This window comes from Corvus hawaiiensis, chromosome Z, assembly GCF_020740725.1.
Source record: "Corvus hawaiiensis isolate bCorHaw1 chromosome Z, bCorHaw1.pri.cur, whole genome shotgun sequence".
Taxonomy (NCBI): Eukaryota; Metazoa; Chordata; class Aves; order Passeriformes; family Corvidae; genus Corvus; species Corvus hawaiiensis.
In genome coordinates this window covers 52,955,036-53,099,214 of record NC_063255.1, presented here as the reverse complement: position 1 = coordinate 53,099,214, position 144,179 = coordinate 52,955,036, and the positions used below count along the sequence as shown (strand labels likewise).

The 144,179-nt window shown below is 39.5% G+C and overlaps 2 protein-coding genes across 5 annotated transcripts; both read left to right on the top strand.

The window, feature by feature from the left end:
- The first annotated feature begins 4,815 nt into the window (after positions 1-4,815).
- PTAR1 (protein prenyltransferase alpha subunit repeat containing 1) lies at positions 4,816-34,584 on the top strand. 2 transcript variants are annotated; one of them, XM_048292380.1, is made up of 7 exons: positions 4,816-4,935; positions 10,555-10,724; positions 17,004-17,070; positions 21,934-22,038; positions 25,669-25,882; positions 33,210-33,526; positions 34,073-34,584. In XM_048292380.1, exons 1-7 carry the CDS (start codon positions 4,850-4,852, stop codon positions 34,416-34,418), a joined length of 1,305 nt encoding a protein of 434 aa, XP_048148337.1. In that variant the 5' UTR covers positions 4,816-4,849; the 3' UTR covers positions 34,419-34,584. The 2 variants fall into 2 exon arrangements, with proteins under 2 accessions (XP_048148337.1, XP_048148335.1); XM_048292378.1 differs by having other exon boundaries at positions 34,070-34,584.
- Positions 34,585-53,327: 18,743 nt separating this feature from the next.
- APBA1 (amyloid beta precursor protein binding family A member 1) lies at positions 53,328-143,153 on the top strand. Of its 3 annotated transcripts, XM_048290880.1 has the most exons (14): positions 53,329-53,480; positions 61,340-61,505; positions 98,680-99,884; positions 110,538-110,639; positions 113,917-113,956; positions 117,897-118,042; positions 122,696-122,728; positions 123,856-123,942; positions 124,515-124,700; positions 128,657-128,836; positions 129,642-129,854; positions 137,348-137,467; positions 138,123-138,263; positions 139,602-143,153. In XM_048290880.1, exons 3-14 carry the CDS (start codon positions 98,733-98,735, stop codon positions 139,671-139,673), a joined length of 2,472 nt encoding a protein of 823 aa, XP_048146837.1. In that variant the 5' UTR covers positions 53,329-53,480; positions 61,340-61,505; positions 98,680-98,732; the 3' UTR covers positions 139,674-143,153. The 3 variants fall into 3 exon arrangements, with proteins under 3 accessions (XP_048146838.1, XP_048146837.1, XP_048146836.1); XM_048290879.1 differs by lacking the exon at positions 61,340-61,505; XM_048290881.1 differs by lacking the exons at positions 61,340-61,505; positions 122,696-122,728 and having other exon boundaries at positions 53,328-53,480.
- Positions 143,154-144,179: the final 1,026 nt, after the last annotated feature.

Genomic DNA, 144,179 nt, shown 5'->3' with positions numbered 1-144,179 from the left:
ACTGCAGTAGTGCTGAGACATTGGAATGGGTTGCCCAGGGAGGTGATGGAGTCACCATTCCTGGAGGAGTACAAGAAACGACTGGACATGGCTCTTAGTGCTATGGTTTCTTTGACATGGTGGTGGTCAGTCGGAGGTTGAACACAGTGATCTTGAACATCTTTTCTTACCTTAATGATTCTCCAACTCTGAGTCAGTGTTGTGAGGTTAACCAAATACTTTATTAAACAATGACTAAACAGCAGTCATACAACCTAGTACTTACTGCATGTAAAATAATTCACTTGTCTACAATATAGTTTTAGATCTTTTTATATCATCCCTCATTGTAGACATCAAATGCTGGGTAAGGGAGTCTGTCACTCTTGAGACGTAACTCAGAAGCATCCCTGTCCAAGAGATCTCTGTGCAGGAGAACTCAGTGGGCTCTGGCCACTGTAGACACCTGTAGTGTAAAGTGACAACCTTGTCATCAAACACCTCTTTGGTGTGTGTGCAGGTGTGCAATGCTTCATTCCACCTAGTTCCAGACCAGACAAGGTACTGCGGTTCTGGGCCAGGGCATTAGTCCCCAGTAAGCTGTGACTTCACACAAGTTTGCAAGGGTTTGCATATCAGGGTCGATTTCATTCAGGCCTGTTTGTCAGTGTGGCCTGAACCAAAGTACTGTTAACTCAGTCACCACCGCTGCGCATCTCAAATAGCAACAATCTTTCTATTTGCCAACCTGAAAAGCCAAACACCTGCACAACTACTAAGTATAAAACTATATCCATACCCCCCACACTCTCTGATGTTAAAGAATCATCACTGAAAGATCTGAAGACTCAGGCTTTTCATTATACAAAAAAATGTGCTGTGACCTCCTGCATTTGTATCATAGCTGTTAAATTTTCGAATAATCTTTGTAATAAATAGAAAAGCAAGGACAGTGGCTATGCACTTTCCCTCATGTTGGCCATGCAGTGTGATCTGCTTAGAAAAATATTAGGCCATGGGAAATCACTAAGATTGATGTGCCCATTTTCCCATGCACTTGTTTCCACCCTCACAAAGGGGGGGACAACTAGTACCAGTGGTGACAGGTTTTCACAAAAAATATGATACTGAAATCAACAGCACTAAACTCAGTTGGAGCCGTTCGTAAAGATGTAACAAATTAAAATAGCCGGAGGGCACAGAAAGCAGCCAAGATTATTACTTGTTTTGCAAAGGTGGCCATGAAGAAATTAACAATTACATTTCACTCCTGGTGAATTGGATCTAAATTGTAAGATTTTAACCTTTTAGGCATTTATTAAGGCAAGTTTAATGCAATAGGAGTTTGTTATGTCACTTTTGATAGTTAGAAGGATATATTATTCTGTGCCCATGAGAGAATAAGTCCTCAAGCAAATTGCTTCCAATACTTTTAAGACTGCCCCAGATAGGAATGGATTATTCAGGGAAATTTCTTTTCTGTGTGTAACAGAGAGATAATTCTTGACTATTTAATTATGGTGTATTTTCTACAGTTTATGCCCTATGTGAAATTTAACAAAAGAATATTTTCTGAAGTAAATTACTATCATTTCCCCAAAATTACAGGAAGCAAGCATTCTTGGCTGACAACTCAAGAATCACTCCCAAAAGCTACTATAAAGTATCATGTGCAATATTAATACCAATGCCCACCTCACTAGTTTTGACAATGTATATAATTGCCAATATGTACAATTAAATAACTTTTACTATGGCATTTGAATAAGAATAGCAATTTAATATTCAGTCCTCTTCAAAAGGTATGCATGAAGTCATAGACAGTATATTGTCAGTTGATTGCACTATTCTAAATAATTCCTTTTGCAACTTGTAAGTACATTAGTAGTTTTGTATGAATTTTCAGTACTTTCATAACTTTGCATTGTTATGACTGATTTTCACTTACACCCCATACTAAAACTAAAAAACCACCAAAACCCCAATCCATCTGAAACCCAAAAATTAGACTTTCAATCCACAGAGTATTTTTGTCATGATTAATGACATCTAAAAGGTGTTTTATACTGGTCTAATTCACCAAAACCTCTTTACAGAATTACAACAACAAAAATCCAACCCAAACCAACCTCATAGCTAGAACTATTTCAGTCACTGTATTCCCTGACTGAACTTCAATTTGCTGCTTTTAATAAATGTGACTCAAACCCATACACGAACAAATTGCACAGAACAAAGTGAGAAGGCAGTGAGCCAGAAGAGGTATATTGTTATTTACTTAAAGCTGACTTAATCCTTTCCAGCATGGCAAATAGGCATAAATTAAAATTTCAGGGTTATGCTGAACACAGAAATCCAAGCTATTTTGAAAAACAGTTTGCATTTTTCAGCTAAAAATATCTCCCAATGCTCACCAAGTGTTGCAATACCTTTCCTCATACTTGTATTTTTGCTCATTTGACATCCAGAATGTATCAGTTTACTTCAATAATTTCAGATACCACACATCATAAAAACACAGTCTATACATTCTACAAGGTGAATGAAAACCTGGAACAGCACAGACATGTAACACAGTTACCTGAAACCAGCATTGTTTGGTCTAAATTTTTCCACTTAACATATGGGCTATTAAGAAGGCCCATCAAAAATTCCCATATGCAATTAGTTTTCTAATTTAGAGTTCAACACACTGAACCTTCAAACAAATTTGCAGAGGCTCAAATTTGTCAAAGGCAACAGTCTCTTAACATCACATTTCAAGGGCCATATGACTTTTCAGGCTCTTGTCTTATTATTATTTGTATTAAAAAATTACTGAGTTGAAGCCTAAAACCAAAATTAAAGCATCATTTGTTTTCTCAGCAAATAGAACACACCAATTGTTTACTACTCTGAAAATGGTAATTTAGATCTGCCTCACACTATTACATCCTCTTTTTCCTGGGCATGCACTGGAGTAAAAAGAACTACTGAAAGAAAAGAAATAAAAAGTCTACTTGATTTCAATGTTTATGTAGTTATTGTAATAAATAAGTTTCTCAAATTTCTGAAAATGTTTTGGCAAGTAGGCTGTACTGGAGCTGCTAACACAACACATGCTGCCTGTCTTTGGCTTGCAAAGGCATTCAGGTCAGAATCCTGTTATTAGGGTGGATTGACATCTGTGAGCACCAAGATGCTAGAGAGGTAATTCTTGAATATTTAATTATAGTGTATTTTCTACAGTTTATGCCCCATGTGAAATAGGTCTAATTCACCAAAACCTCTTTACAGAATTACAAGAACAAAAACCCAACCCCGAGATGCTCAGGCTAGCTACTGACATTAGTATTGCAATGAAGTAGCCAGCCCACAGTCTGAAAGGTAGTATTATAATGGTGAAAAGAAGAAAACTATGGGAAATGGGAATGCAGGAAATCCTGGTTTCTAGATCCGGAGTACATGCTCCACATAACCTTCAACCAGAGGAATGTGAGTCTGAACAAAACAAAACAAAAGCATATTGTGAAAACGAGAATAAAGCATGTATGCAGAAAAATACAGCCATTTATAGCTTAAAGAGGCATCCATATGAAGAGCGGACAGAACTCCACTACTAAAATAGTAGTAAAGTAGGTATGTTTACTTCCAGCTGGGACGCACGGGGGGTCGCTCCTCCAAAGCCAAGCGTGCCGACAGCTGCATTCAGCTCGGTATTTATCGGGTTACAAGTTCCATATTCATTAAGTTTCGCAGCACGCCTATACATATTCATCACCTAGCCCCGCCCAGCCCCGTTTCGTATTATAATGAACCCAAAAGTCATTTACATCCGCGTTGCGCTTGAGCAGTGTGGTCTGGTGGCTTTGGTAGGGGTCTTCCGAGGGTCTTTTTGATGAAGTCAGGAGTCTTCATCATCCTGAACTTTTCACCTTTCTTCCCTACGCATGCTCTTTTGTATCCCTGGCCTGGGTTTAAGCTTCGAGACTGGTTTGAGCTAGTTTTGGGATGAGGCAGGATGTCTGTCTGAGACTCCCTCTGCCCTTATCAGTGGTCTCTTATCTTTTCTTCCTGCCCTGGTATGCTGACCAAGCTGGATGCATTGTTCCTAACAAACTAATTCTCCTGCTTCCCATCCCCCTGATTCACATAAACACCTAAAAATATTATTTCACGAATACATGAAAGACAAAGATAGCAATGTTACCTCAGGAATCAATGAAATATGACAAAATTTAACTAACAGAAAGACAAGAGCCACAAGAAATACATTTCAAATTTAAGGTTAGTTTACTTATAAATCCAGCAAAAAGCTGGCAACTTCAGCACGTAAGAACACATTCAGTGTTTCTCTGAGGGACTTTTCTATTTGTTTTTCCATACATCTCATTGACGGAGCACTCTTCTCCAGATTTTTTTTAAATTATTTTTTATTTTATTATATTTTTAAGGAAAATATACGGAAGAGTCTACCAGGCCTCCTGGGGGGAGAAGGTAACGATAAGCAGATGATGATGACGACATTGCAAGCTTTCAAATTAGAGACAATTCAACTACGCACAGTTAATGCTTTGTAAGTACATTAATTTCCAAATGATAAGCAAATACAGAAGTTACGGTTCAGAATCACAATCACCTCTTCGCATTCAGCCTCGAAGATAAGCGCTCCCATGTCTCTTGGGAGTCAAGAGAAGCTGTACACACATGCTTATCTTTTAAAGTACGTGGCCCAGCGCGACTGCTGACATAAAGGCACGCACGGACAAAAATCCCGTGAGAATGATCGGCAGCCGCTCCCGCCGTGCCCCGCCGGCCGCGCCCCGGCACCGCCCCGCGCCCGCCGCGGCCGCGCTGCCCCGGAAGCGCTCCCGCCGCCGCCTGCGGGAACATGGCCGAGTCGCCGGAGGAGGTGGCGGTGCTGGTGCAGCGGGTCGTGAAGGACATTCACAACGCCTTCCAGCGGAACCCACACATGTGAGTGCGGCCGGGGCCGGGCGGCGCGGAGGGAGCGCTGCCCGCCTTGCAGCCCGTGCGCGCTCCGCGGACGCCGGCGGGCGGGGTGCGGGTCCCGGCGGGGCCGGCCGGGGCCGGGGCCGGGCCCGGGCCCAAGGTCACGCCGTGAGCGGCCGCGGGGACCGGCCGGGTGTCCTCCGAGCGGGAGGACCGGCCCCGGGCGGCTGCGGTGGCACCTGTGCCTCGCTGGGGCAGGGCGCCGTGCCCTTGTCCTCGGTGCTCTCCTGCCGCCGCGGCTTCTCCTGGATAACGCCGCGGACTCGCTCCGGGGGCCTGAGCCGCTGACGACCCGTGCGGTGCGGCCAGAGCCACCTCGCCGGTAAAACCTACCGAGTCATGGAAGCCAGCGGGGGGCTCCGCAGTCTGGAAGCGATGAGTATCTTTTCAAAGGAAAGTTGCTAGGTGACCTCTCTCTGAACTCGATGTTTGGCAGTATTAAACGCATCGCACAGTCGGGATGGGGCTGAGCGTTCCTGGCGGGTGGGCCAGCAGGAGGCAGCGGGTTCTCGGTGTGCCTGGAACAGAGCTCTGGCGCTGGTGGGAGCAACGCTCAGGATTGAAGCCTCCTGAATTGCACCCTTGCACAAACAGAGCCGTGTGGTGAATACCACCTTCAAATCTGTATCTGTTGGCAGAGGTGCCAGTGCTTTTCATTGTGTTTTGTTTTGAGGGAGACAGAATGACTATGAAAATGCAAACTACAGTAATTGCTATTTTGTGACAGTCGGATATATCCAGCAATCTCGGGGGCAGATGGTGTGTTTTATTTTCAGTTCCATTGTTGACCAGCCTTGAGACCCTGTTTTAAGTGCCTCTCATATTTCTGTGTCCCAGAACATATTTCCCCAGCCTTTAAGACACAAACTAGGGAAGTATCTTTAAACGTACACACAAGCTCCATGTTAGTTATGGCAAGTAAGGTAGCATATAATGAATAACAACTTCATAACTTAAGTCAGGTGTATTTGTGTCAGTTGGAAACTCTGCAGTCTCTGAGGTGGTGGCCTATTAATCTGTTCCAGAAAGTGATAAGCTAAACAATTGCATGGGAAAATTTCATGGCACCTAATTTATCCCTTTGCTTAAAAGAGAAGATTAGAATAATACCCTCATGTTTCTCTAAATGTAGTAAGTAATCTCGGTGGGCGGCCAGATTTTAAAATGCAGCATATGGATGCTGTTTAAAAAAGCTGCGTTTTGCCTTGAAGCTTCATTTTTAGGATGTGAAGCATAATGTGCTGTAAACAGCCAGTATTTATGAATGAATGTTCTGATTTTTTCATAGTTCCCACTCTTCTGCCAGAATTCTTTATTGGTAGCAAACTTTGAGATGGTGTTTTTGAAGAATATGCTGTTATTGCAGTGTTCTGTCATAGATGCAGTCTCAGAGATGAAAGTAGGCTGCAAGAGTTGTGAGTGTTGAGACTGATGCACTGTGGAATGCTTCAAATGAGAAAGCACAACCTGCTGCTAGTTTATCCCTCAGAGTAGAAAAGGTGACAGTTTTGTTTGCTAGACTTCTGACGTGGTTGAAACTACTTGGAATGGGACTCTGCAGGCCAGTGTGGGCTGTGGGCCCTTTGCTGTGCTGCCTCTGTGCCTCGGGAGCACCAGGCTGCAGCCGTGCTGGCCAGGTGTTTCCATGTATCTGCATCTTGTCTTCCTGCTGCTGGCCAGCTGCAGTTCCTGACACGTGGTATCCTCCTGAATTCAGCATGTTACAGATCCAGGTTTGAATTCTTTTATGTGGGATATGCCTAGATTCACTGAAAATAAGGAATCTGCTACATGCAGGATGTTCTTATTCACTTACTATACTTTTGTCCCCTACTCACTTCCTCTCCAGCATCTGTTGACCCTTGTCTTTGGCTGTTTGTACGCCTACCCACTTAGCATCTGTCAGAATGGGTGTTTTGTTTTGATAGGTTCATAGTTTCATAAGTTTTAAAATGGGATCTGCACTAAAAAGCATGTAAAAATAAAGTTTTAGACTAAATACAACATAGGATTGATATTTCTCCTTTTTTCACTTTAAATGAAATTTGCAACAAGACTGTATTTTTTTCTAAGATGAGCTTCTAACTAAATATGCAACGCAAAATTCTTTTTGCCTTTTCTCTCTGATAGCACCACTTATTTTCAGTTAGATAACTGTGTCAGCATACTGGTTTTCAATTTTGTGAGCCTTCTTTTACATTTAAGTGTTTTTACCCAGTATTCCAAGCACAGATCTTGATAAAGTCACATATGTGAGCTATCCCGGTGGAACGTCCCATCACCAACAGCGAGCAGATCAATATATACTTTCTCTTTGAACTTTGCTGTTTCTTTACGTGTAAAATGAAGCAGAAACAGATGAGCTTCTCAAAAAAGTACATGAATTTGTTGGAAATAACTGGCAAGATGAACTCTTAGATGGTAGCCCAGCATTTGTGTACAAAATATGAAGGTACTGCTTATATTTTGCCAAGAGAGGTTGGATTATATTAAAGGTGATCTTCCAGAAAAGAAGTCAAAGAAGGTCTGTCCGCATGGAGTGCCTGAAGCTGAAGACCCATCATGGTAGTGTCACACAAAATGGTTCCTACCCTAGATGTACCCTGGTATTATGGATTTGTGACAGAGGGAACTTTTTCGTATTATCATGGCTTTAAAAGTTTACAGCAGATTGGCTAGGGTTTGTTGTGGGGAGGGCCATTGAATGGCTGAGTCAACAGGCTGGGACTCTTGAAGCAGGTGCTGCAATGGCTTGTCAATACTGTTCTGTCCTGGCTAAGGTTTGCGTTATGGACCAGGTCTGAATTTTGCAGCTCCAGGGTCTCTCAGATGTCATTTTGCACATCTTCTCAGCTCAGGCTGAAGAAGCTCTGTAATGGCTTAAGACTTCATGACAATGCACTGAAAACCTTCCACTACTTCCTGGCTGTTTCCACAGCATATTTCAGGAATATGAACTTATGTGGTATCCTGTAAATGTAGACATAATTTGTGAAATTTTTGGAACGTGACTGTGGTGCCTGCTTTGAGGAAAATAAATGTAAAAGCACCAAATAACTTCTAAACTTCAAGACACAATATCAGAAATCTGGGGAGAGAAATTGAATCTTACTTTAGACTAACGATACAAATACCAATGAACTGCAGCCCTCAGTTGGTGTCTCCTTCAGTACTGAGAGCATTTTGCTCCTGTCGCTTGACCTAAATGCAGGGACTGACCATTCTGCAGTGAGTTTGGGCAGTCCTGTCATATGAACAGCTTCCATCATATGGCTGGGACGTTTTGCATGGTCAGTCACTTCATTTCACAAGCACTAATTCAGCAGTGTCTGTATCTGAGTCCTGCTGCAGAAGCTTGCTTTGGGTGCATGATGGAGCAGACACTGCAGTCATTCTTGAGCAGTGTCTCCTGGTAGGCTTGCCCTATTACTTAGTCCTTTTGCAGATCTGAGGGACCTACAGAAGGACAGTTAGATGGTGCCCTGAATAAATTGTTTTGTGAGATAGGCACCCCACCTTAGATAAATCTGCGTCACTGGTATTTCACACTGTGAATTCTGTTGATTCTCAGGAACTGCATGCAACATGATGATTTCTGAAGCACATGAATCATCAAAAATTATACCAAAGTGTTGGAGACAAGGTTGTTACCAGATGACAAATCTTGGTTTGCATCTTCACAAAAACTGAGTAGTCACCAGATAAAGCATTTTTTTGTATTGCACTATGTCTTACTGCATTTCACTGTGCAGTGGGTCTAGTCCTCTGGTGATTTTGACTTTCAGAGTGCATTCTGGATTTGAAGTGTTTCAGCCTGACTTGTCAGCTTTGTGCAAACTGTACCTGTGTATCATTTTGGCATGTTCAAAGCAGTATTGTGAAACTTTGCTAACCCAAGTCAGACCTTTTGCATTTGGTAATAAGTAAAGGTGTGGATGTGTGTTTTGTGGATTTTTTTCTCTCCTTGCTGTTTACCTTTGGTGTACTGTTTGTAAGTTACAGCAGGTAAGTTCTTGTGGTAATTCACAGAGCTAATTAGCCAAGCTGTGCCTGACTGCATCTTCATTGGTTTTGAGGACTTTGATGTCTCTGTATGTAAGGCCAGACAAAATTTGGCCAAGGACCAGGTTTAGTGTTCATAAAGGAAAGACCCAGCAATAAGTACAAAATTCAGGCTTTTAGGGTAATGTATTGAAAGAAGCAGACTGGAATGTCATTTTAGCTTTAATCTTACTAGCTTCTTGAAGAGCTTAGCTTGTGTTAAATGGAGCAGCACACATGAGGATCTTGGTTTGATACCCGTTGCTTGCTTTTGGTGGGGTAGGAGAATGCTTTTTTTCTTCTCTCTGTTCTCAGCTGACTAGGGAAGCTAAAGGGACCTGAGTGTGTGTTTGGAGACAGAGCCACATGATTTGCAAATGTTTTACCTTGAGATCACCTTACCTGTGCTTTTTGTTGGCATGTGATATATGTTGTGATATATGGAAGATTGAGTCTGTTTTCTGAATAAGCAAATACACTCTTAAAAAAGCACACTGTGCCACTTCTGGTTACTTCAGTAATAATCCAGTGAAGACACAGAACTAAATCAGCACACTCAGTGTACCCAGTAGTAAAATTTATTTAAGATAATTGAGGCTGAGAGGCTGTCACTCGAACTGTATCTGTAGATCTTGTATTAAGAAAACTTAAGATGGAGAATTCATTTCTGAGCTCACAAGAAATATTTTTTATCCTGTGTGAGAGCTGAGGATTTCCTTCTTTAGCAACAAATTTTTCCATTGAATGGGAGTTCGTGGAGAAATTATGCATAATGGAAAGCATAAAATAATGTTGGTTTCTGTCGATACAAGTGTGAATCCTTGATGAACCGTGTTTATTTTTAAGAAGCTGCTGAAGCTGCTATTCCAACATGCTAGAAAAACCTGATGAAAAAGTAAAATATGGTATGGCCCATTGAAACTAAGCAGCTGAGTCTCTTCTGCTTGGTTTGCTGGTGCGAATGCTTGTGTTTGTCACTGTTGTTTTAAAGGCTTAAGTTTCTCCTACAGAATTGTCATCTCATCAGAGATGCCCTCTGTGTCTCAAATCTTCCCCCTGTTGATCATGCTGCCTTGCATGGGACAATGAAAAATGGTATGTGTGGAAGTGAGCGTATGGCTGTCTATGTGGTTTTCTTCTGTGTCATCTTTAGTCTCAGAGCACCTGGTCAGGCTACTACTGCAGGGCACACCTGGCTAGCTTTTGGTCAGTCAGGTGCCTGTACTAGTTAACATGTTCTGTTTCTCTTGCTGAAGCAGTTGTTGCAGCTCTGTCACATTTATTACAAAAACAGAGGTGCTTGTGTTGATTCAGCTGAGTTAAACTGCTTGGATGACAACCTAAACACAGAAAAAATGGGGCCTTTGTCATTTAGGATCTTTGTGAAAATCAAATAAAACCTTTTAGATTACAGATTTCAGCAAAGATGAGGAAAAAAAAGATGATGAAATGTTTGGCTGGGAAGCATTGCCAGCATGCGCTATTGAGAAAAACAATTGTCACCTACAGGAAATAATCTTATATTTCTTTCTGTTTTTTAAGAGATGAAATTGGATTAATACCCTGCCCTGAAGCCAGATATAACCGGAGCCCTATTGTCCTGGTAGAAAACAAGCTTGGTGTGGAGAGCTGGTGTGTGAAGTTTCTTTTGCCGTATGTCCACAATAAACTTCTCCTCTACAGACAAAGAAAACAGTGGCTGAACAAAGATGGTAAGTTCTGGGTCGGAGAAGAGAATATTACATGATTCTTAGTGCACATTTTTTATTCATCGTGGAATCATTTAGTTTGGGAAAGAGCTTTAAGGTCAGAGTCCAGCCATAAACCTGACACTGCCAAGTCCAACACTAAACCGTGTTCCTAAGTGCTGTGTTTACCTGTCTTTTAAAATGCTTGTAGGGAGGGTGACTCCAGCACTTCCTGGGCAGTCTGTTCCAATTTTGACAACACTTTTCAGTGAGGAAAGTTTTCCCCATATCCAACCTAAACCTCTCCTGATGCAGCCCAAGACCATTTTCTGTCATCCTGTTGTTTGTTACCTGTGGGAAGAGACTGACACTTGGCTACAACCTCCTTTTAGGTAGCTGTAGAGAACAATAAGGTTCCCCCAAAACTCCTTTTCTTCAGGCTAAACACCTCCAGCTCCCTCAGCTCTTCTTTATAAGACTTGTGCTCCAGTTGCCCTTCTCTGGACTCACTCCAGCACACTGATGTCTCCATGAGTACATGGAGACGGTCACTGGTGCGATCCTGCTGGCCACACTGTTGTGATCCAAGCCAGGATGCCCTTGGCCTTCTTGACCACCTGAGGACGCTGCTGGCTCACATTCAGCTGGTTCTGGCCAACAGTTCTGGGTCCTTTTCCACCAAGCATCTTTCCAGCCACTGTCCTCCAAGCCTGTAGTGTTGCATGGAGTTGTTGTGACCCAGGGGCAAGACCTATCAGAACCTCATACAAGTGGCCTTGGCTCATCAATGCAGCCTGTCCAGATTCCCCTGCAGAGCCTTCCTACCCTCCAGCAGATCAGCACTCCCACCCAGCTTGGTGTAATCTGCAAACTGACTGAGGGTGCACTTAATGCCCTTCTCCGGATCATTTACCCTTGTTAATGCCAGCTTAACCTGTTCTGGAAGAAGTGATGGTTACTGAGGAGAGCAGGCTTTGGATTGTGCATCTTAACAGCTTAAACAAGTTGTAGGATCATCTAGTTGAAAATGTAATTTCTTTCTCTCTTGCCCAAACTGGAAAGGTTAGAGGGAGACAGCTTACTTGAATGAGTTATTTAGGGAAGCGATGTTAGTTGATACGGAAAGAATTTCCTCCTGTTTTCCTGAGTCAGAAGGAAAATGTGGTAATGCATATATCTAAAGTAAGAAATGAGTGCAGTGTTTCAGATGAAGAGGTACCACAAAGTACTAGTCCCTACAGCTTGGTAATTGTAAAGTTTTATTTCCTTTCTCATCTCTTTGCTTTGGTTTGGTTTTTAGTTGGTTTTAACTTGCATGAAAAATTCTTTGGTATATGTTCTTTAAAAAAATTCAAAATAAAGAATTATGAACAGATGTGACATAGGAGGTATTTGACTACTTATAAGGTGTCCTGTTCAGAGTAAGAATGAAAAAGAGTAACTAGTTTATGAAACAAGTTTTTTGTTTATTGTTGTGGTGTCTTCTAAATAGCAGTGTAGATCAGGAGGAGATGTCTGGTCAGTAGCATCTCTCTTTTGATACCTGCTTTTCTCTTCTTTAGTATTTTATTGCTGTAGTCTGTTTTGCTTTAAGTGGATGAACCCAGCTGTGCATCGATTCTCATTGAAGTGCAGTGTACAGCACAGTCACATTTATAGACTCAAGTCTGTAAATGTGCACTTGAGCTTCTTTTGCATTCAGGGATGATATGGAAAAGAAGGTTGAGGTCTTTAGTGGATCTTGGAGTAGGAGCATTCTTAAGGCAGTGAATGTTGCCTACTTTTGTCTACTTGGTGGCAGAGTCTAGATCCGCTAAACACACTTAGATTTGTTAAACACACTTTGATTCCTTATTACAAACATACAGATGCATAATGCAAGCCTTTTGGAAAGAGTGGCATAAAATGGCAGTCAAGGCAGATTGTGACAAGGAGGAATGCATTCACCTGGCAACATGCAGTCTTCCAGTGCTAGCTGTACACCTTGGGTGTGTTAGAGTAACAGTGCACTGGCTTGATCCTTAGAATTTATTACCCTTCAAAAGAGTTGCTCAAAGAAGTTGGAGTGTTTTCATGTGTTGCTGGGTATGACTGACCTGTTGATTGTATTTTATTTTTGTCTAACAGATTTTTTTTGTGTGTTTTTGTGTCATTGTGTTTCTCACACTCCTCCCAGAGGGTTGACGTCATGTCATTATGTGATTATCTAGGAAGAGTATTTTATGGACTTTAAAATTTTTACATTGCCCTTTATTTTTTATTTTCACAGAATTTATTTTCTTTAATATTTTTTGTCATTACAGACATCTTTAAAAGACTCTATTCCTAGGGGATGTGTATTGCTAACATAAGTAACTTCATTTCTTCTTGGCCTTTGTGTTCTATGGTTAGAAACCAGGATCTTTTTGATAACTGCCACCAAGCTGCTGCTGATTTATTCAGTTTTGATAGAAACTGGTGATTGTGACATCACTCCAGACACTCATTTATAATGCAGATGACTACAAAATCAATAAAAAGAGATTTAATACAGGGAATAAAACTAATGTTGACTGACACATAGTGAGATACAAACTTCAACATTTGAACAGTTGAACCTGCTAGCACAGGCAATCTTAGCGACACCAGTGGTTCTCATTGCAGTGCTTTTGGAGGTCAGAGGTATGAGTTTGGGATGTGTATTGTTATTATGCTGCAGATCTCCAGCAGGGAGACTTCATTTTGGTGTCAAGTGTTACTGTGAAGTCTCACCGTTGAAGTTTCCACACAGACAGAAACTTCTTGTTTCAAGCCAAACTACAAACATTGAGATCTGTGTCATGTTTTCGGATGTCTGAAGATGACTGATAGCCATTACCTGTGTGCTAGCACCCTGCTGCAGTCACAGCAGTGCAGGTGCTTTGTTGTGGTGACGCGCCGTGATGCCACAGGGATGGTGTCTGTGAGCCTCTGCTTCCCTCATGGGTGAAACCTTGCAGAACCCTTCCTCTCAAAATGCAGCTCAGAAAACTCTGTCAATGAATACGGCAGTAGGATGAATTTTAGTGCCTGCAACTTGTTTGGCTTTCTTTTGAAAATGAAACTCCATTCTGCTTTGTCTCTTCACTTACAAAAGTCGGTTTCAGATGCGTGAGAAGAGGTGATCTACAGCATTTTCATGTCTGCTGAGGTTTTCTGTAACCACTGTAAAACACAATCAGGGCCTTAATCTTAATGACCTGTTTGAAAAGGAGTTTAGTATGTTTTACCATAATTAAGTTTCAAATTTGATAGAAGGTTTTAGCAGAAACTGAACTGCAGTGGTGGAGAGAATGAAGGCAAAAATCTTTCCCAGGTTGGCTTAGAGACTTGTCTCTAATGTGTCATAAGTATGTATACCCTGTCACGAGATGTTACATTTTTTTTTCAGTATTCTGAAGGATTTGGCTCCAGATTGCTTTTGACAAAAGTGTATGCTTGGAATTTGGCAGGGTAGTTGTTTTCTTTTGCATCTAGTAAAGAGGTAGATTTGTCTATTACTGCTTCAGAGCTCAGCTGTATATTCTGTTGAAGCTTGTTATAAATGGTGATTGCAGATGTAGTCTCTAGTTACCTATTCTGTTTTGTTTGAGTCACTGTAAGCCATTTAAAATAGAACAGAGCAGAAAAACAGATTTAAGTGTCTGTTTTTAGATGTGGCATCTGATATTTTTTCTGATGGGATCTTGGAAGAAGAAGGTACTTTATAGTCATTCATTGGTAGGTTAGTGACACAGGTGTTTAATTTAGTTACAGTTTCTTTTGGATACTTGGAATCCAGAATAATGACTGCTTCTCTTGCAACTATTTCAGTTTAGAAATCTGAATTTTACAATATGTTCTTATCCTTTCTCCAATATTTTTAAAATTTATGCATGCGTGCTATTTATATTATGTCAAGATGGTTTTCTGAAATTGTTACAAACTGCTCCCAGAATGTCTAAAAAATTGGATATAGCCATATTTAAAAAGTAAGCTAAAACCTTATTGTTTTATTCGTCATTTTGCAGTTGGGGAGACTTTAATGTGCAAAAGGGCATGTTCAGTGTGAGCACCTATAATGCTGTAGTTTGCCTAAAATGTATCTAGTAGAAAGTAATTTTAAATTATAAGATATGTTGGGTTTTATTACTGACACGGGGAAATAGCTGGCAACTACTAGAATTGTGTCCCAGACCTGTCATAAGACTTTCTATTGAAAAGTGGCTCAGAGGTTACCAAATTGTGTCATTTCACATCTCTGGCTCAGAATCTACACTTCATGACTGTTCAACTGTTACTTACATCAAAGAACATTGACATGAAAGAATTGGATATTACTTGGAGATTTTCCTTTTATCTTTCCTTTGGTAAGGTTCAGGATGCAGTGAACCTCTGTAATGGGAAAATGGACAAAATGTTAAATGTAATGGGAAAATGGACAAAATGTTCTGTGTAAGTTGGACTTGATTGAGTGCTGTTACAGACCTATGAGATTACCAGAATGGTCGTATTAATTGGAAATAATGACTAAACAAACTGTATGGTTCTAAGTGGACTTTGAAAATCTTTCCTAAAAAGTATTCAGAAGACTGAAATAGGTTGTAATAAACTTTTGCTTGATGTGTATGTAACATGTACAGTGGTAGTACCTAATAGTTACTAAAACCATTATTGTAGGTAAAATGGAAAATGTACATGAAACAATCACAGCTCACAATTTTAACTGTACCTCCTTATAAAACTGATGTTTTGTTAAATGTTGCCAAACTAGCTTTTGAATGTAAAATTGAAGCAGTAGCCACAAAACACTTAGCAGATGTTTAATTTTATGTATGTTCAATTTTGTGTATGTGGGTAGTCCTGGTTATTTGAATTGGGATAGTCAGCTGCAAAAAATTAAATGGGTGTTGAAATACTTCTTGTTCAGGAATTGGGTATACCAAGGAAAAATATTGGTACATTCAAGCAGTAAATTAGGAAGAAGCTTTGCACATATGAGAAATATTTATTCCTTGGCAGCAGAGAGGGGTTTGACTAAAACTTGTGAAAATAGAAAGTTAAGTTCATTCCTTGAGACAGTTTTCAAAACATCACAGCTTAGTGCAAAGTCAACAGTACACTAAAGACTTCCACACCACACCCCCCATCACCCCTTGCATTATATGATGGCTTAGCATGTTCCTCATAAGGAAGGACATTATGAAAGCCACAAAATTTCTTTGCTGGACATAAATGATCAATCAGTCACCCAGTAATACATGAAGGTATTTCACTTTTTCACCTACTCAAGTACTAACTTCCATTTCAAAGATGTGTGAAGCTGTGTCCCTTTGCATTTTGAATTAATTTATGTCCCGTTACTGTTGAATTTTTTCAACGACTTCTTAACAGTTCATTTTACAGTCATATTAACCAGAGATCTGTTTCCATGAGCACCATCTTCTTCCTTCAAGTAATAAAGTACCTCTTATTTGCTGGAAATCACCAGAAGTACTATCTAATTAGTATGCTAAAAGCAGGGTGATTAGGAGAGACTGTAGCCAAATTTAATTGACAGTAAAAGCTTGGATAGTCACATTCAGTTTTTATGACATAGTTAAAAATAAGGGTAATACATAAATCTACAGTATACAGTGCTTAAATGCAGGGATGCAAACAAGTGTTGTGAGTTTTGCTTAGGATTTTTACTGAATTAGTCTTAAAGTTTCAATCTGAAGCACTTCACAGTGTATTTAAAGTGTTTTCTGTGCAGTTCAATAGGGAGTACTTTTGTAATTCTTATTCATAGCTGTGGTGTTTCATTTTTTAGCTACAGGTTTTTTATAGTGTGTGTATTTTTTGTAACAGTAGAGTATATGGCAGCCATCTGCAGCTGCCATATACTTAATGCTTAGCTGCCATATACTACATACTAAAATAGTAGGGTATATTTTTACTTCTCTGTAGTATTTAAAAATCTTTGGATCTTCTTTGAAGAGTTCTCTGCTTCTCATACATAGTGTGTGTGCAGTTAAAATCACTGAATACTCAAGGATTTTGTATAACTATCTTTCCTTGCTGAGGGCATACTCAGTTCATTATTTTAAAAAATGGAAAGGGAGTATATGGCAGATCTTGCTCCCTCTTAAATTAAGCTAGCATTTCTTCTGGAATGAGACAGAGCAGTATTTTACAGAGGTGGTCATCCACAGGTACAGCAGCCCGTAGCGGAGAGACTTTGAGGAATGAGTAAGGGACTGCGGAGAGATCAGTGCTGTGTGCAGATCATTACTAATCCTAATGTCTCTTGTTCCATTGTTGTAGAGCTGATAGATATCACATGTACCCTGCTACTGCTGAACCCCGACTTCACCACTGCTTGGAACGTGAGGTATGTTGCACTCAGAAAATGCCATCGGAAAGACCTGAGCCTTACATGAGCAAGCTGAAAGCTTTGTTTCAAGTGGTAGGTAGTGACACAGCAAGAACTTGTCAGCTAAGAAGTACTGAAGGAATGTTAAAAATCTCTTCTTTCCTGTATACTGCAGATAGTTTAAGACTGCCCTTTTTTGGTTTTTATTGGGTTTGGTTGGTTGGTTGGGTTTTTTGTTTGTGGGGTCTACTTGTTTGGTTGGGTTTGGTTTTGGGGGGGGGTGGTTTTGGGGTTTTTTTTTTTTAGTGCAGGCTAAAGATTGCGGTGCATATGAAGGCACATGTTTGCACCACATTTTCACATGTATAAGTCCCACTAAACTACCATTCCTCTTTCCTCCTGCAGTTAATGAGGGTAGTGCTCAACTGATGTCTGCTGTGTGTATTCACTGTTTTCATTTTTACCCCTCTGTGAGTTCTTTCCAGGTTCCAGCTCAGTCTGCTGCCACTACTAGTGCAGGCTATCATAGCTGAGTAGACCTCTGTAGCTACACCGCAAGAGAAGCGGGGAAGGTGTCTGCCCTTTATTTCAAACACATTTCCCTCCTCCCCTCTCCTTTCTTGTACCTGTTGAACTTGTCCAGGAGACATGATGGAGGAGGAGCAGGAATTTACTTTCTTGCTCTTCAGGAGGTGCGGAAACATCAGGTCCTTACAACTTTGTAATCTTAAGACTTTTCTGTAAATCTCGGAGGAATATTCTCTTTCTGCTGCCTAGGTAAGACTGGAGACAGTCTTAAAGCTGTAGTTTCAGGAGGGCTGGAGGGCTGACAAAATTTTGGTAGTCTCTGGGAGTGCATTCATGGAAAACAGCACTTCTGTAGTTAAGGTGCACTGTTGTAGTTGGTGCATTAACAAAATGACCTAGAAAAATGATGGCTGCGTGTAGCTGTCAGCCCTAGTTATGGCAAATCCAGCTTTTTCTTTTTTCTTCTTTGCGAAGTAGTTCTGAAGGATTCTGCTGTGATCTGTATCTTTCTAGCATCTCAGGTCTAAAAATGGGGGATGAATGTGATAGCAAAGGGTTTACTGTCATGAAAATGTATAGCTTGAGTGGCTTGCAAGTGATAAAATGGAATTAGGAGCTTGTATAAGTACAAGATGTTACAGTAATCTAAATTGTATGATACTTATAATTGATTTTTGGTTTATGTTTTGTGGACTTTCTTTTATTGCAGATGCATTCATCCTTATCAGTCTGGCTGTTTTTCTGCCTGACAGCTGAGTTAGCTTTTATGTGCATGAGAAGAGTAGTTCAAAGTTGTAAGTGGAATTAAAAATGTTAAGGAGTATGGATGAGGATTGTTTTCTCTTTTATGATGTTTATGATTTATCAAAATATACAATTACTGCAGAAGGTAGCCTTACTCCCCAAATTCCTGACTAGTGATCTACCAGTCAGTGTGTCTTTGAAGCTCTGTTTAGCATCCAGAGAGAAGTACTTGTTACACAAGCTAGTCAGTTTCTCGGGAGGCCAAGGAGCTGCTTTGCTGAATCTGGCCCTACGTTGTTTTAGGCTCCTGCTGGAAGTTTGCTTTTTTGAAGGGTAGGCACTTTAGTTATGTTGACATATATTTCAGCTTCTCTGTGAAGTTACAGGTCAAGCTAGACAGATGTGTGGCATAATCAGTTACAAAGAACAGACTGTGTTCTGTACAGATGCTGGTGATAAATTGTTATCCTGAGGTAGTCCGAGCTGAGAACTAATTGTATGAGATTTGCACTCTGCTTGCAGAACATGATGGATCTGTTGTGGGATGATTAGTTTCTTGTTGCTCAGAGGATGTTTGTGATGCCAGGTTCATCTTGCATTCTCCATACACAAATTCACTGCTTTATTTTAAGGGAAAAAATCATCATAGATGCTAAGTAGCCTGAAAAATAAAAAGTATTCTAGTTGTTTACTGAATAGCAGCCCTGCACACAGTGTGTTTCTTATAATTTATTGACTCTTTCATTTTAGACTGGGATAATCCCTTTTTTGTATGTTGAATTCTGATGAGAGCTTCAGAGATAGTGGTTGACTCAGTAGCACTGAACTTGAAGATAGAGGAAGAAAAGGAAATCCTGTCCTAGGAAAGGACACAGGACTTGGCAGAGCCAAGTCAGAAGACTAAAATGGTGTTGTGGAAGACAAATGAGCATTTCAGCTCAGCTGGCGATCCCAGAAAGTTGTGTCTGGTTAATGAAGCACAGGAGAACACAGAACTTTAAACATGTGATCTAGGCTACATAGTCTACTTTGACTTTGGAGCTATTCTGAACAATTGTAATGTGCCTACTATATAGATTTGGTTTTTTTTACTTTTTTAAATCAGAAATGACTGGGAAGTTACAGAAGGGCAGCAACTATAACCTAAACCCTGAGACCTGAGCAAGAGGTAACTCTACAGCAGAGGAAGACATACTAAAGAATAGGAGATGTGTCACTTCCTGGAACTGAGAGAGGAACCCCTGTTACACTGAATGGCATAAGGGATATCTCCAGCTGTTGATACTAAATTCAGTTGTCCTGTTGAAGGACAAAGAAGTTGAAAACTCTTGCAAGTTAAAATGACCAAAACTTTTATGTAAGTGATTGTAAAGGAATTGTCATAAATGCCTTTGTTCTTCTTGTTTTACTTCCTGCCATGTACAATTGATGAAAAGACATTAGGTAACAAGACACTCTCAAAAGTCAAACATAACTGCTGTCAGATATGAATGACTTCAAAGGTGTCAGCATGAAGCAGCAAGTCTAAATTATTCCAGATTATCTTTTGTGGGAGCTATAATCCTTAAGGCTGAAACATTATCTGTGATCCACATGGCAAGGAAGTGAGCTAGAAGTTATGTATCCCAGGTTGGATGTTAGCTGAAAGAGCTTAGAGGAGGTTTATGTGGGTGTGTATGGTACTTCAGTCATACTGTGTTTGCAGTCCTTCGTGAATGGGAGAATCTCTCATTTGAAAATAAATACAGCTGAAAACAGCTTTTCTACTACAGCAGTGAAGGTGGATCTTTGTCTGCACTGCTCCTCAACTTTGCAAAAGAGGAAGTTTACTTTAAGAGTGTGTTAAGTGTGAGCCTATTTACTTACAGTGAATGTTTTAATACGGAAAGAGCGATTTCTTCACTGAAAGTTTAGGTTTTGAGAGGTAGATGGCCTGGTAATCTAAATTTTTGTTAAATATGAACATGTATTTGTTTTAAGATTCAGACTGATCTCGGCTGTATTTTCATTCCGTGTGTCATTTTTACCAAAACATCACCTTTTGCATTGCAGTAATGAGGCAATTGTTCCACCCGCTCCAGTGCTGACCCTGAATCTTTCTTTTGTCTGTTTTCCAAAAGTGAGTGCACTGGCACAGAACGGTCTGGTCAGTCTGCCACTTCTGGTTGGTATATCTGAACTGCCTGTTAAAAACCGGCTGAAAGCATCCCATCTGAAGCATGCTGGAACCTTGTTGAGATAAAAATAAATGTCCCAGTAGCTATCAGAAGCAAAACTTCTGACAAGGATTTATATATTTCCCCACTCTGCTTCAATTTTCAGTAATATTTGCTCACTGTTAGTGTTGCAACCATTAGCTTCTGACTGTGGTTGTAAGATTCAATTACAGCAACACAAAGCCAAAGTACCATATGGAGTCAGTTTCCTACTGAAAGCTATCAAGTCAGACAGAAAATATGTACTCACAGAAAGGAAATATGTCAATTTGTTTGTGAGACTCAGGCCATAACTTTAGGACAGCATTATGTGTTCTGTGACAGACTGCAGAGAAGTTTTGCCTTCTTATTTGATAGCAGATCTTTCCAGAATATATTTTCTCCCATCCCACTGGGGTCTTTTGGTCAGAAAGTTGATCATCTGCTCCTCACTTACTGGAGCCATGCCTATCATGATGAATCAGAAATTATTACAAAAACCAAACTAAAACCCAAACCCATACCAAAATTGCTGCTGCTTCTTGCACTCTCAGTTTTCACTTGTGACTTCTGCAGGTTCTGGGAAATGTGTGTTTTCTTTCTGCACATGGTAGCTTTGGAAGTTACTGTATCTTTACTTCAAAGCTGCTACCTACTAGATTGGAGAATAAGATATGAAGAATAGTGCCCTTGAAGTAACCAGAGATGGGGTGATGCCTACAAACATGCTCAGCACAGGCAATAACAGTTATACAAAGCTAGAAAGAAGAGGGTGAGGGGCAAGGAATTCTGTGTAAAGAAGGTAAGAAAGCCAAGTACAGATTTTCATTTTGCTGTGTCTGTTGGAAGTACTTTGGGAAGGGTTGTGTTGGAGGAACATTGTTCTGTCAGGGTAAATTTTTTTTTAAGCAGAGATTGTTTTACATTTAAGTTAACTCAGCAATTTCAGCCTTTTTGTTAAGTTTGTAAAACAGTCTACGCAGAGAGAATATTCCCCTTTTCTTTATAAATTTAGGGAACCTTGACACTCTATCTCGAACAGTATTTAAAAACTAAGAGTAAGTGTGGAGGAGTGCTATGTGTAAGAGTATTTTCAGTTATACACAATTACTTAAGGGCTTAATTTCAAGAAGGGATGTTTATTCATGTATGTAACCCTACTGGTAGTTGACTCAGTGATTTCTGGGTAGGTTTGAGAACTAATGGGTTGTATGTGTTCACATGAAGTTCTTTGTGCACATATGGGTAGTACAGTTGAATGGATTAATGCACTAAAGGGTTTTTTAACTCGTGTAGTTTGACAGTGAAGTTCTGTTCTGATACAAAGGAAATGCCATGCAATTTGTTACTGGGATTTGTGTTCTGTTTTCAGGTTACTACTTTCATTCACACAGATTTATTTTATCTTTTGTAGGAAAGAATTAATACTGTCTGGCACTTTAAATCCACTTAAAGATTTGCATCTTGGAAAACTGGCGTTAACCAAGTTTCCAAAGAGTCCAGAAACATGGATTCATAGGTTGGTTTCCCTTGCCTTCTATTGACTCCTCAAACATTTTTCCTAGGGTTTTTTTTGTTTCCTGTTCTTGGGTTAAGGAGAGTCATAGATGCAGGAGGATGTCTAGAAATCTATCATATTCTTTGAACTAGTCATTGCAGAATACTGTGCTTTGACTTTTGAAGCTACGTGTCTACATTCTACACTTAGAACTGAAATCATATGTACCTTTTCTGCTGCGTACTTTTTAAATAAAATTTGGAGGTAGGATAAATTTCCCTAGAGATTTATCATGTCTTGCAGCACCTAAAATTTTCAGCCTGGAAATTCTGATTCCATCAGTAGTAAGTATTTGAGCACTGTAAGTTTTTCCTTTCCTTACAACTTACCACTATATTGCTTGTCTACAGGCATTTCAGAAAGCAAAGACACTGTTAAAGCCAATATTTATAACCAAAGCTGGGTTCTTTTCCATTTCAATACTGGTCTTTTTGGTTTGGTGAATTTATAATTTGTAACTTAAGCCAAATTGATCAGTCACCATTAGTGGACATTAAAATAACAGATCACATGTTTGGAAAATCTAACTCCAGAATTGTTCAAATGCACCATCTCAGTCATGACTGACCTTAAAATGCCTGTAGCAGAGCCAAGTGTAGTATAGATCCATTGCTCAACTTTAAAAAAAAAAAAACCAAAAAACTCTGTACATGTGTGATCTTTTTTCATGATAGAAATAAAAAGATAGGTCATCCTTTTATAGACAGTTCTAGAGAGATTTAAATATAACACATTTGGAACTAGTTTGCAATGTTTGTGTTTAACATGTCCAGCACTAGGGCAGCTGTAAAGTTGATACTGCATTAGGGGGTTCGTACTCTATAAAGAACATAACAAAACTTACTACATGAGAATTTTTAGACGGGGAAGTTGTTGGTAAACTCTTCTTTGTCAGTGCATGCATGAGCTTAAAATTATCAAAGTAAACCTAGAAAGCAGTATGTGGAATATTCCAAGGAGTTGCATTGATACAGCAACAACAATAATGAATTTCTTCGGCACTGGTTTTTAATTTTCATGTTCAGCTGCTTTTCATCATCCTCATGCTACTAACTTGTGGCTTTGAAGCAAAACTATGTAGTTATAATGGGAAAAAAATCTTGCAGTTTGTCGTAGTTTACTTTTTCTACATGGTAGCTAACACTGGAAAAATAAGATTTTTTGCATTTTAATAGTTCTGAACCTGGTGCCATCCATATCATTATGATGATCAATATCTTTTTATCAAATAAGTCATAACATTAGGTTCTTTATATTTATTTGTATTTTAGAAATAATAAAAAATTCTGTCTATGATTTCCATGCAAACTTCAATTGAGAGTGTTTTAATAGTGTCATAATTTGTTGTTCTTTCTCTTATTTGCCTATATCAGAAAAGTAAATTTGAGGATGATTGTACAAATGTTTGGCTTGGATTTGGATATGCTGACCATAATTGATACATGTTAGAAAATAAGATTCACAAAAATATTTTTCTGCATCAGCATAATGACTAATTTGGGGTTTTCTGTTCCCTCATGGTATTACATCTCAGACAGAAGATGCAAAAACCTGTAATGGGGCTATGAATAAAGTACAGTAAACCATATCCACATTGTTTTTTCTTATACATGGCAGATACACTCACTGAAGATGTCAAAATACCGGTCATTCATTTTGTCAGATGACCTCCTGCTATATATTTTGGGGGGTTCAGGTATATATTGTGCATATACAGTCAGTATATCTATTGATTTTGCTGTTGTCACTTAACAATTCTTTGTTTGTAGTAATTCCAGAAACTGTAAGAGCAATAGGAACAAAGGTGAAAGTGACTCCAAATTAATTGGAGGAAATCTTGCTTAAAACCCAAATAATGCCATGGTATTCAACAGGTTCCAAAAATATATTTTAAGTCTTCTGAGATTGTGATTGCATTGTCTAGAAAGTGGCTCTAATTTAATTTTATATTTTTTGTGATGTTGTAGCCAGAGAGCCCATAAAGTCTGTATTTTTTCCACTCTCTCCTGCATATATAATTTATCAGAATTCCTTGTTTTGTAAAACATGCTCATTTTAAGAAACTGAAATAATTAGAGTTGAAATACTTTGTCTTTATGGTTTTACTCAGAAGCTGATGTTAATGAAATAATACATATCTTTTGTTAAGAGTGACTATGCTCATTGAGATTTTCTGCCTAGACTATTTTTGAATTTTCCATTTCTTGCATACCTCTGGACTGAAGTTAAAAAATACTAAGAGGTGATGTTTGGATTAAAGACATTTTTAAAAATCAAAAATTAAGTCTTCAAAATTACCACATATCCTAAAATACTGTTATACAACAGTCAGAGCATGGTTTGCTTGGCTGTACATCTTTATTTAAAACACATGGTGTATATGAAGAAAGTGTTCATACACTGCTTGTAATTTTCTGCTGAGAGTTTAAAATTGCATTCTTATAAATTATCTTTAATATTGTCTTCCAATACTTTGTCTTTTTTTGATAACTGAGAGGAAAAGATACAATGTGTATGAAACCTACCAGTGAACAAGTATATTATGTTTTCAAATGAGAGAAAAAGCAGATGAAGTAACCATTTTCTTAAAACAGTGGTTGACTTACCTATTTTATATATATATAATTTTATATATGGCTTGTAAAATAGAATTCTCTCTGTAAAGAAAATGAATTTATTAGTTCTATTTTATTTACTGATTTCTTTTAACCAGGAGTGACACCTTTCTGAAAGTATCAATCATTGGTTTTGGAACTGATGTGAGCCAGTACAAAACAGGATAACCTTTGTGTCTCAGACCAGAGGATGTCCATCTCTCTAGAGCATTCCATGTTGGACCTTTGCAATTCCATTAGCATGGGCTGCTCTGCAGAAGTTCACACATCTGTAACCCATTTTTGTAGGACTCTTTTGTGTACAGGCTACAGATGCAGCATTGAGGTTGCCTCTAAAAATACTGCTTAAACTCTGTCCAGAGTAAAATAAAAACCCAAAACATCTAGGAATCTGTGCTTATCTCAGACACATGAAATCAAATATGTGTAATTCATCAGTAAAAACATTTGTTTTGCTTATACCTATAGCCCTTGAAACCATAAACCTTTTGGACTTTGCTACTGCTGGTGATGTACAGAAAGAAATTTGAATTGCAGTGTGCAGTACTGCCAGATGTACAAGATACTAAGCAGAGTTAATTTTTTATTAAATCACTTTCTTTTATCTCACTTTGGATACTTCATTTTAGTGCTATGGTAGACTTTGAAAGAGGAGCTCATTAGAAATCTCACACACATTCTGCTTGCACTCTTTCATAAATTTGCTGTTTCCTTCTGTTTTGTTTTAGTATGCTGTGAGTAGCCATGATCACTTAGGGTGAGCAAACTGGTACAGCTGAGTTGGAGTGTGATCTTTGCGTCACAGCTTTCAGTATGGCAAGTGTTCAGGTGGTTGTTTACTACTCACTCATTACCTAGCTCCAGTGTAGTTCAGAGAATAGAAATACTGGAAAGATTTGATTTATGCAAATGAAAAACTATTTTTTTCCTCTTAAAATTGCTCTCTCACCATTAACACTTTACATCGTTTAACCAGACGATGGGTGCTGCAACAACTAATTCAGGAAAACTCCTTGCCCAATCTTGCGTCTAAAGGAAACTTGGGAGCAGCACCCGTGGAGAGAATTCACCGACTAGTGCAGGAGGAAATGAATGTCTGCTCCGAAGCTGCTGGGAGGTATCCAAGCAACTACAATGCCTGGTCCCATCGCATCTGGGTTTTACAGCATTTGGCAAAGCTCACTGTCAAGGTATAATGCAATAGTGAATAAATTCTTGAATTTTCTTATCCAGAAAACCCAAATACTGGTTTGCTAAGCAGATTGTATAACATGAGTGAAGAGTATCAGGTGAAGTTATCGCAGGTAGCTAAGAATGTTTTAAGAAAGTGGGCAAAATACTGCAGTGAATATGTTTTGCATTTTTCTTGCCAGTGTAAGCAGATTCTGCTCAGCAGAAATAACACATTTTTCTTGCCTGTGTACAAAGTTATGTTTCTCTCTTAGTAATTGGTGCTAATATGTGTGTGGGAAGAGTATAGATGGGACTGTGAGCTGAAGTAAGGAATGGGCAACTCGTAAGTAATTCTTCCAGCACTAGCCTTGAAATTCCTAGTAGAGAAAAAAGGTAATACATAACAGATATGGTTTTGAACATGTAATATTGTTTTTGTACTCTTGTTTGCCTTACCTGTGGTTTCAGAATATTGAAGGACCAAGTAAAGACAGCAGGAATTTTGGAGAAAGCATAATAGTGCTTGTAACTAATTTCTTCAGCTCCAGCAGTATTTTTTGACAGCATTTACACTGGAGGCTGATTAAACTGTTTCAGGGACAGCAGGGACATTTTATGCAATGTTGAATATTGTGCATCTGTAACATTAAGACCTGCAGCAAATTGAATTAGTTAATGTGACGTGATCTAAAATTATGTAGGCAGTTTTGTAATACTGTGTTTTCTAAGTTGTTATGTGAATTCTTTGTGAATATTAGGCTGACACAGTGACGCATCATTCAGTTTTAACAGCAGCTGCTACATTTTGCCACATAGGGTGGTAAGGGAGGAATTTACAGGACACTATTGAGTCAATATAGCCACTATTTTTGTGTCCATTGCAGAGACAGGGCAGAATTTGGACCCATCTGCCTAGCAAGTTTATATGAAAAGGTAGTTTTCAGAAAACTCAGAAGAATTGTAGGATTGAGATAGATTGGAGGTTAGAAGTTAGGTTTAGAAGTCTATATTAACAGGAAACAGGAAGGTAAGAACCCTTAAAAACAGGCAGAGAAATATTCTTGGCACTCTGGGTTCCTACAAAAAGGGAAAGAGAACAGGATCAGACATTGCTTTCAAGATACTTCTCTGCCTGTTTTTAAGGGTTCTTACCCAGGAAGTTTAATATCTTTACTAGCTTACTAAAGGATGAGAGGAGTTAGCACTGTTAAAGAAAATTCAAGTAATTTTATGCCTTAAAACAAACAAAAAGCTAACACATGTTCTAAACATCTCTGTCTCCATTATACTGGTAGCTGTACTCTGAGGGTCTGGATAACACCTTGAGTGCTCTTTGCACATGCTGCTCCTTAATTTAATTAAAGAGAAATAATTACACTGTAATAGAAATAACTTTATGCAGAACTGGAATTACTCTGTTGAGTTTATTCATTGTCAGTTGTGAGTGCTTTTCGTGACAAATCATAAAGATGCCTGTGAAGGAACTATTTTAAATTTGTTTGGTCATTCCAAAGTTGATTTGCTTTGCCTGCCATCCCAGTCCCCCTGTTGAGCTATTCTTTTAGAATAAAGACTGTGGAAGTGGTACTTTTGTCTAAAGTTGTCCATCTGATTTCTGTTACCTCTGGCAAAATTTCACTGGTGCTGTTGTTCCTCCACCAATGTATTTAACCTGTTGGGAAGTCTCCATGTTGGCTCTAGGTTTTTTTCATGACACCACACACTATCTCTTCAGATGGCCTAGCAGAAGATGTTTGGGATACTGGAAAATTAGGAAAAAGTGCGGAACATAAAAGACAGCTAGAAACTTGAGATAAAATTTGTGTCTAGGTAACTTTAAGAGGCAGAATTATACAGTGATTATTTGCAAGATGTGATGCAAGGAAAAACGCAAATAAGTAGGAAAGCAGGGAAAAAGCAGGCATTACAGTTTTTCACAAAAATAATGCAGTTTCATAGAATCACAAAATGGTTTGGCTTGGGAGGGACTTCAGTCTTGTTCCAACCTTCCTGCCATGTGCAAGGATGCCACTCACTAGATGAGGTTGCTCAAGGCCCCATCCAGCCTGGCCTTAAATATTTCAATGGTTGGGGAATCCACAGCCTCTCTTGTTTCAGTGCCTTGCCACCCTCACAGTAAAGAATTTCTTCCTAATATTTAGTCTAAACCTGCCTTCTTTCATTAACCATTATCCCTTGTTCATTCACTATCTACTCACAAAAGAAGTCCCTCTTCCTCCTTTTTGTAAGTGCACTTAAGGTACTGAAAGGCCACAGTGAGGTCACCCCAGGGCCTTTTCTTGTCCAGGCTGAACAACCCCAGCTTTCTCAGCCTGTCCTAAGAGGAGAGATGCTCCAGTCCTCAGAGCATCTTTGTCGCCCTTCTCTGGACCTGCTCCAACAGGTCCACATCCTTATGCTGGTGACCCTAAAGATGGATGCAACATTCCGGGTGGGGTCTCACCACTGTGGAGCAGAGGGGCAGAATCCCCTCTCTCAACCTGCTTGCCATGCTGCTTTCGATGCAGCCCAGGATGCAGTTGGTTTTCTGGGCTGCAAGTGGGCATTGCTGGCTCTTGTCCAGCTTTTCATCCGTGAGAGCACCCAAGTCCTTTTCAGCAGGACTGTTCTCATTCAGTTCAGTCTGTGCTCATGTCTGGGATTACTCCAGCCTGGGTGCAGCACCTTGCACTTGGATTTCTTGAACTCATGAGCCCATTTCTCAAGTTTGTCCGTATCTCCCTGTCTACCATCCCATCCTTTTGTTGTGTCAACTGCACAGCTCAGCTTCGTGTCATCTGCAAATGTGCTGAGAGTGCACTTAATCCCACTGTGTGTGTTTTTGATTAAGATACTCAAGAGCAGCAGTCCCAAGGCAGAGCCCTGAGGGACTTGTCACCAGTATCCACCTGGACATAGAGCCACTGGCCACGCCCCTCTGGCTGCATCCATCCAGCCAGTTCCTTGCCCACTGAGCAGACCTTCCATCCAATTCCATCAAGTCTGTCTCAAATTTGGAGATGAGGCTATCATGTGGAACCCATACTATACGCCTTACACATCTAGATAGTTGACATCTGTTGGTCTTCTCTTGTTGACCACTGCTATTACTCCATCATAGAGGGCCACCAGATTGGTCAGGCACAATTGCTGGCTGCCTTGTGTCACCTCCTTGTCTCATATGTGCCTTAGCGTATCTTGTGGAAGGATCTTCACCATGATCTTGGCAGGCACAGAGGTGAGACTTACCAGTCTCCAGTTCCCTTTTTTCCAGTAACTGGGGACTTCCCCTAACTGCCCCGAATTCAGATATGATGGACAGTGGCTTAGCAACATCAACCAGTTGCCTCAGTACTCTGTAATGTGGGTCTTCAGATCCAATATACTTGTGGCTGTTCGGCTTCCTCAAGTGGTTCTGAATGTGCTCTTTGCCTGTAGTGGGAGGGACTTCACTTCTCCGCACACAAATCTAGAGGATCAGGGACTTGAGAGAAGTGGGAGGCCTGACTGCCAGGCCAATGAAGACTGAGATGAAGACCTCAGTAGAAGTTCTTCATCTTTCTCCAGATCAGTTGCCACCAATTCACCCTTTGTGCTTATCAGTGAACATACACTCTCCTTGGTCTTTTTTTTCTGACCTGTGTACTTACATAGTCCCTTCTTCTTCTTTGCACCTCTTGCCAAGTCCTGTTCCAGCTTTGCCTTGGCTATCCTGACCCCATCCCTACACATTCTGTATGGGTTGTTTACTTGCATGGTGTCTCATGGTGCACCTTCAGCAATTTCTGTGTTTGAATATCTGAAAAGTATGATAAATTTCACTGAGATGCAAGACTGGAACCATACTGAAAAACTGTCAAATAAAACAATCACTGATTCTACGGCCATTTAGTTCTTGCAAGGGTGCCTGAAATTAATGAGTACCGGTATTAGTTAGGGCCATATTTCTGCTGTAATGCAAATTTGACCTGCAGTTTGAAGTGTACAAGGAAGCAGAGGCCCAGAAACATAAATTGTGTGTTGAATTATCATTTAAATAGACTTCTAAAAACAGGTTTATCATTAATGAAGCTGTTCGCCTGCTTTGGAAGATTTCAAGAGGTAGGCTGTTTAATAGGATTTTGATTGGTTTTTTTCTGTTGTTTGATAATCCTAATGCTACTGCAGACTGAATCTCAGCTCAGTCTATGGGAAAAAGATTTAAAATGCTAGAGGAGAAGGTTTTGGCCCAGTAGGAAGATTTTCTCATAAGGATATAGATATTTCTTCTTTCTTATGCTAGACAGTCAAAAGCATTATCTTCTTTCAATACATAAATTTCAATTTGTTCTAGCTGCAGAATTTGAATGGCATTAGCAAGTTTATGTAGGGTTTGAATAGCGTTCATTAATATCAGTCAAGGATTTGTCAAGAATAATCTTTCTGTTACTGGAGTACTTGCCTTGGAAAGGCTGATGTCAGCTTTCTCACATGACTGTAGAGTTAGTAGCGTTAGATCATAGGCTCCAGATACCTACTAAAAGGTGGGTGCATAATTAGTTAAAGAACCCAGGTAAGAGAGTGGTAGGGGTGTAGTCTTAAAATTCATTGCTGGGGTTCCTCCCCCTGCCATGGAGCCCTGGGAGAGGGCCCTGGGGTGGAGGCACGGAGTTTCCCTGCCCCTGCTCAGCCTCGTTCCCATTGGTTGGTTTGTGTTCCCTGCGCGGGCAGAAGGACCCTCGGGTCCCGTGATTGAGCAGTTTTTCGGCGGAGCTCCGGCCATGCGGCTGGAGAAATAAACATCTCTGAAACATCTACCAAGAATCCGTCCATATTTCTTTTCCACGGGCCTTGCTGTCTCACACATGTTGCAGTAATCCCCGCTGCAACACACACTGTGTTGTTTCAGTGAAATCATGCAGGTAGAAAAATAGGATGTAGTTCAGCAAGGATTTACAAACTTTTTTGTTTTCTTCAGTTTGGAATACTCAATTTCATAATTACAGGATGGAGAGCAAGCAAACAAGTGGTGGGGTAATTGTCATGAGGCAACACTTCTCTTGTGTGGTGCCCAGAACACAGCATGTTCACGAGCCACGAAGTAGTTTTTCTTCTAGCCATCCCCAGTGTAGCCTTAGGTTTTTCTTAGATGACTGGGTCTCCAAGGTACTAGTTTCTGCGACTGGACATTGCTGGATTTATCTAGTTATCCTTAAAAGCTTGTTTCCCCAGTTCCTTTTCATTTCCCCAATGTCCCAGACCAGGGAGGAGGTTTTTGTCTGCAGTTTATGGTTGGAAAAGTGCTCTAAAACAACCAAGCAAAGAGTCAGTCAGGGATGGTGTAAGAGGGAGTGCAGACCCAGAGGTCAAGACAAAGATCACTGAACACACATGTCCTGTTCTGGGGGAGGCTGCCAGTTCCATGGTAGCCAGCTCACCACCAGAGGTAGGAAAGAGATTGTCAAGAGTGGGAAGGAAGGAGATTTCATACAGTTTCCTCTTTATTCACAGAACAGTGGCAAAGGGCTTGTACAAGGGCTTGTACCGATAGAGATGGAAATGGAGAAAGCTGGCTTTGTAAGAAAGCGCTAAGCAAAGCATACAGTCCTAAGAAAGAACCTCTTGGAATTCAAACATTAGCTGGCTTTTTCTTTTACTTCCAGTTGTTTGAAGCATCTTCCACTGGTACTCCGAGGTTCCTAGATAGGAGGCTCTGTTTTTTGTAGATCTCAGGAAGTTTTAATGGCAATCTTCTGTGTTGCTTTCTTGAAAGAGGTATTCTGGTTCAGATAAGGAGTGATGCTGGGAATAATTTTGTTCCCTTTGTACAGGGAGTTAAAATGCGTAATTAAGATGGTCCCCTGTAAATTTGTAGCTTATAAATATTTCACATAAATGAATTGGATTCTTCCAAGGTCTCAGTTGAGCATAAATGTGTGTAGTACCTATCACAGCTGAATAAAGGCTGATCTGATTTTTCTAAGCCTTATGTTGTTCTTAACAGACTCGTAAATTTTAAAGTTCAGAAGTTTAAAATACTAAGCTCAATTGAGAAGGGAAAAGCTGGTCTTAATGGTTAAAGTCCAGATCTGGACATGGAATTTTAGCCTCCTTAAGAACACTGTGTGTGGACTGTTACTTAATACTTCACTTGAGATTGCTGATGTGTAAAAGGAAGGTAATGCTGGTATCTTTTGTCAGGATTTAGAAAAACATGTTGACTGTCTTGGGTAGAAGACACTGTTTGCATTGTATTTGCTCCAATTTCTTTTAGATCAGATGCCCCCAAAAAAGCTGTATAGCTGGCCTTGTGTGTTTCCATGGTTTTCTTTGTGGGAGTCTGTGGCTTTTGTGCTGCAGTATCAAAAAGAAAGACTTCTTCCTATGAAACTTGTTTTGCATCAGCTGGTCCTGTTAAGTGATGCAGGTAGCTTAGGAGAAGAGATTAAAAGCAGGAGCATATCAGTAAGATTATATTCAAAGTCTTTAGAAGTGAATGAAAAAGGTAGTTTTGGTCTCTTTGGATAGTTTAAGCTCCAGAGGAGAAGTAGTGTGAGGAAAGAGGTGTTAAGGCCTGTAAAAAGAAACCAAATCACTGGCTCTAACAGAGAAAGCAAAGTAAAAGAAGCTTTGTCTGGTAGCTAAACCTGCATTTCTCTCCGGAAATGAATTTTGAACGTTTAAAAGCACTCAGAATTAAGAGACAATTCATAGGAGCCAGCAGTGTTAAAAACAGAACCGTAGTTGGCATTTAACTATTTACTAGAGTTGTTGTGGAAGCCTTTCTAGGGGTTCTTCAGTAGTAAAATCAAACAACTTGATTATGGACAAGTAGTTTTGTATTTCACAGGCCCTAGGACTTTAAACGTAATGCTATGGTTGACATTCTCTCATGGAAAATGAAGGTGTAAATTAAGTTTGGGTTTTATTCTTTTTAAGCAACTCACCCACCTTCTGACACCCACAATCTGCTGGGTAAAAACTAAAATTCTTAAACCTAATAGCACTGTAGTTTCTGCCTTCTCTAAGTAGTATTTATTGCTAACCATTCTGAGATTCTCAAACCATTGCTTATTTCATATCATAAGCGGTTTGGGTTTTTTCCCAGTCAGCCTGTGGGCAGGTTTCTGAAAAGCCTGCCTTTTCAGAGTTTGGAAGAAGTATTAATTTGTTTTCTGCTGGGATGCCGAGATGCTTTTCAGCACACAGTGGAAAAGGCTCAGTGATATATCATTTTTCTGTATGTTCTTAAACTATTACCACAGTGGCTGAAATCCCCAAAGAAGAGGTTACCTTAATACAGAAGCAGTGGTGGTAAGTTCCTCCTTTTTACTGGATGATAACTCTCGCTGAATTTTGTTTCAGGTTCTCCTCGATGAACTTTCATCCACTAAATATTGGGTATCCATGCATGTCTCGGACCACAGTGGATTTCATTACCGCCAGTTCTTACTCAATTCCTTGATACGCAGAACAGTGACTGACAATAACATACTGGTACAAAATCAAATGGTAAATGAACAAAACCCTAGCCTTCAGAAGGGGGAAGAGAGTGCAGGGACAGAAGCTGCCTGTGCAGAGGAGCAAAGTGTGGATCTCCCCTGCCGTTTAGATGAAGAGATGGAGCTCTGCACTGAACTGATTGATAATTACCCAGGGCATGAAACATTGTGGTGTCATAGGTAAGAGGATTTGGTTAAAAGTGTTTCCTTCTGATTTGTGGATGATTCTTCATGTGATATTTCCAAACAAATTGTTCTGTTTTCAGAAAGTACCACGCAATAAAAGATTTTTTAAGCTATTATGTATTAAGCCTTTGGAAAATGTTCAAGAGCATAATCAGAACTAATGCATGGGAAGTTTGATTTGGCTTAAATATCTTGTGGTGTAAACTCCACTTGTCTCTTTAATTTGTACAAGACACACACAATGCTGTTAATGAGCCTCCTCGCACTTTAAACAACAAAAAATGAGCAAAATGTAGATGGAAGATTGGCTGCAGAAAATTTCTGCTTTAGTAGCTGGGTGCAGGTTCCTGACTAGTTAACAGTAGATTTGCTAAAGTGACATGGAGCCTTTCTAGTAGAGCATGAGCAGAGACAGCAGATTTGTCTTTGAGGGAAGTCTGGTGGGATGGCAAATGAATTGAAGCAGTTCAGCAGAAACAGCAGGTTATTTTCAGTGCATGACTTTTTTTTCTTCTTTTCTTTCCTTTTCCTTTGAAGAAGGTGTGTATTCTACCTTCAACAGCACTTAAGCAACAAACTTCCTCTCCTGAGTGCAGTGGTATCATCTGTGGACAGCGGTGATGAAACTCTGAATAATTCCCACCACGGTCCTGCAACAAGTCACATGGCACAAGCTATGGATGTTGATGGTTTGAATGAATCCAGTAGCAAACAAGGTTATACCCAAGAAACAAAACGCCTGAAGCGTGCTCCTGTGCAGGACTCTCTTGGTCCAGAAATGGAATACCGGTTTGTTGATAAAGTATTATCAACTTGTAGGGATGTGGACCAAGTCAGGTTTGCTACTGCTTATAGAAAATGGTTGGTTACTTTTTTAGGTCAGTGAAGGAAGCGTTTAAAGCTTTCAGGGTTCTTCTCTTAGTGCAATATTCTCTTTTCAAATGCATGTCTTGGTTGCAAGTGTTAGCTAACTCTGTGTTTCTCTCTCTTTTGATGGTGTAGTGGTTTGGTCCAAAATACTCATTACTGTTTATCTGCTGTGAGATAAGAATTAGGAGAAATGCAAAGCAGGCACCAAACTTGAAAGAATATAAAGAAGTTTATTAACAGACCTAAAAGAGGGAAAAAAAAAATTATACGACCTTCAGAACTCTCCTCCTCCCCCCACCTTCCTCCCTTCTCCCACTGACAATGTAAAAAGACAACCCTTAAGATGTTCAGTCTGTTTACCACTTCCATAATAACCTTGTTCAGTCCATTTAGAAAGAGAAGTCTCTTCTTGCTCATGCTATGAACACATTATCACAACGAGACAGCCGCCCACTTCCAAATATTGTTCAGTCCATTTAGGAAGAGGAGTCTCTCTGCCTGCGTGTGAGTCCTTTCCCCCAACTTGCAGCTTTTCCCGCAACTGCTTTCGAGGGTCCACTCTTGAAGTTTTTTGGGGTACAGTTTTAAGGTTGAGCCGTTCAGAAACAAAAGCAGAGGCCCTTCTCCTTCCCTGGGAGCAAAGGGTCTTCCTCATCTTCATCTTTAGGACTATCTCCGGGAGCATCTCTAGGAACTGAGGTTTTCTCCTTTCCCGTTTGGAGCAAAAGTCCTCATCTGGTTCATCTCTAGGGACTGAGGTTTTCTCCTTTCCCGTTTGGAGCAAAAGTCCTCATCTGGTCCACCTCTCCCTGTCCAAACTTCTCATGAAATTACAGCTGTGTCAGCATCTGCCTATCTCAGTGCAGGTGCTTTTGCTCACGAGCTGAACACTCCACCCCCCATATCTTCATGGAATTACAACAGGATACTCTGATATATCATAGCTTCACAACAGAATTTCAGCTTTAAGCATCTCCTCTCTCTCTTCCCTCAGGTTTTCAGCTCTTCACAGCAATAAAAGGGTTAATCTCACCTCGGCCTTGCAGCTTTGCAGCTGGAATGTTGAATTTTTCTTATCGCAGTGGAGAGGGGGGAGAGCCGAGCCGCTCCGGCTGCCCACGGCAAGGCAGTGGGGGGGGTTCCATGGCTGGAACAGGTCCATCGGCTCCAGGATGGCCGTGGCCCGGCCCGGCCTGGCCCAAGCAGGGCTTGGCCGGGCCCGCTGGCCCCCACACGGGGCCCGCAGCCACCTGTGCCAGCGCCGGAAATGAGAGAGAGCTTGGGGGGGAGTTTGCCTATTCTTAAATGTGGATCACAGAGGTGGTCACAACTTTAAGTGGCTTAGAGAATTGTCTGTATTCAAACTGGCCAGCTGATAGGTTCTATCAGTTCCCAGAGGAAACTGTAAGCACCCCTTAGCAAGGACGTCCCTTCCGGGACTATGCTTGCTAACCTATGACAGATGGTCAGTCCTAAAGTTCAATTTCAGAATAGAAGTCTATCACTTGTTAAAGAACTGGCATAGATTTTTATTAATCAAATGCAGTTTGTTCCTTAATCTTCTAAGAAATCTCTCTTGTCAGCTTCCTACCATGGCATTTTCTTATTTTTTAAGTTCTGCATTAAGGTGGACTTTGTATCATTCAACTTAAAAAAAAATGGAGGTAAAAGAAAAAAAAGTTTGAAATGCTTGTGAAACAGAGTGTCTGAAAAAAGAATGGGAGAATCTGTCAGTATCAGCTAAATGTGTTTCCAGGTTGTTTCTATATGGCATCATGCTAATACCTTACTGGATCCAGACTATATTTGGTGAGTGCTATTATTTTTGTGTAGCAGTCTTTGGTGGAACACCGGAATACAATGTTTCATTCTGAAGGCTCCAGTAACAGTATTGAAGCCATCATGCCTTTTACTGTTTTAACTGGGTTTTTGTTTGCTTATCAATTGTCACGTTAGCTTGATAGGAAAGTCTATGAGGTTGAAATCCTGATGAGTAGATACAGGAAAGTGTGGCAGAAAATAGTTCAAACACACAGTCACTTACAGTCAGAGCTGTATTTGGCTGTATTTGGAAATAGTTTTCTTAAAACAGACTACTTTACCTTCATTTCTTACTTGGTGTTTATTTATTTATTTTATTTCAACAATCCAGAATTAATCATACTTGATACACATCTCTGGATGTATTATTTACACTACAGATTCTCACCCTGCTAAATCACACATTGGTAACTTGTATTTAACCAAGACCCTACAAGTCCAGTATTGGATGGAGTAAAAAGTAACTCTTCCAACTGGTCATTGAGACTGTTCAGTTAAAAAAAAAGTGGCAGCAGGGGGGAGCTAACTATTCCCTTTTGTTGTTTTGCAGAGCCACAGTCTTTGGGGTTTTTTTTTCTTTTTTACTTTTCCTTAAGAGCTCTACTCCAACCATACACCTCTGTTTACATAACTGTAAATTTTAAGGGAATTTGAAATCAAGTGTGGATGGTGTATTTTGTAATTTACTTAGAACTTGTCTGTAAAAGGGATTTTTACACTAGTAGAATTGTGCTGGTCCACAGACCCAGGGGAAACATTCTACAATTGTAGAAGTCTGTACAATGGCAACATCGCCTCTTTTAAAAACAAACTTTTCTCTGGGAGCATTAGATTTTTAAGTTGGTGTCCTTGCCAGAATTGCTTTATATATCTCCTGCCCCAAATGCCTCTTGACCATAACTTTCAAGATGCTGTTTCTGTTAGGCAAAGAAACATGAGGGAGAAAAAACACAGGTAGTGTGCTCAAAAGGTATCACTTTGAATCAAAAAGCGCTCAAAATGTGAACTTCCCGCACTTCTAAGTAGTTTGATGGATGGGATTTACTGTTGCATCTCAAAGTGAGAACAGACCACCTGTATTGTTTGAGAGTATGTTCATGATTCGTTTCAGGCACAAAGTTGCTAACATTGACATTTCTAAATGTACACTGTTCTGTTTACCGTACCTAGGTAAGACTGATCTAGGCTTGAGCATCTCTGTGTCAAAGCTTTGTCTCAGAGGCATCCACATCTGCCCCTCCATAGGTATTACATGTATTACATGGTCGTTTGTTTTGGGGTGCTATGGGATGCTGTCTTGGTTTGGTTGATGGTTTTAGTTGCAGAAGAATGTAATTGTTGTCTGAAGGCAGTGTGGAATTGGCTTGAGAGAACGGTTTTGTCATAAGATGTCAGCTCAGTGATCACTGAGAAATGGGTAGGTTCAAGTATAAACAGAAGTCTGAACTTAAGAACTTAACTTGAGCAAGAACTTCTACGCATCTCAGAGGACCTGGTGTTTATTGAATGTGGATGATACATTAAAGTATGTGTAGTAGCCTGGGTCAGCTTGATTAACAGTATCCCATTAATGACTCATATGAACCTGGAAAGTGTGAAGTCAAGGGGGCAATGTTATTAAAGATCAGATTCTTGGTCCTAGATTACTCAGTAATGTATTTGTGCGTTCCATTTACCTTGGCAAAAATTACCTGTTTATGAGAAAAATATTAGTGATAGGAGCAATCTTGGAAGTGGGAGCATGATAAGAAAAATTTCTTGAACTGTGGAAGGGAAGAGATGCTCTCTTCTTGCACTGGAATGATTGAGGCTTTCAGAAGAAAATACTAATATTAGAATCTGACTTGAAACCCATTATATAGTTCTTCTAGAACCTAATCTGGAGTCTTAGCATTCTTAGAGCTGTACTGTGGAAGTTCTGGGGTATTGAACTTGACATCATAAACATTTAAGCAGGTGCCCTCATATACACGTGTAGTTCCTGTTCACGTCAGCACAAGTGATGCATTCTTGTAGGAAGACAAGATTTGGTCCTATGTAACTTAATAGAGTTGTGTTGAATTTTAGTACTTGGAAAATGTTCTGAAAACTGAATAGAGATGGTGCTGATATTCTTATTACTTTTGCATAACACTGATGGCTGTAGTATAACTCATAAGAGTGGGTTTTTAAAGTCTGCACCTGATGGAAATACTCCCCCACGCTTTACTTTTTAACCAGTTAGAACAGTTACATTTAGAAATGTTTATGGACCAGAAAACTAAACAGTGAAATTGAAACAAGTCATATCTTTCTGTTTGACGGAAATGCAAACAGTAAGCTGTTAAATTTGTGCTTTAGTTTTTTAATGGTAACAATATAAATTGTGTGAAAGAGGAAAATAATACCTAAATTGCTTCAGACTTTCAATGTCCTGAAGCCTCATGCGCAAAATTATTGAAGAGATCCTTCTAGCCTACTGCATTAAGCTCAAAACTGATTTGAAGTTCTGGAACTATGATCTTTGCAGCATGCCTGTCTAACCACATGGTATTACTGCAGAGTCCCATTTGGGCTCTGCTTGAAAAAAAAGAAAGTGACTTTAGGCCATTGGTGGTTAACATACTGAGCATGACTACTTTACATAAGGCATTTCAGCTGTCTTGTGTTTTGGAGATCTGAGACTAAAAACGTAGTCAGTGAACATTCCTGAAGAGAAAGTGTCCAGCAGAAGCTGCAGAATACAAGGCTCTCACTGTCTGAAGTTTCTTCAAATATAAAATCAAACTTCGTACATCTGTAAACATCATCCTATAAAGTTCAGCATCTTTACTAATTTTGTCTTCTGCTGTAGTATGTGTCATTTGAATTGGTTCTTTTTGTTCACTGGATTAGTCTTTGTAGAAATTTGTAATAGAAACAAAGGGTTTCGAGGAACAAATGTAATTTTAAACTACAGAATTTGGAATAGAAGGAATCATGTTTTAAGTGGTAAATTCTCAGCTGCTAAATACAGTAACTGTTATTTCACTGGCATTTTGTTTGTCTTGTGTGTTACAGTCACTGGAGAAACATGCAGCATTAAAGATAGCTACAATAACAAATCTATATGAAGTTATTGGAATGCATTGTTATAACTGCTCTGATTAGTATTTGTTAATGTACTCATGTCTGCGTATTTGTGTTTTATTGCCTGCTTACATGTTCTTTACACAACAAAATCCATGTGTAATTTAAATAGGGGATAAAGTAATTTGTCAGTTTATACTATTTGATTAATTACCTTGTATGTAATTTGCTTTTAAGACAAATAAGCAAGGTGATAATATAGTGAGAAAGCTTAGATTTTTGTCTTATAATCAAAATTTCTGGCATTTCCAGTTTTGTTCTGGTGCTGATTAATTAGAATGTGTAGCTAGACTTTATGGATGGGAGTGATTTTTTTCCTAAGCAGATAGTTAATGAATTTTCAAAACAGTACTGTATAATAATGATGAACAGAAACTAAGGGTTCGGGGAAGATTTGTCTGCATAACCAGACTCAAAAAGCATACTTTTTCAAAAACATACACACTGAGAAAATATGAGTACCAGAGAATAATTTAAGTTCTGAGTCTTTAGAGAATTGATGATTAAATTTTTGGACAAGTTGTTGTTTGCTTAGTTTTGTTTTGCCTTGTGTAAGGGAAGAGTGCTCTTTGGGGTTTTTTTTTAAATCTAGTAGGAGGTGAACCATTGCACTTACAGTGTGGGGAGATAAACCCACAACTGCTGAATTGTATCTCCTAGAACAATATTGGGAAAAGCAGTGAACTGACAGTGAAACGTAGATACCACTTCTAAATGCATCTTTGCACTTGTTGGGTGATGACAGGTATTTATAATTAGTTCTTACTGTTTTATCAGTGTCAGATACAAAGAAAAGGGTGTAACTCGCCAATTCTCAAATGCACTTAACACTCAAGGTAGTTTCAAAGGAAGTTCAATGTCCCTGTCTTAAGATAATTTTCCCTGTGTACTCAGAGCTATGTTTTCTTCTCAGCCTCTTCTCTGTTCTTCCAACCAGCAAAGAAGAATGTAGCAAAGCATTGGTGAGGTGGCCTAATTTTGTGTTTGAGTAACTCTGACTACCTCCCAAAAAGTACTTTGACTGATGTCCTTAAGTGGAGTTCATCAGGCTCAGTTATTTCAGAACCTCATGCTAGGCCTATATCCTCTTTCAGATGTGAAAAGCAAGAGCTGTATCTATGAATCCAACAAGTTTTCCAGGGAGAGTTTGAAGGAGAAAGGAAAAAAAAAATTGAAGTTGGAAAAACTAGAGTTAGCATAAATTTTCACTAGTCTTTTCCTCCGAAGAAGCAACTGTATTGCTGAAAAATGGAGGAAATGTGCTTCCAGGGAATTCCATATATTATGCTTTTGAACTGCAGACCTGACACCTCCTAGTGGCTTTTGCTTAGTGTGTAATGTTACTTCTCAGGGCATAGTCTATTGTAGTGAATTAGGGTGCATTTTTACAGTTTATAATTATTGATTAAAAAAAAAAAAAAGCTAAACATGTAATAACTGGCTTTTAATTATTTTTTTTGTCTAGCATAGTATTTTATAATCTACCCACATGTTAACACTGTACCCAGTGATTTACAGTAGACCTTACCATCTCACCTGCTTCATATTGTTATTCTGTATCTTGAATTACTGTTGCAGTCTTGTAGGAAGCTCCTGACAATTGTTGGATTTCTTCTCTGAGTTTCCTAGTAGTATTCAGTAGAGTAGTTAGTATCTCAAAGTATGTTGTAATGATGGGGAAGCTTTTTTACAGCATCTGTGTTGATGCACCATAGATCTTAGATTCAATATTTAAAAACCTTTTGTTAGGATTCTGAATGCTAAGTCTTTTTTGATAGGTGTCAAACTCTTACATGCAACAGAGTTACTCTGAAAAACAGAACTCTTAACTGAAGTCTGGTTTATTAAACATCTTTATCTGCACCATCTGGAACCTGCTGTACATCCTACTGTATAGACAGAGGTGGGGAGAACCCACAGTGAGGTGCATATTTTCTTCACGGGACATTTTCTGAATGGAATATAATTATGTTGAAACAAAGAGCTTTTCTTGGATGAGGTACACCTGTATGTTAATTGTGAATAAAGTTATGAAATTGGTACATCATTAATACGGTAAGATTTCCTGAATGGCTGCATGTAATGAGTAGATAAAAGGATTGTGGTTTTTTTAACCTGTTGTTAAAAAAAAATCACATAAATGATACGAGGTACCAGAATTTGTTTTTAGAAGGCAAAATGTATTTATACTTACTGTGTTCATTCCCTTTTGTATCAGTTTTTCTTTTTTGAAATGGCTACATTTAAAACTGGGTAGTTGTCTTGAAAAGTGTGCTTGGGAACACACTTTCTCTTTATTTTATTTAATCAAAATAATAGATGTCTTAAATATTTTTAAGTAGCATTAAGATCCAAGGTAGTGACAGCACTACAGTGTCCATGTGAGCCATTAAACACTAATTTTGTAACACCATCATGTTCATCAAAGTACTATTCTATGTAGGGAAATGTTTATTTTATCAAGGTATGTGCAAAAATACTTAATTCTCATAGCTTTCTTATTAGGGGGATATACAACTAGTTTTAAACATAATATTTTGCAATATTTTTTCTATGAAAAATTCTCAGATGCACAGTTGTGACCATTGTAAATTTTGTGTAGATTTCCAAGATAAATTAGATAAATCATAAATTTTGTAGCAGAAAGACTAAAATTATGACAGGACAGTAAGACACTGGAAGGTAATTTGCTAAATGACGGTGTTCTACAGGATAGTGAATGTAAAGCATTAATTTTGTTTTTCACTGGTCTTACTTTGTCATAGGATGAATTCCTGTCAGATGGGGATTATTTTCTTTTTTTTTTTCTTTTTTGTAATCAGTAGAGAGCTTGTCTGTGAGTAAATTATCTGTATTTATTCTCCCACAATAAGTATGCATGTGTGCGTGAATGGATGGATGGTGGAACTATATTTATGTCCTGTGAACGCTGCAAAAATCACCCACATTTGGCTATCTGCTAACAGACTGTTCCATGAATGACCTGTCCTGAGTCTGACTCTAGCAGGGTCAGTGCCAGGTTGTTTGCTGAAAGCAGCGAGATCTATTGCTTCCTCTCTTTGTCTTCATCTGCCTGAGTTTCATGATACTTGGGCAAGTGCCTGCACACACCAACCAAATCATTAGTGGTGGTGTTTATTCCCAGTGCTTGTAGAGAGTATTTGAGACTGTGAAAGAGTTTGTAAGGTCTTGCAAGCTGGGAAAATTTGGGGGTGCTCAGTGAATACCCAGAGGATACTTTTCATGTCCTCCAGAAAGGAACTAGACAGGCATGTTTGGGATGAGTGCTTTAGCATCACAGGAGACTGAGAAAAGTATATCAAACATGAACTAGTGACTTAAATTGGTATTTAAATACAAACAACAAGTAGTCTTTTTGGTACTTTATTTTCAGTATTTTTCTCATAATCTTTTTTGTAAAAATAAATCACATAAAAATATTTTCAGAATTCCTCTTAATTTTGAATGTCTCCTGATTTCGAGTTACTGGATTTGAGAGCTTTCCTTAAAGGAATCAGTTTTACTGGAAAATGCTAGCACCTTTCCTGTTTTCTCATAGACAATGTAATTCATTCTAAGTGTTCTAAAATGAGCACCTGAAATCACAGGGCGTTACTGAAAGTATTGCTCATCATCCTAAATGCAAAGCTTAAAAAAGCTTCTCTCATATACTTTTTGCTTTCTTTATTTTCGTTTTTTCTTACTAGCCACTAGGTATAACGAATACGTAAGGAAGCCCGTAGTTGATATGAGCAATCTTCTTTTACTTAATTTTGGGTGTTCATTAAATCAGAAAGGAGCAAGTAATAAACCTGCCAGGCTCCTTGTGTAGAAGTAATTTGCAGGATCTGGTTATTTGTTTGCGATCTGAATGCTTTATTTTTTACATCTGTTGAAATGAGTTTCAAAATTCCTACCAACTTCATTGACATAAAATCAGGCTGTGGAGAGCGTATCAGCCACTACCTGATAGCCATGACATATTTGGTGTGATGAAATGTAAGGGACTTGTTTGTCTTTCACAGATGGTCGTATTTATGGCTTCAATAAAAAATCCCAGTCAGTGTAGTGTATACTCCTTAGCACTGTGGAAAAGGAGCTATTAAGGTTATGGAATGTTACAGGTTTAAAAAGGCAGCTACAGAAAAAGTAAGGGTACTACAGGGTATCAGTAGCTAAGAAAGCTTCCTTTTCCCCTCTGTTTTTTTTCTGCCTCTGTTCTCCCCTCTCCTTCTCTCTTTCTCTTTCCCCCACCTCCTGCCCCAGCTCAGTACCCCCCATACTCTCCCCTGCCTCCACAATTTTTCATCCTCTCTAGTGGCAGAAAGTTTCATACAATATACCTGTGTGCAAACCAGGATAACACTTTAGTTTTGGAAGTATTGCGTATCAATAGCAAACAGATACCAGTGCTCAAGGTTCATGCAAGATATTTAGGGATGACTGGTGAGGTTTTAAGTGCCGTGTGATAACTGATGGAATATTGAACAGGAATGTCTTAACAAACAGTGAGTGCTGCTCAAGTGAGTGTTGCTGTTCTCCAGATTTGCTGTCTACATTTATGGTCAACAATGAACTGCATGTTTGTCAGCCTTCCATCTCACAAATGCTTATCACTAGCTAACAGCTAATCTATTTTGTAAAATGCATCTATGTAATGTTGATTTAAGATGTTCTACATTTTTGTTGTTATCTAGTACTAGATAACTTCCACCACGCTTTAAATCCTTCTTCAGTGGAGCCTGGCCAAGTAGAGATTTTCATGGTTATAAATCTGGTTTTGCTGTGAAGGGAATTGGAAATTCCACCATATAAAAGATGCGTTTTCCTGATGTCTAGTTAGAAACGTAGAAAGGCATCTTAGCACTGTTTTCCAGTTGTGCACACTGAGTTTTACCTTGTTTATCTCAATTATTTTGTATTGCATGGTAATTAAATTTTTGCATATCCTAATAGTACAAAATGACTTACAAAATAAAAAAGAGCACCCTTACAGGTTCTAACTATTCTATGCAGATGTCTTCCAAAATTTACAGGTACAATTTTAGTGGTGGTGGTTGATAAACAGATTTTTCTCACTTATTTATCAGCAGATTTGTTTTTATATGTATTAGTGACAAAATAGACTAAGCACTGCTGTAAGTTATTGTATTTCTGTAGAAAATGGAAAATAGTGTAATACTGTTTTTGTTAAATGTTGGCAGTTTATAAATAAACTTTTCATCTCCTAAAAAACCTTTGTTTTCTGACAACACTGAGCTCCATTTTTGTTTTTTGTGCAATAGACACCGCTCCTAATTCTTGCTAATCTCTTTCCAGAGATACACTTCCTTTGGCAGGAGCTTAATCTTCTCTTGTGAATTAGGTGATGACAGCAGACTTAACTTTTAGTTCTTTTAAACACTGACACTTAACACCTTTTTCAAATGCTTTCTTAGGTCTTTGTTCAAGCTTAGTTTCTGAAAGGATGGAGATGAACAGCAGTTAGTTCTTCTTTATAAGATACTTCTTTCTGGCAATAGACAGCTGGCTATACTGTCTAGAGTTGCACAGAACTTGGACAGCTGATTGCTGCTTATGTTTCTGTAACTTTTTAAAATTACAGCATGATGTTCTGTGATGTGCCTTTTTTAAAATCCGGAATCAACTGGAAGAGCTTGTGCCAGTCTTTCTAAGTTCCGTACAATTTCTGTGCTGTTAAAACTGATGGGAAAAGATATCACAGATATTAAAAGCAGGTAATTCACCTCTTGCGTTTAAAAAAAATCTTCTTTGATTCATATTAAAGATAGATGTAATATAGAAGTACTACTATACATGGTACTTTGATTCCAGTTGACTGCCTTTAGAACATAAATTTTGCTGTATAAATTTTATGAGACTACCTGAAGAAGAATCCTCCCTAATCTGACCGCTGATCTGAACTGGATGACAAGATACTTGAGGTATGTTCATTACTTTTGTAAACTTTTAAATTATGCAAATACATATGCATTAACAGCTGGATCCGTAGTGTCAATCTGCAGTTAAGCTCTTCAAATAGTATTCTACTTCATGTACAGTTCCGTGATTTCATTTATGAAAAAGTTCATTTTTTGTCAAAACTGACTTAGACGTTTAGATCTCTTTCATTGTCTTGAGTGAATGCTGCAGTAAATTTGCTTCCAGTCCTTGTATATCAGGGCAATCAGTAGCTCTATAAAGAGCTTTCATTCCAGGCTGTAATCCAAATAGTTCTGAGGTTCATTTAAATAATGTATTAAATTAATACATATTAATATAAAAGGAGTTTGAACTGTCAGAGTGTGTGGTTGGGGTTGGGTTTTTATTTTATTAAGCAGTGGCACTGGGATATTACAGTGCAATGGCATATGTAAAAACTCTTTAAGGTTAGAGAGTTTTGTGTTACGTATCTATTATATGGTGTGACTGGAATTGTAGGTACAATATTTCTCAAGTTTACTTAAGTAAAAGTTTCTAGGATTGCCTTGTCATCTTGGTATCTTGTTCAGATATACAGGCAAAGAAGTGAAAAATATGTCTGCATGGTCATTCTCTTCTGCTTGCACTTTGTAATAATTATTTTTTCTCTGACACAGGGCTTCAAGTCTTCCACTGTTTTCTAGTTCCAGGAAGTCTAAATCTTCAACAGCTACTAATACTCCTTTAGAACTACCCCTTTAGAACTCCTTTGCTGGATACCAGAAGGTGGTGGTGGCATTGTCTGTTTTTCCAGAAATGCGGAGTATCTGGCTGTTAACTCTGTAGTCTATTAGGGGTTCTACACCTTTGAAATCAAACCATGGATTCACCCCTTCCTTTGTAACCAAACATTTGAAGCACTTAAAAAAACTACTTTTCTGCAGTGTCTGGTAAAGAGGTAAAAAAGGAAAGTAAGTGGAAATGTTATGTCAAGAAGTAGCAGTAGGAGAGGGGGTAAGTTTGTGGGGCACCGCATGGAAAAAAAGCACGACAGAGGCATCTTTTTTGTCTGAGTCTTGGTATTACCTGCATGAGCTATGTCTGACATGCAGAAGTTGACAAACTACAAAAGCAGTTCCTAGGGGAAGATGACAGCTTTTGGAGGGCAAGTGTTTTTCAGATTCTGAAGTGAAGTGGGAAGGGAAGTGGGAAGTTTTCTATATAATGTGAGGGTTTTTTTTTTAATCTCGAATATATTCTCAACTCTGACATACCCTCTAAGTATCATAGTATAATTTTTTTTATGCTGAAGTACCCTTTACTTGTATCTTATAGCTCAAAAGATGAGGATAACAAAGATATTTAGCTGCAGAACCTGTAGAGTTTGAAGGTCTTGCTTTCTTTCCCCATATAAGGTTGCTTGTTTAAACAGAAGTATTAATCTCCCTGACACGTCTGTCTGATTGGGAAAAATGACATAAGTGCAGGTGCACATAGTGGTTTCCATGGCAATTAGTGATTACCAAGTGGAGTCAAAACAGAAGATAGGAGGAGAAAGATCAGTCTGGACATTATCATCATCCACTCTGAAAGCTTACGTCTTTAAACACTTAACAGGCATGAAGCAAAGTAAAACTAAAAGATACCCCAGTTCTGTCATGTCACTTCAGGTTAGCATGGCTGTGTGTGTATCTTTAGCTGTATAGGATGTGACTGCTTTAAGCCAGGGAGATTTATCAGCACTTCAAACAAGTTGAAGCCATGAAAATCTAGTAGCCGCTGATAATTTGTTGATCTTAAGTTCTTTCCTCATTGGGGTATCTTCACTACTGAAGGACAATATGGCTTTTGCTTAGGAAAAGGGGAAGAGGAACCTTTCTCGCTGTGTATAACTGCTGTCTTTACAAGGTGCTGTCTGTCTTTTATTAGTAACTGGCCCCTTCTGTACCCTTTGCTGTCAACCACTGTCCACTACCTCCCCATCCTCACTCCTGCACATCCTTCACGCATCTGCACAGCTACACCAACTCCCTTGGACACCTCAGACCCTCAGGTTTGCACTCCCATCTGTTGGAACTCTTCCAATTTGCCTGTGGTTTTTTAATAACCCATAATTTAGGTTTGTTTCTTGTCTTTGCCTCTGTTAGTTCACCTATTGGGTTTGGTCTCTACTGTTGTTTGTTGCTCCCCCTTTACCTGTTACACCCTTTGGTATGGGAAAGGTCCTTGATCAGATACCCATAAGGGAGCAGAGACTCTCTCCCTTTACATACCCTTGCACAAACAGGTTTGCCTGTTTCCAGGAACGCTGAAAATCTTGCTTCAGTGTAGGTTTTTTTATCTCATGACAGCTTTATTTGTTATTTTCTGAAGCTTTTTCAGTTTGACTGGAAATATAAAAGCTTTCAAAAAGTCCTCAAATGAATAGATTTATTGGTTCCTACAGTCTCATGAAACACAGGCTATTCAGTTAGGTAGTGCTTGAACTGAGTTAGTACAGAAATTAAAATTCACTTCCAGCTGCTCATGAGATTCGAGCAGTAGTTGAGTTTTCTCTGTAAGATAGTGCAACCATAAAAACAGAGGGAAAACTGCAACTACTGCTTGAACTGAGTAATTGGGGTTGAGGGTGGCAGAGCTGAATAGTTGCTAAGTGAGTATAATGAGGATGGAAATGGAACAGCATGAAATATAAAGAGATAAATTCCCTTTCTGTCTAGAAGGACTTTGGGTTGTCTTGGTCAGCAGTAGGTCTTCAGTTGACAAAGAGAGCATTCATTAATGAAGTGGGTGCCACTGGCTAAAAAATAGGGGTTCAGACTTAAATGCTTATTGATACACAGCAGGTCAAAGCTGGCTGCACTGAGACATAATTAGGAACATAAAAATGAACTGGGAAAATGTCAATTCTTTGCTATCCCTGCTAGCAGAACTAACCACTGCAAACTTAGCAGCTTATGAGTTAAACTGTCAGATTGCCTGTGGGACCTAGTGGAAAGTAGCACTGGAACAACCTGTTGATGACTCTGGACACTGAGGGGAGAGAAGGGAAGATGCGTATCCCCATTCCTCTCTGATTAGGGGTTTCCATAAGGGAAGCAGAAATACAAAGCATATCTTTCTTTAAACATGGAGGGAAAAGGAGGAGATGAAAAACCTACTGAACATACACAGAAAGTAATATGGGCGCACTACCCCAAAGGAGAGTAACCACACAGCACAAGACACCTGCTTTACCACGGCAAGGAACAGGCAGGCTGACCTGCTTGTCTGGAAACCTCAAGGCTGATACATCCCTTTTTGTGAAGGATAAAAGCTACTTTATGGCTTCTGGGAATCTGGCTATGTCAGTGAAGTTGAGCCTTCCTACATCTGTATGGTAACTAGTTTGCAAGATAGTATCATACTTTTTTTTAATCTCCATTTTTTATTTTCTGAATCAGTGAATATATTTGTTTGGGGTTTTTGTTTTGTGGTACTTAAGGTTTGATAGGAAGAATAAGGACTATGTCCCCACTTGGGCCAGGAAGACGACTGTGTTTGAATATGATACACTAATTAATAATAACATACTGTTAAATAAGCTGAACAGCATGGCGTGGCACAAAACAGGAGTGATCTGTTGTTTTGTTTTGATGAATCTGTAGGAGTAGGGCAGGATTTAGCAGTGCTATTTTGTTTAGCACCTGACTGCTGTGACTTTTGTTCTGTTGTCATATATTGTGAAAGGGCTCATTAATTCTACTAAAGCAGACAATTTCCCTTTCTGCACTGCACAGTGCACGACAGGTCCTGCTAGGGACCCAAAAGACAAGGAACACTCAGTGTGCATCTATTTAGCAACATGCAAATTGGTTAATGTATTGTCATACATGGGTCCTGATGAGGAGGCATCAAGGACGTGGCTCTCTGGTCTGGCTCTTGGCCTTCATAGGACATTGGTCATGCACTCAAGGGAGAGAAATTCAGTCTCCGTGGAAGTTTTTTATTGCACTTTGAGTGGTCTTTGTACTCATATGTTCTTCAACAGTACAAGTATATATATGCATGTATATATGTGTATTTTGTGACTGCAGTTTCTAAATTCCACAAAACCAGTAGCTGGAAAGTGTTTGCTTAATGAGTAGTAGGTATACTATTTACTAATACTGCAATGTTGTAACTGCAGCAAAGAATCCATGGCATTTTTGTGATATACCACATATGAGCCACCGTATTCAGTCTTACTATTGATAACTTCTGTGTGAACATATTTCATACAGAAAAAAAAATTCACAGGTTAACTGTTTATACTCCTACTTCCCACAATTCATTTAAAAAGCTGCTATTGAAAGTAATTTCTGCACATACTGTTTTCACAGCAGCCATTGCTCAGGAGAGTCTCTTAACATTACATTTTCTGATTTCAAACACCATTTCCTTTTTCACACCACTAGTTACATAGCAAGAATTAAACCACAAACAGTTTACAATTAGTGGCATCTTGATTTGCATTAAGTATATATGAAGCGTGATTTTTAGTACAGATCAATATAAAGAAATAAAACTATAAATAAATCCAGGCTCCATTTTAGTAAAAGTTAATACAAAAAAAAAGCACTTTCTTCACTCTGTTAACATAGTTCAATTTATTCTAATGGTGATATGTAGTAAAACCATGGCCAAAAAAAAAACCTCAAGAGATGTCTTAAAAGATCAGACTACCTTCATCTAAAATTGAACTGAAGAAAAATTAAGAGATTGCCTGTAATCTTAGGAGTTTGCTACATCTTTACAGTACAACTAGCAGACTATTTAAAGGAACTGTGCTGTCAACAATTTAAATTTGCCTGGACTCCCATAGATCTCCTAAAACTGACAAATATGTAGGTCTAGCATTTTCTCTTTCTTCTGTTTTACTTTGAAGACAAAATGGTTATATGTGAACATACTCATATATGTACTTTGAGCAAGGCTGAAATTTCCTCGGCAAGATGATTAAAGATCCCATTTCTCTGGCAAAAGCCATAAGGCTGCCTTTCACCATAACTTGGTTCATGTACTAATGCTGGAACATTTCTCACCTAGCCATCTACTGACACCTTTCAATCATGTGCACTGCCCACTCTCTTCACCTCTCCAACTGACAGTCATTCTTCAACCTGACCCAGCAATCTTACTTTACAAGAGCAAAAGATGTTAGTGCAAGAAATAAATATATCTTCCTTCAAGTTCACTTTGCATCTCATTTGTTGCTGCCATCTATCATATAGTGACTAATGTTAGTTCACCACTAACTAAAGCTTTTTGCCTTTTATGCTTGAAAACCATAGATATGATTCCATGCTACTGACTTAGCTATTTCAGACCAAGAAGCTAGTAAAGAAGATGGTTGACTCTGGAAGATGTTACTCATAAAACTGCCTTTCTTTACTTCATTGGTCAAGTATCAGAATTTGAAAACATTTATTTTTGAAACCCACCTATTTCAGCACCAGCAAGCACCCCTGAAACAGCCTCCTCTCTTCTAGCAACAGGTAATGCACACATCGCTAGAATCAGGGATTAATGCTTTTTGAGATACAAAAACTGTAGTCCCAAGATTTCAGACAGCAGAAAGCACTCATTTCTGTCCCTCCTGGGCCTTGAGCTATCTGACCTTAAAAATGTCAAGGTTGCACTGGTCTTTTCAGTCTGTGAGAGCTGTTTTTGCTTTTGGCCAAGCCTGAAACTAAGTCACACACACCTAAGATCATTGCAATGTCCAGTTCCTGAAAACACATAGAAACTGACTAGATTAGTAGACTAATGTAGGGGGAAAAGTGTCTGAACTGCCAGGGCCAAAGCTTTTATCTAGGCTAATGGGTATATAAATAGCAACACCCCCCACCACCCCCTCAATATACAATGAAAAAATTGGTTCAGTGTAAACAGCATTTTTTACCTAGCAAGAATGTCTAAATATGCCAGAAGCTGGCTGATACGTATTTGTCACTGATTACCACAGCAACTTAGAAAACTGTCACTCTCAGAAGGTTGTAATTTAATATCCAGCAGGCAGTATTGATTCATCCACGGCACTACTTGATTTTATAAATGTTACAGATTAGTCTTGGTGCTTTTCCTACTGGTTTTTAAGTCGGTTTTAATTTTCTATATTGAAATTTGACTAAATAATGATGTTCACGAAAACAAGTAAGAGCCCGAAGGTCAGTGCTAATGCAGCATTAGTAATACTAATACTGTTGCGTTCTAGCAGCGTCTGTCTCTTCAGGTTCACAGACAACTTACGTGCTAGAACACCTGTCGTCATGAGCTGTGAAACACATGCAGTAAGGTGGAGCTGTGGGAGAAAAATGCGTTTAGGACATGAACTTTCCTAGGATATAATTCAGCAGTCATTGAGACTGCTGCAGTTAATCTTTTTAAACGATAAAAATGTAACAGAAAAACGTAGGTCGGGAGGGACCCCTAGAGGTCACGTGGGCAAGCCTCCCTCTTACAGAAGGGCAAATTTAGTTCACATTCAGGACCAACTGCTTCATTATTTTGAGAGGAAGAACAGGGGGAAGGAACTTGATTGCAAGTGAAGTGTTTTATCTAATGTAACTCCAAGAATCAATAGTTTTGGAAATCTGTCATGCACGTTCTATACACCTTATGTTGTTGTAACCGGGGCTGTTCCTGGGCCATATATGCAGGATGTAAAAGAAGGGAACAGACATCTCCTCCCGATATATTTAGTTTTGCTACAAATGTTAGGTTGGAAGGTTCCTCCAGGACCGGACAGAAGAACAGTGATGAATAGAAACTATTAGCATGGGAGGGAAAGAAATGTAGTGTTGCAATGTATTAAAAACAAGAGGAAAGGATTTTGGTAGTAATGTCCAAAGAATTGTGTTTTCTTGCCTTCTTCATTATTCTCAAGATTTTTTTCATACTCTCATTTTCAAAGTCTTCATTTGGAGAATACTGTGGCATTTTGGCATTGGGCATTTAAAAGTGCAGCTGTGCAATACAGAGTGAACTGTATCATAACGGGAGAATAGGTATTACCCTGTTATCAAGAACCAAAAAGTCTCTTTCCACCGGAAGGGGAAAAACAGATTTAAAATCCAAACTGACACCAAGTTATCATAGTAATTAGTTAGAAGCCTTTATATGTAGTTTACTTATGATAGTTTGCAGTGGAGTTTGCCTAAGCACTTCACAGATGTTTATCACATTTCCTGAAGAGATAAATTAACAATACTGTCAAAATGTACCAATTTAGGTTGCCGATACTACAATTTTGCATCAGTTGTTAGGCTTTTTAAAGTCCCCTGGCCTCTTTTAAAATGAAAAACTGATTAAGTATCAGTCTGGCTGGGGGAAAAAAAAAAAAAAGGTGTATTTTTTCTGATAGCTTATTTTATGTACATACCATAAATACATTATCTTCAGGAATTTAGGAATTTTTTGCATGTGTGGAATCACTGAGGCAGTTAAGCACAGGGAGCAGGAGCTATAGATGCAAGCTAAGGTCCAACGCTGTGTTCTGTGTGTGTGAACACGGGAGCAAGTCTTTTGGGAAATAGGTACTGGTAAGCCCTTTCTAGCATGGCAGTAAGCCTCCCTGCAGGCTGCGTGTACAGTTTGGTTAGGTGTACTGCACCTCGGTCTTTGCATCTTCCTCCCAGGTATGGAGGACGCGCAGGGCCGGCTGGCAGCTGCGATGCCTTGGCACACCCACCCTCACACCTCCTCGCCGGTGGGAGCCTCCTCCCTCCAGGGGCAAGCCAAGGCTGCGGGGCTCGTGCCCAGGGAAGGCGAGACGGACAGGTCGGTGCCCTGCAGGGCCTCCGTCGCTCCGAGCTGCCCAGGCACCGGCAGCCGCTCCGGAGCGCCCCGGCTGTGTGACCGGCCAGGGGCCGGGCCGCGCCCCGCCGCGCCGGGAGCCCCCAGGGGCGGCCGAGCCACGACGCCCCCGCCCCCCTCCGGCGCACCGGGGCGACACCGCCCACGCCCGTCGGGCTGCGCTCCCGCCGGGAGGCAGCAGGAGAGAGAGAGGGAGGCAGCGGGCGCGCTGACGCGTGAGGGCGGTGCGGTGGGAGGGGCCGGCCCGGGCGGTGCTGGCGGCGGCAGGAGGAGGAGGAAGATGGTGGCCGCGGGAGGAGCGGCCGGCTGCCGGGCTTTCTGCCCTGCGCTGCACCGCCGCCCCCGCCGGAGCCGCCCTGCCTGCTGAGGAGGCGGCGCGGACCCGCACCAGGTGCGGAGGGGACGCGGCCGGGAGCGGGGTCCGGCTGTGCCCGCGCCGGGGGTCGGGGAGGCGGCGGGCCCGGGGAGAGGGTGCCCGGCGCGGGATGCCGGCCCTGTCCCGCCCGGGGCTCCTGCCGGCAGCGGGGTGCGGGCGCTGCGGCGGCCCCTGTCCGGCTACGTGGTCGTGCGCGCGTCTCCGAGCCGGCGGGGCAGCTCTGCACCTGCCCCGGGCTGCGGGGAGCGGCGCCAGCGCGGCCATGACCGCCTCCATCCCAGCCTCCGACGGAGCATTGCGTGCTTTCCCTCCGTTTATTTATTCCATTATTTTATTTAGTGTGGGTGGGTTGTGTGTAGAATAATGCTGCGTGGAGCCGTGCATACCCCTGTGCACTGGTTTGCTGGTTTTTCTTTTTTAGTTGGTGGTTTTTTTGGTTGGTTGGTTTTTTTTTTGTTTTTTTTTTTTTTGTTTTTTTTTTTTTTTTGCACCCGCACCTTTTCTATGGTGGAAAGGAGAAGGGGGGGGGGATGTGGGGATTTCGCATCCGGCAGTCGAGTGGTCGCCGTCGCAGCAGGACGGTCACAGCAGCCCCTTCCGTCGGGAGATGCTGCCGGGATCTGCGGCCGCGTCCCGGTTTGCAGCAGGGAACCCAGCGGGGCCTGGATTTCCCCATCCTCCCCGAGGAGCGTGCTCTCCACCCCTGGGCTTGGGGGAAGGTGATATCTGCTACCCTCACTTTCTGGTTTCAGGGAAAGGAAGGAGTCTTCGTCTTTTTTTTTTTCCCCGGAAAAGCCGTTTGATAACAATGATTGCCTGAATCACAGTCGTGGTCAGTGCAGCTGTACGCACTACATCTGCTTTCTGTAAGGATCAGAGTCAATAGGAGCAGTCTACCAAGACTTGTTTTACTGCCATCATAAATCTGCTCTTCAAGAGAGATGGGACTGCGGGTCTAGGATGAAAAACTACATCTTTTTGCTTTCCTCTGTTGTAGATTCTTTGAGCTGTGGAACTGCAGTTTGCTTTACAGAGTGCATTGCAGATCTGGCTGTTTTCGTAGCTGCTGAGGAACTAGAAGGCAGAGATGTTTGCCTGACTCTGCATACATTAAGAGTGAGCTAATGTGGGTGTAGGGCAGATCAGCCATGTAGTGTTTTTCTTGCCTTTGACGTGCGTCATGTTACACTAGCTGATAAGAGTACACCGAGGTTGGCTGCAGTTTTGTGTCTGCTCTGCAGCTGTGACCTGTGGGGTCCCAACCAACTTGCCCTGCAAAATATTCCAGTCATAGTACTCTAGGTTCTGCTGCATTGCTGTTAAATCTGGACCAGCTGCACCTGCCTTTGCAGCCCTTGCTGGGAGCAAGCACGTGATGCCTGTTCTTCCCAAGAGGTGATGGTGATACAGAATGTGTTTATTCTGTATGTGCTGCCAAACCAAAAGTGAGGTGCGTGTTTACCTTTGATTCTCATGCTGTGGGGGAAGGGGCAGGATAGGGTGCCCAGAAGTGCTGCTCAGGAGGCAGGAGCAGTTACTGTTGAATTCTGTGCATTTGTGCCTATTTGTACAGAAAAATTAAGTGTCCAGTGAATAATAATGGAAGATCACAAGAAACTGCAAAAGCAGAACATTTAGTGTTGCAATGCAACTTCGATGAATGTTGTGGATGTTTGGTGAGTGAAATGTAAGCCTTAGTGAAAGACGGCTTGCCTTCCTTGGAAAATGTGATCTGAGATTGGGATACCAATGAGCTTTTAGGCCAAACTGATTTCTACAAAGTAGTGGTGGTTCAAGGTTGGCTGTGCACTGTAAATCATGTAGTTCATTGCTCTAAGTTTTCTTGGACATTTCTAGTTGTAGCTTAAAATGATACTTCTATCTTACATTAGTGCATTATCTTCACTTAAGTAGCAAACTTTCTGGCTACTATGCTGTCTTTTAACAGAAGCAAGGCCAGCCTTTTGGAAGGCTATCAAAATAAAAGTGCTTACGGATTAGCTCTTCAGTTACAAAAAGAATGCTGGGGAGGTGATTGGTACATCTAGGTAGATAGAAAATGTAGTTTTGGTGTGTTAAGAGGGAGACATGCCAAAGCTTTTAGTATAGCCCTTTTTGGTTACTTAGTAGAAAATCCTTTTCACAATTTCCTGAGTTAATTTAATTCTCAATCCTTTGTTGATGATAAATTTGCAATTTCTTATTTGTTGAAAGGATATAATTGCATTCTGGTGTTATGTTTTGTTTTTATTTGTTAGAATTGACTTTATGTATTTAAAATATAGGAGCTGCTTTAGAAGAGATTTTGTGATGCTGGACGTGGTGGCATCGTGGATGCCAAAGGTGAAAATCTTGTAGTCTGCCATGCCCTTATTATTTTGGGGCAGGGAGATTGGGTGTGGATTTTTGAAGATACAAACATCTGAATCTGAACGTTTTGTTTGCTCTATGGGAATGTACGTACTCCATAACACTTTGAATAAAGGGACTAATAATTTTGACACTAAAGTTTGTGTCATCTATCTAAGTAGCAGCGCAAATGAGAAACCTGAATTCTTTGCATATGAGATTTGAATGAATTTTAATTGGACCAGGAGCTGGCTTCTGACTTCTTTGATACCATTTTAAGTCATGTGCAATGCTTACGTTCTTAAACTTAAAAAGCCTTCAGTATGAGGACTGTGTGCATCTTTGAAATGTAGTTAACAATTCTTTTATAAGCAGTGCTTATCAGCACTAGAGCCAGCAGAAAAGTAATGAGGGTAAAAAGAAATGGAATCTCCTGTTCAGCTGCTTGTTTTGTATTTTTAACAGGCCAGTGTGGGTAGTCATTTGCAGTGGTTTTGTTGCTTGGCTTTAGGTGGTGTCAGTGTGTGGTAATGCTTATGGCAAGCAAAATCAGGAGAAACTAATAGTAAGTGCAGAAAAGGTGGCTGGGAAAATAAACACCACGTTGCCACACGTAGGTGAGTTTAGGGTTAGTATCCAAACTAATGAACATGCTAAAAAAACAAAAGAGGAATTATAATATAAACTTCAAAGTCTTCAAATAGACAAAATGCAGGAAAAATCAAGCAGAGAGCTAAAACTTTCCACTTGCATCTCATGCCCTAGATACTTCAAATTTAGCATTTTTTCCCTTGGCACATGAATTGTTTGTTATTGATCGTAGCAGCTCTGGATTTACATGAGATTATGAATTAGAAGAATCAGACCTTTTCTCTTAAGCTCAAGAGAAAGCTAATTAAAAAATATTAGAGGTGCTTCAGATAGTTTAATATATGTTGTCCATAGGCAATGCAGCTTGATTAATTAAAGCTTAACTTTGAACAAGATCCTATTACCATAGACTTAAGTGAAGCCTTGATGTGCCAGTAATGCATTTTTAAATGTGTTTTTCTGGTTTCCTAGAAGGTGAAGATTCCTGCTTAATGAGGGATCTAGCAAACAACCCTCTGCTCGTTTATCTCTAATAGATTGCCAGTAATGCTTATTGCATAGGGGTTAAAGGTTTCTGAGAAACAGATTGATTGGTTTTGCTTCACAGTAATGATTGCTTTGATAAGTCAGCTACTAAGAGCGGTGTGACAGTATTTCTCTGTTTCCATTGCATGCATTGATGTTCTTCTAAAAAGCTGCATGTTTGTTGCTTTACTGGAGGGGCCGAGGGAAGCATCTTTATTTGGTGCTTTCACATATGCAGGCACATGATGACAATGTCTGTCCTAATTCTGAAGAAATAAATACAGAAGCAGTACAGTGGGTACATGACAGCTGTGGATGGCAGAGGACTTAGCTGAAGATACTCCAGAACCGTAAGAACGTGTGTTTCCACACTAAACCCTTTCCACTAGAGACCATCCATATTGACATGAGAGGAGGAATGAAAGTGCAATTCTGTTTCTAGGGAGTTCTGTTTCTACGGAGATGCTGCTAGGCAGGTGGCATCTCACCTGATCCATCGTGAGTCCTGCGATGATTTCTGTCTAATTACAAATACTTACTGGGAGAAGTTTCCATCACTCGTGTGCCCATGTAAGTGGATAAGCAGTGGTGTTTTGTACATCATCAAGGAAACTGAAATAAATGTATTAGAAGTATTTAAAACAATATCTAGTCTACATGAGGTAAAAACCACGTGGGGGGCCTCTGTTTTTCCCATTGCTTAGCAGAAGGAGGAGATTTTCTTTGATGTTTAGCCAATTAAAACCAAAAATTCAGAATGTTTAACTATTTTTTTTTTTAGCCATATACCTTCCCCCTATCTTGTCCAGCCTGTTTTCAGGCTGTTTGGTCTGTCGAATCTTGCTCACAAACCAGCAATTAAGCATTACTTGCATCTTTCTTTCTGATGAGTACATCCATAAATGTTCCTTTCCTTAGGAAGATGACAACCTTGTCACCCATCTGAGAAAAATGTGAGTGTAGGGAGGGAGAGACTTAATTTAAAGTCTGAGAGTTAGTCACAACTGAGCAGCATCCCTGGAATTTAGGCTGAATCCTTTTAGTGGTAGTTTTTTTGTCAACTAATAAACTGTTCTGAACCTCTTTTGTGCATCAGGAATGTGCCTGCTGAATTTAATTTTCAAACTTTGAACTTCAGAAGATGAACACAGGTCAGAAAAACACCAGAACAGCAGAGCCATGGAGGCTACAAAATGTGGCCATCTTGGCAAAGATCATTTGAGCAACTACCCTATGTTGACTCACTTTTGCATTATTTTTTCAATTTTGGGGATGCATGTCAGGGTCAGAAATGCCTTTCTCTATGCATGTGGTTAAGGTTCAATATCTAATATTTATAGGTTGGATCCCTTGTATTGATTTGGTTAAACAGTTTTATTTCTCTGCAAGAATTTTCACTTATGCGCATAAGACAATAGCTTTCTGATCATTCTTTGTGTGGTGGTCATTCTGATTTCGTTTATTTTTTTAAGAAATGTGTTTTCTCAAAACTTGGGTGGACAAGAACTTGTGGTCTGGGTAAAAGGAAGGTTTTTTTAAAACAGAGGGAGGAGGAAAAAAGTTAAAACATAATGGAAGATTTTAAACATACATTACTGTGACTTAGTTTTCCTGATATATGCTTAGGTTTTGTTTGTGGATTTCTAAAATTGTATTTATTTCTTCTGATCCGTGAGTTGAAGTTCTTGCCAGCAGTCTTGGTGCTACCATGTGTTTATGTAGGGTCTGTTCTGATGAGACTTTGATCATGTTTGAAATCTTGGTACTTTGGAAGTTTCAAATGTAACTCTTCAGACTAAATAAAATTAAATTAGGAAAAACAATTTTAAAAGAACAACTGAGACTAAAAAAGCTCTCGCCAAAGTCAGGTGAAGAACCACAGGGTAAAAGTTCTTGCTCCAGGTCTTTCCCAGGCTAACATCAGCAGAATGCTTAAACTAACACTCTTCAAACGCAAAGAACAGGCAAAACCAGTAGGGTTTTTTATGTGTTGGTGTCCCAGGTAAATGTAAGGAGGGCAGGTACGGCCTTCAGTGTTGGAAGAGGAAATTGATGTGTTTTTGTATGATGTGTGTGGGGAGCTGAGGGTTTTTTCCTTTTCTTTACAGCTTTCTCACACCAGCTTTTTTATGATCACAGAGTAATTTCAGTTGGAAAGGATCCCTGGATGCCATCTGATCTAAGCTCTGCTCAAATCAGGTGACTGAGACAAGGGCTGCACGTGCTGTGGCTTAACCAAGGCAGGAAGCTCTGAAGGTGGAGTGCTCTGCCTCCCGTGGTGTCAAACACCAGCTCATGCAGCAGGTTTTGCTACAGTCCTGGTGTGATGGGGTGACATATGACTGCTGGAGAGAGACCTTCCTCCAACCTGCCCTCCTCATACTCTGCTGGACAAGCTGCCCTGCAGAAAGCTGCTTGCTTTGCGGCTGGCATTTGGGGTGATGGGAGTGTTGGGGTGAAGGACATGTACCATGTGAGGGAAACAGTGATCTCCTCCTTATGGGTGCTGTTTTTAAGTCCTTCTTACCACTGCCATTTCCCCTAGGAAAGGACTGAAATACAGGTGCATTTGCTGTATTAGCCAATTCAGTGACCTGAAATTTATTTTTTTTAATTGAATTTTTAAGATGGTCAAGATGGAGGAGATTTTTGCCCAGAAGTTTAGAAAACTGTTTTCTTGGTGTTATTTTGCAGCGGTTTCAAAATTAGAACACTGTGTTTAAGAAATGGAAAATTTATTAAGCAGCATTCCTAGTATCTATGTGCAATGCAGTCGCATTTAACTTAATGAGAAAATCTCTCCCAGTAATGCTGTGGTGAGCTGACAGAAATGTGTATTAAGTAAGAGTCAGTGCAAAAGCAGCCTCTAGCTTTGTAATTCCATTGTATTTATAGTGGACATTTTACATAACCTTTCCACAAACTTGGTGTGTATTTCTGATATTCGCAGCTATTATACATTTTGTCTCAGTGTGATAAATAAGGATGAACTCAGGCTTCTGCTCTTGCTTAACAATTATCATTCCTTGCTGATAAATGATTAATGTAATCCACTTATGAGATTGCCACAACTCATTCAGATTTTGGCATCTTAATTTCATTTAGTAACAATGAGAAAATCTCAAAGTCCTCAAAATCTTCTTGCGTAGGATCATGCTAGGGCTGCAAGGCATATGAGAAGGAGATGTTTGAGCTCGATGCCTTCTTGGTGAGGAGATGGGCATCAGCCCAAGGGGACAGTATAATACTGGCTCTGCATTAGCTTCAACATGCAGGCTTTAGACTTTCAACTACAGCCTCATGACACTTAACCTGACTGCTTAGCCCTAGTTTAAAGTCTTGTCCAAGTCAGGCAGTTTTAATGCATTGTATTTTTGGTGTGGCACCCTTTGCCCGCAGTGATTTTGGAATCAGCAGTTTAAGTAGCAGTTAAAGTTGAGTTTGGACTCCACACTTCCTCACATACCTTTCTATTTCTTCACCTGGGTAAACTGTAAAGTCTGAATGTCTTTATTTCAGCTTAGGTCAAGCTGCTTTTAAATGCAAATTTAAAAGCTACACGAAACACATTTCTGTTTTAAGAGCTACACAGACTTACTGCTTCGATCTACAATACATCAAACATATTTTGGATTAAAATCAAGCTACATTATTTAAAAAAAAAACCACTAGTATTTCTCATTAGCTGCTGACTTGGTTATATCTGGGTTTGAAGTCAAGATAACCCAGCCTCTTGAACAAAATTTTTGTCTCAAAGAAAGTCAAATAAGTAACCTGGAAAGAGAAGAATATATTGATTAAGATGTGTATAAGCTGCCTGTATAATTGTTTTTTTAGATAAAAAGTGGTCTCAGTAATGTATCGGGTGACTCTTTGTCACAGGTGACATGGAGCATCAGCTGATGTCTTCCATTGCTCTAGTTATGACAGTGCCTGTGTCACTGGGGTCCTGTTGTGAGCTGTCATTGACCAAGAACAACAGTGCATTTGCTAAAGGAGATCTGATTCTCTGTCAGACCCCCCTCAGGATAAATTGCCCCCTGATGGCCAATAGAAGCAGTTTGAGCTCAATGTCAGCGTGGAAATATAATTGCATGGAAAGTAAATACTAAAGCACAATTGCAGCTTGTATACAGTTAACATTCATACAGTCGACTTTCAGAAAGGTAGAAAGTTCCCTACTTCAAAACTGATTGACCTTTGGTAATTCTCTAGGAATTAAAAGTGGAGTGAACAACCTAAAAGTGGAGTGAACCACCTTTTTGCGCATGGAACAAAGACAATTTTTGTATGTCACAGTTCTGGTGTTGTAAATTTATATTTTATTCAAGATACCTTTTCTTCAGCCTCTTTATCCATGAAGATAATAACCAGAGGATGAAATGTTGTTTTTTTTTTTTTCCTTCCAGTATATAACTGTTGAAACCTGGGCATTTCACAGCGCAATTTTGATCTTCAGTGTTAAGGTCTGTGTTATGCTCTTGTAAGCAGTGGCATCCACAGGCACTGTAGTGCAAGTTCATATATGTACACTGGGTATGCTCTGGATAACAGAATAGCACAAACAACAATAAGGTAAGAATTTCTTTTTTACATTAAGAAAGGGAACTTCTTCATTTGTATTTAAAAGAAAGGTTTTTAGCCGCCTGCCCAAAAGCCTTGTGTTTTCAAACAGCAGTGTGTAAAACAGTCATTTTAGGGCTGTTGGTCATTAGAAACACTATGTGTTATGTATTATACTTTTGTAGGTGTCCTACACCTGAAACCAGAGGGTGAGATTACCAGCAAGGGATTCACAGGGTGGGATTGATTAATTGAGAGTTTCTTGTGATGGAAGGAAGAGGATCATATTTTTTTTAGTCTGTTAAAATAGTTCCAAAATCAGTCTGAAGGTTTAATAATCATATGAACTGTAAAGACTGAAGGACAGTACACAAAAACCCCTGCTCTTCTGTTTTTATAATATTCCGTGTCTCTGTTATTATGCTTAGTGTATCAAAAAATCAGGAGACTGACCTCCTCCAACTAGGTGCAAATCCACAGTCACTTTATTTACTCTGCCTGTTGAAGACTTCCCCTCTCTCCAGTGTATGACAGGAATCCCATGGCTTCATGGCTTTTTGCAATATCTCACGCAATTACTACGATGTAGTAGTGTACGAACCTTGGTGGCCTTCTTTTTCGTGTTGACTTTTCAAATGTAGTGAGGTACTGAACAGTGGGTATAATCCGCATAAAACTCACCCAGTGAAGCCTTTGGGTAGGTTTTGTTGGTCTTCGCCTGCCACCTGTGGGGATTCATGCTCAGATGGGAAGACGTTGTTGCCAGTGCAAAGCCATCACATCTTTGAAATATTTGAGGTGTTGTGCTGTGTCCCCTGTAATTATTTGTATTTAGTTTGTATTCAGTTTGAACAGCATGTAAGACCTGGCTGAAATGCCAGTGGGTTTTAGGACGGAGGACTGTGCTTGCAGAGAAAAGCTGTTCAGTGTGAAGTAGCAGTCTGTTCTGCAGCCTCATGGGAAACCCACCTGTTTTCCACTGGTGCCACCCAATGGGGAAGAGGCCTTGCCCTGTTCTTATGTCTGGTCTGCTCAGACATCAGTCAGCTGGAAGTATGAGTTCATAGTGGGGAAAATATGGGAAACAGAGGAGTCTAGTTGATTTTTTTTCCTCTAAGAAGACAAATTGGGATGTTGAAAGTGCAAAAAATATCAGTCACCTTTTCTCGCAGTGTCCAGGGAGCTTGCATGAGGTTCGTGACAGAAGCAGATTATTTAGGAAAAAAAAAAAATCAGACTTGACTGAGACTTTCAGTTGTGCACAGTTCCATGTTGACCTGGTCAAACTTCCTGAAGCTTTCAGGCTCTGAGGCAATATGGCTTTCAAGATCAAGTCCAAATTTTAGCATTATTTTTGGCTTAAGTAATTGGTGCAGTGATTGCACTTTGGCAGGAAAGTGATTATGAGCATAGGTTTTCCATGTTGGTGCCTGTCGCTGCTCTTTAAAAGTTGCATCCTATTTGGAGGAGAGGAGTGGGGAAGAAATTTGTGTAACTGGAGCATCCATCTGGTACATTTTGATGACACAGCCTGTTAGTGCGTTATTTGTTACTTGCTGTAACCAAGGCAATGCCAAATATGTAACAAAGACTTAGCATACAATGTAAAAAGCACCTGCTGTTGTGCTGGAATCACATATTCAGACTGCTGTAATTTCTGAAGTCTGTTTATTCTTGCACACTTGTTTATTAAATGAATCTTTTGAAGACACTTGGAGATCCAATGACCACAGCTGTTTTAAAACAATGTTCATTAAATAGGCACTTTTTTTACCAAGAGCAAGGAATCTCCCAAAAAGTCTGCCATGCTTTCATTATCTAAAGGGCAAATCTTCTGGCTGCAGTCCTGCCTAAAGAGAAGATGTACGGATCAACGTATTAAGCTTCAGGGGTGTAAATCTGGAAACTATTTTCTGCTGAGAAGAGACCAAAGCTTAGAAGTCTAGGCTTTTGTTCTGTTGCTCATCAGCTGTGATAGGCTTTCCCCACAGGCTGTAGTTTCTGAATTCTCTTGTAGTGGCTCCCAAGTCTGCTCTTGCTGATGGTTACAGACTACCAAGTTAGCACTGACACTGGAAACTGATGAGATTTTTGACACTTTCAGTTTTGAGGAGGCATTTAAGTGTCAAAAGCGAACATGGAGTGAAAATACACCAATTTCAATATGCAGTTTATGAGATGGTGGCAGTATTGTTGCAAGTTTTAACCTGGGGACTCAGGGTGGTAGCAGTGCCTTCCTTTTATTGTTTCCAGGATTATATTTATGATCGCAGATTCTTCAGTCTCAGCCCCAGGTACCTTAGAGGAAACATTTTTGTATGCTAGTTATTACTTTATTTTTCCTGTCCCTGAGCGTAGCATGTGAAAATTGAATTCCTCCTTCTAAGGCATAGCATTGTAACCCTTCAGCTCAATCTGCATGGTGCTTGTGGCAAGGTCCTTGTGGAATGTAATCTCATGTACATATTTTATTTTGCATCTGGTGTGTATTGTTTATGTGTATAGTTTTGCTGTGGGTACTTCGTATTTTACATGCCTTTGAATTGTATGTGATGGAGATTTAGTACTCTTCCTTTTTCTCTTCTCTCCCATCTATATCTGGTTTGTAAGTAATGTCATAATGTTTCCTGTTTTGTTCTTCTTTGTCCTGAGGACACTAATTCTTCTGGCTCCAAATGTAGCCCTATTCATGACTTCACAGTATGTGTGATGTATTTCCCAAGAAAAAACAATGATGTAATGTATGGGTGGATTTTTATATGCAAGGGATCAAGGTTAAAGAAAAGTTTTTGCAAAGGATCTGGTGAACCTGTGATGGAAGTTTGGGTAGAGAATTGCACTTAATCTAAAAACATATTCTTCAGAAAAGAACACCACCTTTAGCTCTTGAAAATTATTGGACAGTCATAGATGGGGTTAGTGGAAGTACCTTAGAGCTTAAAAATTGACAGATGTTCGACCATTCTGAATGTGGAAACAGCTTTACGGTCCACAGTTTGGAGCCACTGCCCCAGAGCATCTAAATAAATCTTTGTCATGTAACACTGAAGACTTGGCAGTGGGTGGTGACCATTATGCATAGCTCTGATATTTCCAACTCAGGGAAAGTATTTCCTTTTTCTGTGGCCTTGTGAATTTATGGTCAAAGAAAGAAACTTACCTCAATTTTACATTTGCCTCTTTTTATTAACGGTAAATAAATTGTTGGGATGCTATCTGTGTGTACGTGAATAAGATGGCACTTGGTTTTCTTCTGCCTTGCTAATAAAGGTGCTCAGTGAATTACAGGAACAGAGGACCTCATTGTGCCTGGCATGGACACAGTTTCTCTTGTTACTGTCTGCAAATCAAGTGCATGACACTTCTGTAGTGTCTGGTTAGCAAAGGAAGCGAGGCTGTTGTTGCTGCTGTGATTGTACACTGCTTTAGGTGAAGGTTTGTATGGTTTCTTCAATTAATTAGGAACAAATGCACTCCTGGATTCTTTCTCCATTTTACCTGGTAAACCTTATGCTGTCAAAGAAAGAACTACAGTAATTTTGGGCAGAAATTGGGTAATTTGTCTACCCTGTGAAAATGGCACTTTGTTTCTAAATTAAGAAAGCTTTTTCTTTGCTTTTTTTTTTTTTGTTCAACTCTTTACATTTAAGGCATGACAGAAGTCCAAGGTTTTTAATGTTTCTTGTGAGGAGAAGGTTTCACTCTGCAAATTTTTTACCTATTGAAGAAAAATAAGTACAGGAGCAAGGAGTACAGGAACTGATTTAAGAGTAATGTTGGAATCTTGATAGCAAGTTTCCAGTGTTGAAGCATGTCTTGCTACTGAAGCTCTTTGCTTTAAATGCACTTACAAACTTTTGATCTCTGCCTAAGCTGTGTGCATTTTCCAGCTTAGGTTGGTTGTCTTATACAAATAGCACAACAATGTTCATAGGGCAGGAATGATGCTTAATAATTGGAGAGGAACAAAATGTTATCTCCCTTTTGTTAATAAAGAGGAATAATCTTACCTTGTAACAAAAAAAAAAAGCCCTGGTAGAAACAGTAGGAAACAAAGCTATGTATGGTAAGGAGGATTTAACTGTGAATGGTATGATGAGACAGAGAAAGAACTAAGCATTGGAAAAAGCATCTCAACACTGATGTCTACCAGACTGTGAAATAGTCTCCCAGGGAGTGAGGGAAGATACATTTTCAGAGAAGTGAATACTCAGTGGTACAAGGGCTTCAGCAATACTGTAGGGAGCAATCCTCAGCTTGAACAATCTCTCTCAGAGGGATTTTCACATAGTTTTGCTTTTCATAATCCAGGATGAATTTATCCTTGAAACTGATTTAAGCAGCTTTTCTTTTCTTGTTTTGTTTGTCACCAGATGTAGTTTTCTGATGTTGTTTTCTTCCATGAGAATAACAATTTGATGATGTAGTAAATTATTTTGAAATTTAGTTTTGTCCTTGAAGCAACATTCTGTGATTCAGTGGTCAACTTCTTTAGGCTGAGTTTGAGCTACTCAAGTTTGAGTAGCATACAGTAAAAGGTGGGAATGTACCTTATCTGTTTGGTCTTGAAAAGGAAGATCAAGTGATTGTAGTGTAATTGCTTATGGTCATGCTTTGTAGCAATTTTTTATATTCCTCTGCAGTTGATTGGAATGCGTTTAGCAGGGTGCCCTGTACCAATAGGTCTGTCTTTGATATAATTTCAAACATTACTACCACAATTTGTGCTACTTGCCTTTCCTTCTTCAAAAATACTGGAAAGGTAAAATCTGTAGAAAAATCAGTTTTCATGTGTAAGGACCAGAGAGATTCACAGTGACTGGCAGAAGCAGTGCGATCAAATGCTGGGTAAAAAGAGATCAGACAAAAATAGTAAAATTGGGCAAATACCCTCAATGAAATAATGGCCATCATGGTAAGAGGGTTAGTTAATTTTTTTGAAAGTGGTAAAACATAGATGGATGCTTCAGAGTTAAAAGTGTTGGAAAAAATAATTGTAAATGTTGTGGGAAACTGTAATAGTAATGATGAATTAGCAGAAACATTGCTAGGGAATAGGTTTGGAAAATTCTTAATGGGATTTGGGAGTTAATATAGTTGAACAAAAAGTCTTTTAGTTCCTGATTATTAGATTTTCTTTCCAAGAAGAATGTCATTTCCAGCTGAAGTATCTTTGACTGCCACAGCTAACTATCAAAAGAAGGTGCTATGTGTTTGGTTTTTATGAAAAGATGAAGTAGATATTTTGGTTGCAAGATGCCTTGAGCTATTTCAGAACATTTCTCCTTGCTTCCCCACAGGAGGTTCAAGCAGTGCCACTGTAGCCCTGAGGATTCTTATTGTCGCTTCTCTCCAGATATTTTTTCCAATGCCCATAAAATCTGACATTGTAGCAAATGTTTGTTAGTAGTAGAAGAATTACTAACATTATTTCTGTAGACTATTGCTGTTTCTGTAATCATCCTGACTTTCCTTTTACGCATTACCCATCTCTGCAATACCCTGAGCATACAAAGCAGGCAGTGTGCTGCTGCCTGTTGCACAACAACAACTTGCAGCAGACCAAAAGGCAATAATCAGGCATCAAGTCTGTCCCCATTGAGTGAGTGCTAAAGTTTTGATTGCACATGGTGTGACTGCACTGGTGGTGTGGCTTCAGTCCTCAGAGTGGAAGAAATCACTGTACGACATGTCACTGAATTAGCTGATTCCTTAGGTGTATTTTGCTTGCAAGTATTGAGCAGTCTAACAGGTTGTACATTTTGTTTCTTCTTACCTTACTCCTCAGCTTTTCCGACAGAGGGTGTTGAGTCAGAGCTGAAAAACTCAGTAAAGCACCTTTATAACATGTATACAGCAGTTCCTGATTCATTTTATCTTTTTAAGATATTTTTCCTGCTTTTGAAAGTTGTATGAAATCCGTTTATTTGACAGACCTTTCCAGATCTTTAAAAGTGGAACAAGAGCGAAGTAGCATGCCAAAAGTCGTGTGGTCGCCATAGCCATATGCCGGTGTGGGTTGCTGGCTCTGGTGGGGTGCCCCAAAAGACCTGCTGCAGCGCTGGTTTCTGATGTGGAAACCTGTTCAGTGAAACAGAGAAGTTACCTGCTGTTCTGGTGACCTGCCTGGCAGCTGTGCTTTAAACTGCTCTACTTTTGCTGTGCTGTGTGAGGAGTTTGAAGGCACATCAGAAAATCTGTAGGAACTGTCAACTTTTTGGTTTTGGTTCTAAATTTGATAGTAGGTTGCTGATGTCATTGCTGCATATGTAACACAGATCAGAAGTCACTGAGAGACTGATGAAATGTTTGGGCAGCTCAAGTGCTGAGTTTGTGACTTCAACCAGCCTACTAATAATGTTAGCTTTATATTTTCAATAAATACACAACATGGAATTAAACAACTTCTGCCTGTTGCCTGGAGCTTATTATTAATTGATTTCACAGTCCTCCATGACTTCCGGTGAAATTCACTAAAGCTTGTGCTGATGCCTTGAAGTGGCTATCTAAAAACAGAGGCTAGACAAGAATAAGAGAATAAAAGTAGGTATGCATTTGAAGTGCCTTCAGAGGTACACCCTGGGCAGTCAAAAGGCTACACCCAAGATGAACCCTGGGTCACAGGTTCTTCACACTTTTATAAGTTTGGTTCATTTGCTTATCAGGGTTAATTCTCCAGTTAAAACTTCAGTTAATGATGTAATTACCCTAAGTTTGCCCCTCCTCTTCAGAGGCTTTTAGTTTACACATTTGGGGGGGCAGGGGCAATAAAGGTGTCCTTGAAAAGCAAACCTAGAGAGGGTTTGTTCTGTCTAACCAGCATGAGAGAGCAGTAGTTAACAGGCCACACAAAACTTCAGAGTTACACACTAGGCGGTACAGGATTTGAAAAATATAAAAGTTGAAACCCAAGGCATCAGTGCAAAGGTCTAACTTGAATGTATATTATTTGAAAAATGGTACAAATACCCGAAAAACACCTTTTCTTTGTTTCCCTTCTGTGGAGAGCAACAAAAAAAAAGCAATGGAGGTGACATTGCTGCTTCAGTGTTGAGGGAGTAAGGATAGAAGTAATGAATTGATAATCCTCTCTGTGTGGGAGATGACCTTTTTAATTTAAAGTAGCACTTTGTTTATTTTTATAGTAGTTATTACATTGCATGCTTCTGCTTACATTTTCACTAACTACTTGCTCTTGAATAGCTTCTAGTAAAGCCCTGTAAAGCCTTTTTCTGAGCAATGAATAGGCTAGCTGAGCACAGCATTGTGGAAGCCCTGGATAACAGCTGAGACTATGCTTTTGAGCCTCAACATACAAAATCTCTGAGGTGGAAATTAGTGATAGTGAAAGGTATTATGAACAGCATATTTTCTGAGCTTAGCTATATCTTACCTAAGTGAGATTTTCTTTCTGGGGATCCCAGGATTGCAAATCCGTAGATATTTTTTAAAGTAGAAAATAGAAATGTCTGAGAGTCTTTGACTTAACAAGTCTGACTAATCTGCTTCTAGCAAAACTAGCCAAGTCCCAAACTATGATTTTTTGCCTGCTCCAGGAATCTACAAAGAGCAATGTTTTTAATGAGCAAAAAACAATCCAGTGGCATCTGATTTAAATCTCTGTAGCTTTGCTCTAATCCTGCCATTAACACAAAACTGTATTCAATTTTGTGGAGTTACTTTTATTTAGAATAAACTGGAGGTCCCTCCTTACTGTGTAATCCATATGTTTGGTAACTATAGTGTCAAAAGCTTACTTGGAAACTGAGCTGAGGTGGCACAGAGGTGTTGTGGACACCTCGGGAGAATACACCTATATTCTGTTTGAAAGCAATTTTGCTATGTAGGTTTCTACATTTCTGCTCTTTGGGGGGTTTTTTTTCTGTGTTTTTTTTTGTTTGTTTTTTGGGGGTTTTTTTTGGGTTTTTTTTGGTTTGTTTTTTTTTTTTTTGTTGCTGTTGTTTTTTTGTGCTGCTCTCAAAAAAGAGATCTGCGTAAGTTAACTTCTTTCTCCCCCTTGTAAGCTGCATGTAGACCATATTCTTTTTATGCTTTCACTGTCCTAACATCAGAATGGCGTGGTTGATTTATTATTTTTTCAAATATTTTTTGAGGTCAGAAATGAAGAAACTTCAAAAATTTTGTACGCTTGTTTGTAGATGGGGAAAAAAATACACCCAAAGGAATCTGTAAAAGAACAGACATGCTGAATAAGCAGACTGTTTTCTAAATAGTACTCTTATAAAAATAATTTTTTTAGGCAAAATGACATTATTGCTCTTTTATCCTTTTTCCTCTTGTTGGTAGCTTTGATTCTGTTCTTGCTGTAGGAATTTGCTTAGTTAGGTTTTTTTATTTGTTTTACTTTTTAACTAAAAAAATTTGGGCAGTATATTAAAACCAACCAACCAAAATCCACCACAAATAGAACCCCCTGCAAACCACAGAAGCTGGTAAATTTGGACTCTGGGCAGCTGTCAAGGCAATTTTTATGTTAATAATGTATTTTTTACTGTGAGCAGTTAGAAGTTGTTCTCCTCTAATGTAGAACATAAGGCTTCCCTCAGGCTTATGAAGCTTGGGGGAATTAAAAAAAAAAAAAATCTTTCTTATCCAGATCATATTTGTGGGAATGTAGATGGAGTGAAAAAATTTTCTAAAACCATAGTCATACAATACTTTCCACATAAAAGACTGAAGTGTTTCAAATTGTCTGTTTTTAACAATATGGATGTATTTCTTTAGATGATGCAGAAACTTTCAAAAGCTTTTAATTACTATTTTGTTTATTTCTAAGTTTCTGCACAATTTAGGCAGTGTTTATGGCATTATTAAGAATCATGACACTACACTACCTTGTGCAGAGTTCATCAGGGGTTTGTCCACAGGGGCAGAATGCAAGGTTAATACAAAAGCCAGCAATGAAATCCTGCATGTGCTTTTGGGATGGAAGAAGCACTATTCAGCCTTATCTTCTGGCTATCTATCCTATTTAGGGAAAATGATCTCTCAGTGAATTGACACTACTGCATTTCTGTACTTCACTTGTGCTCTTGTACAGTTCCTTCTATGTTTTGTCTTTTTCTTTCTGTCATAGCATGCCCTTAGTTTATGGTCTTGTCAGAACTCAGAAAATTTCAATAGGCAGGTTGCAAAATTTAGAAAAAATCAGTCCTGGAGTAAAGCCAAACAGGAACATAATTTATTAAAGAAGTGATTACTAAGTAGGTGGATTCTGTACACAGAGAAAGAGCTGAACTTTTGGGTAGTATGATGTTTGGAAATTTGTATAGGTTATCATAAAATAGACCTGCAGTTGAAAATGTTTCAACAGGCAAACCAAATATCTTCCCATATATGACTTGTAACCACATTACCTACCTCCTCCTTTGCCCCGGCATCAGCACCCACCTTCTGATCCCTGCCACACTGGCGTAGAAGTTTGTCAGCCCCAGGTGTTTCGAAGTGTAAAGCTTTTTCAGTATCTTATGTAATTCAAAGCAGCAGGCTGTCTGGACTACTGACTTTCGCAATACAGTTGGTTTATATTTGGAGATGAGTGCAAGTGAAGTTAGGAAACCTGACGCAAGAATGGCTAGCACAGTATAGACAGGAAAGTGCTGCTATGGGGAAGGACTTCCATGAGAGGATCAGGGAGTTGTGGCTGGTCCAAAGCCAGGACTGGTGAAATGAAGGGAGGCTGGCATTGGGGATCTGTGTGATGCAGTAAAGACAGCCATGGGACTGTGATTCCTCCCATGCTTTAATTTTCGTAAGAAATTAAAGATACAAGGAACCTGATTTTTGTAAGATTCATAAGGATTTCATGAGTCTGCTGTTCTTATACTGGTCTTTTGCTTTCTTGTCCCACTCCCCATATCCTTACTACACATCTCCTTAGAAAGTCGGGAAGTTGGTCATGAAGGAGAAGAGGGTGAGGATAGGGTTAGGCCGAAGACCTGCTGAGCAGTGGGACTGGTCGTGCCATGTGTGGATTGGTCTGCCAGTGGCTGCTGGACTTCTCACCCTTCACCTACTGGGACAATGGACTGGGATTGTTTGTGAAGCTTTAAGAAAGTCCATTATCTTTGAGACTCTTAAAAGATAAATTAAAAATTGGCCAGTGGCTAAAAAGTTAAGTGTGAGAAATAAATGTTTAATCGCTTAAAATTATTGTTTGTGGATTAGCAAAAGAGCGTACCTTCCAGGCTCTTTAATCATAGGGTGTTTTTTTCCCAGCGTAACGTTATTCACAGGTTGTAATGTCAAAAGCTTGAGTGGCTCTTTGTTTTCATTTTGGTAAGCAGTAAGTGAAAATCAGTGACAGAATATTTTAAATCTTTAATGTAGCTTTAATTATATCTGCATTTTTGTTTGCATGATATCAACTTGTATAAAAACATAATGTATACTTCACATATATAATTGGCTCTCCACAAAACTGCTTATGTACAGATAATTATTTTATTGTTTATAAGTTCATTCTTGCTTATGGCTTTGGTGATTTGGTGTTTGGATTCTCCATAGATCTTTAAAGAGTTGATGCTATGTGAAGTATAGAATTTCAATTATGTTTCTAAAAACATCATTTAAATGTTTTGATGTTAAAAAATACTTTTTTTATAGTTCTTCATGAGTGAAATTTCAGACCATGATTACTTCATTTTCGTTTTTTACTTCCCTTTTTGTTTCTCACTGAGATTTGAGTTACGATTAATTGAATAAAATATTACTGAAGGAGATTATTAGAATCCTTAGATGGCTGTTCTTAGTTTCAGCACTTGTCATTTTGCAGTTGTAGTGATCTTTCAGAAAAAGCTCATGCAGCTAATAATAGTATTTTTATTTGCACAAACAATGTTTTTAAAAGTGAATGAGCTCTTCAAGAGAGTAGTTTCAGTTACTTTAGGAGAAATACAGAACTTTGCGATAATCAGACCTTTTCTGTTTTGAACTGTTTTCTTGACATTTTTCAATAAATACTTAAAATAATTTTGTATCCTAGCTATTGTTATCACTGTTGTGCTACTGCTGCTGTATGATGGAAAATAATGGGTTATAGAGAGGAAAGCTCACCTATTTGAAACAGATTTTCAAGACAGTAGGCTGATTTCATTTATAACCTTTTCACTGCCATAAAGTACAATTTAGGCTGTCAGAATTGATCTGTTGGTACATCTTAGTGGAAGGGGTTGGCATTTAGGTTTCTGGTTTGTATTTGGTTTTCTGTCTTGGATATTATTATCTGAGTTGACAGATGATTGACAGACAAAGTATTGTTTGTCACCACTGAATCAAGAGATTTCCATTAAAAGCAGGTTAAAAATGTTAGAATGAATCTAATTGTAGTGAGTTACTCTTTTTTCCTTTTTTAAAGAGTTATAAAGACAGGCTTTTATTTTATCAACATATGATTTTATTATTCTGTTGACTTTTACATTTTTAATTTCACTTCCTGAGAGAGAATTGTTCAAAGACTGTGATTATTTTGATGATTTATTATTTTGACATGTTTTAATTTTTTTTTTTCCCCTGGTAAAAGTGGGCTACAAAGGTATCCTCTTACTGTGAGTTGAGTCAACTTTTTTATTTGGTGATAGGTATTTTAATTCTAAATTTAATACTTTTTTTCACTTTGTAGAAGGTTTCCTGGTAAGTCCCTGCTCTAAATTTATTTATTTATTAGTTTCAGTGGCGGTGGGGAGAGTCTGGGGGGATTCCATGTTGTGCTTCCTTTGAGATTCATTGTAACCTCAACTGTAAGACATAGTATGCAAACCACAGTTTGAAGGAGGGTAATGGAAGTCTCTAGAGGGCAGACTAAGTGAAGAGGGAATCCCTACTGTTAAGTGGGGATTGTTTAGGCCAAAGAAGGGATGGTGTGCACACAGTGCTGAAAATACTTGTAGTGAAGAAAGAGGCAGCAGGCGCTCTGTTCTTGGTTTGGCAGGACTGGATATAATTAACGAGCTTGCGCTGCAGTGGTGAGGAGTCAGATGAGAGCTTGGGAAAACTGCCGGCAGTAAGAATTTTGAAACACTCAAATCTGACCAAGTAACCATGGATAAATACACGTCAGAAATGTCATCAGTGTCACTGATGCTGACTTCGGGGACCAGAGACATTGATATGGTTGTGTCAGATGGTATCTCAAGATAAGACTCAGTGATTGCTGAGTTTTTGGTATGCTGTCATAGAACTGCAGTTTGATTGGTTTTGTGGGCAGGGGGGTAAAATCAATCCGCTCGGAGCCACCTCTTTTTTTTTTTTCCCTTCCCAAACTTGGTATTGTAAAGCTTCTTACTTTCCTTTTTTGTTCTTCAAGCAGTATTCTTGCTGGTTAGTTCCAGACAGTTTGGAAGAAGAGACCTCAAAGATAAATAAAACCATTCATTTTTAATGAAACTGCTGATGAGACAATGGGAAAATGTATTGACTTTCTCCTCTGAAAAGAACACAAACTGAACTTGGCAGTTGCCAAGTTGACCAAGCAGTTGTGTGTGTTGGACCAACATTGCTAATGTAGCTCTGGACCCACTGTAGATTGTGAGGGCCAGCTGCACGCTGGGGGGCATCAGGCACAGCATCACCAGCTGGGCAAGGGAGGAGGTTGTCCTGCTGTGCTCTGCCCTGCTGGAAAAGGCTCCCCTGTGTCACAGCACTGTCATAGGTTAGCAAACATAGTCCTGGAAGGGATGTCCTTGCAAAGGGGTGCTTACAGCTTCCTCTGGGACCTGATAGAACCTATCAGCTGGCCAGTTTGAATATGGACAATTCTTTAAGCCACTTAGAGTTGTGACCGCCTCTGTGATCCACATTTAAGAATAGACAAACTCCCCCCCAAGCTCTCTCTCGTTTCCGGCGCTGGCACAGGTGGCTGCGGGCCCCGAGTGGGGGCCCAGTGGGCCCGGCCCAGGCCCTGCTCTGACCAGGCCAGGCTGGGCCACGGCTCCAGGATGAGCCCCCCAGCAGGGCTGTGGGCAGCCAGAGCGGCTCGGAACCACCCCCCCCACCCCCCTCCACTGCAGCCAAGATTTCAGCAAAGCGGCACCAATGTCCGGCAGAGGCCAGGTGACCAACAGCGATAAGCAACACAGCTGCAAGGCCAAGGTGAGATTAACCCTTTTATTGCTGTGAAGAGCTGAAAACCTGAGGGAAGAGAGAGAGAGGAGATGCTTAAAGCTGAAAAGCATCTGCGCTGAGATAGGCAGATGCTGACGCAGCTGTAATTTCGTGAGAGGTTTGGACCGGGAGAGATGGACCAGATGAGGACTTTTGCTCCAAACAGGAAAGGAGAAAACCTCAGTTCCTAGAGATGCTCCCAGAGATAGTCTTAACGATGAAGATGAGGAAGACCCTTTGCTCCCAGGGAAGGAGAAGGGCCTCTGTGTTTTGTTTCTGAACGGCTCAACCTTAAAATTATACCCCAAAAAACTTCAAGAGTGGACCCCCGAAAGCAGTTGCGGGAAAAGCTGCAAGTCGGGGGGAAGGGACTCCCACATGATGAGAGCAGAGAACCAACCCGGCTGGCTGTCTCATTGTGATAATGTTTTCACAGCACGAGCAAGAAGAGACTTCTCTTCCTAAATGGACTGAACAAGGTTATTATGGCAGTGGTAAACAGACTGAACATCTTAAGGGTTGTCTTTTTACCTTGTCAGTGGGAGAAGGGAGGAAGGTGGGGGGGAGGAGGAGAGTTCTGAAGGTGGTATAATTTTTTTTCCTTCTTTTAGGTCTCTTAATAAACTTCTTTATATTTCTTTCAAGTTTGGTGCCTGCTTTGCGTTTCTCCTAATTCTTATCTCACAGAAGATAAACAGTAATGAGTATTTTGGACCAAACCACTACAAGCACCAAGCCTTTCGGAGTTCAAGAAGCATTTGGACAATGCTCTCAGGTGCATGGTGTGATTCTTGGGGTGTCCTGTGAAGGGCCAGGAGTTGGACCCTATGATTCTAATGGGTGCCTTCTAATTCAGCATATTCTATGATTATATGGTTCTGTTTCTTGTCTGATCAGGATTTCATGAGGTGTTAGAATTAATTTTGGTTTAGTAGTAATAGAAGATGGTTTCGAAGGCAAAGAATAGCCAGACATAGGGATTTGAGTTTCTTTTGAGTTGTCTGAGCAATAGAATTGTTTTAATTTATGAAGTGGTAATCCCAAGTGTTCACAGTAAAAGTGTCTCCATCATAATACTCATATATATACAGTTTTATGACCAACTTTATAGTTCTTTACTCCATCCATTATTTTTCTCTTTTTACTGATTAGATTTCATATGTAGTCTGTAGCAGGTAAAATAGGAACCATGTAGAAAATACCAATGGCTTTGTCATATACCATTACTTGAGAAAATACCAATGGCTTTGTCAGAATTGTAACAGGTGATTTCCAATATGTAATTTAGATGATGAGCTGAAATACTACAACATACCCAGCAGGTGTCTGTAAAGGGGGTCTGTTTGCAGTTCATGGTTTTAAGGGAGAGTTGTAAACACAATGTAATGGCTGCTTGTTTACTGGTGGTTTAAATACATTAATTTGTATTTTATATTGAATGCTAGATGTCTCCCACATTCGTTAATAATTGTAACACATCTGAGCACACTCTACACAGATAATGTAGGTGGAGTTAAAGGAGTCTGGCTTTCTTGCTTTTCAAGTAGATGTGAAATCCCAGAGAGCTCAGATCAGCTGGTCCTCTCTTTATCAGAAGCTGAAGCCTCTACACTTGCCTATGCATGTTAAGTATTTTCACCTGACATACATTCTGTGTGGTTGATAGTCTGAGAAGCTTTGACTTATGATGGAGTATGAATTGGATTAGAAGACGTTTACACTGTGAGCTCAGATTATGAATTCTTTCCTGCCAGTTTCCTTGTTTCCTTTGAATGCAAGTTTTGTGATGCAATTAAAAAGGAGAGTAGATGTTTGCAAATTAATAAAATCAAAGCCACAGCTCAAGCCTTCAGTAATCAGCTCTGCAGGCTGATGTTGCTGTTGCTCAGTTTTCTTGAGTGTTTGTCTCTAAGATGAGCTCTGCTCTCTCTTTCTGCTTACTGAGTAGTTCTGCATTAGGGATAATGTCCAACATAATTCCCAGAGGAAGTGAAGAAATTTGAAGGAGATTGGTTTGGTGCAAAATACTGTCCTACATCTTAGTAATTGAGAATAGCAATATAATTTGATTCATGTCACAAATAGCATGGTGTGCCTGAGAGAGCAAAAATGGAAATTGCTTATGCAGGGAGAGTAAACTGCCACATGTTGGGTACTAATATTTTACACAAACCCATTCTGCTCTGGTTCTTACACTATGCCTCTCTGTAATATTACAGGGGGTCTCAGTATAAACAAATGGCTAATGTAACCAGTCTATCTCAGCATTTTTGTTTGTTGGATTTCCATACAGATTGTACCTTGGCACATCTGGCTGCCTGGTGTGGTATAATGTCTCTAGGGCTTTCAGATGGAAGAGAATAGTTAAATTTATGAAAGGTTGCAAATTGGAATTGTTTCTTTTAGAGTACAAAAGCAAACAATAGTATGTTAAATAGCACAAAGTAAACAAGTGCTAAAAATAAGCAATCAGGAATTTTTCTTGTTCAAGTCTTGGGTTACACAGACTGATAGAGCCTTCAGTACTGAATATATGTAGCTATTTCCCTTTGACTAACATGTAGAGAGTGTATTCTCTGCCCTTGTTGTCCGTGAAGATGTGTTTACAGCATTTAAAACTGATACCTAGTTCTTCAACAGTAAATTCCAAGATGTGCTAGTCTAGACGGCATCAGAGGTACTTAAAAATATACAGAAAACAAGCCAAAATAATGAAATCTATGCAGGTAGGTATTTCATTCCTCTAAGTTGTATCTTTACCGTGATTATCCTGCCCTTATGGGTCCTTATAGGTTTTCATGTTTCATTAATTCTTCTGCAAATTCTGTACTTCTCTTCATGCTTCGTAACCTTTATCTGAAATTTCAGTTTTGATCCTTTGGGGTTTTGCACTCAATGCTGAATTTGTACATAAAATACAGAACAGAATGGTAAAACATTGCATTCAGAAAAACAGTCCTCAGTGCATTTCTGATGTGAGAGCCAAGGAGGAGAAAACAAGGAACTTTGGTAGCATTTTTCACAGTGCTGTATTTAAGCTGCTTCACACTGAAGGTATTTCAGACTAAACCCCTGGTATTAAAGTACCTTTTGAGTCTCTGTGAAAAGTATGTTGTGACAGTGTATTTAAAATTAGCTGAAAAACCCCCAGCTTGTTTTTGCCAGTATGTTTGTATTTGTCTTGTGTAGAGCTAGATGCTGTGCAATGTAAGGTTCATGGCTTATTGGACTCTTGGATCAAAGGAAGGACTACAAGAGCAGATCCCTCTGTGCATACGTGGAGGTCCGCTTGCATGGCTGATGTCACTGGGGAGTTTGTAAATCAAAGTATTTTGTCACTCAGCAGCATTTGAGAAGTGTGAAATGGATGGACTTTTCCATACGACATGCTTGTCTATGCACTGTGGTCATGCTACCTGCCAGTGTGACAGCAGCTTTTGATCCTTAATAGTTAAAATATAAGCTGCCTTTCATATCTCTGTGTGCATTCAGATCTGGGGCTGTCTACTGAAAAAGCAGGTGTGTGCATGACAGGCTGTTGTTTGTACCTTGGATAGTTATGTGCCATCTCTGGGGACAGTACGCAAGTTTGCCTTATGAAATAGCACTCTGTGTTTCAGGAAGCCAAGCGGTATGCTGCCTGTTACAGTTCCACCAAAGGTCAATCCCTTGGGATTGCATGGCTAGCTGAGGAGCTGGGACTGATTTCTGGGATTGCTGTTCAGAGGGAAAGATCTGATCCTTTTTTCCAGGAGCAAACTCTCCTGGAAGCTTGCCTCCCCAACTGTCTATGGAATAAGAAAATAAGTTGCTTACAGCAGATAACTGTAATCCCTGGTAAAATTCAACAAAGTTGAATTTAGCCATTATTTTGAGGCCAGTGTCTGTGAGATGGTAGGGGTTTTTTCAATCCTATGTCTCAAAACTGCATAGTCTTTTTTAATGAGTTGCAAGATGGCACTGTTTATGCAAAACTTATGTTTGGAAGTTTTTCAGCCTTTCTTATTGGTATCCCACTCTGCTGAGATGAGTGGACTTAATAAAATGCCATTATTGAATTCTAAAAGAAGAAGGATTTGCCACTTTCAAGTAAATTTTTCAAGCATTTTTTTGAGGGAAAAAGAACTAGGATATTAAATATTTTGTAGCAGATGACAAAGCCTGTGGCCATTCCTGGAGTTCCTGTTGAATCCACTGCCAATTTTCCTTGCAAGGTCGTTTCAAGATTAGATAAGCAGCATGCATGGATTAAAGGTATCAGTCTGTGTTTTGGTTTGTGATCCTTCTCAAAAGAATTTGGATCTGCCCTGCAGTGAGCGGAGCAGCTGTGCTGTGAAACTGCTGGATTGATCTCTGCCGTTAGATGTGCTTCCTGTAATGTGTAGAAACATTCACGAGGAACATGACCTCTTTCTGATGCCCATTTGCTTCAGCAAGACTGCAGCAAATAGAACTGCCCAAGTAGTCCTAAATGTACAAACTGAGAATTTCTGTACTTTTGCTGAAAAAATTAGCATCAATTTCAAACAAAGACATGCACTGCTCAGTTTGCCACCAGCTGCTTAATACTTGGGGGACATTACGATCTTACGATCTTGCATCAGAAAGAGTAACTCAACTCACTCCGTTTGTGACATCTCTTCAGTCTCTTATAAGCATACCTTATTTCAAGTGCTACCCAGTTTGATTTAAAGACAATAAATTAATTCTAATCCTAGCTTCCTGCATTTCCCTTAGGGTGTGGAGAGAATTTGGTAATACATTTTGTAGTTAAATTCATAATCTGTATTTATAGGTACTTAAATCTCAGTCTGCTGCAGTATGCCTGATTTAACTTGAAATGAAAAATCCACATCACATTTAATTAACATGTTTGAGAGATGTGTTTAATTTAATTACTGCTGTCGTGTGCATTTATGTACTAAGTACACATATCTCATAAATTCTCCCAGATAATTACCTTCAGGAGATTTGGTTCAGGATGACATAGTTTCTGTATTTATAAACTCAGTGTTTTAAGAAGACTGACCTTGTTTTAAGTTTATTTTTGTCCCTGCTACAAAAATAAAATACATGAAGGAAATAGAGGGTAATTGTTCCCTATGCTTATAGAAACTGCATTTCAAAAAAAATTGTCTCTTCCTCTTCCCACTGTATTTCATGCTGCCTGTTCTGTGTTGTTTTAGAATTCCTTGCTGATTCAAATTGTCCTTTCATTTTCAGAGTTCACTATAAATAAGCACTGATTAATTTTCACTGCAGTCTAGTAGCCTGGTAAGTTTTTGAGTCATGTTCTTTTGAGTCAAAAATCTCTCAAAGGAGAGATTTTTCTGTGACTTGCACACTGTCAGGAAGGAAGGAATTAGATAGAAATCAAGAATTTCTGACTGCTGTCTATGTTCTTGAAGCATCTCTTTCTGCCTCAGTACAAAAATAATCAAAACTCTACAAACTTGAAGCAGTGGCACAAACTTTATGATAGAAATCTCTTAAGCATTGCAGCTACCTATTTCTTTGTTAGTCTTACTGGAGAAAATTGGATTCTTACATTGCTCCCTATTTATTAGTATGTTTTTTACTTAATAATTTTTTAACCCATAGTGATATAAGTCAACCAGCTTTTGATTTAACTTGGTAGGAGAACAGTGCACTGTTAGCATATCAGGTTTGTTTGGTTTAATACTACATTTTTAGAGGAAAAGAGATCATGCTGGATCAGGCAGTCTGAGGAAGGTGAGCCTGCTGCTGCTTTTTGACTCTCAGATTTTATCACAGTACCTCACTCATACATACTAGGAGAACATCAGAAAAAATTGCTATGTGAATACTTTTCTGTTACTGCCAAGATTTGATACTCTTGTCTGTAGAAGGGAGACTTGAGACTTAGCTGGAGCAAGCTATTAAGATGTTTATTGATGAAGACTCAAAGACTAAACAGGTAGAGCAGCCAAACAGTCTATGCAAAATAATCTATAACCTATGCAATCAAATAGGATACAGATGCAGATTCTGAGGAATCACATATGTGATTACTACTAAATTACAGTTTTCTAGGTACTGAGGTGTAAATCCATTTCTTGTCTCCACAGGTGCCCTCCTCCTCCCACTGCCCAAAAAAAAAAAGAAAGTTGGAACAATGTTAAGAACAAAAACCTGATTGAGAGTCCAGCATGTCATCCGAAGGGGTTTCTTACACATCCTCCTTGTGGACTTGAATTCACATGTCTGCATGACTACCATCTAGAGGCATGCACGCACTTAGCAATGGAAGACCTGCCCTCCTTTTCCTCCCCTTGATTTGGCATTTTATTCTTTATTTGCTACATTAGTCTCTTGTTTTTTTCTGAGTTTGGGCTGAGCTTTTCATTAACCTTGTACCTCCTTGTCTCTGCCAAAACTTTTCACAAGAAAACAGCCCCCTCATAATTGCCTTTTTGTCATTGGTCCCAGTTTTGCTACATCCATACTCAGATTTCATAATTCATGTTGTTCTATGGGCAACATAAACCTTATGCAGTATTATCAACAGGATTGCTTCAGTGTGGGTGGCTGGGCAGCCCGAAATTCATGCTTTATTGCCATCTTAGAGTGCTTGGATTTAGTTTACATTTTTCAATTCCTGCACAGAATTTTTCTCTTTTAGCTCTCTACCTAGATCCAATTCCTCGTGATGGGGTTCTTACCGTCTGTGCTGGAGTGTGTGCCAGAGCAGCAGGGTACCCTGTTTTTCACACTTTCTCTGTGGCCTGTCATGGATCCTTACTAGGGCCTCAGTGTGAGAGGCTGTGTACTCTACGTTCACTTCTTACTCACTATTTCCTTTACATATCATGCATTTCTTACACAAGTCTTTTTGTTCAATTTGCTAGGAAATAATGTGGTATCTCGGTGAAAGATGTAGAGCTGGAACTCTTGGTTTTCTGGCTGTACGGATGCCTGTCAATTTTTTAATAAGCAAGAAAAGCTAGATTCTGTGAAATCTGCAAATCACCAGCATGCAAGTATAGGGCCAAAAGGTTTTCATAGATGTGGATCTAATTGGGTGATTACTGTGGTGGTTTGGGGTTTTTTTGTCCACCTGCTTGGATTGCAGAGACTTGAGACACATTTCTGTAATGATATATTTGCAGAGAGAATCACATGCCTGGGTCTGTCAGCCTGTTTCAAGCAAGGATTACTGACATGCTACTCTGAGGTGTACTAGAAACTATTTTTCACCAACAGAAGCTTTTGGGAAGTGCTTTGGTTGGTTGATTTTGTTATTTGATTTTCTTTTTTCTGAATTAATTCGTAGTCACAAAATAATTTCCTCTTGTTTAAAGAAATGCAGAATCATTGAACTGTTTAGGAATGGATTTGAAGGAGAAGCTGATTTCCTCTTGCAAACTGGGTAGCATTTATTTCGGAAAATTTAATACAGTGACTTAACCTTAGTGCACCAGATACCACATACTGGAATAAGAACAAGTCTGTGGGTTTTAGTCAAGGAGATTGTTTCTCCAGTTGCATGAATATATCAATGATTTGCAAGTCGCACCAGTGATTCTTTATCCTGTTCATAAAAGGACACCAAGCATAACCTAACAACTTACATGGAAATAATTCTTAATAAACTTATTGGCCTTTTCAAACTCTAAACTGGTTTGTAAAAAAAAGAAGATATTTTTACAACAGAAGTCAGATATAATACATTTTTTAGTTTAACCGAGAAATTGTTGAATAATTCATCAGATATGGACATCAGCTTAGGATTTTTTATAGTGTGATGTTCTTACAAGAAAACCTGAACTAAAGGCGGGATTTTGGTCTTACGTGGAATTCTCTGCCTACCTCCAGAGGATGTCAAGAAACTTTTTACTCAGTAGTCAGTACAATAACATCAATGTAAGTTGTTAGTTTTACCAGTGTTATCCTCTTGGGACAGAAATAATATCTGTAATATTATCAGTGATGCAGCCAGGTATTCTCAGTAATACAGTCTATTTTTGAAAAATCCTATCAGTAAAAAGTAGTGTTACTTTATTATATTCTTTGTACTATATAAATGTATATTAAATAAAATTAATAATATATAAGGATTAATATTGTAATAACAATATAACAATTGCTATAATAAGGTAATTATTATATATTATTGGTAGTAAGTATTGTATTATCTGTAGTGCTGATGATGTTTATTTTTAGCACAGTGTAAAGCCTGCAGTTCAGCAGTTTCCTTATCTAATATGAAACATTGCAAATCTCATAGAAGGAAAGGATAAAGTAAGTGTGGGCTCAAAATTATTTGATTTTGAATTCTGAAAGTTAATTCTGACTTTGGAGTTCTTTGTAATTCTATTAAGGTAGAATTGGACTTCTTTTTATAATTTTTTAAAGGTAACACCTTGTCTTCCAAGGCAGCTGAAGGTAACAAGTACCGTAGAGCAGCTCTAAAAGATTTTGGGAGTAGTAAAGGTCATGGTATTTGTGTTCTGCTGCATCAAAAAAATCCACTGAAACTTTTTTTAAAAAAAAGGCAAAGTATCCTACATAGCTGTGATCACAAAACTTTCAAGAACCACGAGATTTTATGGTGGCTTGTCTGTGCTATCTTTTAATATATTATTTATTGAAGGCACGATGGTTTTGCCTGTTTCATAGCCGTACATTGGGTAGAAAGGTGTCACTCGTAATGGGTGAGTGTCTTGTGACAGAAATTGTCTTTACAGCTGAAAGTCTACAAAAGTATAAGCAAAGGGTTCTCCATTTACATTTTATTTAAGAGAACACTTAGTGAAATAGACAAGTGTGTATATAAGAATTTTGGGGATTTAAATCATGGATGTTGTTGTCGTATAGTAAGCCAGGCAACATGATTTCAGAGGGTTTTTTGATTTATTGCTGCAGAGTGGTCTGTAAAATGGGCTTTCAGTGCTATGACAGTTGGAGGATTGAGAAGAAGACCAGCAACATGTCTGTCTGTCTTGATTTAAGAAAATTTAAAGAGGTGGACACTCTAAAATGAGTTATCTCCCTTAGTTTCAAACAATCCCTGTCTACCAATAAGGAGAAATATGAGTAGATTGATGGGAGTCAAAAGATAACAGTTTATGAACAAGCAAAACTGCAACAGGCAAAAAAATAACAGTAAATAATCACAGGATACAGAATTGCTAAATCTCACAAACTCCCCCAGAGCAAAGAGAAGCCCAAAATGGTGGCAATGCCCCTTCTAGATGGCACCTGCCACAGGGAGACAAAGGGAAAATGGTGCCAGCTCTCTCACCCAGTGTGACGCTGCCCAGGAGGCAAAGGGAGAAAAGATGGCTGCAAACTCTCCCAGGGTAAATCTTTCTATCTACTCATGTGAAGTCAGTTTTTCCCATATTTGCATTAAATTAAAGAGAGTTGAATATATGTCAATATTATTTTCATTATAATTCTTTTCTTTCAGTGAGCTTGTGGTGGATTGACCTTGACTGGCTGCCATCCCTCTACCTCTCTCTCACTTCCTCTCTTCAACAGGATACTGGGGAGAAAATAAGATGGAAAGGCTTTGTTGAAATAAAGAGGGAGATTTCCAGTTGCTGTCATGGTCAAAGTAGATTTGATTTGGGGAAAATTAATTTATTGCCAGTTAAAATAGAGTTGCATGGTGAGAAGCAAGGACAAAACGTAAAATGACTCTCCTTGCTCTCCCCCCTCACCTTTTTCCATGCTCAACTTTACTCCTTCATTTCTGACTCTTCCACCTCCTCTTTACTGGGGGAGGGCACTGCACTCCACCCCAGCCCTGCACCCCAGATAGAGCAGCTGCAGCTCAGGAGGGGAAAGTGAGGTAGTTTCTTCTTAAATTATGACTCATATTTGGCAAGTGTTTGCACTGGGAAGCTTGGAGCCTAGAATCAGTTATGGCAGCATGCAGCTGAAGAGCTCTGGGTAGCCTTGGGTTTGTTTAGGGGATGCGGAGTGGGGGGTTTTGGGGTTTTGCAAAAGAGACCAGTATGACTGCCTGTGACTCTGGGCAGGGTCTTTTTGTGAGGTGACAGGAGAAATGCAGGCTTTGGGACCAAAACGGTAAAAAGTGTCATTTTTTGAGAAAAATTAAACAAGTCCCCCACCTTGGTAGGAAATCCAGGGAAGCTAATGTGCTTGCAGATGGTCCTTTGATACTGTCAACCGAGTGCTTAGGTCTGTGGTTGGCAAAGCCCCAGCACCAGCTGGTGCTGCAAGTCTTGGTCCAGACATGGACTTCTGCTGTTCCCGCTGCCGGCTGAGCTCTCACGGAAGGGACCCATCTTCCCCCATATATGTACATCCATAGGAGGAATTGCCCGGCATATGACCAAAGGAGTTATTTGTGGGGAGGGGGCGGGTGGGAACAGAAACAGTTTGTTTTCATATTTCTTTAAGTCTATTATTTTGAGGAGTTCAGATTCCTTCAGGCAAAAGAGATTGCAAAGAGTTAGAGCCACAGCTGCATTTTCTATTATGCAGAAATGAGTCCGAGGTGAGGAAAACCTGGACCGTGATGGTACAGAGGCCAGCCTCTCTGGGACATGGGAAATGTGTGGGGATGGAACTTGGCTGCACTTGCCATGGCTGGGAGCCAAGGGAGATGTCATTGCTGCTTGGCAGCCTTTGGCTGCTCTGTTTTGTAGTCACTCAGGTGCTGTTGTACTGCTGTTGTGGGGTACCAACAAACTCTCACTTGCTTATTTTCCTTTAATTTTTTTTGGTGGTTTAGTTCTTTGCAGTATGTATGGATTATTGATTTTGAGCTTGTTGACTCTTCTTTGTTGCACCTTGACTTGAACATCTCCATTTGCTGATTTTTCTTCATTTTATTTTCGGTGTTATATTCACGTTTCCTGGATGAGCCCTCTAAATATTTGTTTGCATGCTGTTACTCCTGTAAGCTGTAAAATAAATCTGTATTTGGCTTCTCAACTTGCTTTGTTAGCTGAACTATGATTGTTATTTTGATTCTGGAACCATGTAGAATTAAGTAACGTAGTACAAAGAATTATTCGGGTGGTTTTAAGGCTTCTTCTTGGGGTTTGGGTTTTTTTCTGTTTGTTTGGTTTGGTTTGGGTTGTGTTTTATTTGAACCTTCAGGGAGGACAGGGATATTCTGTGTTTGGGTTTTGTTCAATAATGTATCAGTTTTTCTGTTGCTACAGCGATGTCTTTTTCTGTTAGGGTTTTGCTGTTAGGTTAGGTTTATCTATTTCGCAGCTATTCATGTGCATTTCTTAGCTCAAAACCTCTCTTCTGCCAACTGATGGTTGGTTGGAAGAAATCTATTACGTGATCTCCCAGTCTACTCCACAGCAGGTACTGAAGTGCAGTCTGTGGGGGCCATCAGAAATTGCCTTCAAAAGTGTACTTCAGGTCTAAGCTAAAACATATATGTAAACCCACTCTGAGAAACTGTCTCTGATAATCTATTCACTCTTGCAAACTGCAGATTTTTTTTTTTGCATGCTCCCCACTTTCCTGTTTCCTTTTTTTCAGACTTTTTTTCCCCTAGAATTGATGAGAGAAGTTCAGAGACTTTCAGAAAAGCCAAACCCCCTATGACCCCTTTCAGGTCATAGGCCTGAAAGAACCATAATTGTTTTCCCAGGACTAATTTTTAATTTATCATGGCTTTAATCAAATTTTTGAAACATTCAGCTTATAGTGACTCACTTTCAGTTCCAGAGTTTGGATGATGTGTATTTGAGCTCAGGATCTGCACAAGTAACTGTCAGCAGTTTGAAAACTGGCCTGAACTTTTGAAAGTCATGAGACTTGGTTGTGTAAAATTCCTACTGTTGACCAAGTGCATTTGTACATAAAAGTTGTTCTATTCAGGTGACTAATTTAACGTGTTCAGAAGTGTGTGGCAGAAGAGCATTTTGGACTCTTAGTTTTTAGTAACCCTTATGGCAGAGTTTCAGAAGACTGTAAGGAAGAGTATGTTGTATTAATATTTTAAAAAGTGATGTCTAATACTTGTAGCATGGTAGCTTGATGTAAGTGCCCTGTAGGATAATGGACTGGATTGTGGGCTGACAAGCTTTGAAAATTGCAGGCCTTTCTAAATGGTGTATGCTGCAGTTCAAGCAAGCAAGAACTTAGGGGATTGTAATGGTTTGTGCTTTTAGGAGGCTGAATTTACTGATCATCATGGGGTTTACAACTTCTGTAGAGCTAAAAGTTTACTTGCCCAGAGAAGTTCATGTAACTTAATACTGACAGCAGCTACCTGCCTGCCTGATTTGAAGCACAGTGTTGAATTCTGTAGTAAAGTGGTAATCTTAAAATAATCCTGTAGCAACCTACAAAGGTATGAGAAATATATAGTTCTTTTTTATTTTCATTGCTTTTAAGATCTACTTCCATGTTTAAAGTGATGTCTGTATAACTTAGGTCGAAGATACAAACTACTTATATAGCTTGGGTTATAGGATATCTATGTAACGTAATATCAATATAATCTAAATCGTGACTTTTTATCAATATAACCTGAAGAATATCAATTTAAGCTGAAGCATGGCCTTCTATACTTATATAGCCTGAATCATAGCTTTTACTTATGTAGCCTGAATCATAACTTCTATACCTATGTAACCTGATACTTATATAACCTGAATCATAACTTTTGATACCCATATGACCTGATATTAATAACTTTTTTTTATACAATGTAATGGCTAGTACATAGTAACTAGTTGTTAAATGCGGAGTAGACAAAAAGAGAGGAGAAGAATAAAACCAAACTTACCAGATGTATAGTTTTAGAAGTAGGTAAGTGTAGTACTAATGAGAAATTGGCAAGTGCAAAGCCAATTAGCCACAAAACGAAGAATTTAGGCCAGTTAAGACCAGATGGACCAAAGAGCATCATAACTGCGCATGCCCCGAAGACAAAGTTGAAAAGTTCAAGTGTGAAGAAGACTTCAGAAGCCTTCATCAAAGACCCCCGAAGACCCCCGAACTGGGGAAGTGCAAGCGCAGTGCAAAGAATTATCTAATAACCTTGAGATTATACTATGTAAATTAGTTCTGGTAAGTATGTGATGATGCTGTAATGACATAGCAACATTAAGGAAAATTTACTGTATAAATATACTACAGCACTAGACAAAGGCGGGTGAGTTAGGAGGAAAAATCCCCCTCACCACCAGCGCTGCAATAAACAAATACCCGCTCTATAGCCATCAGTCTATGGGGATTTATTTCCAGCCTATCCTTTGGGCATCAAAAATTACTTCAGTGTCTTCCTACCTTCATTTTAAAGCATGTTTCCATGAGAGAGATCTCATCCTCAGTACTTTTTGTCTTGAATTTAAGAAATTAAAAGTGAAAGGATGTTGTAGTATAGCAAAGAAAAGGGAAATCAGCATGCGCATTCTTACAGTGTCACTTATGTAAAGCTCAGGTATTTGAAGAGAGGTCAAACTGTTGCTTTGCCTGATGGATAACCAGGGCATGGATTTTAATTTGAGTTAAATACCACCAAAGAGTAGAGCCTAGAATACCAGTTAAGCTTGGATTTCAGACAAGAAAGACATTTTGTTATAGGAGGAATGATCCTTCCTTGAAAAGGAATTTAAAAAAACCCCAACAGAGTAATTTGAAATATACCATTCCCTGGAATTATAGGATCTCCCTTACCTAGGTTTAATGGAACATTTAAGAGATACCTTATCTTCTCTTTATAAAATAAAATAAAGCAAAATAATTAGGGCTTGTGTTTCCTGTAGAGAAAGGGTTATGGGTGCCTTTGAAATACATTGCCTTAATAACAACTTCCAAGGATAAGTGAAAAGAGCTATTGACAGTCAGACTGTCTGCAGTCAAAAAGGAGAAAAATACTAACCAATGAATAACTAAGTAAGTGTTTCAAGTGTTGAAACAATTCAGGATTGTTCTGTTCTTCCTTTAATTTTAGTCACATTAAATACAATTTACCTTAGAATCACCCTTTTTAGCTGCCACTTTTTTCTACTGTAATTCCACCGGTTGGATGTCTTAATAATATAAAAGGATTTTATAATGTTAAGAATGCATAATAAAATATTTTAAATGGAATATACACTTCTACTAAAATCTAAGTATTGCTATGTAAAAAGAGAAGAAAAAATAATGTACTGAAATGTGAGCCGTCTGAATTCTTTTGGGTGTTGTTTCTCTTTGGAAGGTAGACAAAAGCACTGTGGGGCAGGATACAAATAATTTTTAAAACTAGGCAACTGCCACATTATGTGTTTTTAGAAAATTTTAAATTTATGTACTTTTTTCCTTATGGCTTTAAATGCTGTTACACTATCATTTTACCTGTTGTCTGTATGGCTTGACTGGGACTGGTCTGTGTGGAGGTTCTAGCTATAAATACTGCGTAGAGATGTGAAAAGTGTGCTTGGGTGACTATCCTCAATTTTCTTTGTTTTCTTTCAAACTCCCTCCTGTGTAGCTGTATTCTGGTCTTTGTTTCCTTAGCAGGTAGAGACTGGCAAGCATATGGGAAGCTTTGTGGCTTTTACAGTATGCATCTGCTTTTGATTTGCATGATCTGGCAGTAGTGTGTGTGATCTAGTTAACTTGATTAGCATCAACAGATTTTTTTTTTCCTTAACCTGATGGGACCCCAGTGACTGCAACCAGGCATCATTTCCATTTCCCTGCTCAGACTGTAATTTCTGAACAAGCTGCACATCTGAGTACCCTGAGCTGTGTACAGTGCAATTGCTAATACTCCTCAAGTTCTGTTGTGAGCTACAGATGTGGAGAAATGCCAGCCTTCATTAGCATTTAATTATGTCTAGGGAGCAGATTTCATGTGCAGTCACCTTGGAGCAGCTATTTCCAGTAACAGGCTTGTGCTGAAAAAGTAGGTCTCAGTCAAGATCTTCCTCAGTTCAGAGAAATGAGTGATGCTGAAGTCCTCCCTGTTTGAATGAGTAACCCTTCTCTCATCAGCTCTGGGGTGTAGCACAGGCTGTATCTTGCTTTGAAGCTCATGGAAGGCACAGAAATTGCTAGTGTTACGAGCTAGGAAAAAAATTTGTTTGGGAAGACGGGAGCAGGCAGACATGTCTGGTGAGGCCAGCCAAATTCAGGTAGGTGCTGGTCTAGCCACACAGGCTTCCTGCTAATGAAAATCTCAAGTGTGCATCTGCTCGTGGTGTGTCTGCTTTAGTGCTGCTAGTTGCCACAGCATTTCAGAAAGGTTGTAACAGTGGAAGATGTGCTTGAGAGTTTTTTACCTCATCACTCAGGACTATGCTTGGAAGTAAATGTACGACATCTTCCCATATGGTTTTGGAGATGGCTGTGGGGCTATCTGTGCAGTAGGGCACTGTAACACAGCTACCAATCTGTGCAAAAATACAAGTGGCAGATCAAATTTCCTTCCAGCCTTTGGAAACTTGTGAGCTGGACTGTGTAGCTTTGATTTTCTTTTTTTAATGTAGACTGAATCAGCAGCTTTTCCTTGAAATAGAAGTAGTAAAATGATCTGCAAGTGTTAGTAGAATTTGATGGTTAGATATGAGATTGGGCTTATTATGTGGGCTAAAATGGTAACAGAAAATAGAGTAGAAGAGAAGGCTGTCCATGTAGGGAGGAGAGAAAAGTTCATCTCCTGTAACCTACACTATGCGTTCCTACTTCCTCCTCCTTTGCATCTGTTATTTTGTGCCATAGTTCTTGTTTCTTGTGAGGTTTTTTTTTCCCCTGCTATATACCTACAAGACTGAATCTGTTGAAGTAGCATTTAATTCCAGGAATATTGCGGTTTGAAACCACTAAGGTTTGGTTTCTTCTTTTTTTTTTCTTTTTTTTGTAACTTCAGTTGTGACTATAACCTTTAAATGAAATACCTTTGTTAGTGGGATTTCACTGTTCGTTCATGAGTTTTTGCTAGCCTGCAGCCCTTAAATATTCTTGCTTACCTGATTTCTGTGAATGGAAGCAGATACCTGATGTCTTGCTCTCACTCAGAAATAAGTAATAAGAGACAAACTAGCTAGTACTTAAAACCCCCTTCTCAATAATGCAGTCCAGATATGTATCAGGTCCTTGAAAAGAAGTCTATTATATGGTAGAAAGTATTAGCTCAGTTGTTTTAGCTGGCAAGAATTGAATGGAAAGGAACTTGAATGTTCACGACCAAATACTTGGGAATTTTAGTTACCTCATTTCTCTGTCTGGCTCATACTTCCCCACTCTGAATAATACCTCCACATTTTACATATTGTCTTTGACAATTACTTTCTCAGAGAAAGCCTTGAAAAAGTCATTGTCAAAAAACCACATAATAAAGTGTAAGTCTAATAAAAACAAAAATTGAAATAATAGTTGTCTATTTTGAGGTGTTTCCCTTTCCTGGTATAAAGATAGGGTGGAGGGTTGGGCTTGGGAAGGATTGTATAATCCAGTGTTTTTGGTAACTACGTGTTGCAGTTGCCAGGCAGTGGTACATTTTTAAATACATCAAAGGCAAGCAAGTTCTGGATCGTATCTATCCCAATTTTTCAGCTTAAGTCAGGTATAGCTCCTTTGAAACTCATGAAGTAAAATGAATTAAAGGACAATCAGATCTTCTGGTTCTATGCTATCTGAACCACGATTGCTTTTCATGAGGGAATATCCTTAGCTTGAAATTCTCAGGTAATAATGAGTCTCTCAGAACACGTGTTTACTGATTGTGTGACAGAAGTTATTACGGTTTCAGCACTATTTCTGTACCATTTCCAGGAGTTAAAACAGTGTTCTGTGACCCACTTGTCTCAGCTGAAAGAAGCTGTTGAGGCTGACACACTAAGTAGCTGGACTTCACTGTCTTTTGTTTAGCTTGGTATTCCGTAAAGCCGCATATTTGCTGAAAAGCAGCCTATCTCATTCTAGCAAACCCTTCATCTTTTCTTGAAGTGGTCTCAACACCATACAAACGTTTCTGTATGCCTAACAAATCCACCAAACCTGTGGATTGATTGCATAAAAGAATTCAAAAAGCTAGAGTTTAACTCGCTTGAAAACTTTGCTTCCTGTAACAAAATTGGTATTTTGAGGAGGGAAAGTTGAGGGGTGTCTCAATGACTTGTCTGTCTCGCTTGTATCCAAGATAGTTGTTTAAAGACTGTGCAACGCTGGCCAAGATGCCTCTGATTAAGACTGTTACAGCTAGAAAGGTTGGATCAAGCCTTTATGTATAGCCAGAGGAGGAAAATCCAAGGGGTTTTTGGACATATGTGTTCTTATTGTGTAAATGAGGCTTGAGGCCTTCTTATTCACTTTGAAGGTAGCCATGCTCTGCAGTTCACTGGATCATATAATTTAATTCTGTCTACGTTTATTCTGTATTGCACTATTAATGACTCTTAAAGGGATGGAAAGGGTATTGGACTTCCTGGGATGATCTTTTCTTTTTTCCTTTTGGTAGGTTATATCTAATCCCTCTGTTTAAATAGAGAGAAAAATATAGTCTTCATTGTTATAAAATGTCACTAGTGTAAGGATGACATAATTTGAATTCAGAATTCATCACTGGGGAGTCGGCATTTTCCACTGTATTCTCTGGGACACACAGAGGAGAAAAAAAGGTAAATTACAAACAACCATGAGCTTAGATTTAGTATAGATTCACTTCTCATAGTGGTACTCTAACAGAGATTGGTGCTAGTTTCACATTGTAATATTGATTTTAAATGCTGTGATACTCTGACATTACTTAGGTACAATTTTAATTTTTCGTTCTCCTTCGAAAATTGATGTTATTTGTATAACTAGAATACCAGAGTAACAATTCCAGCATTCAAAGTTTTAGGTTATCTGTCTGCTACTTAAAAATGCAATACCTGACAGCCAGGAACAAACCCAGCAGTGACCTGTCAGAAAATGACGCCAGAGCGAAAGACAACCCCATATTTCCTTAGTTTAGCTGTTAATAGTACTTTTTCTTAGGAAGCTTAATCATTTTGGTGGTGACAATAGTCAGTTTTATTTCCTTAACCAATTATGATCTGGGATTTGTGATCTATTTTTTAAAGTGTTTTTGGTCTTGTGTGTCTAATTGTTGCACTTCACTGCAGAGGTTGCCTGTGGTTCCTTGTCAGGATTTTTCTCTACTGCTTTTGGTTAATGTCTTCTGTTTGGCCCATAATATCTGGTAGCCTTCTTCTGGCAGCAGATGAATGGCTTCCATCCATGTATTGCTTCTATTTCTTGTGCAGGCAGAACTTCAGTGTTAGGTGGTGAGAAGGATCTGTTCCTTTTCTAATCTGAGTGCTCCCCATCTCCTGGGCCCTGAAGTATTTATGAGATCTGGACTGTCTGCACTGAAGATTACTGAATGGTGCTTCTTGCTCAGGAGTGTATTTTAGCTTTGAGTAAGATGTGAATTGGAAGGGGAGAAAAGTTTAACATGTTTTGAGTGCTCTTAAAGCTGGTAGTTCTAGATGTGTCTACTATAAGCGGAAGTTGGGGGTTCTTGTGTGCAGAGCAATACTGTGCATGCAGCTTTTCTGCTTTACAGTTACTGTAAGTGTTCACAGTTGTTCAGCCTCATTATTATGAACCAATATGTGTATGTGTGTGCATATGTGTGCATATATGGTGGGATGTTAATGTCACTTTCCAGGTGCTGCTTTTGCTGACTGGCAAGAAATAAAAGTTTCACAGCTTTTTTATTTAAAGCTGTTTTGGATGAGCTTACTTAGCACATGGCAGCAGAAGCAATGAGGTTTCCCAGGCAGGTTGCAATTCAGAAAAGAGAGTTATCTAACACAGGAGGAGAACTCCCTCGAAGTGGGCATGGCATATGTTGTTAAATTCTCTGAAATTTCTTACCATAGGGGCACTTAAAAGAAAAAGAAAAATTAAGGTGGTTCTGAAAGACATACGTTTGCTAAAAGACTACGTTGTTTTCTTGAGAGGTTGTGCTCATCTGTCTTGTTGAGATCTGTACAAGTGAAACATTGGTGTACTGCTGAAGTCAGGAAAAACAGAGGTGCTTTATGAAATTCCTCAGAGAGTGTGCCAAGAAGACTTGCACTTGAGGTGGGTTGCCTTTGAAAATTCAGTCAGAGGTCTCTGTATTCCTGGGGTGATTTGGAGTTATGTGGAAGTATGTTAGAAGAATGTCTGTTTTTCATAGAAAACGTAGGTAAATGTGGCTGAAGTATTTTAAGGAAGGCAAAACTATTTTGCTCACATACTCAACTGCAAAATAAGAGGAAACAGTTATGCTTCTTATAAATGAAATATTTAATTAAAATTAATATTTAATTTAAAATAATATATATGCGTGTAAATAACCCCTCATGACAATACAGGCTGGGACTGGTGGGGATAAGTAGCAGTTCTGGGACAAGGCTTGGACAGCAGAATAAGGGTCAGCAGCACCTGGGGCAGTGTGAGATGGACGTGGTCCTGAGAGCCAGGGTAGGGCAGGAACCATCCCCTCTGCTCAAAGCCTACCAGAACCCACCTGGGTGCTGCCTCCCTTTTGAGTTCCCAATACAGGGGTGATACTGGTGGGAAATGATGGGAAGCCACAGAGACACAGGAGAGGCTGCGGGACCAGGGCTGCTTCAGCTGAGAAGTGGGTTGGCTTCCATGTCAACATACCAGGGGATGGGGAAGATGCAGCCAGGGTCCTCACAGTAGTGTGTGGTGAGAGGGAGGGTTGGAGGCAGCTGGGAGGTGCTCAAACAGGGGAAATTGAAACTGACTATAAGGAAGAAATATTTTCGCCACAAGGACAGTCCAGCACTGAAGTTGGGGCCCAGACCAGCTGTTGCCTTCACTGGTCGTGGAGATTATCAAACCCCAACTGGATAAGGCTCTGAGAAACCTGGTCTTAGCTCAAAGACCTAGGGGTTGGGCAGGGTTGGACTGGAGACCTCCTGTGGTCCCTTCCTCAGTTTTCCTCCTATGCTCTATGTGACAGAAAAACGTGTGTGTGTGTGTGTGTGTGTGTGTGTAGTGTTGGTTCCATGTGGCACACAGCTTTGTTCTGAGACAGTAACTGTAGTATACAGATGTATCAAGAGTGCGAGCTTTTATTCAAGTCAAGATTAAACTGTGGAAATACAATGCCTAAGACTCTTATAAAATAAACTCCTAGAGTAATATTTGGAAGAAGAATAATAATAATAGTATTATTAATAATGATAATCACTTTATATGTCTGCCTGCTTATACAAGAAATCAAACAATTATTCATCTGGAATTGGGTAAGAAATAACAAACCAAGTTGGAATCTGAATACTCAGGCTTTCACCTTTTCCTACTGCATGTCTTTTGCTGGGAGGAACTTGGCATGGGTGTTGTGGTCTTGCTCTGAAATGATAGGTTGCCCTTTGATGGTGTTTTAAAGTAGTAGAGAAAAATTCTTCAACTTTCAACTTTATGTTGTTTATGAAATATGTGTATATATTAATTTTTTTCTTCTTTACAGACAGGAAGGTAGTTTAACCTTCAGCAAAGAGTTAGTTGCAGTAGTAATCAACCTCTGATTTCTCTGTTGCAGAGACAGATTTATCCATCAAGTCGTGTGTGCAAAGCTAAGAGCGCTTACAGAGCACTTTCCCATATTTGATTATCAGAGCACAGCTGCTGTTCTGAGTAATTAATATGAGACTGTAATATCATTCAGATGGGTGCTGTGTCTGTATTTCCAAGTTCGGATAACCTCTCTTTTATATTCTCTTCTGTCTATGGCGTTTTATGTAGGTTATTGTTTTTTGTTTGTTTGCAGGAAATAAAGTGCTTTTTGCAGATCTGGTGGGAAAGATCAGGCAGACCTTGTATTTGCTTTAGGAAAATCCTGCTAAAAATAAAAAGTGTGGGATTCAGTAGTCTTCCAGCTACCAGATATGAAAAGGGATTTAGTAACTTCTAACCCCCAATCTTAATAGGTGTTCTTTAATTCACTATCCTAAAGACTGATGGTTAAATCAGTAAAATAAATGTTCTTGACTCAGAAGATTACTTTCTGTTGAAGGTTACTGGGTCTGAGGTGACCTAAGAACATTCATTCCGCTCAGACTTCTAAGTTAACTTACTTTCAAAACACTAAAAATTTTAGATTTCAAAATAAATAATAATTTATTGTTTTCAAAATTTAAAAGTTGAATTTAATTAATAGGAGGAAAGGCAAACAGAAGAGCATTTTTCAGTAAAAAACTTCTAGTAAAGGTTAACATTTCCTTCTCATCCCTTCAAAAGATACAACCTTGAAAGTTTTGGAATATCAGTAGTTGAAGTCAACTTCAAATTCAAAGAGAATTCTTTGAATGAGAAATATTTTACAAGCAGAACGTTGGAAACTTTAGCTTTGTCAAAGGAAAATGTTGGGTCTCTCAGGTGTTTTTTAGCCGTATTTTGTATGGTTTGTAATCTCTGTAATTTGTTTCTCACTGCTAAGACATGTCAGTGATGCTGTTTATCCATAAAATTCATTATGTTACAAGCATATATTAAGACTTCTAAGACAGGATAACATATTTTCAGCAATTATCGGAACTTAGGTTACGTGTGATAAAATTTCAGAAAGTTGATCATTATCCTGTGTTTATGTGTAACCTAATTTCTTTTGACAAGCACTACCCTTTTTCTGGGGGTGACCGATGACACTTAGCCACGAGTCAGGGGCTACTACAAACACAACAAATTTAAGGTAGATTTTTTTTAACCAGCCCTCTATTTTAGCCTAATTCTGTCTATGTGAAAAAGAGTGGAAATTTTATAATCTACTTCAATGGAAGTAGGCAATATTAAAGAACCTTCCCAGCCTGACCATTCATGAGACTGGCAGTCAGACTCCCACTGCCGGAGACTGTCACTGCTGGGACGGAAGCCCCCTCACAGCGGCCAGTCCAGTGACCTGATGGGTCCCCACCTGACTCCTACACATTCTCTCGGGGTCAGCCCAGGTTTCCTGACCAGTTTGACCCCAGGTTTACCGCAGCAGAGGCTTGGATGTCTCTTTTGTAAAGTCATTTATTCACGGTGTGGTAACACAGAAGCAGCTCAAGCTCTGAGCCTCCAAGGAGGGAGCCTGAACAAAGGAACCCCTGGACTTTCATCCCCTCACAGTCCAAGTGCTCCAAAGTCTCGCTTTCCTTCCTGAATCTGTGGCTCCAGCCATGTCTCAGTCCATCCTGTCCATCCACCTGGCCGGCACCAGCATCTTCACGTCCTCTATTATGCAAAGAGTTGGCACTTCCCGGCCTCTTGCCCGGGGCTGCTGCCACCCGGAGCTCAATCTGCAGCTCACACTGCGGGCTGCAAACCGAGTTACCTGCAGAGAATGTATGCGTCTGCTGTAATCCTCCTTGGGAAGGACTTTTCAAGGAGCTGTTGCACCTTGGCATGTTCACCATTTTTGTGGGCTAAAAGTGGAAAGCTCTCCAATCTTGTTCTTGCTTACTTAACATATCATATGCCGTGCTGAGGGGAGAGTGTTTGGTGTATTAGTTCTGGTGCACATCAGCATGTACACCTGTACTCTGCCCATTCTTTCCTAATGGCTTGGAAGTCTTAGCTGAAAAAGACCTTATCTTGTTGCTGAAGCCTTACTAACACAGCTTCCTTAGCTGGAAAAAATAAACTGAGTTGTTTCGTGGTTATTTTGAAAAGGGATTAGTTTGTGTACAACATCCTTATAGGTCCAGCTAATACGATTTATTAGCTATTACTTTACAATTGTAATTTTTTTTAAGGACTCCTGTGTTTAAAAGGCTAGAACATTAGGTGTAACAAAATCAAGGAGTGTTCACTGAGCTGGACAGTGCACCTTCTGGATTTCCTGTGGCAATATAGTACAAGTGACTCACAGCTTGGCTTGCCAGCCTGTCAACTTTTCTAATAGAGAGCAACTGAAATTGCTGTTGCTTTCTCAGCACAGGAAGTTATTCCCAGTGCTCTTCTGCACAGAGCTCATTTAGTCAGCAAAGTGCCACCTGAGCCTCCCTGCCTCAGTTTACAAGATTTGATCCAAGTTCTATTTCACATTCACATTAATTTTTTTAGTTGGTAATTGACACATGCTTTTATAGCTCCTTCAAGTTGGCAGTTTTCCAATAGGTACTTTTTTTTTAGTACTTACCAGTATGTCACAAGCTAGAGCTGTATTTTATTTATGGGTATGTGGCTTGACTTAAGTACCTAAAAGGACATTACATGTCCTCTTCATGACACTGCATCTTAAAAACATAGGGCAAAGTTCCAAATAGCTGAAGCTGTTCTATAAAAATGAAACCTTATGAGCTAGATAGGCCTGTTTCTGTTCCCTGTAATTTTTTTTACTATTGGCAGACCTCTCTAGTGATTATGTAATCTCTTGAGATCTTCTTTACTCGAAGTCAGCAAGGCTGAGATGTGCTACTGGTCTCAATGTGGTGAGCGTTATGAGTATTAGTGATGTCTTCTCCATATTGTAGGAAAGAAGCTGTCTTTACTGATGATAGATAGCTACCAGCAGGATAACTGTACCTAGCTAACGTGCTTTTCTAGGGAGAAGAAACAGGTGGTTCAGATGTACTGCATCCTGAGAGTGCACTTTTTATTTCTCCTGATTCTTTGAAAGTGCGTAGGGTGACTAGCTCACCTGAAGAAGTGTTGAATGCATGGCTGTCATGTATCTGAGCAACTGCAGACTTCTCTGACGCACTTCTGCTGTTTTACATTACTCCCTTTGCTCCGAGTTAGTGAGCTACAGCTCACTACAGAGTGCTGGAGCAAAGGTGAAATATTTCTGTTATATCTGCCATGGTTCAGCTCCTGGCAAAAATTAGCTTTTCTAATAGGCCAGCATCGTTGCAATGCCACTGCAGTCCATACAAGCATCTCCAAGGGCTTGTTTGGAAAGGATTCTTCCACAAAGAATTTGTGCAGTCCCCAAGGGTGTTGTTGCTGGTTGCTGCTGTTGGAGATCATACTGTTGTGCTGTCTATAACCTGACTGCAGAGCTAAGTCAAGTGTTTGTCTGCTGGGAAGGAAGGGTGCATTTTGTTGTTTCTGTTTATTGACTCCACTTTTTTTTTATTGGGAGTGATGTCAGAGTTTTTTTTTTTTTATTTCTTTGCAGCTGTGATAGACAAAATGTCAACAGAATAAGTGACCTACTCTCCAAAACTTGCCATGAACCATTTGGTTGGACCACCTGAGGGGGAGATCAGTGAAGAGCCAGCGAACGGAGCAGTGAATGAGTCAGTGGAGGCTGACCTGGAGCACTCCGAGGTGGAAGAGGAACAGAGGTATGCGGCTCGCTACCCAAGGCATACCAGCAGCAGCCACGTGGGTCTGTCTGGGCAGGAGGAGGAAGGCATGTTAGCTCGGTCAGCCAGCACTGAGAGTGGTTTCCACAATCACACAGATACTGCAGAAGGGGATGTGATAGCCACAGTGGAGGACAGTTACGACATCGAGAGAGTGCAGGAAAACGAGGATGAGAGTGCATATGCAGTGCAGTACAGGCCTGAGTCTGAGGAGTACACAGAGAATGCCGAGGCGGAGCATGGTGAGGCCATTCACAACCGAACATTGCCCAATCACTTACATTTCCATTCCATCGAGCACGAGGAAGCCATGAATGCAGCCTACTCAGGCTATGTCTACACACATCGCCTCTTCCACCGAGGAGAGGATGAGCAGTATGCTGAGGCTTACGCTGACTATGGACTGCAGGAGCATGTGTATGAGGAAATAGGAGACACACCAGATCTCGATGGCAGGGAGGGCATCCAGCAGTATGAGCGGGAGAGGGAAGAAGCCGACAATTACCGCAAGGAGGCACTTGGTGCCCGCCTTCACCATTATGATGAACGGTCTGACGGAGAGTCTGACAGCCCTGAAAAGGAAGCAGAGTTTGCCCCTTACCCAAGAATGGACAGTTACGAGCAAGAGGAGGACATTGATCAGATTGTAGCAGAGGTGAAGCAGAGCATGAGCTCCCAGAGTTTAGACAAGGCAGCTGAAGACATGCCAGAGTCAGAGCAGAGTCTGGAGCACGGTCAGGCTCTTGTCAGTGGTGGGCATGAAAGTAATGGCCAGCTCACATCTGGTTCTCGAGTTACATCCAGCTCGGGAGAATCTGTACAGAGGTACAGCAAGGAAAAAAGAGATGCAATTTCACTGGCCATCAAGGATATTAAAGAGGCTATTGAGGAAGTGAAGACAAGAACCATCCGTTCTCCCTACACCCCTGATGAACCTAAGGAGCCTATCTGGGTGATGCGGCAGGACATCAGTCCATCCAGGGATTCTGACGACCAGAGGCCACTAGATGGAGATGTGAGTACACAAAGTTTTCACCTCCCAGGTTATCTGTGTCTCATTCCTTTGTGACATGTATGGCAGTGAAGGAGGGTGCATTTCATTCCTGTTTTGTGTCTCATTCTTGAACGAGTGCTTTGTTTTAAATTTGTACTCCAGAGAGCATAAGAGAAGTAAACATGCATTATCATGTAGCCAAATTTTTCTTTATTAAACTCTGCTGACCCCAGGTATGCTGTACAAGCATTTGTCGCATGATGCTCTTTACTTGTCTTTTCTGAAACAAATGCTGTTATATTTTTTACTGCCGTAATATTTTACCAAACATTTTCTTACTATCTTTGTGTGCTTTTGTTAACTCTGTGTTTCATTTTCTGTCACATAACAATCCCAACAGTTCTGTCAGAAATCTGTTAATACTCTTTATGATGGTATCACAGATCAGATTCATATTCTAGGAAAGTTGCATGTCAAGTTGCCTTCTCTAGAAATATGTTATGAACCTCAGTGTATTATATTATCACTGTAAAGTGTATTTACAGCAACCTGAGTATTGAAGGCAGTTTTTCAGATTTACAGCGTCGGCATTTCTGAAACTCTGTACTTTTGGCATAAGGTTTAACTTGAATCAGGATTGTCTACCAGGTTGTGGTTCCAGCTGTCTGTAAGATAATATTGACTTTCAAGTTTTATGAGTTTTCTGCTTTATTTTATAAAATAAACTTATAAACAACTATTAAATGGGTTAAATTTATGCCTGATATGAAAAGAGCTGGTAGGTAAATTTACTGACCAAAAATAATCTATTACATGTTCCTATGTTATTATTTCAAGGGCAAGTCCCTGCAAACATTTGCTCCCTCCTCTTTATTGCTGTGAAGTGTTTTCTGTGACCTTTATTTGGGGGGTTTTTTTGGAAGAATAGCGGAAGTAGAACTTCTTGTGTGTTATTTGGTATTTTAAACTGAGCTGTTGTAAGGTTCTACGAATGCATCAGAACTATTCAAGATACCTCAGCTGCTGCAAAGGGAATTCAGATGGTGAAAAAAGTTCACATGCCATGTAGATCTGTGACAGGCTACTGATTTGTTTATCTGCCTTCAAAATTAGGAAAGCTAGTATTCTACAAATGGGAAGAGATTTTTGGAGCATGGTGTTTGAGATGCTGAAAAAACGTGCAAGCTGATTGAGACATTTAGCTTCCAGATTTTATTTTTCCTGCAAAACTGTTGGAAACACAGTGATGAGTATGTTTAAGTTTTTTTCTTGATGCTTAATAGAAAACCTAATTGAATCTTTAAAAAAGGCCAAACAAACAACTATATTGCAGAAGTTACTTCTACAAATATTTTTAAAATTATGTCTGTAATGGAGTTGATTTGCAGTCACATGAAGGCTGAAGAAATCTTCCCAGATTATTTTATGGGGGAAACAGTTATTTTTAACTTAACTTCGAAAATTTGCAAAATTGAAATTATTTCTGTCCCCATTTTTAAATAGATCACATTACTATTTTGCTACACATTTTGTTTACTGTATTGTCTGTTAATACTGTCATTGGTTGGAGGATCAAAGAACTTCCTGTTGCTTCCTGATTGATTATAACACTGAGTACCGTGATGGTCTTGGTGAGGTTGAGGGTCCTGAGAGCACCAAGTTCTTCCTGAAGGTGCTTCACCTGCTCTCCAAAATCCAGGTGCATCTTGCAGAATTGAACTTTTCTGAGATGTGCTGATATCACTCAGCCTGGTATGCTCATATAATGAACAAAACAAGTGTTTTTATTGGTCTCTGCATACATTAGATATTGAAGTACATAGAGGTTCCCATTTTGCACCAAAATTTAATTTCTCATTCAATATTTTTCTTACCGTGTCAGATAAGAACCTGTCTGAAATTTTCAGGGCTGGCTGAAATCAAAACAGTGATTTATAATGACAATTAGTATAGCTCAGTGAAGAGATAAACGGTGGTTGTAGATGTACAAACAGTCTGTGTTCTTGGAAGGAAGAAGTAAATTGCACAAATAATTTAGAAGATCTACAGCAGAGTGAGGAGAAGACTTATTGTAGAAGGGACTTGGGACTGAGTAGGAATTTTGGTTTTCGCCGAAGAAGAGGTATGTATTTGCTTTACTGGATTCTTTAATTTAGATGGCAAGTCAAAAACTGTCTGCTTTCTTTAATGAAGCATTCCTAGAATTTCTTAGCTGTAAATTGGGCAAAAATAGCTTTACTAAGTGACCGTAAGTGGTCAATGTAATAAAAATATGGTTGAAGCCCATTCATCTAATTGTAAATTGTTCTTCTGTCTCCCTCAAGAAAGAAGCAGGATCTCAGATGGGAGCTTTTAAGTCTAACCAGTATATGCCACAGATGTTTTTCAGTCTGATTTATAGCATTGACCTGGAAATAAGAGGTTTTTTACCTTCAGGCAGATACCGTTTTCTTACCCAGAAGTGCTGGGTAAGAAAAGTTGCTGCAGATAAGTAATGCAAATTGGGTGCTTTTTTTTTGCCTTCAGTCATTTTGCAGGTCTGTTTTGAAAATTATCCTCGAGTTGTTTTTTAGCAAAAAAATTTTCTTTTAGAAATAGAACTTACCTGAAAATATTTGCAGTAACATTGTGTTCTTAATCATGTAGTATTGAAACTCATAAGACTTCTTAAGATACAAACAACAGTCACTTTTTATGTAGCTAGAAGCTGCCCAGTGCAGACCAGTGAAGCCAGAAGAATAATTTGTGGTTGAGACTCATTAAATACAACGGCCTCCTTTGCCTTTTTTCATAAGAAGGTGACCGTTACTCCCCAGTGCTGAGCATTTGGCTAATACATTTACAGCAGAATGCTTGGTAGGATGCCATTTGGAAGTGTCTAGTGACTATTTTAAGAAGCTAACAATTCAGAAGTATTCAGCGAACCTGCAGCTGGGTTTGGGACTGTTAGGAAAGACATGCAATGACTGTGATGGTGAGTAAGATACAGATCACTGTATCTGTGTGTACTTAAGATGTCCTGATTCCAGTTTTATTCACAGGTTAATCTGCCAGGATTATGAGTCATTCCTGGATATTTCCCCTCAAAAGAAGTGTTTGGTAAGGTGTATGAGAAAAGTAAATTGCTCACTGCCCATGGACAATTCTGCTGTAATAAACTCTAGTAGCCCTGTGATGTAGAAGGCAGGAAACAGATATCTGTGAATAAATAAATAGTTTAAAGAGGTATCTGTTTAATATTTAACAATGGAGACTGCTAGCTGCCTTGTGCTTTGTGCAGCCTTGTGTAGTGATGCATGCTTCCACTTGAATCAGAGGTGGTCTTGACAGTGAGTTTGTGGGGAAGGTGGTGTACTTGTGTATTTGATAAAAGCTGAAAAATCCTCAGTGTCTTTTGAATAAAGGCAGTAAGAGTCTTTTTTAAAATTTGCCACACATTTGAGATCGGTACCGTTGACATATATTTCCAAAGTCTGTTTATCAGAAAATGTTTTAAACCAAAGCAGACCATCACTTGGCTATGGCCTTGTGAGGATCTCTTTTTTAAATATAATACCAGTTAGAGCTGCACAGCTGCAAGAAGTGTGGCATCAGGAAACTGACCCCTGATGGAGAAGGCTGTGGAACTGCAGTTAGATTGTGTTTTCTGAGTGTGAAATGGAGAGATTTTGTTCACTCGTAAAATCATGGAATCATAGAATGGCTTGGGTTGGAAGGGACCTTAAATATCATCTAGTTCCAACTACCCTGCCTTGGGCCCGGACACTTGCCCCTCGACCAGGTTGCTCAGAACTCCATCCAGCCTGGCCTTGAACACTTCCAGGGATGAGGCAGCCACATCTTATGTGGGCAACCTGTTCCAGTGCCTCACCACCATCACAGTAAAGAATTTCTTCCTAATATCTAATCTCTACCTGCCCTCTTTGAGTTTGAAGCCATTCCCCCTTGTCCTGTCACTGCATGCTCTTGTATATAGTCTCTCTCCAGCTTTCATTTAGGCACCCTTCAGGTACTGGAAGGCTGCAGTAAGGTCACCCGAGGCCTTTTCTCTTTTCCAGGCTGAAAAATCCCAATTCTCTCAGCCTTTCCCTCATACTGAATAAAATGTGTAGCTGGAGCTATGGAAAAGTTTAAGCATGGACCTTGTGGTACACCTGTGCCCAAGAGCAGTGGAGTGGGAGACCCTGTAGACTAGATGCACGCAGTTACCTCACTGGAAGGGTAAGCCCATACCCCATTTAGGTAGCTCTTGCTCACCATTCTTACCTGTCGGATTCCCCTGCTGTGAATGTGCCTAGCCAAGCACAGAAATTGCGGTGTTTAAAGGTCTGAATAGAAGACATGCAGCACATAGGTCTGAATTTGAGGATGAATGTTCATCCACATGTTCAAGTGGAGAGGATAATAGTTTTGCGTAGTAGATAATTCAAAAAGCAATTAAGTATCCTGGTGTTTAAACTGTATGGATAAAAACTATCTTTGTTACAGAGCTTTGAGAAGAGTGGCTTGCTTAGTTGTGGAAGTACAAAAACCTACTGAGAAAAGCACTGAAAGGCTCAAAAAGTCAAGCAGAATTTTTTGGGCTGTGAATTTAACAGCTTAGAAGCAGGCTGCCTGCTTCAATTCTGCCATAATCAGGAGAAAGCAGTGGTTTGGAGGTAGAAATTCTCCATTTAAGAACTCATTACTATGATTTTTTTCTGAGTCTGTTGAGTTATCCATGGCGCTACAGATCTGATAGCCGGGTTTTGTTGACCTGCAGGACATGGTTTATTCCTGCCTGCCAAGATTTTTGGTTTTGCAAAGCCCTGTCACTGGTGTTTATAGTCTCTGTTCCTCTGCAGACATTTGAGGTGGTGTGATGTTAGAATAAACCCTAATACAAAGTAAACCCACGTATACGGGTGGTTTAGATTTGTGAAGCAGAAATTCAGAGCTGAAGACAAGTCTTCCAGGTGGAACAGAACGGAGCTGCATTGTTTCGCTTCTCTGTTCTTTTTGGTCATGTATATTTTATTTCAACCCTTGCATTCTCAGTTGCTGGATTTTTTCAATTCTGATACCTCAGTGTTTTCATGGAGATGAATTTGCTTCACTTTTTCCACAGCAGGAGTAATGTATTATTAAAAGGCAATAGAGAAGTCTCTTAAATAATAAAGCAGGCTTTAGTAATAAATGAACTAAGGGGGAAAAAGAGAGAAAGGAGACAATTAAAATAAAGATGAGTTTTTATTGATAGTATATTGATGAGTTTTTTTCTGAGCAGATCTTTTAAAACTGTTGGTTGTGCACACGGACTATAGGTCAGCTTTCCATCATTTATGAGAGACTGCAGACTTAAGTTTACACAGGAAGAAAAAGCCCCAAATGCCCCAAACCAAAAATCACTGAAGAACCAACCAAAACAAAAAGCGTTTTATTCATCAATCACACAGAAGAAAGCTTAAATTTAGCAATTAGTCTACTTGAAGGCAAACACTCCCAGATGAGTTACTGGCTTTTAAATTAGGGTGAGCACTGTATAAATTACCCATTGAATATTTTTTTGTTTGATTACATTTTTAAATTACTGAAAGATGAAACTAACTTCAAGTGATTTTTCTGTGCTGTTGAAAACTAAAACAGCACTTGTTGTAGTTAAAATCTTTTGAACACACAGGAGGAATCCACAGTGATTTTTTCAGACTAACACTTAAAACTGCATTTTTACTGGAAGTTGAAGTGAAAGTATGGATAAGGAAGTCCATACGCAGAGAAGCAGCCAGCACTGAGTCAGATCTCTCAAATGGATTGTTTGTCGTTGTCCAGATGGTGGCAGGTGACAGGAGGCTCTGTCTTTGCAGGATGTCATTACCTGGATCAGGGGAAATTCCCCAAGCCAAGACTTCCCAAAGTGCATTTCTTCTTAGATACAGTTGGTCTGGGATCCTGTGTGATCACTCCAGCATGTGTGGTCCATTGCTGTTGTTTAGCTACGTACAAAACACTTCCTATGTTAAATGTGTACATAAGACTGTTCCACATGACCTTCCCTGCGCAGGCAGGAATAATTTGTGTTGTCTAACAGCAAGTGTCCCACCCATACGCTAATTGGTTGTTTCTGCCGCAGCAACTGCACAAGTCAGCTCTTGGATCAGTCAAAGTCCTGACCCAACAGCTGCCTGTTGACAGAGCCCCTCACTTTGGGTGCTGACTACCCATGGTGGTAGTTAAAATGATGAATGATGCGTATCAGTTGTCTTGGGCGCAGGAGGAGCCTTTTGGAGGAATCTCTTTAGGCTGCCTGAAATTCCTGTATGGAGAAGTCCTGTAGCAGTTAATCAAATGTGTTGTTCTGAATGAGCAGTTCAGTCAGTAACTTTGTCTCAGGTCACCTTGTCCTATCATGTATGCACAACCTGACAGGGGACAGGTCCTGGACCACCCAGCAAACTGATGGGTAAGTGTTTGGGGTATGTGCAGAGGCAGTTATACTAGAACTACAGTAAAAAGTTAAGTTTCATCCATATGTCAAAATTGTAAATTAAATTGCGTAGATTGTGCCACACTGTGCAAGTGTGTGTAAAGTGCAAAGTTGGTACTATTTTTTTCAAGCCCACCATTTTTAGCACTATACTTAAAACGAATTTTCAACAAAGACAACAATCATTAGCTTTCAGCTTCATTCTTTATGGATCTTTATGCCAAACCTAAAACCTGTCTCAGTCTATGTTTTAGTGAACAGAATTTGAGCTGTACATGGCAGAGGACACTGCCATTACATAGTTGCCCTAAAACCAGGGAGATTTTCTACCATAGTTATGCTGATATGGGCAGTTCTTGTGATAGAGTGCATCTGACTATACTTGTATGTTGGACCTGAAGATTCCATAATGCTTTGATCTTTTCCTAATGTGTATGGGTTCTTTTCAGAAGACATCTCTAAAATAAAAAAAGAAAAAAAAAAAGCCGTGCTTCATCCGATTGTCTCCTGAGCTGATGTACGAGGAGACACTGCCATTTCTCTGCCACGGTATCTGTAGGTAGACGTTAGTGTCAAATAAGTAATTCCCTATTGTCTAAGTGAATCTTGAATTACTGAAGCATTTGTTGATTAGTCCACTCATATGATACTGTAAAAAAGCTCTGAATAAACTACCTTTTTTAAAACAAAAAATGACCAATGCTGTTTAACATCTTTGTCAGCAACATTGGCAGTGGGATTGAGTGCACCCTTGACAAGTTTGCCAGCACCACCAAGCTGAGCAGTGTGGTCAACATGCTGCAGAGAGACCTGGGTAGGCTTGAGAGGAGGACCTGCCCTGCGAGAACCTCATGAAATTCAACAAGGCCAAGTGCAAGGTCTTGTACATAGGCCAGGGCAATCCCAAACATAAACTGACAGAAGAACTTGTTGAGAGCAGCTCTGCAGATAAGGACTTGAGGATACTAGTCAGTGAAAAACTTTATACAAGAGCCTGTAGTGACAGGACAAGGGGGAACAGCTTCAAATTGACAGAGAGTAGGTCTAGATTAGATACAAGGAAAAAAATCTTTACTGTGGGGGTGGTGAGGCACTGGCACAGTTTTCCCAGGTGCCGCATCCCTGGAAGTGTTCAAGGCCAGGCTGGATGGAGCTTTGGGCAGCCCATTCTAGTGGAAAGTGTCCCTGTCCATGGCAGGGACAGTAAAATTTAGATCATCTTTAAGGACTCTTCCAACACAAAAGATTCTATGACTCTATGATACTATGATTTAATCCCCTCTGTCCTAGCCTTGTGTGTGACTATGTGACCCACAAGCTATGTTCTCTTCAAATGATCTGGTGCTAAAAGCACATAAAACAACACTGCTTTTATAAAGCAAGAGCAAGTGATTGTATTTGAAGGTGTTTCAGTGTCAGTTACATGTCTCTTCGTGAACTGTATAGGAAACAGCTGGATTGACCTGAATAGGTTAGATGCAACACAAGCCTCTCCTTTTACAAGTTCTGTTACTAAATCCCTCTGCACAAGAGCAAGGAAGGTTTCTCAGGTGGAATGGGTTGCATGTTAGTTAGAGTCAAACAACGCCAAAATTGAGATGGAGAATTTTTGGATGTACCAGATTGAGTATCGTAAGAAAAATGTAAGTAGATATTCAAGAGAAAAAGATGTAGCTATCACTTTTTATTGCTGCACCAAAAAAAAAAACCCTCTAATTCCTTTGATAGACCTCTGTACTTAATAACAGCATGCTTCATGTGACTGTACTGTGTTTGTTCTGACAACAACTTTGTTAGGCTTCTAAAACTTGTTTTGTTAATGACAAATGACAGTGAAACAGTCACTAAGCTTTTATTTAGACTTTGTTTAGAGCAGATATGCAAATTATCTATCCACTATGATCCATCAAAATATTTCTTGTTACTGCTGTGACTGCATTCTTTCCTTGTACATTATATATGATACCTCTAAAAATATGTTTTCAAGGACGGTTTTCATGTCATGTTAGGCAACAGACTTGGTAAGATGTTTGATATTTGGGTTCAGTAGTTTTGGTTCTTCATTTGATCTTTGGGGGGGGGGGGGTTAGTTTGTTGTTTGGGGGTTTTGTCCCCAAAAATATTTGAGCAGACATTGAAACAGAGCGCACAGAAAGCCATGTAATAATTTAGTTCTGATACTTCATAGATGAAAATACCTTAATAAAGGCACTTATAGTGCTAATGGAGTAACTGTTAGTACATTTCAAATGATGCAGAATTTCTTAATGCTAATTGTCTGGTTTAAATGAAACAATCTTTATCCTTAAGTGTGTGAATATGAGGGTTTTCAGCCATTGTAAAGAGCACTTTTTTGTGTGTGCAGGTACACATTTGATGCCTAAGTTGATTTTTTGTCTGTTGTTTAAAGCTCAATCCTACAATGTCTAGATGTCATTATTGGGTTTGATAGTATTATGTACCTTCTAAATTTATTCCTAATACAGCAATACTGCATAACTATAAGAATGTGAGCACTACGAAAATTCTTCGTACATAAATAGGAGTTGCCATTGTGCAGTTGCATCATTGTGGCACTATTGACTGGTACTTATCCAGCAAGTCAAGGGAGCCTGTATCTCTCCCACAGCCCCTGCTCTTACGCTCTCTGCAGCAAGCAGTTCTTCAGTCTGATGGGGCAACCAGATGCCAGCTTTCTAGGGATAGTTTCACAGATATATCTTCTTTTGTCTTGCAGTTGTGATTCAAAATACAGGGGGATGCAGGAACTGCTCTTTAACCCAAGAGATACCTGTAAAGAATTGCTTCTTGGCTCTTTGGAAATCTTTATTAGTTAACTATAATTTTAATGCTTAGTTATTATCTGAGATAGACAGAGGAATGAGTGTAAAGAGAAAGAAGTAGAAAAGGGAGTTTTCTTTTCTTGTTTCATTTCATATTTAAGGGAAGCTAAGAGAAACTTAGATGTTTGGTTTTTTAGTTGTTGTTCTTGGTTTGCTTTTGGTTATGTGGGTTTTTTGTAGACTATTTCATGGAACTGAATTTTTCAGCTGCAGTAGATGCAGAGCATGGGGGTGGAGCCTGCTGCCAGCTCAGACCGCTGGAAATTTATCCCTTTTCTGGTATGACTCATTAGCTCAGAGAAAAGCTATATCATATTGTTTATGAAAAGATAAGAATAGCATTTGACTGTTTTGTTATCAGTGGTGAACTGTTGAGCTGTCAGAGCTAGGGCTCTTCTCTTCCTGTGTCAAAGAAGACTGTAGAATACCAGGGCTGTTAGACTAAATACCCAACTGTAGCTAAATTCTAAACTTCCCTTTTGAGGATTCACATTTTGGCTTGTGCAGACATGTTTTGTGGGTATCTCCTTAAAATCTGACCCTAAAAATACCTTCTGGGTTAAAGCTTTGTGGTCTCTCTCATTTCTCATTCACCTTCATTAATTCCACATTCTGTGTTCTTGTGTCACACCCTCATACCAGGGCCCCTGCTCTGTACTTCAGATACCTTGCTACAGCTTTTTTGCATCACCAGCATTCATTAGGAATTGGCTATGATTAGAACATCCTTTCCTAGAGCATTCTTCCGCTTTATAAAGATACTTGCTGATGAATCACATAGACAGTTGTTCCACGGAATTGTTTATGGGAAAAGGAGAAGAATGAGGAAATCTGATCTAAAGAGCAGGTAGCAAGCTCATAACATGAACTTTGAATATTATGAATATTATGAATATGAAATACAAGTTTTTACTGTATCTAGAATGAGGAATCCCAGTCCTTGATGACACTGGTATTGAATTGTCATTGAATATATTAATAAATTCTTGAATACACCAATATTACTCTGCACAGTTTATAAAAGTTGTTTTCTAAAATGATGGAATAACATTTATGGACAAGCACTGCAGCCTTTCTCTGCTCAGATTAGGTTAGTTTAGCACCTCAGGTTAATTATACCTGAGGGCATGTGTGCTTATGGGGAAATTTCAGTCTTTTCTTCACTTTTCCCAATTTGACAGCTAAATAGACTTTAGCTGAATCCTTGTGTGCTGCTTAGGGTCAGTCCACTTGTCTCCCATCAGAGCTTACTCCTAAGTGGCTTTACCTTTTCTTTCTTAGAATGTCAGAGCGTAGGATGTAGAATGTGAAAGCATAATTTGTACATCGGGCACTCACAATATTATTTGATTTTCTTGTCATGTCTAGTCTCCATCTCCAGATTCCTCTTCACCTCGAGGTGCTGAATCGTCAAGTAGGCAACATCAGCAGGAGGTCTGCAGTACAGCAGAGGCTTCCACTAATAAAGAGGTAAAGTTAAAACTTTTTAAAAGCCAGTTTTGTTCATGCTGCTTATGCCTTTTAATTTTCCTTTCTGCCTTGTACCTGTGCAATCCCTTTTCTTCTTTTTTTTCCTTATGCTTCTTCACCTTTTGCTTGGATGGCTATCTGACTGACTTTCTAACATACTGAAGACTCTTTGTCCTGGCATTTCTGACTCTGTTCAGCTGTCACTAAATTTATTCAACAGGCTGCAAGGTACTGATTTACCAAACAGCCAACATCCCCTCTGTAGCAGAGACAACACAAAGAAGCCCTTTCCCTTTTTGCCCCCACAAAGAAAGTGTATTTCTCAGCCAAATGAAAAAGTGCTTCAATTTAAATTAATTATGTAATAAATTACACCCCTTAATATTTTGTCATTGTAGAAACCAGCCTGCAAGTGATTCAAAGTGAGAATTCAGTTCCTGACTCCAAACTCCTCAGAATACAGCTACATACTTTGAGTTTTTTTCCCCCTCACCTGGTAGTGCTTTAGACGGCAGTAGTTCCACCAAAACAAGATAAGTGTGAATAGAACTGCTCGTAGTGTGAAAAGAAAATCATTTGACATAAGAAGTATTTGGATTAGTATAGAATGGCAGGTTCTGTTAACAGAAGAATCTGCAAATATTTCATTTATTTGCTTCTTATTTTTTTATAAACTTGAAAACAATCTAGAAACTACCATAACAAAATACCATATTGTTACTGATAGTAATGCATGAGTTATCTTCCAATATTGAAAACCTGATCTACTCTTAAGTGGATTAAAATTGAAACACTAATTAAATAATCCATTCTTTCCTTTTTACTTTTGCAATTATCAAGAGATAAGAAAGCTTGCAACATGTACATAGTTGTATCAGTCTGTATTTGCATTTAGAAAATAATTTAAAATTTCAAAAGAAACACATAATTTTTCATGTTCTGAAGTTTCAAATCATGCCTTTAAGTTTTCATCTGCTTTACTGTTAGCTTATTAAAGCCTTAAGCATTTTCACTACAGACTTTGTCTATATATTCTATATTTTAGCAATTTTTAGATATAAGAAATTTACCCAAAGGAAGAAAAACAAAACACTGCTGATTTCAATTGTTAGGATGTGCTTACACATAGTGACAGTGGTTATAAACCAGGTTTCACTGTAGGATGTGTTGGGCTATTAGTTTCCCTCAGAGGGGGAATAATTCCTGCTTTACTACTTCTAATGGAAGAATAAAAGTGATAAAACAGCCTCATCTTTTTTTTTATTTTTAGGTCTTAGAGAAAGCTTTTTATTAAATATAAATTTATAATACTGGATGGCAGTGAGATTATTGAAAGTAATAAAATATTAATGATCTTGATATTTCATTATTCATGGATAAGTGAAATTAAAAGGTGTAGGTTTCCATCTATTGGTAACTTTACCTGTTACTTTACTATTCTAGTTCCTAAGTTGTTATCATAGACTTTGTTCACTGCTTAAAAAGAAATAAGTACTTTGTAAAGTACTTACATGTGTGAGCCGCCTCTGCTGCCCCTGCTGTGTCAGGGATTTGACCTCTGTGCCTGTCAGAGCCCAGTGTTTGAATCTCCCTGTTAGCACTACGTCAGCAACTATTACAAAGTTGTTGGAGTCTATATGGATAGGTGGTTCGGTAGGAACATTTGTCTGAAGAGGTGAAAGACCTACAGATGTGAAAAGGCACATCGGTGTCCTCACAGCAGCTTAAATGCGTTGGCAGTAGCAGATCATTGATTGTAGCAGATCATTGATTATTGACATATTTATTGATGCTTGTACAGTATCTGATAGACAGGTTTCTTGGCACGACACAACTTAGCAGTTTTCATAGGGAGTGAAAAGAACTTACAGCCGCACAGACTCAGCTGTCTGTCACATGCCTTTTGTTTTTAATTCACACATTTTATTTTATGGCAAGACATGCATCATTGATTGCAAAATATTACTTGTTACACCAATTTTCCATTTCTTACAAAGTAAAATTCTCCTTGGGGTTAGTCAGTCAACCTGTTACATAACTATTACCTTTCTAGTTTTACCTGGTTTTTCCACTAACACACAGACCCTGGTAAGTTGCCTGTCATAAAGGAAAATAATTTGGCATATATTTCCATGTATATAATTTGGAGATACGCTGAAAATTATTGATGATTTTATGCATTATCCTGATCGTGTGTATAGATTTTCTTTTAATAGAATTATTAAATTCTTTTTAATCATTGGAGGAGTTCTATTCGATTATTCTGTTGGTCATTGGAGGAGTTACTGCTAGTACAATCCGTTATGGATTCATTAACTATCCAGAAGTCTTACCTGCCTATGGTAGCAGCAGGTGATTTCAGTGTATCCATTACCAATTATATAGTGCCACACAGAATTTTGTTTGATAAATTTTTCTGTGTGGTTTATGTTATTGATTAGAACAAAGTGATGAATCATACTCACTGAAAGTTGTAGTTTTCACTTGTCTGAAGGGTTAGCCTCATAGCCTTTCACAGAAAATACCAGTAGCATGTATGGTATTACTTTAGTGTGTGTATTTACACGCACAAGTCAAGATTCTGTTTATTTCTTCACTATTGGTGTAATTGGAGCCACCAAATGTGTTTTCGTGCTTGATACAGTGTAAGCATAGTTGGTGGTGAGGTCATGGTGAATAGAGTTATCCCACGGAGTACAGGTTGCTCCCTAACCTGTTAAAATCTAGAAAGCTTTTTGTAGGCTCTGTTAATGTGAGTGATACATCTAAAACCATTCCTAATGAATAACTGCATTTTGTTAATGATAGTTTCAGTTATGAATTATAACAGTATACTAAAATTTTCATATTCCTGCATGTATTTATTTGTAGTTGGAAGATCCAGTATCTTTGAGGTATTATGTACTTTTCTGCATATTTCTTGATTATTAAAAGTAGAGCACCTATTGATAGAGGATTAATGCACTAGTGAACATGAACAACTAAGTGAAGTCTGGTCTTAGCATATTCTCTAGATAGACACAAATGGAATACATTGAATTTACTGGGTGCTGAGATTTTGAAAAATACTAAATATATTTTATATATTTATATATATTATATATTACTATTAACATATATTTTGAAAATAATAAATATAAATAGTAATAAGTGGTATTCTACCTTTACTAATAACTATGGCTGATTTAAGTTTGGGGTTTTTTTGGCACGGAGAACTTTTTAATGCATATTTGTGCATGCTATGTTCTGTTTGAAATCCTTTTTGTCTTAATTACAGTCCAGAAAAAACTTGGCTTCATTTCCAACGTATGTTGAAGGTAAGATAGTTCTACAGTTTCTAAATGTTTTTTCATATCAAAAAAAACCCTGTATTTATAATGTATAAAATTTTATTTTTATTTGCTGAATAGAAAAGGTGCTAGGGTTGGGTGTAATGATTTAGACTAAATTGTGTCTAATTTTAAACCTGAGCTAAATCTTACTGTGCTCTTTCAGAAATTTGGAAACATGGAGATTTTAGTTTTTTAGTGTTTCATTCATATTGTCAGTTCTGCTGGTTTCTTTCCTCAGCATCACTTAAAACACTACTTTTTTTAATGTTATTTACACAACATAAAAGAATGTGTGTGGATAAGGAAAATAGGCTAATCAAGAAGACTGTAGTGCTCTGTCCAGCACTGATTTCAATTGGCAGGTTCAATCCAATCTCGGCTGGATTTATTGGCAGGCCTGCCAGTGAAAATCTGCTTTGATTAACAGCTACTTGCCTCTAATTAAATACTGTTTCCCATCTTAGAGTTAAGGTTGCAGTAGTGCTGAAGTTTTTCAGAACAGTGTGAAAAAGCAAGTTGCCTGCCACATGAAGTGCCATTGCTTTTTGTATGAGTATGCATCCTGTGTATACTGCAGGAAGAATGCAAGTTGTGTGCGGTTATGACAGAAGCAGAAAATAGAGGTTTCATTTGTTTTTTATACTTTTTCCCAGACAGTGGTTGTTCCATGTGCTTGATGACATGTTAGAAATACAGTTGATGTAATACTTTATTTGGACTGCCTTGTAACTCCTTGGATTGCTTTACAGTGTGCTATGTTTAATTGATTATGTGAACATTTTGTTTAGACTGCAAATTGATCATTGTTTTAGTCTTAAGAGTATAAGCTGCATGTTTTGGAGTCTCTGGCCAGAATGCCAGTTAGTCCATAGCTAAGCATTGGAATTTTGCACCAGTGAAGGATCTCTCTTAGAATTTAAATTAATCTCCTATTGGTAGTCCTGTCTATCAAGGGCTTTTAAAATGAATCCTCTCCTGCTTAGGAAAAAAAATAAATTGTAAACTAAAATTTTCTTGGTTCTTGATCCAGCACAAAATTCCTTAAAATTGCAAATGTTCCATTTTCATGCACCAGCAGTTCAGGAAAAATTTGCCAGCACCTATGCTGTGCTTTCATTGGGGGTAATAGTTTTGTTGTCAGAGATAATAAATGGAGGAGGTCTTCCAAAAAGCTGTGTTGTCTGTGTGTTCACCTCTGATGCAGTTGGACCATGTACATTTTTTTGGGTTTAATATGCCTCTTTCTTGGAGTCTTACCTTGACCTTTGCCCATCTATTTTTTTTTCTTTTTGATCAGAAATTGTACTAAAAAATGTTTTGCACCCTTTATAGTAAAGTGGTGGAAGGGGTGAAAAGGCCTTGATGTGTAGAGTAATAAATAGCAACACTTAAAATGCTGTATGATTTCTGGACTGGAAAAGTGTGTAAATATGTAGTACTTCCAGATGCATGAATTTCCCTAAGGAGGTAACTCAGTTTCTTTAGGTCGTGTGCTTGCAAGTGACTTGTTCAATTTGAGAATTTTCCAGATACATACTTCTTGAGCAAACTGCACATTGGAGATGAGCATCTTAAAATTTCTAGTCATAAATTTTTGCATTTAAAGAAATGATAAAGAAGCCTGCTCACAAAATTTATACATCTGTTTCTGTCTGTGTGTATAGTTCCAGTGCAATATTTATCTCCAGCTCTATCTTTGTTATTTCAATCATAAAAATGACTTGCTTTTCCTTGGGGCTAAAGCTACCCATGCTATTTCTGAGGGGTTCTTAGTCTCATATGTTATCATTAGAACAAAATTGGCGTTCTGAGTAATTTGAAACTTAAAGCCCCATCACCTTATAGCTCAAGATACCCCTTGATTTTTTTTTTAGAGGAAAAAAGAAAGATAAACATAAGCACAGGGGTGTTTTGTGGTAAAATGTGAACATGTTTACCATGAGCATTCTTTAATATGATTTGTATTCTCACTTGTCTTGAACAACAATTGGTTTTCCTTACTTCTAAGAACAAGAAGTTTCTTAGCTAACCAGCCTCCCTTTTGGATCATGACAATTTTAACGTGGTGTCAAAAGGGAACATTTTCATGTATAAAATTTTTAGATACAGTTGCCAAACACCAAAAATCTTACAAATCATAAATGCTGCTTTGTAAGGATTTGCATTGCTAGATAATGAACACTTTGCACTCTGTCACTTTCCACAGAAGCTGATGGGTGTCAGATCTCTTAAGAATGTGTGGACTAAGAGAGTTACTTTGCCATCAAGAGAGCCCGTGCTCTGTGTATTTAACAACATTTTTATTTAACTCAGTACTTTACCACAATATCCTTGTTAGGACTACTATTTTTAAAGGTCTGTGACATAAAAATGTTTTACTTAATTGGTAATCTATCTTCTTGTTAAGGGGAGACGTGTGATATGTGTAGAGCATTCCCAGGGAGGTTGTTCTGCCTGTTGCACCAAGTGTGGTTAATGCACAAGTGTGAAAGATGCTGATGGCTGCTATCAAACTGCACCTTTCCTCCTTCTGGTTGTGACTGTGGGTTTTAGAATAGCAAGGCTGGGTTTGGTGGGTGAGGAGCAAGGTGAGTAACTGTGTCTGTCCCTTTATCACAGTGAAAAAGCCATAGCTTATTTTGCTCCAAGCTGATCCCTACCCACGAAAGAATGATCTGTTGTGAGAAACAGGCTGGATTAACAATTGTAGCTTTTGCTGGAGAGATGTTGTACTGGGTTTGTGTAGCAGGGTTTTGGTAGTGGGGTGGCTACAAGAGTGTCTTCTATGAGAAGCAGCTGGAAGCTTCCTGCCTGTCCAACAGTCAGTGCCAGCCGGCTCCAAGACAGACCCACCACTGGCCAATGCTGAGCCCATCAGTGACAGTGCCTCTGGGATATTATATTTAAGAAGGGGGAAGTAACTCTGCACCACAGCAACTGCAGCCAGAGAAGAAAGGGCAGGGAGTGTGTAAAAGAAACATCTTTGAAGACAAGGTCAGTGGAGTAGCACAGACTGGAGTTGCTCCAGGTGCCAGAGCAGAGATTCCCATGCAGCCCATGGTGAAGACCATGGTGAGGAAGCTATGCCCCTGCAGGCAATAGAGCTCTGCAGTGAAACACATACCTACAAGCAGCCCCTGGAGGACCCCATGCCAGATTATGTGGATGCCCAAAAAAAGCAGGCTATGATCCCGTGGAAGTCCCAGGCTGGAGCAGGCTCTTTGCAGGATATGTGGAGAAAGGAGCCTACCTGGAGCAAGTTTTCTGGCAGGACTTGTGGCCCCATAGGGAACCCACAGCAGAGCAGTCTGTTCTGAAGGATTGTCTCCCATGAGAAGTGTCCCATTCTGGAAAAGAGGAAGAATGTGAGACCCCTTCCCCATGAGGAGAAGGAACATTAGAGACAGCATGTGATAAACTGGCCACAGCCCCCATTCCCCATTCCCCTGTGCTTCTGGGTGCAGGAGATAGAGAAAATTGAGACTAAAAGTGAGTCCAGGAAGAAGGGAGGGATGGGGGAAGGTGTTGGAGCATCTGTTTTTATTTTTCATTATTCTACTCTGACTGGATTAGTAATAGATTAAACAAATTTCCACAAGTGGAGTCTTTTTTGCCCATGACAGAAACTGATGAGTGATCTCTCCCTGTCCTTGTCTTAGCCCGTGAGACTTTTATTATATTTTCTCTGCCCTGCCCTTCTGAGGAGGGGAGTGATAGAAGGGCTTTGGTGGGCAGGGTCAGCCCACCAGAAATTTTGAGATCATTTGTCTGATGTTTTGTGCCTTGAAAGTACTGGTGTACTTAGTACGGAAGTGTTTCAGGGAAGGATTTGCAGCCATCATGTGCAGGTTCAAGATGTCAGAGTTCTGCTGTTTTGCTGTGTTTCACCATGAATGTCTTCAATGATTGCTTTCCTGTGTTACAGTTCCTGGACCTTGTGATCCTGAAGACTTAATTGATGGAATAATTTTTGCTGCCAATTACCTTGGTTCAACTCAACTCCTTTCTGATAAAACTCCATCCAAGAACGTGAGAATGATGCAGGCTCAGGAAGCTGTCAGCAGGATCAAGGTGAGGAATAATTCCTGCTGCTTTTTGTATGGCCGCTCTGTGGTTGTGGGTATGAATTTCTTACTTATGCAGTAATTTTTTCAGGTGGGATTGTCTGTAGTTTCAGAATGAAAAGTGCCTCACTTTTCTTTCTGCAAAGTAAATTGTATATATGATGCTTTTGGAGCAAGACTGATAAGGGGAAGTTACCAGGTCATTTTAATTCCCACTGGTAATACTTGTGCCATGTACACTAAGCCAGAATCTGAAGGGAGTGGTGGTCAGAGTTATATATTATCTGGGTGTGGAAGGAAAACAGCTTAAGGGAATAACTAGTGAGTATTGCAGCTGCTTCTTGGCACTCAATGGAACCACTACTTTCGTAATGACTGCAGTTATTTTTGACCCTGCTGTGGGATACTTGTTTCTCCACACATAACAGCTGTGAGCTGTTTTTGAAAAAAAAGCCTGTGATGGTACAGAGATGTATGGAAAAAATAATTTGTCCTGGAATCTGACAAATTTTGTTTCGAAAAAGGGAAATGCCAACTGATTTCTGTACAGGCCATGCCATGCAGTGGGAGTGCAGCATGCTGTACTGTAAGTTACAATTATGACATTGTCAGCTGTAATACTCAGACCTGGTGTGCAATTGCATAAAAGAGAGAGGAAGAGGAGAGAAGGTTATCAGCAAGGCCAATAGTATTGTCTGTTAAGGTCAGCTGATGCTTCCTACTCTTATTATTCCTTCCAGTGCTTTTCATGGCAGGTGTTCAGTTTAGCCTCTGTATGTAACTTTGACACAGAAGCTCCAACCAGAACCATTGAGACAACATCCAAAAATTGTAATTTTGCTGGTGTTCAAATGCATAAATTCTTGTAACCTTGTCTCTGAAACTCATTAACATGCTCATGTTTTAGAAAAGGCAGGAATGTAGCCTTGCTGTTAGAGATTATCCTCCATCATCTCTGTAGAAGTCTTCACTAACTTAAACTACTGAGCCTTTTGCAAAAGAATGATATCTTTGTTCATTGGAGACTCTGGATTCAGTGACATTCTTTAAAAATATGCAGCATCTTTCTTAACCATGGCAGGTCTTCTGCGTTCTCCCCAAACCTGCAGTGAAGAGTTTTTCTTACAGAGTCTGGTTTTTTCCTGCTCTGGGCAAATAAGGCTGTGTCCTTCTGTTTAGTAGTCACTTTGTGTTCCTTCCTGATGCTTAGCTGTGTGTTAGAAAACTTGTCTGATTTGAATGGATGGGAAACTACAGGTAAGGAAGAGAAGGGACAGAAACAAGGGCTTTGGTGAGGCTGGATCTAGGAGGGACACATCACTGAAGGGTGAAAGGAAAGATTAACATCAGCTATCATAGGAAATAGGTATCAGAAGTGGAACTCGAACCTGAGGTTGCGTAGGAAGTTTGCACTTAGAAGGTAAAGCTTGTGTAGAAATACATATTAGAAAAAGATTGAAGGGATATAGTAGAGAAAAATGAAACAGAATTGATTCAAACTGGGCCTGTGAGATGAAAGAATCTTTCTTTGATACTAAATGTATTTTGTAGAAATTCATTAACAAAATACCATTCTTTCTGAGGATTCTGTTATGCCTCAGCACTTCTGTGCCTCAAAACAGAAGAAATCTATTTAATGCATTTCACCCATAAGCCCCATAATTGATGCATCTGTATAAATCATCAGGCATGCATATCCTTGCTTATAATATATTTGTCTCAGGCTTGAGGCCCAAGTGATTGCACTTGTTGACCTGGAAAAACCCTAGCTGGTATATTTAATTTCCTGAAACTCGGTGTCAGAAAATTATTGGCCTGTATTGTATTGTACACAATACCTTTGAAACACTTCTTGGACAGGTACTGCTTTCAGCTTCTAAGTGAAGCTCAGACACCTTAGGATCTTCAGCTTGTTAGGGTTGGTTTTGGCTGGTTTTGTTGCTGGTTGTCGTTAAAGCTATATGTTTTCAGAGAGAAATTCATTATGACAGGTGGATTTCCTTCTGCCAGATTCATCACTGCATTAGATACTCTTTATCCCAGATGTGTACATTATGGCTTGCACAGTGACTACAAAGGTTGTGCCCTACTCATGTTTGTTTACATGAGTGCTGTACTTGTTGCATTTCTCCATGGTTAAAGAAAACAAAGCTTATGAATTAAGAATGAGGTTTTAAAATACACGAAGTTGACTATTAAAAAGGAGTGAAGAGCTTTGTTTAAGCCCTATGTACACATACCTTCACATAAGTGTATACCTTTTGAATTTAATAATCCCTATAGTGCTTCCTTTTAGCAGAGCCTTCAGACACATATTCATTCATTTGGAATATGAACAGACTTTGAAAACAATTCTCCATGCTTCTTTAAAGAATTGTCTTTTCAGTTGAAAGTACAAGAGTTGGGTGTTTCCTTGCTTGGCCTTCATCTCTGTGAAGTCTAACTATGTTAAAACAGATACACTGCTTTGAAGGTATTCATCAAATGTAGTGAGGAATATTTCACTAGGAGGCACTTTTAGCTTGCTGTGTGGCAGATTTGAACATTTCTAGGTAGCACCTAATTTAATTTCTGAGTGTGATTTAAGATAGAACCCTTATGTGGATACTTAGTTTAGGATTTCACACATTTTTGCACACTCACTGTCCTCTCAATGCTCACTGAGTTGCAGAACATTTTTTGTAGAGACTAAATGGATTAAATAAACTTATGACATCTCTGTAGCAAAAGCAGAAGTTTGTTGGGTTTTAATGTTTTGTAATTTTGGAAATTGCGTCTATATAAATAATTACATTTCATTTACCTTAAATTAAAATCCTGAATTCTGTATATTAAAAAAAGAAAAATTATGTAGATTAGGTGTTTTCCATTTGTTTTTTTCTTCTAGGAGTACAGAGAGAATCTGATTTGAGTTAGCAAAATAATGTGGTGATAAAGAGGATTTGTCTAATAAAGTATTCTTGCATAGAATTATCCTAATTTTTTTGTTATACTTGGACCATAACTTCTTTTGTGACATTTCTGTGCAGTGTTAAGTTACTTACTAAAAGTGCTTGTTCCATATCATTGCCTTACTTTTATGAAATATTTGAAAGTAGTTCTTCAATATGCTTCCATTTGAAGAACAGAATTTTCAGTGAATTGCATCATAGTGTATTTTGATAAATTGTTGATTCTACACTGTAAAGCCATAGCTCAAGGATTTTTTTTCCCCCTTTTTCTTCGTTTTGGCCTGTGCTTTTCTTCTTTTGGGAGGTCCATCACTCTAAAGTTTGGGGAGGGTGAGAAAGAAAAGCTTGATTTTGGAAAGCAGTTTAAGTGCTCTTTCTCAGGAGTGTCTCCTCCTTGCCCACTATATGACAGGCAGCTGTTATTCAGGATAAGTATATTATTTCTGAGTATTAATTTAAATTGAGAGTAATGTAAGGAAGAGCCTGCCATGTAAGGCAGTTTTAATTGCTTTTGCAATAGTTTGCAATCACCTATTGCAAAATAACCTATCAGGCTATAAAATACTTCTTAGTTTGAAAAGGATGGCTAAAAGCTAGTTTAAGAATGTTTCTATTTGTAAATAAGCGGCATGGCCTAAACTTTAAGTAGCAGCTTTCTGATTTGTTTAGACAAAACCTGACAGATTTAAGTTGTGAGCATCAGTATAAAATGTTTGATGTGTCTTGTGATTCAGGCCTCCTATTTGCTCTCAGTAAAAGTAGATAGTGGTGAATCTGTATGGAGTTTTTAACAATAAGCCTCCTTCCCACCACAAGCACACAGTAAATTTAATTAGCAAAGAGGTTGTTATTGTTAGAAGTAAAGGGATAGCTGCCAGCCTGGTAAGTATTGCATTCCTTCAGTGAGCAGGTCTGCAATTTCAGTTCACCATTGGGTTGAATTCATGGTTGCAAGACTGTAAAAATTATATTTGTTTGGGTTGTTAGTAGAAATGTCTTTTAAGGTGTTTCTGGAGCTGAAATACATGCTCCACTGCTTCCTTGAAAAAATGTGATAGTGTGGACATATCTTTGTGTAGGCATCACAGGAAAATTTGTTGACCAGCGACACTGTGAACATTGGCATGGATTTATTTGCTCAGAAGGAGGAGAAAATGAAGCTGGCAGTTACCTTCTGTCATTCTGTTTTTCCAGGAAAAAGTAGCATAGTGTTAGGGAGGTTATTTTTTTGAAGTCTATTGAAGTATGAGATCTGAAAAAGCTGGAATAAGGCTTAAAATTTTTCTCTCACCTTTTACACTGGTGTGCCTTCAAAAGAAGTAACCTCATGGTTTACACTGCTGTAAGTGAGGGGAAGCTCTGTTCCGTTTCTTAAACGTCCCCATGCCCCCAGCCCCTCAAAAACAAACGCATACAAAATAACTTCATTGCAGGTAACATCTTAAGTGAAAAAAAAATCCTTTTGTGTTCTTCCTTACTCTTTTGGTGCTGTTTCTTTTTATTTCTGAAATTAACTGTGCTAAACAAGACATTTTATGATTTTTTAAGCTAGGAAGAAAAGGAGGAAATTAATATAAGCAGAGATTAATTTAGACCAGCTGGTAGTCTGTGAGCCCTGACATTAGTGTGTAGATTCCTGCTTGACTTGGAGTCTCTGTAAGTTCTTCTCTAACTGTTCTCCTGTCTCTTGTTTGTTCCATGCTAAGCAGATGGCCCAGAAATTAGCCAAAAGCAGGAAGAAGGTGCAGTACAAACTCCATCAGCTTGATGTTATGCTTGTTCTTTTGTTTTCTGGGAGGGTTTTTTCCTTTCTTTTTATTTTCTGATTTTATTTTCTGCATCCAGCAAGGTTTTTTCAGATTTATTTCTGAGCCACCATACAAGTTGACATATCTCAGAAATTAGTTGCCTGATTGGCCGTTTTTTGTTGCTTATCATTAGCCATTTCATGTTAGAAATAGCATAAAGATTGGATTTATCAAATGATTACAGGGAGTACCCAAAATGCGTATTAAAGAATCAGGACTGACATGGCAAAGGTTTTAACTTTGTAAAATGATGGATTAAAATGAAGTATGTTTTGGGGTTGGTGGTTTTTTTTACTTTTTTTTTTTTTAATCTTTCTGTAAGAGTGCTTTGTTTGACTCACAGAGGTGTCAAATTGCTGGATGCAAAAAAAAAAGTTTATGTCTATACATACAGTAATATACTGAGATTGACTCATCTTTGTAATAAGTTTTGTTTGTGGAGCTTTCAATTATCTTTTAGCAGATGTAATTTTTAAAATACTACAAATGTTTGCTTTTTATTAACAAAATCCAACTTCTAAAGTGGGTTACTGCTGAGTATGTTGTCTTACTGTAAGGTCTTCTCACCAGAACTGCATTATGAACAGCTCAAACAGTACCTCCTGTGGTACAGGTTTTCCTATTTATCTTGGCAGCCACTGCTAACCCATATAGAAATTCCTCAGGCAAGAGATGCTGTTAGGCCTTTCTATGGCTTGTACAAAAACCTTCTTTGAAGTGGGATTCATAGTATGCAGAAAATGGTAGAATCATATTGCTTTTCAAGAAATCTTGATATAGTTCCTGTTGCAGTCAGGTATTAATTTTACTGAATCAGGAAACATATCAGGCAAGCTTTTATGAGGTTAACTTTTTTTTCTAACAATACCCAATTCACTTTCATATATGTGATATAGTTTCCACATCTTTGTGTTTATCTTTTGCTTCTGCAGTCTAATACTCTATCTTGCATTGCTGTTCTGGTGACTGTGTCTTAGTGCACCCCTGTTCCTGAACTAACATCATTATTAGTAAGTATGTTACCTAATGTGTTAGTTTGACTCTAATCCATTTATTTGCAGGCTCCAGAAGGTGAATCTCAACCCATGACTGAAGTGGACCTCTTCATTTCTACACAGAGAATAAAAGTACTGAATGCAGACACACAGGTATAGACTCAGACACCTTTGTCAGCATTGTCGGCGTAGACTACTGGAATAGACTTTCACCTACATGTTAAAATTTGTTTTCAAAATATGCTGGCTCTTGTATTTCCGTCTAGTCAGAAATCATGGTCAAGAACCATGTCAGACAGGCAATTACTCTGGTATGTCTGGCTGTAGAAATAATTAGAATTTGTGAGTAAGATACCTGCGGTCAGCTCATGTCTTACGAGTCACGATGCATTAAGTATTGACTGTGCCCAAAGTAGCCCAAAATGTTTAGCTGCGATGATTTGTTGATAGTCCTCTACACATACATGCCCAGCATTTGCAGGTTCTGCAGTTGAGGTTTTTATGTGCTTTTCCACAGGAAAAAAAAGCCCTGTAAAACTTTCTCTTTGTCTTATTTTGGGAAAGTGAAGCTCTTGACTTCTATTGGTATCTCCTTTCATGCATAACAGGTGTTACAGACTTCACTTGAGAAAGCTCTTACAGGTATTTGTGTGTTCTGGTAATACTAGATGTGCAATAAGAACTTAGTTGAAGCAGCTGCTTATGTTGGTTTTCTTATTCGCCAGGAAACCATGATGGATCATCCCCTGCGGACCATTTCTTACATTGCTGATATAGGAAATATAGTTGTTTTGATGGCTCGTAGGCGAATGCCACGCTCCAACTCCCAGGATAATGTGGAAGCATCTCACCCCTCTCAAGACGGGAAGAGGCAGTACAAAATGATTTGTCATGTCTTTGAGTCTGAGGATGTAAGCAATTACATTGTCTTGTAATTTTCTAGGAGTGGAAAAGTAAGCACATTTTGATAGGCCCAAAGTCCATTGTGAGTGGTCCTGTTTGCTTTTTAACTGCAACCAGTATTTCATCTAAGCAGAGGAACTTGCCTGCCATTTATATATTTGGACCTGATATGTCACAGGAAGTTGGTCTTTATAGAAAAGCGTACCATTTTCAAGCTTCTTGAGTGCCTTCCAGTAACAGTGATAGGAGGGTCCAGTTCCTGCAGGTTACAAATACCAGCTCAAATTCTGCATAAGAGAGGGAAAGTCTTATCAGAGATGGTTTTTTTTGTAGGGGAGAGGATCAATCACTGATACATACCAGAAAGCTGATTTTTGTTTTTCAGAAGGTTTGTGTTTGGGGGTGTAGTTGCTGTCATCATATCGAAAAGCCGGCAAAGAAAGTTGATAATTTCAGCAATCACAGCATACGCTGAATAGAGACACAAATTACATGAATTTTAATATATGGTGCAGGTTACTAAGTTACCTTACACAGAACTTCACAATCAGTGTGCATAACTTGCTGATTTGATGCACTTTTTAAAGGTAACTTTCAATAACTGGAAAGTAAAATCAAACATATCAGATTGAAGTGGCTAGATACATAGTTTTCAGGATCATAGTCAAGTTAGCCCTAATAATCTGGGAACTAAAATACTCAAGAGAAGTAAGTGAAAATACCAGTTTCTTATAAAATAATCACGTCTTCCAACCTACAGCAAGGACTTCAAGATGAGAAGGTTATCTTGAATAAGGAGCTGATTTTATGTAATGATTTTATTTTATGTAATCTCTTCTAAACCAATGTCTGAATACATTATTTGATTGCAGGTGAATACATGACCCACTGCTGAAGTTAAAAAGTAAGGACAAGCACTGATAGAAGTACTCCTGTACCAAAACTGACAGAGTGTAAAAAGTTGTGGATTATTTCCACAAAATAACATGTAAACCTGTTTTGCAAAGCCTTTTTAAGAATCTGGTGTGAAATAGAGTAGCCAATGTATTTTCTGCTTAATATGATTTGACATGCTGCCCGCTTTGAGGCTGCCATTCCTGTATTTCTAGTCACAGGTTTGGACACTGCTTTCTCTTTTACTGGTCAGTTGAAAAAACAAATATCAAACTGTCAGGTCCAGAGTCTGGGGCTTATTTTCCTTCACCATGGGGAGTTCTGACCCCCTTGCATGATCCATACTTCCTGGATCTATTTCCTAGGTGTGCCGGTTTGGACAAATGTGGAGGAGAATATCCTCTGATAGAAGGCAGGTTATAACCAGCCCTCCCCCACCAGATTCAGGCAAAAAAAGACATTTTCCTTGGAGGAAAGTGAAGGAGATAAAAACTATTTATTTAACAAACACACAGGAAAAGGATAATAATGCTAAATAATAAAACCTCTCACTGTGGAGAGAAACCTGGGAAAATTCAGAGTCCTTCTGTATATGTAGTCTCTCTCCTCCTCCTCCTTGGAGCTGGGTCGTGGGCCCACCTCCGGGGCTTTGGTGGGAAATTCTCCTGATGTGTTCTGATGTTGAAACAGTCCAGAAGAGAAGAAGGGAAAAACAAACCGAAGTCCCAGGAAAACAAAGTTCAACTCTGTGTCTCCCTCCAGAGAAGAGGAGCCGAAAGCTGGCGGAAAAGCAAGCAGGGCGCTTCCTCCGCTCTTGCTGCTGCAGAAGCAGAGGAGTGTGTGTCTGTGTCCTTGAACAACTGCTTTGAAAAGTTCACTCGGTTTTTTCTCTCTCCCCTCTCAGGCTCAGTTTAAAGGCACAGAAAGGCGCAAAGTTAATTTCTGGGCATAGAGCAGCGATAGGGGATACACATCATAAAGTCACCCCAAGACACTAGGCTGCTGTTAATACTTTGGCTAGCTAAAATCTGACCTTCCCAATCTAAGTTTTGTTTGAATCAGCCGATATTGTGTCGTATGTGAACCTCTCTATGCCTGTAGATCCAACTGGGCTGTAAAATCCAATGTAGATCCAATAGATCTAAAATCCAATCCTGTAGATCCAATTAAAGCATTGCTCATTGATGGGGAAAATATGCTGAGAAATGGCAGATTGTATCAACTCTCCTTGGTCATGGGTGTATAGCTCACAGATAACTTGCAAAATTTATCTCAAATACCCAAGTGACTAACGGTCAGAATGGAAGCATTGTAGCGCCGTGTTAGCAGCAAGGAAATGGCAACTTCAAAGATTTTGTACCTCCAGTGAAGTAATGCAGCCTGTTTATATTATAAAACTTGTCTTTTCTTTTTCTGGGACAGCTGGGTACTTGACAAAATCTCCCAGTAAGTGAGACAGAAGCTGTAAGCCTGTGAGTGGGTGTTGGCCAGAATATGTCTCTGCTTGGATGAGTCTTTGTCTAAGGAGGACAGCACTAGATTTTCAACTGTATTTAGAGCAGTATCTTGTTGAACCTTAGTGATGTGTCCAAATGCTGGGTGTCTGAATGGGAGCTAATCTCTTCCTGGAGTGAAGATACATGTGTATGAATGTGAAGTCTGCATTCCTCACTTAGGTTACTGAGTTATGGAGGTGCAGTTTTCCCATTTTTTTCCTGTCTTGTTCTTGCTGTCAAAATTATATTGATCTGAGCTTTGGTTACATATTGCCAGTCTACATATCAGTCTTTTTCAGCACCAGTAATCATGCTGTTCTCATCAGCGGGTTTAGTGCTGGTTTGAACTGTTAAGATACAGTAAAATTTTTATTTCAGGGTTAGGAATCTTTCCTTTATTAGGGACCAAACTGGACTTTAAATATGGCCATCAGACTGCCTAAAAGTACACCTGAGCAGCATTCATTCATTACCAGCACTCTGCCAGGTCTCCCTTGTCAGCTGTGGAGCTCTCCCTGTCTCTTCCCTGCCTTTGCCACAGCCAGCACTGTGTTTCAGTGCACATCACAGCCAACTCCTGTGCACTACATAGTGCTCACTGCACGAATTGCTCCACCTATACACTGCAGTACTCTGCACCATGCTGTGTTTTTCCTCTCCTGCCCATTACCTGCCTGACCATGATTGCCATCTCAGAGGCAGGCATCCCTATGGCCTTGCTTGGCACACAGCTTTCCCCACGTCTGCCTGCTGCCCAGTTTCTCTCCCACAGCTGCAGAAGTAAAACAGCTCATGGTGGGCACAATGCAGTGTAGTGAGTGGTGAATTTGGTGGCTTTGGGTGCAGAGAGGACTATGGAAAGCTGCAGGTCCAAGAGGGTGCCTACAAAGGACAGAATGAGTAGGAAAGAGGCAGAGAACTGGCAAGATCATGCAAGTTGGAAGGGGCGAAATAAGTGTAGAGGAGAGAGGCTGAAGGGGGTAGCAGGGTGAAAAAGGAGATGCATATGACCATTTCCAGTTACTACAAGGGTTTGTTCTGGTCACTAGTTGCTGCCCTTTTCCTTTTTTGTCTGAGACTGTGATAGGAGTAGTCACTATCAGTATGATGGTTCTAAAGGATGGTAAGAAAAGTTGGAAATATGCTTTTTACCCTTTCATTTCCACTGCTGGCTTGTCAGAGAATGGCATCTCCATAGAAGGGAGAACCATTTGGGAGCTGCATGTGTGGGAAGAATTGTAGGTGCAAGCCACAGTCACTGTAGTGGCTATACCTTTACCCTTTTTTTAGCAGTTCTTACCTGTGAAAGGATGGCTTTCTTTCTCATATTTGTAATATATAATTGCTTACCGGCATAGGTTCATGGCAGAGGTGAATGTGTTGACATTTTGTGGGTCTTTTGAATTAATTTGTAAGGCACAAATATTTTTTTACACTGGATTGCAGTAACTTGTAGGTTCATCAACTTGATGATCCATTTTACAGTGTGATTGTAACAGAAAGTGTCAGTGGGCATGATCATCAGAATGTTTCACTTTTTTCTTTTCTTTTCCCTTCTCTGGGAACTGCTACAGGCGCAGCTGATTGCACAGTCCATAGGTCAAGCATTTAGTGTGGCCTACCAAGAATTTCTGAGGGCAAATGGAATCAACCCAGAAGACCTTAGCCAGAAGGAATATAGCGACTTGCTTAATACCCAGGACATGTACAATGATGACCTGATTCACTTCTCCAAATCTGAAAATTGCAAAGACGTATGTCTCATTTTTTTTCCACAACAGTATTAAGCTGCTCTTTATCAGTTGCAGGCATGTGTTGGCAGAAATAAAAAAACCATTAATACTTCCTATAAATCATTTTAGTTAGTCTAGAATATCCTTCCTAATAGGACACCCTGTCATCAGTTCTGTTTCAAAGGCAAACAGTGAACCCCAAATTTAACAGCAGCCAAGTGATTTACCATCTGTTTGTGTTCTTTTTACCAAACAATTTTCAGAGATGTTTGAAAGTGATCTTAAAGCAGATTAACAGATTAATACAATAAAAAAAAATTACAGTAAACAACGTAAAATTTGTAGAGGCATGGGTATTTGGGAAAGTGACTGATTCTAGGTTTTAAATAATTCTGTGTGCCAGAAGGCTTTGCAGCTTGCTTAATAAAAATGAACCAGTGTGCAAATGGAACACACAGGTAATGGTTTTCCAGCCCACAGTCATAAACTCTTGCAATCTCTTCCTATTTAGCTTTGTCCACCAAAGCCCATGGCACCAGGCTTTCCTTCACTGCAACTTCTTCTGCTTATATACAGAAATGACATCTGAGGGGTGTTTTGCACCAAGTCTATATTGTGTAGTGTTGATCATTTAATGTTTGACTACAAATGAAAAGTAGTAAAACATGTACCCTATTTTTTTTTTTTGCCTTTGAATTAGGAAGGCAGGTTGCAAATAAAGAGGGGCATGTTTGTTGGTTTTTGAATGTTTGGAGGGGGGTGATATTAGTCAGTTCCCTGGGTGTGAAAGAAACTATTTTTTTAAACAGTTTTTCTTATTACACAGGTTTACATTGAAAAGCAAAAGGGAGAAATCCTAGGTGTGGTGATTGTGGAGTCTGGCTGGGGATCCATTTTGCCTACAGTAATCATAGCCAATATGATGCATGGAGGACCGGCAGAGAAGTCTGGGAAGCTGAACATTGGGGACCAGATCATGTCAATCAATGGGACCAGCTTGGTTGGTTTGCCACTCTCAACATGTCAGAGCATTATAAAGGTAGGGAAAATGTTTCTGGAAGCTACACATTTTTAAAGGGTGACATAATTGAAGAGCAGAAGGTAAAAAACTCTTAAATAAATTCTTACCAAATGTTTGCATAGCACTTTCCATTTCATGATCTTAAAAATCAATGTGAGTTATGCTACACCAATTTTCTGACTCCACACAGGACGACAGAATGGGTAAATTTGGGAGGGACTGCTGAAAGTCATCTAATCCAACCTCCCTGCTCCAGCAGGATTCCCTAGAGCACATTACTCAGGATTGTGTATTGATGTCTTTTGAATATGTCCAGAGAAGGGCCATCAAGCCTCTCTGAAAATCTGCTCCTATGCTCAGTCACCCTCACAGGAAAGAAATTCTTCCTCATGTTTAGGTGGAACTTCCTGTGTTCCAGCATTGGCCTTTTGCCTTTCATCCTATTGCTCTGCACCATGAAGAAGAGCCTGACTGTAGCCTCTTGACATCCTCCCCCCAGATACCTGTATACATTGAGGAGTTCTCCTCTTCCCCTCTCAGTTGTCTCTTCTCGACACTGAACAGGGCCAGCTCCCCCAGCCTTCCACAGAACTGTGGCATTTTTTAGGCTGGAAAAGACCTCTAAGGTCATTGAGTCCAACTGTCAGCCTTTTCCTCATAAATGAAGTGCTCCAATCCCCTAATCATATTCTTAGCCCTTCACTGGACTTGCTTCCACCAGGAGCTCCATGTATCTGTTGTCCTGAGGAGCCCAGAGCAGGACACAGCACTCCAGATGTGCCTCACCAGGGCTGAGTAGAGGAGCAGGATCACCTCCCTGAATCTGCTGGCAGTGCTTTTCGTAATGCACCCCAGGATATCGTCAGCCTTCTTGGCTACAAGGGTGCGGCTGGCTCATGGACATCTTATGCTGAGGCCTGGGGTTATTCCTCCCCAGGTACAGGATCCTGCATTTGCCCTTGTTCAATTTCAGAAGGTTCGTCTCTGCACATCCCTCCTGCTTGCCAACATCCCTCTGAAGGGCTGCACAGCGCTTGGGTATCGGCCACTCCTCCCAGCTTTGTGTCGTCAGCAAACTTGCTCAGGAAGCATTCCATCTCTGATGATAAGTTAAGAAAGATTGGGCCCAGTATTGAACCTTGGGGGGACACTGCTAGCTACGTGTATCCACATAAACCTGTGCCCCTGCTCCCAACCCTCTGAGCTCTGCCATTCAGCCACTTCTTAATCCACCTCACCATTCACTTCCTGAGCTTGGCTGTGAGGTTATCATGAGAGACAGCATCAAAAGTCTTGATGAAGTTTGGATTGACAACATCCAGTGCCATTCCAGAGTGCTGTGCTATTTACTTGCATAGACAAGGGCTCTGTGCACAACTTCACAAGGGAATATTTTGTTCAGAAAGAAGGTATTACCAGATACACATTTGAAATTTTATGTCACAAAGGGAGGCGCAGGTGCCTAATATTGTCATAGGCCATATTAGCTGTCATTAGCTGTCAATACCTCTTAGTATTTGGATGAAATAGAGCAAATGCTTTTTTTGTTTGCTTGTTTATACCTATTCTTAAAGCTTTAAACTTTGGCTTAAAGAATACCCTCTGTGGCATCTTTGTCCAAGTTATTTGAAAGTGTAGTGCTTCACTTGGATAAATGGGATATTTTAATTAGAAGAGCTTTCTTCTAGTTTTCAGAAAAGTATGTGACTGGGAAAAGCTTGCAGGTCATCTGGAACTGAACAGTGCTTGGGGCAGCTATAGCACATAAAGGAATAAGTATTTGAACATCAAAGTTTAAAGAACAGGAGGGATTTGTCACTAGAGTGTGTTTGAGACAAAGCTGTATGAAATTAGTTATTTTTTGAAATGGTCCTGCCTAGCTCTGCAGATCATCACATGCAGACACATAATGCAATGCTGGTGGTATATTATACAGACATTCTTCTCTGATTTTTAGGAATATACCTGTTAAACTTACTTATTCATTTAGGGAACTTTTTGGTAACAAGTTGTATTATGTAAATTTCTTTTTTCATTTTGTATTTTTTTAAATTGCAAAGTAGATTTTCCATTTACAAGGTAAATTTGCCAAGTAAAAAAAGTACAAAGTGAATTCTTCTTTTTTTTCTTCATGGATTATCTCTTAATACTTGAACAAAAATTTTTATTGTAAAGACTTCCCATTCAGGCTTCCCAAAATGTTAATATTGTGTTCTGTTAATTAATAGATGCATGAGTCACTGAACCAATCACTTTAGATTCAGTGAGTAGAAATGATAGCCTGTGTGACATACTGAAAATATGACAGGAACAGTCCTACATCTGTAAAGAAAGGAAGAAGAAAAAATCGTATTAAATATCTTTGTGCCAGCATCGTCTAAACAAAACTCCCTGCAAATTTAGGCTCTTTGTGATTATTTCCTATCCCACATCATTTTTATTTCTAGAACTGTGATAAGTTATACGTCTCTTATTCAGATGGAGTTTTTGTTGTGCTCACCAGTACTTTCTCAGTACAGAACCAACCAGCTTTGCTGTTTCCGGCTTCTGCAGACCTTTCTCTTCTTCACTGATACTTACCACAGTTTCCACATGAACTGCCAGCCTTTTTTCTTTTTGTCTTTCCAAAGAGAAGATAATCTGTATGTTTGCAGATCTGCATAACCTCACATCTGCAGTTATTCATATAGCACTTCTGGAAACAAGTATATATATATATATATATATATATATATATATGTATATATATATATATATATATATATATATGTATATATATATATATATATGAGAGATCTAAGTGCAGATCATTAAATGTGGTAGAAATATTCCAGATTTCAGATTTCCTTAGCGTGCTGGAAAGAGTCTTATTAAAAGATGATAATATTGTGTGGATAAACATATGTCACAAGCACTTCAAACAAGATAACTCAATATTATGGATGTAATCTCTGCTCCTAATTTGCCATAAACCTTTTGAAAACTGACAGAGCTTGGAAGAAGCTTTCCGCATGTTGTGGCTATTCCCTAATAGGATTATGCTACTTGCATCTTTTGCAGAAGTGTCTGGTGCTGGCTACTATCAGAAGCACACTCAGGAACTAGACAAACAAAGGTCGTCAAAATACACTTTTTGTTGTTGTTGTTTCTGATCAGTTTATGTTACCAGTGTGCATACTACTGAAGATTAGCTATTTATGAAATATATGCACTTTCTGTAAAATTAAAAGAATTTTTGTTAGGGACCACATTACTTTTTTTCCCCAAGGAATACGTATTACTAATTTGCACATTCATCAGGGAAATAAGAGCATGATGATACCAAGTCTGTTCAGGGCATGTACCCTGAGTGAATTCAGATGACTAAAGTTAGACACCTAAATTCCTCACAGAAATGGGCATCCCCAGTACTCTGCATGACTCCTACCCTTCAGGAGTAGAACATTGAGGCAAAAGCCCCTTAGACTTTTCATCATACCCACAGCGTAGTTCAGGTTGATAAATCCCTGTCCTCTACAGTGTGTGTTGCTGTTGAGACCTGCCTACAGAAAGCGCATGCTCCTTGAGCATGTGAGATGCACTGCTAATTCCTCACCAGAGTAGAGGAGTCCGTAGTCATGGAAGAGGTGGACCTTCTTTCTCCTGAGAGTTGGAGTACAGGCAGTTGCCACAGCCATGAGCTTTGTCATTTTGTGTTCAGACGCCCATTCATTCTCTTGGAGCCACCTCGGAGAATGAGCCAAGCTGAGGTCAGCACTGTGTGGAAGTGAGGGCAGCTGTTTGCACCCAAAGTTGATTGCGTCCAATTTAAGGCACTGACAAGAAAACACACTTCCAGGTAGTTCATCCTGCCAGGATGCCAGTTTAGTACTCAAGTCACTGCTGAATCTGGAGCTCAGCTCAACAGAATTGGCAGCAATAAACTGTATGTAGAGACTTCAGTGCATTATCTTAGCTATAGTAGGAATTACTTTCCAGAATTAATCATTGTGTCAGTGTCTGACACCTTGATTGCAGTGGGACCTAGATTTCAACTGTACATATAAAAGAAATTCAGAAGCGGATACTGAAATTGGCAGGTGTTTAATTAAGGGAGCTGGAAGTTGCTGTATTTTTTAGAAAGTGTTTTGTTTATGTGGATTTTATTTTTGTATGGACTTACAGCTAATACTTTGTGTGAATGAGGCATTTCAAAAATCTGTCTTAACAATCTCCAAGAGCCCTGAATACCTGAAGTTGTACAAGGGGTCTTATTGCATTTATTTGCGGTTTATTACATTTTTGTTTTCACGGAGCCGTATGAACACAATCTCTGAGTCTGGCAGTCATGCCTGTAGCTAGTCTAGATCAACACATTGGTTCAAAGTAGAGCAGGCTTCTTAGGGCTGTGCCCACTAGGATTTACATAACTCCAAGACTGGACAGTCCACAGCCTCTTCGGGCAATATACCAACCTGACAGTAACAACAAATTTTTCTCCTTCAGCTTTGTTCTGGTAGCAAGCAGTTTATGGTGAGTGTGATATAACTCATCTAGACAAGAGGAAGAGTACTTGGAATGTATCAAGCTCTGTCTTGGGGTAGATGATGAGCTTACGGGATAGGATAAAAGGGCAGACTGGTAATGGTGACACCTGTGGGTTTGTGCTGCAGGATGCCTGATCAAGAGGTGGATGAGGCCTTCTACAGGCAGCTTGAAGCAGCCTCAAAGTCACAGGCCCTGGTTCTTGTGGGGGACTTTAACTACCCTGACATCTGGAGGACCTACACAGCAAAGCACAAGCAATCCATGAGGCTCCTGGAAAGCACTGATGACAACTTCCAGTCACAGATGGTGGAGGATCCCACAGGGAATGGGTGTGCTACTTGACCTCATCCTAACAAACAGGAAAGGCGGAGGTGTGAAGATTGGGGCCAGCCTGTGAGCAAGTAAAATTGCAACCATGGGCTTCAGGAGAGCTAATTTTAGCCTCTTTAGCGATCTTGACAGAATCCCATGGGAAGAGGTCCTGCAGGGAAGGTTGATATTCAAGGATTACTTCCTCCAGGCTCAAGAACAATGCATCCCAATGAGCAAGAAGTCAGACAAAGGGGTCAAGAGACCTGCATGGATGAATGAAGAACTCCTGTCATTACTAAAGCATAAGCAGGAAATATGCAGAAGAGGGAAGCAGGGTCAGGCTTCTTGGAATTAATATACGGAAGTTGTCAGAGTAAGGAGAGATGAGACAAGGAAGGCCAAGGCTCATTTAGAATTAAATCTGACCAAGTATGTCAAGGAAAACAAGATGGGCTTCTTCAGATACATCAATAAGAAAAGGAAAACAAAGGATAATGTGGACCTTTTACTAAATGGAGGGGGCACCCTGGTAACAGAGGACACAGATGAGGCAGAGTTACTGAGCACTGCCTTTGGATTGGTGTTCCCTGTCAAGACCAGTCCTCAGGAATCTCTGATCAGGGAGATCAGGGTAAAGGAATGTTGGAAGGAATATATTCCCTTGATCCAAGAGGATAGGGTTAGAGAACACCTAGGTAAACTCAAAATCCACGTGTCCATGGGCCCTGATACGATGCATCTATAAGTGCTGAGAGAGCTGGCAGACATCACTGTAAAGGTCCTGGCCATCATCTTTGAAAGGTCATGGCAATCTGGGGATGTGCCTGAGGACTGGAGAAAGCAAATGTCACCCTGGTCTTCAAAAAGGGCAAGAAAGAGAACCAGAGAACTACTGTCCGGTCAGCCTCACCTCAGTCCCTGGAAAGGTGATGGAACACCTCATTCTGGAGGCAGTCTCTATCCACATGAATGACAGTAAGGTGATCAGCAGTAGTCAGCATGGATTCACTAAAGGTAAATCATGCTTGACTATACTCATTGTTTTCTACCATAGAACAACCACCTGGATGGATGAGGAGAGAGCAGTGGATGTTGTCTAACCCGACTTCTGCAAGGTTTTCCACACTGTCTCTCACAACATCCTCATAGACAAACTCAGGGAGTGTGGACTGGGTTAGTGGGCAGTGAGATGGATTGAGAACTGGTGAATGGCAGATCCCAGAAGGTCATAATCAGTGGCACAGGATCAGGTCGGAGGCCTGTAGCTAGCAGTGTCCCCCCAAGGTTCAATACTGGTCCCATATTTTTAACTTACTCATCAATGTCTTCGATGAAGGGGCAGATGCCTCCTCAGCAAGTTCACTGATTTCTCCAAGCCAGGAGGAGTGGCCAATACCCAAGTGCTGTGCAGCCCTTCAGAGGGACCTCAACAGGCCGGAGAGATGGGCAGAGAGGAACCTTCTGAAATTCAGCACGGGCAAATGCAGGATCCTGCACCCGGGGAGGAACAACTCCATGCACCCGTCCAGGCTGGGTGACCTATTGGAAAGCAGCTCTGTGGAGAAGGACATGGGGATCCTGGTGGACAACAATCTATTCATGAGCCATCAGTGTGTCCTTGTGGCCAAGAAGGCCAATGGTATCCTGGAGTGCATTAGGAAGAACGTTGCCAGCAGCTCGACGGAGGTGATCCTGCCCCTCTGCTCAGCCCTGGTGAGGCACATCTGGAGTGCTGTGTCCAGCTCTGGGCTCCTCAGTACAAGTGGGACATGGAGCTCCAGGAGCAGCTGGGTCCTTTGGAGCACTATGAAGATGATTTAGGGACTGGAGCATCTCCTTATGAGAAAAGAAGGCTGGGAGTTGGGCCCATTCAGCCTCAGGAAGAGACAGATGAGAGGGGCCTTACCAGTGTCTGCAGGTACCTGAAGGGAGGGTGCCAAGAGGATGGACCAGGCTCTTCTTGGTGGTGCTGAGCAATAGGACAAGAGGCAAAGGGCAGAAACTGATGCAGAGGAAGTTCCATGAGAACATAAAGGGACCATGCACTGGCACAGATTGCCCAGAGATGGTGTAGAGTCTCCCTCATGGGAAATATTCAGGAACCATCTGGACACAATCCTGTGCAATGTGCTCTGGGATGACCCTGCTTGATCAGGGAGGTTGGACCAGATGACCCAGAGTGGTTCTTTCCAACCCGACCCATCTTGTGATTCTGTGAATAATGGCAATTATGAGCACTGCTTATACAAGGATGACACAAGCAGGACCTGCTGTTTGCTTGACAGAATTTAATATATTTCATTAGGGAAGCAACTTTTTTGTAATGATCTTAGCTACTTATTTAAAAGTCATTGACTTTTTTGGTGAGCTGCACGGACCTGTTCAATATTCCTTTTATGCATGATTTCTGTTATCAAATGAAGAAACTGCCAACAGGCATCTAGTTTTCCTAAAACAACTATGCCAGCTTTTTGGCAAGAAAAATTTGATGTTTTATCATTCATTTCACTGAATATTCTGATACTTGTGTCTGGCATTCAGTGATCACATTCTGGTACAATGCCTACAAAGATCTATTTATTCAGTGTTGTTCCCATGTCAATGTTTTAACACTTTTTTTTTTTCTGGCTTATGTTAAATGTTTAACTCTCAATTTGGGGGTTTTTTTTCAGGGTTTGAAAAACCAAGCCCGGGTTAAACTGAACATAGTTAGATGTCCTCCAGTAACCACAGTCTTGATCAGAAGACCAGACCTCAGATATCAGTTGGGCTTCAGTGTGCAGAATGGGATTGTAAGTAGCTTCCACACTTTCTGATCAAGCTTTAACATACATGAAACTTCCTCTCCATTTGTGGCTAAGTTTCAGTGTGAGAAGAGGGAAGCTACTATTTTCTCCCTTACAGCAAGCAAGATTTTGCATTTGTTAAGTCTAAGATACAAAAGCTGGGTTAATAAGAGTTACTCTTTGTCTTTGACTCTACTTACTTCACAACTTTAAGAGTCATCCAGAGGAACAAAAAAGTTATTTCAGCTTAAAAAGCCAAAAATGTGTGGAAGAGTCTGCTTTCAGCATGCATCATACATGTCTTTAACAAAGCCATTGCATGATCTCAAAAGAAAAAGCCTGTTCTTGATCCTTTTTGTTGTAAGGCATCTGCCTAATGAACATCATTAAATTGAGGTTCTTCATACACTCATAAATTTCCAAACTATAAGACATGTAATGTAAAAAAAACAAACAGCCTTTTCTGAAAGTTTGTTCTGCTCTTGGAAGAGAATATCCATTAGTTACTTGTCACTAACAAATTTTGCTTTGAGTCAGCCTCGTAGAATTTGTTGCAAGTCTCTGTGTTTAAATGTTGACTCATAGCTTGCAGGCAAAAATGGGTAATCAAAAGTCTCTGTTTCATATCCAGCCTGTGATAAACTTGTGCTTTCCCTTCCAGATCTGTAGCCTTATGAGAGGAGGCATAGCAGAGCGAGGAGGTGTGCGTGTTGGCCATCGGATCATTGAAATCAATGGGCAGAGCGTTGTAGCAACACCGCATGAGAAAATTGTTCACATCCTCTCAAATGCTGTTGGTGAGGTAAGAACCAGCAATGTGTCTAGGCAGTATAGCACAGTTCATTGCTGTTACCAGTAACAACCAGTGAAAACCAATAATGAGCAGTGTCCTTCAAGGGACCGTACTGGGACCAGTACTCTGTCATGTCTTTGTCAGTGACATAGACAGGGATCGAGTTGCACTCTCAGCAAGTTTGAAGGTGACATCAAGATCAGCAATGTTTAAGGAAAGGGATGCCATTAGAGGGATCTGAACAGGCTAGAAAAGTGGCCCATGTAACCCTTGTGAAGATCAACAAGACCAAGTGCAAGTTCCTGCATCTGAGTCTGGGCAATCTCCAACATCAGTAGTGGGATTGAGAACAGCCCTGCAGAGAGGAACTTGGTGGAAGGAAAGTTGGACATGAACCAGGAATGGGCACTTGCAGCCCAAAAAGCCAGCTGTATCCTGGGCTGCTTCAAAAACAGTGTGGCTAGCAGGGAAAGGGAGGTGATTTTCCCTTTGTATTCTGCTCTTGTGAGGCCCCACCTGGAGTGCTGCGTGTACAGTTCTAGGGTCCTCAATAAGGCATGAACGTGCTTGAGCAGGTACAGATGGAGGCCATGAAAAGGGTCAGAGGGCTGAAGCACCTCTCCTGTGAGAAAAGGCTGAGAGAGGTTTGGTTGTTCAGCCTGGAGAAGAGAGGGCTCCAGGGAGACCTGACAGCAGCCTTTGAATGTCTAAAGGGGGCTTCTAAGAAAACTGGAGAGACTTTTACCAAGGTCTCCAGTGCAGAACAATAGGAAATGGTTTCAAAGTGAAAGAAGGTAGATTTAGATCAGGCATAGGAAGAAATCCTTCACTATAAGGTTGGTGAGCCACTGGCACAGGTTGACCAGAGTACCTGTGGATGCCTCATCCCTGGAAGTGTTCAAGGCCAGGTTGGATGGGGCTCTGAACACAACCTGGTCTAGTGAAAAATGTCAATAGCTGCAACAAGGCAGTTTGGACTAGATGATCTTCAAAGGTCCCTTCCCTTTCAAACTGTTCCATAATTCTGTGGTTCTACATCTATTGGTCTGTTGCTAATTAAATCCAAAAAGCTGAAGTGAGAGCAAGCCTGCACACTATTTCTTTCATTATTTGGCCCATAGTTCTATGCTTTAGAAGAACCCTACCCGGAAAATATGAAGTGTTCCCAATTTTAGATGGTTCATCAATACTAAACGTTATTTCATAAAATCATCACCTACAATACTATAATAAGGGTATGAAAACTCTCAAGTTTTACCTTTTTTTTGCCTTGTATGCCCTTATCTGGGTCCTTCACATGAGGTATGCATGTTTAGGAACATGATTAACTTGGCTTATTTCCTCTAGATTCACATGAAGACTATGCCAGCTGCCATGTACAGACTGTTGACTGCACAAGAGCAACCAGTTTACATCTGAAGCTGACACCTCACCACCACAGTGTGCATGGAAGATGTTTTTCCTCATTAGTGCTTGTCTCTCTAGTGCTGCATTTCTGTGTCTGCAGAGACATTTCTTTCTCTCTCCCCACTTCACAGACACAAATACACTGTTGCTCTCTCCTCCATCCCTTTTTCCTCTCCTTCCCACAATTTTCCTGCATTTTGGTAAAGGGCAAAATATATCTATGGAACTATTTTGGCTGCATCTTTTTACAAGTGAAACTTCATACAGCTCCACATGTAAAAAAGGTAAACAACAGCAGCGTAGTTTACAGCAGTATTCTCAGATGGCTCTATTTCATGCTATATAATCAATTTTATTTTTGTGGCTATAATTTTACAAACTGAGTAAATTAGATGTTGCTGAATGAAAGATGTCTTTACCAAACAGATAGAAGTATAGGGTACAAAGTGCTCTCTTGGATATCTTGCATGTCACTTTGCTTTTCTTGCCCTATTTTCCCACAGGCACTAAGCTCAGTACTAAAGGTTTGTGTCTGTGGGGAAAGTAGAATACCAAAAGGATTGGTTTTGCCCTCAGGAAAAATCACCTGCTTCTAGATACTCAGTAAATGCTGCTGTTGTAAAATTAATTGTCCAAATTCACACCTTTTAATTCCCCTCTGTCATCAGTTCTTCATGATAGTAGAACCCCAAAAAATACTCCATGAGTTCCTGAAACATATTATACTTGCATTACTGAGAAATACTACATACTAAGAAATTTGGGAGGCATTTTTTACAGCTGCCTCCCTCTCTCTGGCCCCAGGTTTCTATCTCCTGGTTTTCTTCTGCTTTGTCTTTTATAGTCCCTTCCTGATTTTAGAGGTTAAAGAAGTGGGGGGGGAGGATCTTTAAATATCCACAAGACAAATAGTGAGGGGATTTGCTGAATAGCTACACTTTTTCTAGGCTCTTAATTCTGATTTTGGTGCACATAGCCATGTGTGCCAGTGTATATAGACATTTTTTAAATTGTGCTTCCTATTTATGAAGTTTGAATATAAGAGATCTGCAGACTGTTCTAAGTAATTTTGTTCTCTGAGCCAGTTTTAACATATATTTTTGTCCAAAGACCTGTCTAATTTTATTGACTTCCTCTTTAGTTCATGATATAGGTAACTGTGGAAAGGACGAGGCAAGAATACACTTATTTATTTTGTTACATAATTAGGTTGTGATTTTTTTTCCCATATGTATGGCACTTACAAGAGATTTGTGTGTACTATATGCACTTGTATGAAGATGATAAGCTGTAGGGATGTATGAAATCTTGTATTTGATTAGCTCTAAGTTGCATGCTAGAGACAAAAGGGGAAAAGGGGGCTGGGTTGGGTTCTTTGGTTTTTTTAAGAGGGTTAAAAATAAAAAAGCAGCAGTGGCTTTTCTTCCTAGTGAGAGAATTCTACATTCTCTGTAGTGGCTTTTTTTCAGGACTGTATACTGGTGTTTATAATGAAGTTGAAACATGCGTTTAGTCCAGGCTAGCATGTTGATTTCTTTTAAAGAAACAGTTTGTGCTGTGTTTTACTATGATGGAAAGGCTCAGTACATGAAAACAAGAGCAGACAACACACAGCCACACACCACTTCTGCTTTGCAAATGCGGTGTTGTTCATGGTCACTTGTTTCTCACTTGTTGTGACGTAAGCTGTGCAATGTAAGCGTTGCTTGCAGTCCAGTGATGATCCTAGACATTGCTACGGGGATTCATGGAAGTGGGTGTGTGCATGTGCACTTGCTGCAAACACTGCTGAGAACCACTGAGCACTCTTGTCAGAGGTCCATTTTTTGGCTTTCTAAAATTGTGTATAACCACAGCCTGATCAGAGTGAGAGAATAAACTGTATTTCTGTGGGAAGGAGATATTTAAGGGACACAATGAAGTGGCACATAAACTGTTGTAGTAAGGGGATATGTTTTAGTGTTGAAATTAATGTACAATGACTTGATTTTACTGCTTTTCTTGTTGTTATATAACTTAATCCAAGGCTCCAGAATAGCAGATTGCACAAGAGAATGGTGTTAGTATTCCAGGTTAGTACTTAACTCTGTGGCCTGACTGATGCAAGATGATAATTAATGGCTTGTGAGTATATTGTTTAACTGTAGACACCTGGTTTATGGTAATTTGAACCTTTTTTTTCTAGAACTTTCCATATATATAGTAATAAATGTAAATATGGTATATAACCATGTACAATTTAGAAGATTATATACAGTGCAGCCTTTCCATACATTGCCTGAGGAAACTTAGTGAACTCTTGAAGACACAATTAGCCTGGTTCCTGCTTGTGTGTATGCGCTCCACTTCACTTCTTTCTGTGGTTCTGTCTAGCCCATGTGGTGAAGTCTTTAACTCACTTCACTGGGAAATGATGAAGATCTGAAAAGGCAAATATATTTAGAGAAGAAATGACTTTTTCTTTGGAAATCTTGCAGCCAGGAGTCTGAAGTTACTGTTCATCCTAAACAGGTGCTTAACATTAGGCAAATGAATGCTTGCAGGACCAGAGTTTAGCAAAAAAATCTCATTTTTCCAATTACAGTATGTGCATAAGATTTCTAAACTGAGAGGTCCATAGTGTGTGCACACTTCTGAGAACAGCCTTGTAAACAATCCCATTTTACTCTGTAAACAGAAAGAGTTTCAGGAAAATGGAACTCAAAAGGGAAAGCCGGCTGTTCTCTAGACTGTTGCAGCAGTTTGATAGATCAGATATGGGGATTTTTAACAGATGCAAAGGAACATTCCTTCAAAGGTTTACATTCCTTCTTCAGTGACAGACCTGAATTCTTTTCCTTTCATCCTTGCTGCTTCATACAGTCTAATTAACTCTTCAGTGTTTACATTAAGGATGAAGCATCCCTTGTATTTTTTTATTTTTGAGAAGTTTCACATTTGTTTTGAATCTTGTTTGAGTCTGTTTGGATTTCCAAGTTTGCTAGCTTTCCTTCTTTTCTAAAAGAAATGTATTTCTCAAGACAGCAACATGGTTGAGATCTCTTGTACATATTTAGCGCCGTACCTAGACTATGAAGTTGTACTATTGTTCTGTAAAGAGGATGAATAGAAATTATTGTAAAGCGTTGGGAAAAGCATAGTATTGTATTTGTAACAATATTGTTCTTTGTAAACATTTAATGATCTCTATATATAAATATAAATATATATATAAATATATGTGAGCCTGGAATGTTGATATTGCACATCTACTGAATGTAATTACTCTGATGTTTTCTGCCACAGGTCTCTGACCTCTCTAATGAAGCTGTGCTGGTTTGATCTGGGGGAGAGACAGGGGGGAGAAGAGTGGGCTTTTTGCTTTGGATGGGACAGGGTAGGGGGTTTCTGGCCAGTTATTTTGTTGTGATGTATTTACTGTGCTACATTCCTTTATTTAACAGAGCGCTAATGTCTGTAAGATTTGCAACAATAAACTACAAAACAAAAATACCTCAGACAAGGCTGCGAATTTGCTCATACTGACCTAGAGGCTGACTTGCCAATGCTGAATACATAATTGGAAGGTGTCTGAAGTTCTTTTTTGCAACTTAGTCTGGAGTAATTCTGTGTTTCTGCAGGTGTGAAGCAATGCTGTTGACTTTATTTTTAAAAGAGCATTCTTTTCAGACAATACATGACACTAGTGCTCCTAAACAAAGCTAATCAAAGTGGCATCCCAGTTTTTACTGTGTGAAATGCCACTATGATTGTGACAGAAGTACTATTTCATTGACTGAATAACTTTAAATAGGATTTTTTCATAAATGGGGCTTTGATGAAAATTCTTCACTTAAGAGTAATTTCTGAAATCACTGTTTTCCTTCAAATGTCATCAGCATGGTTTATTATTAAAGACCTAATACCATTTGAATAAATAAAAAGTAGAATTGTAATACATCTGTCCTTAGAATTAATCCTGGAACTGCCTGTGCTAACGTTAAAAAGATTCATATGAGAGATTATGAAGAATATGGTTGTATTTCAAAGTCAACCAAAAAAAAAGTTATCGAGGGAGTGTTTCTTCTGGTGAGGCTTCATAGGATTTTCTGTGCCTCATAGGTTGTCATGAGTACTTTGAAACTACAGAAATGACATACTAAATATACACCACAGCTGATTCAGAAGCCATTTAGTGGCTCTTCTTAACATGAAGTACAAACACCGTCAACATGAGAGAATGAAGTATTTCACCTTATTTGCTTAAATGATAGACTGAAGAAATCATTAAGTCCCTGGAAAAGGGTGCAGCAGACAGGCTGAGCTTGTTTTCTGTGTTTCCCTATGTGCCACCCTCCATCCTCCTGTTTCTTCTTACCATTAGCTGTACATACCAATTTCTGTGTTACAAACTTTTCTGTATTTCAGTGGATAAACATAAGCCTTTACTTTAGCAGCACAGGTAATTTCACAGATTTGCTGTATTCACAGGGGGCATGTTTCTTGCCCTCACCTTCAGGGTTTTAATAGTTAGGATCC

What these genes read in the sequence shown, in the direction of transcription:
- PTAR1 (XM_048292378.1), top strand. Translation starts at nt 4,850, where the DNA reads ATGGCCGAGTCGCCGGAGGAGGTGGCGGTGCTGGTGCAGCGGGTCGTG. An exon ending in ACCACTGCTTGGAACGTGAG is followed by an intron (nt 17,071 to 21,933) that starts GTATGTTGCACT and finishes TATCTTTTGTAG; the next exon opens with GAAAGAATTAATACTGTCTG. An exon ending in CCAGAAACATGGATTCATAG is followed by an intron (nt 22,039 to 25,668) that starts GTTGGTTTCCCT and finishes TCGTTTAACCAG; the next exon opens with ACGATGGGTGCTGCAACAAC.
- APBA1 (XM_048290879.1), top strand. Translation starts at nt 98,733, where the DNA reads ATGAACCATTTGGTTGGACCACCTGAGGGGGAGATCAGTGAAGAGCCA. An exon ending in AGGCTTCCACTAATAAAGAG is followed by an intron (nt 110,640 to 113,916) that starts GTAAAGTTAAAA and finishes TCTTAATTACAG; the next exon opens with TCCAGAAAAAACTTGGCTTC. An exon ending in ATTTCCAACGTATGTTGAAG is followed by an intron (nt 113,957 to 117,896) that starts GTAAGATAGTTC and finishes CCTGTGTTACAG; the next exon opens with TTCCTGGACCTTGTGATCCT.